The sequence below is a fragment of the Littorina saxatilis genome, linkage group LG17 (genome assembly GCF_037325665.1).
Source record: "Littorina saxatilis isolate snail1 linkage group LG17, US_GU_Lsax_2.0, whole genome shotgun sequence".
In the NCBI taxonomy this organism is placed as follows: domain Eukaryota; kingdom Metazoa; phylum Mollusca; class Gastropoda; order Littorinimorpha; family Littorinidae; genus Littorina; species Littorina saxatilis.
The window spans coordinates 21,727,402-21,853,317 of record NC_090261.1 but is presented as its reverse complement, the minus strand read 5'-3'; the positions used below and the strand labels follow the sequence as shown (position 1 = coordinate 21,853,317).

At 43.6% G+C, this 125,916-nt stretch overlaps 6 protein-coding genes across 10 annotated transcripts; 3 read left to right on the top strand and 3 right to left on the bottom strand.

Moving 5' to 3' along the window:
• The first annotated feature begins 19,744 nt into the window (after nt 1–19,744).
• On the top strand, nt 19,745–39,477 carry LOC138953216 (uncharacterized). Its single transcript, XM_070325008.1, has 6 exons — nt 19,745–20,153; nt 24,289–24,492; nt 27,843–28,601; nt 35,242–35,448; nt 36,628–36,839; nt 37,283–39,477. The coding sequence occupies exons 1-6, from the start codon at nt 19,905–19,907 to the stop codon at nt 39,372–39,374; spliced, it is 3,723 nt and encodes a 1,240-aa protein (XP_070181109.1). The 5' UTR covers nt 19,745–19,904; the 3' UTR covers nt 39,375–39,477.
• LOC138952544 (uncharacterized) lies at nt 29,398–31,742 on the bottom strand. Its single transcript, XM_070324227.1, has 2 exons — nt 30,613–31,742; nt 29,398–30,292 (listed from the first exon to the last, which is right to left on the bottom strand). Exons 1-2 carry the CDS (start codon nt 31,740–31,742, stop codon nt 29,398–29,400), a joined length of 2,025 nt encoding a protein of 674 aa, XP_070180328.1.
• Nucleotides 39,478–40,744: 1,267 nt separating the features above from the next.
• LOC138953217 (uncharacterized) lies at nt 40,745–118,731 on the bottom strand. Of its 4 annotated transcripts, none has more exons than XM_070325010.1 (6): nt 118,665–118,731; nt 111,814–112,008; nt 110,295–110,540; nt 108,046–108,237; nt 44,007–44,248; nt 40,745–43,382 (listed from the first exon to the last, which is right to left on the bottom strand). In XM_070325010.1, exons 2-6 carry the CDS (start codon nt 112,003–112,005, stop codon nt 40,916–40,918), a joined length of 3,339 nt encoding a protein of 1,112 aa, XP_070181111.1. In that variant the 5' UTR covers nt 112,006–112,008; nt 118,665–118,731; the 3' UTR covers nt 40,745–40,915. The 4 variants fall into 4 exon arrangements, with proteins under 4 accessions (XP_070181111.1, XP_070181110.1, XP_070181113.1 ...); XM_070325009.1 differs by lacking the exon at nt 118,665–118,731 and adding an exon at nt 112,196–112,290; XM_070325011.1 differs by lacking the exons at nt 40,745–43,382; nt 44,007–44,248; nt 118,665–118,731 and adding exons at nt 103,351–106,622; nt 107,247–107,488; nt 112,196–112,290.
• On the top strand, nt 53,794–56,902 carry LOC138953794 (uncharacterized). The gene has a single exon (XM_070325703.1). It carries the CDS (start codon nt 54,083–54,085, stop codon nt 56,900–56,902), a length of 2,820 nt encoding a protein of 939 aa, XP_070181804.1. The 5' UTR covers nt 53,794–54,082.
• Nucleotides 57,385–59,789, bottom strand: LOC138952542 (uncharacterized). The gene is made up of 3 exons (XM_070324226.1): nt 59,598–59,789; nt 58,089–58,334; nt 57,385–57,483 (listed from the first exon to the last, which is right to left on the bottom strand). The coding sequence occupies exons 1-3, from the start codon at nt 59,787–59,789 to the stop codon at nt 57,385–57,387; spliced, it is 537 nt and encodes a 178-aa protein (XP_070180327.1).
• Nucleotides 88,484–102,664, top strand: LOC138951640 (uncharacterized). Of its 2 annotated transcripts, XM_070323179.1 has the most exons (7): nt 88,485–88,870; nt 95,464–95,649; nt 98,092–98,299; nt 98,687–98,850; nt 99,307–99,513; nt 99,837–100,048; nt 100,512–102,664. In XM_070323179.1, exons 1-7 carry the CDS (start codon nt 88,868–88,870, stop codon nt 102,604–102,606), a joined length of 3,075 nt encoding a protein of 1,024 aa, XP_070179280.1. In that variant the 5' UTR covers nt 88,485–88,867; the 3' UTR covers nt 102,607–102,664. The 2 variants fall into 2 exon arrangements, with proteins under 2 accessions (XP_070179279.1, XP_070179280.1); XM_070323178.1 differs by having other exon boundaries at nt 88,484–88,870; nt 98,092–98,850.
• Nucleotides 118,732–125,916: the final 7,185 nt, after the last annotated feature.

Here is a 125,916-nt window from a genome sequence, read left to right as displayed (position 1 = left end):
TGTGTGTGTGTGTGTGTGTGTGTGTGTGTGTGTGTGTGTGTGTGTCCGCGATGCACGGCCAAAGTTCTCGATGGATCTCTTTCAAATTTGGTGGCCATATTTAGGTACACCCAGGACACAACCTGGTCGATGAGATATTTCAACACGTGCTCTCAGCGCGCAGCGCTGAACCGATTTTGGTTTTTCTCTGGATCCATTCCCAGTAACTCTTCCTTATCTTCTCCAGTGTTTTCAGCGTTTATCTCTCTTCCTTCGTGTGGCGTCAATCCATATTCCCGTTTCTATTTTTAGAAGGTCACTGTCGACAACGCTCAATCCATATTCCCGTTATACTATTTTTAGAAGGTCACTGTCCCGGCGAAGCCGTGTATTACTCTTCTCCAGTGTTTTGCGCGTTTATCTCCCTTCCTTCGTGCGGTGCACCGGCGAAGCGGGTATTCATCTAGTGAAACATACAACGCTTAACATGTAAAGGACATACAATAGTGAATGTTCATTGCTGTTGTATCTCAGTCTCTTAGGGTGCCAGGCCAATGTCACACTGGGAACCCCCCCCCCCCCTACCCGATTAGTGCTACCCCGAAAACTATTTGAGATCAGTGCCTGTTGCAACGTTGAGCAAGAGAGTAGTTGAAATTCAACACAGATAGACTGCTAACGTTCCAACATTCAGAATTAAATAACAAAATGTGTTGGTTATATTATTGGAACGTTTAATTATTGACTAAACAAAAAGTTACATTTACAGTACACACAGGCAACAACCCTCTTTATCTGCGGTGTCGGGTCGTTCCATTCCACAATCAGCGCTCCTTGCTGTGTGAGCTCTCTGGTCACAAGGTCAAGGAGGTATCACATACATGTCGGCTTGTTGCCTTCTCTCCCCAGACCGTCTGACCACTAGGCCACTTAGAGCCTCAACACTGCAAGACCCAGACAAGTGGTTGTGGCAAAAACCTCTCCCTTCCTTTCCTTGCATCTTGGAAAGCCTCAACAGTATATTGCTCGGTGTATGGCTGTTGCTTGGGCCAACACCACACATAGCATCCTTCCAGTGCAACAACCATATAGGGCTTATATCTTGGGAATTACTTTTTGCATGAGATCCTTGTTTTAACATAATTTGTATAACTTCCTTTCATACATAAAAGTGTTAAAATTTAAAATTGTGATTTTTGGGAGATATAATGGTGGTGGTGGCTGTGACGGGAAGTTGGAGATGTAGGGTTGTGTCTCTGAACGGACGATGTGCAGGGGCGGATCCAGGGTGGGGGGGGGGGGAGTTCCGGGGTTCCCGGACCCCCCCCCCCCCCTCCCCCTAGCCAATTTGTGTTTTTTTGAAAGTGAAAAAAAACACACAAAAACATTTGATAATAAAGAAAATCTGATGGCTCAGATTGCACCAGATTGCTCCATTTTCCTTGATTTGTATCAACATTTTCCGGGGTGGGGGGGGACATGCCCCCGGACCCCCCTAGGAGCCGGCCTTTGTCTTCTTAGTGACGGTTTTGGAAAGTAGTTGGGTAATTTGCTGACTCAGGTACCACCAGATCGGGCAATAGTCCTTGTTTTGATCCAAATTTGTCTTCTTAGATTTACTTTTTGGAAGGTGTATTAGGGGAAGTTTCTTGGCTCAGATTGCACCAGATTGCTCCATGTCAGTTCCTTGTTTTAATCAACATTTTCCGGGGGGGGGGGGGGGGGGGGGGGTCGAAAGCTTCGCACCCTCAACTAAAAGCTTCGCGTCGTCGAATTGTCCCTACTGAAAAGAAATTTGGACCCCCACCCCCCCTTGTAAATGAGGTGATCCGCCCCTGATGTGGTTGACTTTTGCTGTATGTTGGCATTGTCCTCAGAACTGCAGAATCACTGGCTCAGTCTTCTTCTGTCTTACTATCCACCAGCGTACTTTGTACCACTACTGTCATGTGTGTGCCGCCGAGGAAGAGTGAGAGTTCAAAGTGTACTCTCAGTGGTGGACTGATGATATGGTATCTCATCACAGCATCACAAACACAATTTGATCGATGTCTATAGTTTTACCAAAGAGTGTATTCATTTCAAATCAGTATATAGTTCTTGCTTGCTTTGTCACAATGATGTGGAGACTACCCAAGAAAAGTACACGGACCTTCACACCGGCGAAGACTGAACGGCAGCAGATCAGTATCATGAGTGCAAATCAATTTCAGCATTATGAAGTTGCTTTCGGCGATTGCAGGCCAGTATATACATTTCACGTCCTTTTACCCGAAACATTTGCATCAATTGATATTTCCAGGAGGTCTGGTCAAACACGGTTTTCTTATCACATTAAAACGACCAGAAGGCTGTCGACAGGCACGGAGATGTAAGGGGAAAGGGAGGTAACAATATAACTGCACCTATCCCACATAAGGGGTAGGAGGGAGAGGTTATTTTCCTTGGTTTGCTTTGCCTGTGAGTGACGAGAAATACATTGACTGCTTGCAAAAGAACGCCACCCTAGCTTGCCGAAGCCTCACACTGCCCATAGAGATGATAGACACTGCCTGACTGTCTGTCTGTCTGTCTCTGTCTCGGTTTGTCTGTGCATGTCTGTCTCTCTCTGTCTCAGTCTTACTCTCTCAGTCTCTCGTTCTTTCTTTCTAAGTCTCTCTCTCTCTCAGTCTCTCTCTCAGTACTAAACAGCGACAGGCGTACAACACACACACACACACACACGCGCACCGTGACCGACACACACTGACACCGAAGTCAGGAACTTGACTGAGCTAAGGACATAGATACTAATAATAATAACTGGACATTTTTAAGTGCCTAGCCTATGGCTCTGGGTCCTTTGGGCCAAAGAACATATACAAAATAGTGACAACTAAATGTACAACCTACATAAAACAATTGATCATACGGACAAAAATCACCACATCTACTGTTCACACAATATTCATAGATGCTATACACACTATATATACACACATACCCAGCGAACACTTTCAACAATCATACCAACTTTTAAGGGAGAGGAGTACGTGCAGAAATAGAATGGAAAAGACATTAGGCCGGGTTGGTGTAGTATTGTGTGAAAAAGAAAGTTTTCACTGAACTGGTGATTGAAAGAGCTGAGAGAGGTGCAGTGTTTGACAGAGAAGGGAAGAGAATTCCAGAGTGGTGGTGCAGCACAACAGAAGGTTCTTGCTCCGTGCTGCTTGGGCGGGGATATAGCTCAGTTGGTAGCGCGCTGGATTTGTATTCAGTTGGCCGCTGTCAGCGTGAGTTCGATCCCAGGTTCGGCGGAAATTTATTTCACAGAGTCAACTTTGTGTGCAGACTCTCTTCGGTGTCCGAACCTCCCCCCGTGTACACTACATTGGGTGTGCACGTTAAAGATCCCACGATTGACAAAAGCGTCTTTCCTGGCAAAATTGCTTAGGCACAGTTAATAATTGTCTACCTATACCCGTGTGGCTTGGAATAATAGGCCGTGAAAGGTAAATATGCGCCGAAATGGCTGCAATCTACTGGCCGTATAAAATTTCATCTCACACGGCATCACTGCAGAGCGCCTAGAACTGTACCCACGGAATATGCGCGATATAAGACTCATTGATTGATTGATTGATTGCTTCCTGTTGAAGCGCTCAACTTTTAGTTGCCTGGTGTCAGCGGATGATCTGAGTGTGCGTGATGGGGTGTATATGTGCAGGAGTTCAGAAAGGTACTGAGGTGCACTTCCTGAGAAGACCTTGACACACAGACATGCTACTTTGTACTTGATACGCTGTTCCACCGGCAGCCAGTGTAGTGTGTCACTAGCAGGGGAGTGACATGCTGTGTTTTCTTTGACCTAAAGATGATGCGGGCTGCAGCATTTTGAACAGTTTGGAGAGGTTGAATAACTAACGAAGGACATCCAATCAACAGGGCATTACAATAGTCTAAACGAGACAATATGCAGGAAGTGACAAGGGTTTGTGTGGCTTCTTCAGTGAGAAAGTGGCGGATGAAGCTGATGCGCCTAATTTCAAGGTAGGCTGCCCGACATGTTTTTGTGACATGATGTCTCATAGAAAGGTCAGAGTCAAGGTAGAACCCAAGATCTCTGGCCTTCCCTGAGAATTTGACAGATGCTGAGCCTAACTTACTGAATGGCAGACTGGAAGACTGTGACGAGAAGAAGAGGTTGAAGAGGCAAACAAAACTGCTTCAGTTTTTTTCTTCGATAAGTTTAAGTTTGTGTTCATTCGTCCAATCTTTAATATCAGAAACGCAGTCTTGTAGGGAAGACACAAGGTCATTGACCTTTTCAGGAAGAGATGCTTGATGAACTGAGCTATATCGTCTGCGAACTGAACATTTCGTGACTGACTGCATGGTGGTTGATTAGATAAAAAAAAAGATATTCTAATGCTCTCTTTATGTCTCTGCTTTCAAAAGCTAAGACCGTGACTGCGCATCTCTTTCTGATATAGAAAGTAAAATGCGGTGCAAGCACAGCGGGTATAACAGAAACGCCGGTTCCCGATACGCAATTACAAGCGACTATATGCAGACAGACACACACACACACACACATACACACACGCACACACACACACACCGTGTACACACACACTAACACACACTCACACCGTGCACACATACACACACACACACAAACACAAGCCACCAAGCTGAAATGCAATACCGAAGTCCGGGCTTCGTCGAACATTACTTGACCAAAATTTCAACCAATTTGGTTGAAAAATGAGGGCGTGACAGTGCCGCCTCAACTTTCACGAAAAGCCGGATATGACGTCATCAAAGACATTTATCAAAAAAATTAAAAAAAATTGTGAGGATATCATACCCAGGAACTCTCATGTCAAATTTCATAAAGATCGGTCCAGTAGTTTAGTCTGAATCGCTCTACACACACACACAGACAGACACACACTCACACACACACACACACACACACACACACACACACACACACACACGCACATACACCACGACCCTCGTCTCGATTCCCCCCTCTACGTTAAAACATTTAGTCAAAACTTGACTAAATGTAACAAAAATGACCCTTAAAGGCACACTCAGCTTCCCGTAAACTGTCACAGAAACTGTCGGGTTGTTACACACAGTACAAACACCCTTTCATTTAAACACTCACCGCTTGAAAACATCCTAGGTGCCCTCCGTAAAGAGCGAGCAATTGTCAAAGAATTTATTTTTGTGTGGCCAGACAATCGGACTGCTCGTTTTGGCGCAAGACCCAGGGCCGGACCAAATGAGTTGTAAGGGGGGGGTTCCTCCTTTTTTGGGGGGGCAAATCAGCGAAGCCACAAGCGCGCGCCTGCTTTGCAGGCGCGCGAACTAGGGGGGTCCGGGGGCATGCTCCCCCGGAAAATTTTTGAAAAACGGTTAAAATCTGTGCAATCTGGTGCATTCTGGGCCTTGTTTTGAGGGTTAAGAGCAGCATTGTTTTGGTGCTAAAACTAGTAAAAGTCAAAGCAAGGTACATGCATTTTCCAGGGGTGGGGTTCCGGAACCCCTGGAACCCCCCCCCCCCCCTGGGTCCGGCCCTGAGACCTAACTGTTAAAATCTAAATAATAAATTGACAGCTTGTTACACAAACATTATTAAATCATAAAAGAATTCTTTTTTCATCAAGACAAGATCAGTACAACTCGAAGTTTTGACAGTTTAAAAAAAGGTAGCCCGGAAGCGTGTTCCGCAAAACGTGTGTCTTGTAGCAGACGAATGTTCTGCATGTCGCCAGTTTCTTTGAACGGACAACCACCACCGCTCAGTTCGTGTGACTCGCAGCCGTTTGTTGCGTTTTAGATTCAGAGGTACACAATAACGTGCTATTGCAGATACAGCGAGTCGCATTGAAATCACAAATTGACTACTAAATTGAGAAAAAAAGGAAAGTGGATCACACGAGTTTACGATGGCTCAGGGGTTAGATAAACCACGAAAACAGGTGTGTGGTTTACGCGAGCTAAATAGCTATTCAAACGAACTGTGTCATTTAATGCTATTAAATGTTATTGCAAGTGTGTTCGATAAGGTTAGAACTGCTTTTTTCATGAGAAGATTTAAATCGTTCTGTAAACCATTTGGGACGGATAGCTTTTAATGTATACAAGAGCCAGTTCTGCACAATTAGACTGCAGTAGAAAAACGTCCCTGGATTTACAACGCTAAAGTTCAACACAACCCCGGTTTGAAATAACGCTGTAGAATGACGCAAGAAATTGTGTTTTTAACTTAACGTCAGGATAATGTCATGCAGCTAGAAAGAACGTTGTATAAAGGACGCAAGAAAATGTTATTTTCACTGAATGTAAGGGTAATGTCATCCGATTAGTAAGAACGTTATATAATGAGTATATAATGACGCAAGAAAACGCCTTTTTTTCTCTTTTTTTTTTTTTTACTGAACCTCAGGGTAATGTCATCCGTTTGGAAATAACGTTGTTTAGTAATGCAACAGGACGCTTTGTCATCATTTTCACGAGTTTTCATTTACAAACACCTGGGAAATAAATCTCGTGTTCCCCATGCAATAAATCCCCGCTTACCATAGTTGCAGGAAGCATGTTATACATGGATAATCAAAAGCAAACCCAATAGAAACGCTCGGGGATTCTTCGGCTCTCTTCATTGACGTTTCCCCAGACCTTAACAGACGACAAGACACTGCTTTGCAAAGTTCCAAAAACGAACTGGCAAACTGGCAAAAGTAAACAAAAAACAAAACTACTTCATGAAAGGTCATACATTCATCACAAACAAATGAAACCTGGCGATATGTTTTGTCTTCTTACAAAGTCATGGAGTGCGTGTATCTGTGTTTCGATACACAGACGTTCGGAGAAACACGAACGTCAAGTTCAAGTCAAACCAATCGACCCTTAAACACATATTTTGACCCGTGCACAAGACGTTGTATCGATAAACGAAGCGCAAATAAGAAATAATAATAAAAGCAAAGAACATAGCAACAAAATATGCAAACATCTAACGAAGCCGAGCAAGCAGAATGACAGGTCTAATGAAAAACAAAGAGGCAATGGACTCGAAAACAAGATCGCGATCGATTCTTTCCTTCGCTGCACGACGCAAATCTTCTGTGGCCTTTGACCCAACGTAGCTTTCACATTCGATCACTAAGCTTAATATTCACAACGAAAAACCGAGGGGGTGGAATACTGAGAGGAACCTACAGAACTGTGCATTCTCAAACCTGACATATTAATTTTATCCCAACATTTTATTAACTCAAAACACAGAAAGTTGCTTTCACACGCCAGCTTTGATTGCAACAACGTGCTGGGGCCCAAACCATGTGTTTAAGCTTATCAAAACGGAACTCGTGTTTCAAAGCATGGCTCCCTGTGTTGATTTGGCACTTATTTTCTCACTACCAAAATGATGACAAAAACGATGTTTGGTGGTTTGTTGTCGGGGAGCATATCGAATTTTGTTTTATATTTATTGACCGCGGCCTTCGGCCTTCAATAAATATGAAACAAAAGACGATGTGCTCCCCCTCGGACCGACAAAAAAGCTGGTCTGTCAACAACCCATCAAACATCTTATGATGTTCATTGAACGTAAGGGTTGTTTTAGGTTTGGTTTTTCTTTCGTCGTACATGTATAATCCTTAACTGACACACACACACACACACACACACACACACACACACACACACACACACACACACACACACACACACACACACACGGCACACACACACACACACCCCCCTTCCCTTTCCACCAACATTCCCGATTTCCTGTCACAAAATTACCCTTCCCGTCCTAGGTTACCTTCTTTGATTCTGTTGTCACATTCTTTATTTTGTGTAACATTTCTAACAAAGGTATTAGTACGTTTTTTGTTACCTTTGACAGCACATGAATAAGAATTCCTATTTAGATGTAAATATGTAACCACACTTATAATTAGTATAAGCTTAGCTTGTTTTGTGGTCCCTATTGTACTATATAATTATGCAACCCCATGTGTATAGGTTATGAGCCAAACGGCTTTCCATAGTTTGGCAGTAGTGCAGCAGGGGTTGATCCGTTTCCACTAACTTGCTAGTAGTGCGCTAACATATCGTAACTTCAGCAGGAGCGACGACGCACTGCAGATTATCCCAGCCCGCTACACGTTGCATGAAAGGAAAACAGGCCAAATACTCGTCATAATCCCTATCGCGGCATAAATTATATGCAGTGCGTCGTCTGTGCCGCTGAAACTGCGCAGGTATATTCTGCCCATTATAGCTGCAGTGCGTTTAAAGCGGAACTACACATGCGGTGCAGCGGCCCTGTCGCGTTAAAACCAAAACGCAATAAGCCAAGAATAAGGACACCTGTCCGTTTATACCCAATAAACAAAGATCATACAGATCCCCCCCCCCCCCCCCCCCCCCCCCGCTTTTCCTCGCCGGTTATCCCCCTTTTCTCAATTTTCCATCCTTTTTTCGATTTTCCTTCCTTTTCTCGATTTTCTTCCTATCCCTATTCCCGGTTTGCCTTCCTCTTCTGAATTTTACAAACTACTAAGCAGTTAACTGAGGAAAAAGTAATCACGATCAAAATGATAGCGTGTAAGGCACCTCTCAGTTTACATTTGACCATAGACCTATATCCTCGCTTTTTTCCTTTTTTGCTCTAGGTATCTCATTCCCTACAGTTTCAGATTTTCTTTTCTACACTTTTTACACACTATTCAAAACGCTTAGCTTTGGGGGAAAAGGACGCATTTTTTAACGCAACTTTTGAAGCGATCTGAGAGGGCCTCTTCCGTTCGAAACTACACACCGGCACTGGACACAAACGCACACACACACGCGCGCGCGCACGCACGCACACACACACACGCACACACACGCACACGGCACACACACACAGACGCACACACACACGCACACACTCACTCACACACTCACTAACTCACTCGCTAGTCTCAATCTCTCACTCCCTCACATCGTCTTAATTTGCAGTCTACCGAGAAACATATTTAGTCAAATATTGACTTTACGTGACAAGTACAGTGTGTGCGCACTTTGAAAGGTTGGTTTACATTCCATAAGTTGAGTTAGATCGTGCGGTCGATCCGGCGACGTGCAGAGACTGATGTCAAATATTTACCGAACAAAATTTGCCATTATGTAAACACACATACCTAAAGTGTGGATGGTTACCTAAGAGGCGGCACTGGGTGTAGTGCCTTTCTAGTGCACTTGCACTACAACAGCACTGGGTGCAGTACTCGCTCCGGCATCGACAAATTTTGCACTAAAAAATGCACAAAATTTGACCTATTTCGTCGCCTATAGAGGACGGAAAGAATGTCATTTTGAACATTGTTATGACATTCTTTCCGTCAAAAAAGTCAATTTAACGGTGTTAAATGAAGCGACCATCCACACAATTAGGTTGCCATCCAGAGTTTAGCGTTGCCATCCACGTGTGGATGGTTGCCTTATGGTGATTTAGGCAACCAAACCTGTGGAAACGGGGGTACACACACACACACACACACACACACACACCCCTTCCCTTTCCACCAACATGCCCGATTTCCTGTCACAAAATTACCCTTCCCGTCCTAGGTTACCGGCACACGGCACACACACTGTGACACACACACACACACACACACACACACACTGCACACACACACTGTGACACACACACACACACTCACACAAAAACACTGACACACACACACACAGACTGACACGCACGCACACACACACACACACACACATACACACACACACAAGGGTGTGTTTGTGTATACTCACTTTATTAGATTGATTTACCAGCACTGTTACTTATATATATATAGTATTTGCAATAATACTTCGACTCAATAGAAACTAGTTGTGTCAGTGACCACAGTTACAATTTGTCAGAAAAGACTGGCTGAACATGAAGACCGTGGCAGTGAGTGCAAAAACGCTGGTGCACGATAACGTTTCTGCAATGAACGTCAATACATCAGTTTCCATTCCTGAGAAAATGCACCTAGCTATTTTGAGCCACTAGGTTGCCCCCCCCCCCCCCTTCTCCCGCAGGAATTGTTTTTATATAATCCCTGACATATGTCACCTCCTCCCTCCCACTCCACGTCTTCTCCCCGGCTTCCTCCCCCCAACCCACCAACTGATCGGCTGCCCTGACTGCAGCCTCATAGCGCGTTCGACTCTACTGGTTCAAGAGCACAATGAAAGTAAGACAAGACAAATAGTTGATTACAATCACTGAACAGGGATGGAAGTTGTGTTTAAATGATAGACTGAAGAGGTGATGTACGCGTACGGGCACTGCTTCTATCGAGATTATTACGCCACAAATGTAGCTATATAGCTATTCTGATGGACACGTGGGGGAATTCGGGGGCTGTGATTGATAGTCCAGGGGCGGACGAGGCGGGGGGGCACAGGGAGCACGTGCCCCCCCCCCCCCCCCCGAAAAAAAATCGAAAGCTGATTCTATGACCATTTCTAAGTTTAAATGGCACCAGATGGCACCATTTTGCTTCTTTGGGCAAAACAAATTTCCGGGGGGGAATGCCCCCGGACCCCCCTAGCAAATTCGGGCGCTTCGCGCCCATCACATTCACTTTCGATTCAAAGTGCACCCCCCTTACAAAGCAACTGATCCGCCCCTGTAGTCTCTTCCGATCATCAAAGCATAATGCTACGGAAGTCGGCCATTTTTTGCCAATATCCAAAAGCATATTGGCAATAACAAAGACGCATGGTTCCGGTTTACCCATCTGTACCACACGATGTTTTAACTCGACAACAGCATTCACTGACAACTTGAAATTCTTCTCGGGAATGTTTTTCAGCTTTACAAATGTCGATAGCATACCCTTTTCTGCTAATTTCCCGATGAAACAGGACTAAATCAATTATTTTCTGTCCCTAAACACCACAAAATGCCCAAAGTCGAAAGATGTAGTACAAACAGGGGAGTAAAACGGAACAGCCGTTTTTGTGTGCCTGTGTCAGTTGCCGACTGACACAAACTTTCGCATTCGGCTTTTCTTATCAAGTAACTCCACACTAAGTACCCCACTTCCCCTCTGAAGTATTGATGTGAAACCCATGGCACTAACATTCATGTAGTCGTTTATAACTGAGGTTGAAAAATTCGCTTCATGACGAGACAAGTATAAATGCCATTCACCCAAACTGAAAACTTCGCTGCCGTCTGCTCGCGATTAGCTGTTCTCTTCTCCTCCCCTTGTTGCATCCTAGTTCTTCAGTTGTTTCTAGTTTTCCGTTTATGTTGTGTTTTGGTCTTCTTCATAAGTAGTCTTGTTCAAAATTAAAAAAACTCAAACTTCTTTTTGTTGTATTCGAATGAACTAATAAAAAGCTGTTTAACAGCTGTGTTGTCAAATCGAGTTTTTTTCCAAAGTCAGTGTGGCGCCTGCGCAAAACTAATGCACATAAGAAACGGCGTCTGCTATCAAAACCTGAGATCAACGCATCGACGCAAAAACTGTCATTTTGTAAGTTTGGAACAACAAATCAAGGTCAGAACAGCTATATAATCGCTATTGTGTTTTCAGCGTAGCAATAGGGTCCGATATTTAGACTCGAACAAGTATAATGCGACTCGTCTTCGACTCGTCGGCATTATACTTGCCCTCGTCTAAATATCGGACCCTATTGCTACGCTGAAAACACAATAGCTGTTAATAACGCACATGTTATCAAGCAGATGCACAGAGGAAAGCAGTGTTTCTCGTAGTTTCGCTAGAGGGTTAAGACGATGTGTGGCACTAAAATTAAACTTGCAGAATACATGGAATAACCTAGTTTTCTTGGTAGTTATTGAAGTGACTTATAACAATGAATGACAAATTTGTAAATATTAATGGACACAGATCGCCGTTGCTATGGAAACAGCCGCCATATTGGATTTATAGGAAACGGTTTTACAGCGACATCATACATCAGAAATGCATGATACTGGCACAAAGATACGCGTACACATGACTTTTATCTACAATCATATAGAACGATATTTTTACTAAAGACTACAGTTGAATTTATATTAATTTTTGTAATAAGGATTAATGAATTTCTGACCGCATATTCATTAATCCTTATTACAAAAATCAATATAAATTCAACTGTAGTCTTTTCTCAAAACATCGTTCTATATAATTGTAGATAAAAGTCATGTGTATCTTTGTGCCAAATATTAAGCATTTCTGATGGACTGGGTGGCCGAGTGGTAACGCACTTGCGCTCGGAAGCGAGATGTTGCGAGTTCGACCCTGGGTCAGGGCTTTAGCAATTTTCTCCCCCCTTTCCTAACCTAGATGGTGGGTTCAAGTGCTAGTCTTTCGGATGAGACGAAAAACCGAGGTCCCTTCGTGTACACCACATTGGGGTGTGCACGTTAAAGATCCCACGATTGACAAAAGGGTCTTTCCTGGCAAAATTGTATAGGCATAGATAAAAAATGTCCACAAAAATACCCGTGTGACTTGGAATAATAGGCCGTGAAAAGTAGGATATGCGCCGAAATGGCTGCGATCTGCTGGCCGATGTGAATGCGTGATGTATTGTGTAAAAAATTCTATCTCACACGGCATAAATCCCTGCGCCTTGAATATGTGCGCGATATAAATTGCATAAAATAAAAAATTAAAATAAAACAATAAATAAATCCCTGCGCTTAGAATTGCACCCACGGAATACGCGCGATATAAGCCTCATATTGATTGATTGATTGATGTATGATGTTGCTGTAAAACCGTTTCCTAGAAATCCAATATGGCGCTGTTTAAGCCAGTTTCCATAACAACGGCAGTCTAGGTCCTGTAGTATTCACATATTTTTCATTTCTTTTCACAAGTCACTTCAACGACTACCCAGAAAACTAAGTTATTCTATGTATTCTCCAAGTTTAATTGTGGTGATTGTAGTGCCTCACATCGCCTTAAAAATGAGGACATTCGCAGGAACATGCCATGAACATACACCAGCCGGCTGACACACAGTTTACAATCATGCCTTGGGTTCTTTTTCTTTACATTAGGCAGCTAGAAATGAGAACGTTTACGACAGCGGATCTTGCACATGCACCAGCCTGATACACAGTTCAGTCACTGTCAAGCTTTTGTTACTCGTTTTATCAGTGGACGTTCTTCGCAGCCGGGCGGGTCATGATTGTGGTATAGGTACACCAGCCCCATACACAATTCACAGCACAGTTATGCATTAAAGCTGAACAATACCGATAAAACCTTTGTGGACTGATATTCTCATCCCATGTCAAGCCTAGGCAGATCTGAGACGGACTGTCAGTTTGAGGTTGTTAGCTATCCTTGGCACAAAGGGTCAAATATCAAACAAATAAGGCCTTAAGAAAATAAGGCCTTATTTCTTGAAATAAGCCCTTATTTCCAACTAATAAGGCCTTATTTCCAAATTAAGGCCTTATTTCGTCAAGGCCTTAAAAAAATAAGCCCTTACTTAAAAATAAGGCCTTACGAGAAATAAGGCCTTATTTCTGTCAGGCCTTAATAAAAAAAAAAGGCCATACAAAAATAAGGGCATACAAAAATAAGGGCATAACAAAATAAGGGCATAAAAAATAAGGGCTTAAAAAAATAAGGGCTTAAAAAAATAAGGCCTTATTTTTTTTACCAATCATGAAGCTGAATAGAGGCCAACACACATATCTCTGTCGAAAATCGTCATCTTCTGGCCTGAATGCAACTCCGTGCCGCAAATCAACCAGGAAAAGAGCCGTTTCACAAAAGCGTGAAGCCATCCATGCTGTGCCCGCTCGATGTTATGACGGATGTTTTGAACGAGAGCCGAGTTTCTGCGCGCTTTCGAATGTCCGGATGCGCAGTAGCGATGCGCAGAAAAATAAGGGCTAATTTTTTTTAAGGGCTTATTATTTTAAGGGCTTATTTGTTTATGCCCTTATTTTTTAAGGGCTTATTTTTTTATGCCCTTAGGTTAAGGGCTTATTTTTTTAAGGTCATAACAGAAATAAGGCCTTATTTCAGTAAGGCCTTAACAGAATTAAGGCCTTATTTCATTATGCCCTTATTTCCTTATGGCTGTAAATATCTAAGAATTATGGAAAATAAGGCCTTATTTTAGAAATAAGGGCTTAATTAAAAAATAAGGGCTTATTTCCAGGAATAAGGCCTTATTTTTTTAAGGGCTTATTTTTGGGATTTTTGACCCTTTGTGCCAAGGATAGTTAGCGCCTGTGGGTCACTGTGACAGGGCAGTATTGCGGAGTTGTGACGCGGGCACCAGCAGAAACGAAAGGAGCGTTTGCGCGAACAGTGGTGTAGTACGTGTAACACTTCAAGCCAATTCATTTTTAACACAATCAGTGCAGCCATCAAATGGCGGTGGCTTGCGTGTCTGTCAGCAGGAGCTGCGTCTAGAGTCACATAAATAGTGTACCTGGGCTGTGCGGCCTACAAAAACAACAACATACAAAATCCCAACAAACGAAAGAGAGAGACAGGCTGATATTACCAAGCAACGCAGAGATGTCCGCGGTTATCGTAACTTATGTTAACACTGATGCATACCGTCAGTGCCGAAGTTTTCCATGGACCATGCTCTCGTGGCGGCGGCCTTTATGCACTGACCACAAACAACGGCGTCGAGGGTGAAAGATTATACAAGTGACTCAGACTTGAACAGGTGTCACATCTCAGGTCGATCTTCGTTGTTAAAGATACATTTCTTCCAATTTAAACTATTCAGTCAGCTAATACAAACCGGTCCAGACTTTTACAAAGGGGAAGAGCATCTTTCCACTTGAACGCGTGCTGGATATCTACATCCTGATCGCTTCCTGTGTAGAGTGGAATATGATAAAATCGTTTATTTAACGTCACTCTGTAAAAACATTGGCGACATTTGTCTTAGATTAAGAACAGAGTGGAAATATTTTGAAAGAATTGATTTCCGTAAGGCCTAAAAAAAAAATAGGTGTGGTTACGGTAACCCGACCTACCCTATTTTTAGGGGCCGACCCTATAACTTTTTATTACATTTGTAAAAAAAAAAATAAAAAAATAAAAAAAAACCGAGTGCAGAAAACGCAATGAAAGCGAAAGCGCTCGAGTCGCACACTTATTTCCCTGTCAAGTATTGATAACGCATTAGAAAAAAAAGTTTAAAAAAAAAAGTGATTGCCTACCTTCCTAGATCCTACCCTATCTTTTTTTGGCTATGTTACCTTAACCACACCTATTTTTTTTTTTTGTGTGCCTAACTAACACCCATGTCAATCACAGGAGCTTGTATCCAACCGCCGGTCGATCGTTATTTACTCCTGCATGCTTGTTATTTACTGCTGCATGCTTACCCTTACTACTAGTGAATAGTAGTAGTAAGGAGACTGTTGGGAATAAGGAGTAACTAATGATCGACCGGCGATTGGATACAAGCTCCTGTGATGTCAATCTGCGTAATCAATTCTTTGAAAAAGTCCCACTCTGCTCAGAAGTCCCTATTGTTTTCCGTTTTATTACATTTACTCAAGTTTTGACTAAATGTTTTAACATTGAGGGGGAATCGAGACGAGGGTCGTGGTGTATGTGTGTCTGTCACTGTGTGTGTGTGTGTGTGTGTGTGTGTGTGTGTCTGTGTGTGTCTGTGTGTGTGTCTGTGTGTAGAGCGATTCAGAGTAAACTCCTGGACCGATCTTTATGAAATTTTACATGAGAGTTCCTGGGTACGGTATCCCCAGACATTTTTTTCATTTTTTCGATAAATGTCTTTGATGACGTCATATCCGGATTTTTGTAAAAGTTGAGGCGGCACTGTCACACCCTTATTTTTCAATCAAATTGATTGAAAATTTTGTAAAGCAATCTTCGACGAAGGCCGGACTTCGGTATCGCATTTCAGCTTGGTCATTAAAAATCTGAAAATTGTAATAAATTTTGTTTTTATATAAAACGATCCAAAATTACTTTTATTTTATTCCTTATCATTTTCTGATTCCAAAAACATATAAATATGTTATATTCGGATTAAAAACAATCTCTGAAAATTAAAAATATAAAAATTATGATCAAAATTAAATTTCCGAAATCGATTTAAAAACAATTTCATCTTATTCCTTGTTGGTTCCTGATTCCAAAAACATATAGATATGATATGTTTGGATTAAAAACACGCTCAGAAAGTTAAAACGAGGAGAGGCTTAGAAAAGCGTGCTATGCAGCACAGCGAAACCACTACCACGCTAAACAGGCTGGGTAGTTTCACTCCGTTTTGCACAAGCGGCGGAATAGTGTCATTGTGAAAAAAATGCAGTGCGTTCAGTTTCATTCTGTGAGTTCCACAGCTTGACTAAATGTAATAATTTCGCCTTACGCGACTTGTTATTGTATTATGTTGTTTGAATCGAATAAACTCAGACTTGTTCAGAGCAAAGCGGCCAGGCTGTAGGGGTTGGTATGTGTCCAATTGGAAGGATGCTCTTATCCCGTGTTATCCCGTGTAATCCCGTGTAATCCCGTGTTATCCCGTGTTATCCCGTGTTATCCCGTGTTATCCCGTGTAATCCCGTGTTATCCCGTGTAATCCCGTGTTATCCCGTGTAACACCCTGGACACATCTGTGGTGGTTGACGAGGACGTTTACACGAGAAGGAGCGGTATCCTTTCGATATCCAGGCCCTTCCATCTAGGAACGGTGTCCTTTCAATATCTAGGCCCTTCCATCAACCATACGCTCGTCGCTGTAATATCTAACAATTGATCATGGTATATGACTTAGCTGCGTCAGATATCACGTTTTGGCACCTGTGAGGCAGCAGCAATTTCATGACTGTCCATAAGAGTGAAAATGACCGTGGCTTGTGAGTCCGCAAGGGCCGCGTCGAGAGTCAATAATTGTGTGTGCCAGGGTCAGTCTCTGATGTACGGCATAGCGCCCCAGAAAAACTAAATAATAAAACAGACAGAGAGACTGAGATAATATCCGAGCAAAGCAGATAATATCGGTTATCGCCACGTGTGTTTGCAAACAACACTGCTACATAACCAATATCATGATAAGGTCATAACAGTAGAAGCCGTTGACGCAAATATACCACTATTAATTAAAGTCAAAAGCGTTTGTCACCGTACACAGGACGCGATGATACCGATTGCAATCGCAGTTACTAAGAATAATCCTTTCGAGTAGCTGATCTCCTCTTCTTCTGCATGTTTGGGATTGACATTTTAGGCGGCAGTATACCATCGCCTTTTCAAGTACATTAGCAAAACTGTCATGTTGGCAAACAGAGTATTTTTTCTCTAATCTTTCAATTACTGATTGCACAATCTTTGTAAACATCATGCGGCACAACAGCGTTGAAACTTGAGATGGCTGTTATCAAGGTTAAATAGAGAAGATATACTGCTGATTCGAGGTTGCATTTTTGAGCAGAATTACTGATATTAAGCTATAATTATCACAGTGGCCGGTCTATACACTTAATAAACATATTTAGTACCAGTACTGGCACTGGCTACTGCTGAATCTGTCACTGATGACAGTCTATCCTATCTGGTAGTTGACAGGTGTTTTTTTCAAAATAGCGGCCCATGGGACAATGACCTTCAACAACAAAATATTGCTGACCTAGTGCGGACAGTCGAGTTTGATACTAATGCTGACCTCGTGCGGCCGGATTCATGGGTACAACATGACCTAGGGGCGTAAACTAAAAACTGAAACTGCACTGAACCAGCTGCGTCCTCGCTTAATTTGCACTGACAGTGACTGAGAGTGAGAGTGAGAGAAAAGCTAACTGTTTTGTGACCACTGATGACAATGCAGAATGACGTGACAAAGTATCAGTTAAGTATCGGAAGCTTGTGATTGTGTTTTTGGCCTTATCTTTAAAGTAGTTGGACTTCCGCAAAGCGCTTTGAAGCACTTTCGACTTCCACTGTGGACTTCCTGACATCTGAAGCCGTTCGGCGGCACGCAGAACTGACGCTGCGTTGCATAAGAGACTGAAATATAGACAGTCAGTTTGTCCGATTCAGAACCCGAACAGCCTTCCAAAAGTAAACTTGAAATCAATCTTGTTGTGCTATGATAGTTACTCAATAGCGTCGCTGTAAGTCACAAACATCGTATCTCAATTTTTGAGGCCGTTTTGGAACTAAACTTGGCCAAAAAATTATTGCAGCAAATTTCAAACCCAAATTAAAGCATTAATCCCCGTGTCATTTCATTAAAACTGTATATGCCAGTTAAGACCGTTCACTGTACCTTCAGGATCACCTTTTGGATTAAATATTTCTCTTACAGGGGTCACGTGACCGCCGCTCAAGTAAGGGTACCCTCAAAATCGACCAGACAAAAACGGCAGAGCCGAATGAAAAATTGACAAGAAATCACAATAGGCAAAACTTTGCAACTTTGACATACGAGAAGAAAGTCAATTATCTACCCTGAATAAATTGTTTTGTTTTGCTACCATGCGTATTGCGCGTACTATGCTATTTCTACTCATGCAGGTGTCGATCGCAAGAGCGGTCAAAAACGGGACTTTTTGCGTCATTTTTTATGGGTATCATGACAAAAGAAGTCTGCACTTTAGCAATGATTTGGTGGATTGCTTTGAAACTTTCGGAATATTTTACCAACATACTAGAGATTTGGGTTTGAAATTTGTTGCAATAATTTTTTGGCCAACTTTATAACAATAGTTAGCTCCCTTCTTTGTTTGCCTGCAGGGCCGGACTACCGGGGGGGTTATGGGGGTTGCGCAACCCCCCCCCCCCTAGCCTAAACATGTACCTCACTTATTATTTTTTTTTTTATTATTGTTTATTTTATGCCGTTTCATGCAAGGAGCGACCATTTTCCTATCTCAAAATATGACCTACCCATCAGCTTCAGGGGGCTTCGCCCCCTGACCCCCACAAGGGGCTCTGCCCCTTGACCCCGCAAGGGGAAACATTCCCCTGGACCACTACTGGCAAACCCCCCCCCCCCCCCTCCTCTTCGCCTAGTCCGGCCCTGGCCTGTGTGGTGAGAAAAGCTCGTATCTCCAGCTGCTTTTTAAAGTGAGAAAAAGTCTTGAGAAAAAACTCGAATCTTAATTATTTTGTTTCAAGGGAACGCAAAAAAAAAAAAAAACCCAAAAAAACTTAAGTTAGACTTACGAGGTTTTCGTGCCACACTTGGACGGAACAATTTTCATAAAATGGAAGATACGAGGTTGCTGGTGTTGTATTTTAGGCTTACAAATATTTTTTTATCTCAAAAATATTAAATATGGCCACTGAAGAAAAGGTGAGAAAGGGAGAAACAAAACACGTATATTCTCATTCTGGATGACTACTTTGGATAAAAAAAAATCTCCTGCAAGTCTCAATATTTTCTCAGTTGTATTGAATATCATCAACAGTTTTCAAAACAGGTGTTATCTTTTTTCGTTTTTCTGAGAGCACGTGTTGAAATATCTGATCGATGAGGTTGTGTCCGGGGTCTCTCTGAATAAGCCCATCAAATTTGAAGCAGATCCATCGAGAACTTTGGCCGTGCATCGCGCACAGACAGACAGACAGACACTAGTCGTATATATATATATATAGAAACACACACACGGCACACACACACACACACAACTTCACACTGTCACAGCGGCGCAGTGTACTTGTGGCAAGAAAAGCATCGGAAAGCTCTCTCACTCTCTCTCTTCCTCTCTCTCTCTCTCTCGTCGATAGTATGCACAGCCCCGTTGACTGCGGCAAAAAAGGAAGATCTCTCTCTCTCTTTCCTCTCTCTCTTTCCTTCTCTCTCTTATTTTCTATCCCTCTCTCTCGCTCGCTAACCACTGTTCTGTGCCAGGGAGTCCTCGATCAGTGTGTTCATTTAGCTAGGTCATGGCCGTTCACGTGTACCATTCACGGCTGTTGTGTTTTGCTGGGCGAACTCTTCGCTTCGCCGCCACACCAGCCATGGCCGGAATGTGTGTGTATACGATCCAGTACGATATGGAACACTGTCGAGAGTCGACAGCGTGTTGGAGGGTTGGTTTTTCTCCCCCTCACAAACAAGACCGAGTTTGGAGTTGTGTGCAAGTTTTTGGTAATTGTGATGGTTGCACTTCATCAGCTGATGCCGTGATAATGGTAAGTGGAATACCGCATATTTACACATTAACATGCTTCCATTTGAAACTTCGAGGTCTTCATCGGGGATTGACGCCCGACCAAAGGTAATTGAAGCCCGACGGATTTTTTCTGTATTTAATTTTTGCTGAATGTCTATCAAAGCTATTTCACTCTAATTAGGCCTAACGGTTAACCTAAGAGAGAAGGACTACCAAACACAAAATGAAACTTCTTCGCAAGAAAACAAGCTAGTTATCAGCATGAAAAAAGTGGTCCATATTAGGAGCCCTTCCCCTAATAGCTAAGGGCTGTGACAAAAACATTTGTACGGACCGATTAATTTTATCGAGCGTTGTTTCTCACGACTATACAGTGAAGAGACGAGATAAATGGCGGGGTAGAACAGACATACACACGAATGTACAAGTAGAAGCCCACACCACTGCAGTTTATATACTGACGCAGAAGAAGAAAAAGAACTTGAAGAAAATACCTTCCTTTCCGAGTATGGGCGTCAAGCCACAAAGTGTAGTAGACATTTTGTGAATTAGCCTACATAATATACATTGAGAACATCTGTGTTAGTATTTTTAAAAAGAGAAATTGTTTTGCATCAGTGTTTGTATTTTTTTCAAAAAATTCAAATCCTAAGTAGAAAAGTTGAATGGTAAATATATGCACACATATATGCAGTTAAAATTAACCAACTTACAGAGAACGACGCGTGACCCCCCCCCCCCCCCCCCCTCTAAAAAAAAAAAAGGAAGGCGAAGGTCTAAAGTGTATGCAACCACTGAGGTTAAACAATATATTCAAGCGGACTGACGAGGAAAAAATTAATAGCCGCCCATCAGGAAGTGACTGTTACAGTTGATTTGTGTTTCTTTTTCCTCAGACTTTCAGTCTTTTTCTTGCGTTCCGCATGGGCTGCACCGTCACTGCCCAAGTGGGTTTTTGCGAGATTTTATCTTCCGTGATTCGATATAGTGCTTTTTTTGTCTTTATCACAATTGCTAATACGACGAATTTAACACAAAACCTGAGCAACAGGAAATATTGATTGATAGTGTTATTTCTAACAAAAACCCAATTAGGATTCATTTTGAACACCAACGATAAACATTAACAGGCCCGTGAACATGCTTAATTAAAACTGATCTGATTTTAAACAAGAAAAAATCGTGTTGAATTGATCCAAACCAATCAGGAAAGAACAAAATAAAACCCACACGATAAAAACGCTATCTTGAGATCGAAGAGACTGACGACGCTAAGTTCTTTTTCTGGTTATTGTCTTATTGGTATTGGTTTGTCCGCATAGGTCAACTTCCACCAGGTCGGTTTACTACTTTGATGCTTTGTTTTGTTTATAAAAGAACGTTTCCCACTTCATGTAACACTAGGTCGACAGTCTAGTTAATGTTAACGTTCCCTACTTCACCTACCACCAGGTCAACGCACTAGTTAATGTTTTGTCGTGTTTATGATTGAACGTTCTCCACTTTCTACCACCAGGTCGACGCACTAGTTAATGTTTTGTCGTGTTTATGATTGAACGTTCTCCACTTTCTACCACCAGGTCGACGCACTAGTTAATGTTTTGTCGTGTTTATGATTGAACGTTCCCCACTTTCTACCACCAGGTCGACGTACTAGTTAATGTTTTGTCTTGTTTATGGTTGAACGTTCTCCACTTTCTACCACCAGGTCGACGCACTAGTTGATGTTTTGTCTTGTTTGTGGTTGAACGTTCTCCACTTTCTACCACTAGGTCGACGCACTAGTTGATGCTTTGTCTTGTTTGTGGTTGAACGTTCTCCACTTTCTACCACCAGGTCGACGCACTAGTTGATGTTTTGTCTTGTTTGTGGTTGAACGTTCTCCACTTTCTACCACTAGGTCGACGCACTAGTTGATGCTTTGTCTTGTTTGTGGTTGAACGTTCCCCATTGTCTACCACTAGGTCGACGCACTAGTTGATGCTTTGTCTTGTTTGTGGTTGAACGTTCCCCATTGTCTACCACTAGGTCGACGCACTAGTTGATGCTTTGTCTTGTTTATGGTTGAACGTTCCCCACTTTCTACCACTAGGTCGACGCACTAGTTAATGTTTTGTCTTGTTTGTGGTTGAACGTTCCCCACTTTCTACCACTAGGTCGACGCACTAGTTGATGTTTTGTCTTGTTTGTGGTTGAACGTTCCCCATTGTCTACCACTAGGTCGACGCACTAGTTGATGTTTTGTCTTGTTTGTGGTTGAACGTTCCCCATTGTCTACCACTAGGTCGACGCACTAGTTGATGTTTTGTCTTGTTTGTGGTTGAACGTTCCCCATTGTCTACCACTAGGTCGACGCACTAGTTGATGTTTTGTCTTGTTTGTGGTTGAACGTTCCCCATTGTCTACCACTAGGTCGACGCACTAGTTGATGTTTTGTCTTGTTTGTGGTTGAACGTTCCCCATTGTCTACCACTAGGTCGACGCACTAGTTGATGTTTTGTCTTGTTTGTGGTTGAACGTTCCCCATTGTCTACCACTAGGTCGACGCACTAGTTGATGCTTTGTCTTGTTTGTGGTTGAACGTTCCCCATTGTCTACCACTAGGTCGACGCACTAGTTGATGCTTTGTCTTGTTTGTGGTTGAACGTTCCCCACTTTCTACCACTAGGTCGACGCACTAGTTGATGCTTTGTCTTGTTTGTGGTTGAACGTTCCCCACTTTCTACCACTAGGTCGACGCACTAGTTGATGCTTTGTCTTGTTTATGATTGAACGTTCTCCACTTTCTACCACCAGGTCGACGCGACTAGTTAATGTTTTGTCTTGTTTGTGGTTGAACGTTCCCCACTTTCTACACTAGGTCGACGCACTAGTTGATGCTTTGTCTTGTTTATGATTGAACGTTCTCCACTTTCTACCACCAGGTCGACGCGACTAGTTAATGTTTTGTCTTGTTTATGATTGAACGTTCTCCAATTCAACCACCACAAGTTGACGTACTGCTTCAAAGTTTTGTCTTGTTTATGATTGAACGTTCCCCACTTCTTCCTTTTTGATTCTGTATCGCCGCGGTGTCAATGTTACACAGTATAGGCCTACATAAACAGGGCAAATGTAGATAATCGAGTCCAACTCATGCTTACATAAATCTGACATGCTTTATTTGGCAATCTCCCGCATGTGTTTGTAACCTAGTTTTGTTTAGGTATGTTGTGCTGGTTCTCTTCGCGTGTATGTCGTACGTCTCATTAATACCCCTTTGGGTTTGTAATGTGTTTTTCTGATTGTGGTTTGTCTTGCCTAGCCTACCTAGTGTGTGTGTGTGTGTGTGTCTGTGTGTGTGTGTTTGTTTGTGTGTGTGTGTGTGTGTGTGTCTGTGTGTGTGTGTGTGTGTCTGTGTGTGTGTGTGTCTGTGTGTGTGTCTGTGTGTGTGTATGTCTGTGTGTGTGTGTGTGTGTGTGTGTGTGTGTGTGTGTGTGTGTCTGTCTGTGTGTGTGTGTGTGTCTGTGTGTGTGTCTGTACGGTGTGTGTGTGTCTGTGTGTGTGTCTGTGTGTGTGTGTCTGTGTGTGTGTGTGTGTGTGTGTGCGTGTGTGTGTGTGTTTGTTTGTGTGTGTGTGTGTGTGTCTGTGTGTGTGTGTTTGTTTGTGTGTGTGTGTGTCTGTGTGTGTGTGTGTGTGTGTTTGTTTGTGTGTGTGTGTGTGTGTGTCTGTGTGTGTGTGTGTGTGTCTGTGTGTGTGTCTGTGTGTTTGTTTGTGTGTGTGTGTGTCTGTGTGTGTGTGTGTGTGTGTGTGTGTCTGTGTTCAGTGTGTCTCTGTGTGTGTGTGTGTGTCTGTGTGTGTGTGTGTGTCTGTGTGTGTGTGTGTATGTGTGTCTGTGTGTGTGTGTTTGTTTGTGTGTGTGTGTGTGTGTGTGTGTGTTTGTTTGTGTGCTTTTTCTTGGTTTTCGGAATATTAGCCGTCTATCGTATTTTTGGATTTCTCTTTATTTTGGTTTATGTATTAATTGTGTTAAAAATAGAAGTATACCCAAAAGAACTAGCGTGTTTTACACTTATCTTTAAAAGGTAAAGTTCGAAACTTGTCATTATTTTATCATTCAAGAATCTATCACAAAATGCATTAAAACGCATTAATGATACGTTTTGTGTCCCAAGGATTTCGATCAGCTCCAACTTCAGCTCGGGGGAGTGACCCGCTCGTTCGGCGAGTGGACAGAGGACTTTGTGGACACGTACTACCCGGACCTAGATCAGCGCAGCTACCGGGTGCCTGCCCTACATTTCAACCAACAGATATTGAACAAGAAGACGAAGAAGAACAAGAGTCGAGAGTTTCGGGGCCTACTGCTTGATTCTCCGGTAAGCTCAAATGAGTGTCATTCTTTCCAAAAATCTGAGATGGAATCTCAAGTCCTTGAATATATATATATATATATATATATATATATATATATATATATATATATATATATATATATATATATATATAAGGGTCTGAGCTCACATCCCAGAACTTCCTACGCATCTAAGCTCAAACCCGTTCAGAAGAATTTTAGCTCTGACATCAGATCATGCAAGAGATGTTTGTTTTAGTCTCAATTCGTACAGATCTAAGCTCACTGAATCCGAAGTCTTTGTGAACGTATGAGCTCAAGTATTCGTGTTTGCTAACTACCTGCCAGTCAGAAACTGCTGCTGACGTTGAAAGTTTACAAAGCAGTCATTAATCCTAATAGACGAATCAGTTCCTGAGACAAGTAATACACGGGCCCATCACTAGCGAAGGATGTCTCGGAAACAATTGCACAAGGAGCTGTTTGTTTGGATTATTTGTCTCGCTAAAACAAGGGTATTTATTTTTATACAGCCCATACTGAGTTATTGTGTACAGAATAATGTATTTATGTATGTTTTTGTGAGGCGCTTAAAACTGTTTTAGGATTTACGCCATATAAATATCCTCATCATTATCCCCGAGTACGCTAGTACTTGGGCTCAACAGACTTTAATTGTGTGTCTGTGTGTGTATGTGTGTGTCTGTCTCGACTTAACAGCTTATTGCTGGGAAACTACTGGGCGCAGTTCGTTCAAAAGTTGATACACTAACTTCATAATAGGTCCGATTGATCGTATTAAAACTTCATAATGTTACCTGGGACCTAAATGCGAAATAAACCACAAAAACGACTTGGCGGTGGGAGGAATTCACACGGAGCAACAGCCAGCCAGGCAGCCTGATAGAACAGCCAGCCAGCGGATGGGGATTTGGTCTATTATTACACTACACAGCTAACCCCGAGAGTCACACTGGACCGGCCTGAGCACACATATGCAGGGCCGGACTAGGCTAAGAGGAGGGGGGGGGGGTAGCTAGAGGTGGTCCAGGGGGATATCCCCCCTGGCGGCAGGGGCGGATCAGTTCATTTTAGGGGGGGGGGGGGTGTTTCAAAAGTGTATTGTGAAGATATGGGTGTGACAGCACAAAGCGCCTAGCTTGCTAGGGGGGTCCGGGGGCATGCCTCCCCGGAAAATTTTTTAACAAGTCGCGTAAGGCGAAAATACAATATTTAGTCAAGTAGCTGCCATTTTTCAGCAAGACCGTATACTCGTAGCATCGTCAGTCCACCGCTCATGGCAAAGGCAGTGAAATTGACAAGAAGAGCGGGGTAGTAGTTGCGCTAAGAAGGGTAGCACGCTTTTCTGTACCTCTCTTTGTTTTAACTTTCTGAGCGTGTTTTTAATCCAAACATATCATATCTATATGTTTTTGGAATCAGGAACCAACAAGGAATAAGATGAAAGTGTTTTTAAATTGATTTCGACAATTTAATTTTGATAATAATTTTTATATATTTAATTTTCAGAGCTTGTTTTTAATCCGAATATAACATATTTATATGTTTTTGGAATCAGCAAATGATGGAGAATAAGATAAACGTAAATTTGGATCGTTTTATAAATTTTTATTTTTTTTTACAATTTTCAGATTTTTAATGACCAAAGTCATTAATTAATTTTTAAGCCACCAAGCTGAAATGCAATACCGAAGTCCGGGCTTCGTCGAAGATTACTTGACCAAAATTTCAACCAATTTGGTTGAATAATGAGGGCGTGACAGTGCCGCCTCAACTTTCACGAAAAGCCGGATATGACGTCATCAAAGACATTTATCAAAAAAATGAAAAAAACGTTCGGGGATATCAATCCCAGGAACTCTCATGTAAAATTTCATAAAGATCGGTCCAGTAGTTTGGTCTGAATCGCTCTACACACACACACAGACAGACAGACAGACAGACAGACAGACACACACACACACACACACACACACATACACCACGACCCTCGTCTCGATTCCCCCCTCTACGTTAAAATATTTAGTCAAAACTTGACTAAATATAAAAAAGGATGCAAAATGGTGCAATCTGGTGCATTCTGAGGATGATCATTACCAGTTTCAGGCAGCAGATTTTGTCACTGATTATAACCCCCAAAATTGAAACTCAATGTAAAATAAAGAAATGCATACCTCATTCAATATTTTTATATTTATAAGGTGGGTCCGGAAACCCTAGAAACCTCCCCCCTCCCCTCGTCCGCCCCTGGGCGGGGGTCAAGGGGCAGAGCCCCTTGTGGGGGTCAGGGGGCAAAGCCCCCTGAAGCTGATGGGTAGGTCATATTCTGAGATAAGAAAATGGTCGCTCCTTGCATGAAACGGCATAAAATAAGCAATAATAAAAAAAAAATTAAATAAGTAAGGTACATGTTCAGGCTAGGGGGGGGGGTTGCGCAACCCCCATAACCCCCCCGGCAGTCCGGCCCTGATATGTATACGCTGCGTGTGCCAGTTCGCGTGCTGCGCGACCTAATTTTATGAACGAGCGAAGTTAGCACTGTAGGCATGTGAGTTTAGATCAAAAGGGCTCGATGTTTCAAGCCATTACGATCTAAAGTCAAACGCCTGTGGCGCACAGGGGTGAAAGGGAAGCCAGCCGGCTTCTTACCTCTTGGAACGTAAAGAGAGGCGACGGCTCTTCGTAGTCAGCTAGACAGTATAAACGTGAATAATAATAATAATAATAACCTTGGCTTCAGAGGCCAACCACTCAATTATGACTATAATTATAAAGAGCAACACCTGCACAGAATAAACACTCCGTATTAAACATATTATGAGGAACTTTTCTCAGATGTTGGATCCCGAGACCAGCCACTCGTTTACGATTGTAGAGATCAGCACACACAGAACAATCGCTCAAGTTTAATTTCAGAAACCAACATTCACACCACAGGCATTCCAAACATTTATATTGTTAAGTTATGAAGAGGGTCGGCAGTATATTTTTCACTGTGATCAAATAAAAGAGAAAGGCCAGTCACCACGCATATCCTCGGCTCGCATGCAATGTATTTATATAGCAAAGGGAATGCCTGTAATTCACACAGAGCAATCACTTGGTCTTAAACGTGCACAAGACAAAAACTTTCATACTGGGGGAGCGAGCCAGTCTGTGAAGAGTACTCGGGTCCAGCGCGAGCGTTTTTTTATTGTGTACAGAATAATGTATTTATGTATGTTTTTGTGAGGCGCTTAAAACTGTTTTAGGATTTACGCCATATAAATATCCTCATCATTATTTTTTTATTTTTTATTTTTTTTTATCATCATTATTAATATTGTTTCCGAACATCGTCTATTGTACTTGCAGTTGCCGAACGACAGCAAGTGGCGCGGTGACCTCGCCCACACCGTTGTGCTAGAGAACATGCAGCGCCTGGGCCGGCTGCTTCAGGATCGTGACAGGACTCCACTTTTCATCATCAGCTCCCTCGACTTCGACAACTACCTGGCCAAGGTTAAACCGCCCTCTGCCAGATCCACCAAGGACCGAAAACGGAAGAGAAGGACAAAGTCAGGTAGCGGATGTGGCGACTTAAAGTCCGGGCTGCCTTGTGATGGTGATGGGTTACATGGGTGTAGGTTTGGGGGAGAGGAGAGTGGTGGACACAGTGAAGGGGGAAGGTGGTGTGAGCATCACAAGGCTGACGTTCAGCAGCCTAAAATCTTCCGTCACGAAGGAGAGCCTGGAAAAAGCGTGCCTGCACAAGACAGATACCAACTAACAGGCCAAGGGGAGTGTGCGTCTCCAGAATACAGACCTCCACAACCAGTCCCTGTGTCTTCTGAAAACAGACCTTTACAACAAGGAACGAGAGACTGGCAGGCGTGTGGCATGCCTGACATGTTGGGACCAGGCTCGTCCTGTGATGCAATCAACCCAGTTTCTATCAGTTTGGCGCAAGACAGCAGTCTTCCTGGGCCATCCAACCAGGAACCTGAGTACCCGTGCGAGGACAAAGAGGAACAAGGGAGACAACTGCCTCCTCGACCAGAAGACAGGAGACGCCAGCGAGGAGAGATTGATGTTGTTCTGCTCCATTGCCAGTGTGGCGTTATTCTCATGGAGGTGAGTTGTGTGGGGTTTTGTTTTTAATTTTACTCTCGACAAAGAGACAATTTTTCCAGCCAAGACCAGAACCAGTGCAATAATGTTGCCGTTTCTTTTCTAGGTCTTCCAACTGAAAGCACGACACCTATAGTCTATGATCTTAAGGGGAGAGGTGGCACGAAAAATTTCTACTGGATGTTTGCACTTTTTCTTGCAATATTTGTACGTATTATCAAGCAAAAACACATAAAAAGACTCATTTGTGCAAAAAAATTGCCTGAGGGTCTTTTTATGGGTAAAAACGCTCGATTTTTGACAAAAAAACATGAAACGGCCTATTCAGCTCTAGCGTGATATTTTAGAAATTTCTCAAGCTAACAACCTCATATTTGTTGTTATGAACTCACAAGTAGCGTTTCTCAGTAGTTACAGAGCATTTTTGTGAGTATCAGCCTTAGTTTCCATAAAAATAAAAAAATTGGCCGACATTATATTTTCGCATGAAAATGCTATGTCAGGCTTTTATTCTAATTCATAAAAAACAAAAAACAATTTTTTTTGAAAAAGCGCTCCTGTAACTACGGGGCGAATTCATTTACAATGATTGGGGTGAAAAAATTGGTAGTCTACCACAAGTAGATGAGAAGTGAAGACCTTCGTCGCGTGGTTACCGTCCTTGAAAATCATATTCTGAAAAAATGGTGATTGAAAGTTGGTGAAATGTTTCTGTAAAAAAGATGAAGACAGATGGCCAAATAAAGATGATATGAGTGCTCCTGTATTGTTCACAGACTTCTTGAAATGGTTCAGTTACTTATTCTCCCCCGTCTCCCATCAGTCCAGCTCCGTACACCTCCCCCTCCTGGTCTTCTTGCTGCTCCAGCTGGCGTTGACGACCCGCACATCTTGCCCTACGGGCTGCCACAGCGGCCACAGCTGTTGCTTTCTCTGCTTTCTGAATCCTAACCTTGTCTTTCTTGGCCAAAGCAGCCTCCATGAGATCAGTTATTGGCAAGCTCATGTGGTCCATGACCTGTGCCAGTGCAAAGTTGCCTCTGTTGAACTTCGCAACAGCCTCAGCGGTGGCTGCTTCCACCCGGCCTTTCCCAACAAAGATTTCTTTGGGGCAGTGTCCCCACATGACATTGTGCAGAGACTCGTTACTGTTCTGGGTTTTGCCATGGGCCACGCGCTTGAGAAGAATGGGATTGGTCATTCTTCTGTAGATGGGCAGAACAGCATGCGAGACTTCCCTGGACAAGGCGGTGCCGTTGTGCTCTGCGTGTGGAGGTGGTGGTTGCTCTTCTGCCCTGGCTCTTTGAAAAAAGCACCATGAGGCTGGCCCAGCTGGACATCTGTCATGGTGAGGGTCCTCGTCAGTTGAAGTCACATGGAAGAAAGTGGCCCAGATCGCCTGCTCGATGGCTCGCTGATCTTCAAGGTTGTTGAGGATCGCGCTACGGAAGTAGTTTTGCAAGCGTTGGCACTTTTCCTTGGTTAGTCGCCCCTCCCCTCTTCCACCAAGCCTTTCATCCTTTGCTGCCTTGCGGAGAGCTGTGCCCATTCTCTTGGGGAGGTGGTTGGTACATTCCAGCTTGGTGATGGGACGTGTGGGACCGTAGGGCTGAGCTGCAGCCACAGCATTGAAAGCCGTAGAATCTCCGTCCGACAGCATAGTTCTGTACCTGAGGTTGTGACGCTCAACAGACCTGCAGCACAGTAAAAATCAGAAAACCCATTGTGTAGGCAAGCAAATTGTGCACCTCTACTTGCAGAACACAATTTATGAGTTCAGGATTTGCTTATAAAGTTATAAAGGGGGGGGGGGGGGGGGGGGTGTTGTGTTACAAAATATTTTCACAGTAGTATTGTTTTGTTCTTGTTTTGTTATAAAAGGCTATAAATGAACTTTGTTATTGTCACTAATTCATAATCGAATCTTCGTGCACTCTCTCTCTCTCTCTCTCTGTTCTGAACTTCAAAAATTAAAAGATAGGCTATGGTGGGGGTATACAGATTATATTCTTACCTTCCCCATAACTCCAACGCTGCATCCCTCTCCATAGACTTTGCAGATCCCTGGTGGTTGATGCTGCACTCAGCCCGGTGTTGCTGCTCCCATCGCAGTTGTTGGGCAGGGGTCATCTCCTCCAACTTCTCCTTATTCATGGCACATGTGTGGCAGTAGGTGGATTTTACAGAGAAGTCGAGCACCAACCCAGTGAGAACGTCAACCACCACTCCTACACCATAATGTGATGAAAAACCCCTTTTATGCCAGGTGCCATCAAAGGCAACATCTACCCAAAGAATACCGTCATCTTCTTCCCAGGCAGCGTCTTCATCCTCTTCGTCAAACTGGACATCTGCTCTACCTTGAGGAAAGGTCTGCCTGTATGCAACATTTACATGCTCAACAGTTTCCACCAGTGTGACATTTGTTACGGCCAAGATGCTGGCATTGACCTTTTTATCAATTCTTTGATATGAGCTTTTGTTCATCACGGGCATGCCAAACACTGTGCACAGCTTTTCCACACTTGAGTACCCACTGCCAATCTCATGCGAGTATAGGACAATCTGTTTGTTCACGTCAAAGGGAACATTCTTCATGTGGTTGCGGTTGCTCTCTCTAGGTGAAGAAAATTCTGACCGTCTGTACTGGCAGCTGTCACAGCAAAGTGCTAACTCTTGGGACAAGCCCATGGATTCTCCAACGCGTATCGTTAAATGTCCTGCTTCGCATTCCGGGCACTTCACATCCGATAATAGCGAGTTGAGCTGACCACACTCAACGATACACCATGTACGTTTCGGTTCAGCAGGCACATCGGCTGGCACTTGTGCGTTCTGCAAGTCATCGGCACCACTGAATCTTCTTAGCTTCTTCGCAGAGGCAGAAGCACCCTCTATTTCCTGCTGGTTGTCGTGTATATCGCACAACACTGGCCGAGGTTCGACTTGAAGTCGATGAGAAAAATGTGCATCACCTCCACCATCCAAAACGACACACTCCGCTGCGCCAACTTCGCGGGGCGCGTTTTCATCGCCCGTGGACTTTTCTTGTTCGGCTATTCGAGCTAATGCAAGCTGCTTCTTCCTCTTGCCCGATGCCTGCCCCACAAACCTCTTTCTATCGTTGAATTTTGCAGTGAACATTGCTGGCCGACTGATAGACGGTAGTGTAATTCGATCGACAAACCGATGTTGTGTTTACAGCGGATAAGGCTTGTTGCGCATGCGCCAGTAGCCATGGTAAGTTACAATGACCAACCAGAGAAGAGCTCTCATAGATCGACGGTCAATCTTGCAAATCCGGGAATTCCTGTCGCGGATAGTATGCTTGTGCTCTGACAGTTGAGCGAAAATAACGGGCTATTTTGGGGTATTGTTGACGTCACCAGCAAACGGGAATTCCCGATGGATCGTGTCGAGTGCAACGAGTTTGTCTTCTTGGAAGAAAAGTGGCTGTTTCAAGCCCTTGAAAACATCGATTTTTCAGCAAGTTTTCTGACTTTTATCACTCATGCATGTGCACTCACTTTGAAATTCATCACTTTATTGCAAAAAATACGATACAATTGACAAAATAAACATGACACAATGAATCTAGGGTGTTCAAAGTACCTAATATTGCAGGAAACCCAAAACACATTTTGGAAGGATTTTAGTAAATAATTTCGTGCCACTTCTTCCCTTAATCTTAACCTTTGCCGTGCTTCCTGGGTTCACCTGTACCCAGAGACACACTAAAATCATTGTAACTCTGGAACCATTAAAGGTATCGTTTTGAAATTTTAAGTATCTCTCACACACCTAATTTGCTCTCTGTCTGCAAATTTTTAGTGTGTACATGACAAAACATCAGAATTAATTGATTATGATAATTTACATAAACACTACCGATGGCGCGGGTTCACACATACCCATACTTTTAAAGAGTAGTAGTGATTGTAACTATCCCTCTGCCGACGGCGCGGGTTCTGCTACACCCATAATTACCAAAGCGGCGGAACAGTGTCTGTCTGCCTGTTTGTCTCCAAGAGACTGTCTGTCTCTCTGTTTGTCTGTCCGTATCTCTCTGTCTGTATGTCTGTTGTCAGTTGCTCTGTCTGTCTGTCTGTCTGTCTATCCGTCTATCCGTCTATCTGACTGTCTGTCTCTGTCTCTCTCTCTCTCTCTGTCTGTCTCTCTCTCTGTCTGTCTCTCTCTCTGTCTCTCTCTCTCTCTCTCTCTTAGTCTCTCTCTCTGTCTCTCTCTCTTAGTCTCTCTCTCTGTCTCTCTTTCTTAGTCTCTCTCTCTCTTTCTTAGTCTCTCTCTCTCTCTCTTTCTTAGTCTCTCTCTCTCTTAGTCTCTCTCTCTCTTAGTCTCTCTCTCTCTTAGTCTCTCGCTCTCTCTCTTTCTTAGTCTCTCTCTCTCTTTCTTAGTCTCTCTCTCTCTCTTTCTTAGTCTCTCTCTCTCTCTTAGTCTCTCTCTCTCTCTTTCTTAGTCTCTCTCTCTCTTAGTCTCTCTCTCTTTCTTAGTCTCTCTTTCTCTCTCTCTTTCTTAGTCTCTCTTTCTTAGTCTTTCTCTATTTTTTAGTCTCTCTCTCTCTCTTTTTTAGTCTCTCTCTCTCTTTCTTAGTCTCTCTCTCTCTCTCTAGCTCTTTCTTAGTCTCTCTCTCTCTCTTTCTTAGTCTGTCTCTCTCTCTCTTTCTTAGTCTCTCTCTCTCTCTTTCTTGGTCTCTCTCTCTCTTTCTTAGTCTCTCTCTCTCTTTCTTAGTCTCTCTCTCTCTCTTTCTTAGTCTCTCTCTCTCTTTCTTAGTCTCTCTCTCTCTTTCTTAGTCTCTCTCTCTCTTAGTCTCTCTCTCTCTTTCTTAGTCTCTCTCTCTCTCTCTCTTAGTCTCTCAGTCTCTCTTTCTTAGTCTCTCTTTCTCTCTCTTAATCTCTCTCTCTCTCTCTCTTTCTTAGTCTCTCTCTCTCTTTTTTAGTCTCTCTCTCTCTCTTTCTTAGTCTCTCTCTCTCTCTCTTTCTTAGTCTCTCTCTCTCTTTCTTAGTCTCTCTCTCTCTTTTTTTCTTAGTGTCTCTCTCTCTCTTTCTTAGTCTCTCTCTCTCTTTCTTTGTCTCTCTCTCTCTTTCTTAGTCTCTCTCTCTTTCTTAGTCTCCCTCTCTCTCTTTCTTAGTCTCTCTCTCTCTTTCTTAGTCTCTCTTTCTCTCTCTCTTTCTTAGTCTCTCTCTCTCTTTCTTAGTCTCTCTTTCTCTCTCTCTTTCTTAGTCTCTCTCTCTTTCTTAGTCTCTCTCTCTTTTTTAGTCTCTCTCTCTCTCTTTCTTAGTCTCTCCCACTCTCTCTTTCTTAGTCTCTCTCTCTCTCTAGCTCTTTCTTAGTCTCTCTCTCTTTCTTAGTCTCTCTCTCTCTCTTTCTTAGTCTCTCTCTCTCTTTCTTAGTCTCTCTCTCTCTTTCTTAGTCTCTCTCTCTCTTTCTTAGTCTCTCTCTCTTTCTTAGTCTCTCTCTCTCTCTTTCTTAGTCTCTCTCTCTCTCTTTCTTAGTCTCTCTCTCTCTTTCTTAGTCTCTCTCTCTCTTTCTTAGTCTCTCTCTCTCTCTCTTAGTCTCTCTCTCTCTTTATTAGTCTCTCTCTCTCTTAGTCTCTCTCTCTTTCTTAGTCTCTCTTTCTCTCTCTTAATCTCTCTCTCTCTTTCTTAGTCTCTCTCTCTCTTTTTTAGTCTCTCTCTCTCTCTTTCTTAGTCTCTCTCTCTCTCTCTTTCTTAGTCTCTCTCTCTCTCTCTTTCTTAGTCTCTCTCTCTTTCTTAGTCTCTCTCTCTCTTTCTTAGTCTCTCTCTCTTTCTTAGTCTCTCTCTCTCTCTCTTAGTCTCTCTCTCTTTCTTAGTCTCTCTCTCTCTCTTTCTTAGTCTCCCTCTCTCTCTTTCTTAGTCTCTCTCTCTCTCTTTCTTAGTCTCTCACTCTCTTTCTTAGACTCTCTCTCTCTCTTTCTTAGTCTCTCTCTCTCCCTTTCTTAGTCTCTCTCTCTCTCTTTCTTAGTCTCTCTCTCTCTCTTTCTTAGTCTCTCTCTCTCTCTTTCTTAGTCTCTCTCTCTCTCTCTCTCTTTCTTAGTCTCTCAGTCTCTCTCAGTCTCTCCCTCCCCCTCCCCCTCCCCTGCAAGAGGTCGGTGAAGGGAGAAACTCGATGCAACCACTGAAGTAGCGCTGTGGGTTTCCCTGAACCCACCCCGTCGTTAGAGAAATAAACGGTAAAAACCCTCTTTCAAATGTATGGGTTCAGACAAACCCGCATCGTCGTTAGAGGAATAAACGGTAAAAACCCTCTTTCAAATGTATGGGTTCAGACAAACCCGCATCGTCGGGAGTGTGTAGTCAAAAGCGGCATCCGGCAAAGGTTAGAGTAAACTTTCATCACGAATAAACAACAACATACAGTGCATGCAACAGCGGCCTCCCCGGCAGGCACGACTCGTTCTGGATCTCTGTGTGTGTGTGTGTGTGTGTGTGTGTGTGTGTGTGTGTGTGTGTGTGAGTGTGTCTCTCTCTCTCTCTCTCTCTCTCTCTCTCTCTCTCTCTCTCTCTCTCTCTCTCTCTCTCTCTCTCTCAGTTCAGTTCAGTTCTTTACGAGATCATGAAAGTAACACCAATATTAATTCAAGATGAATGACGTCGACGTGTTCCAGGTGAAATCTACAGGAATGGCTAACTCCACCTGGAAGCCCAGTGAAGACGAACATCGCGCAGCTATCCGGGAAAGCGTGGTGAAAGCCGTGCAGCAAGTCAAGCGTAGCTGTGACGTGTTTCATTACATCATGTCCGACCTGAGTTGTCTCCCCTGCGCCACATTGGTTGTCGCCTTTCCTTATCTGACTTCACTACAGCTGCACAAGGTTTGTCTGTCTTCAGTTGTTCGTCATGTCTGGCTGGCTATTACTAAGTGTGTTCATCTGTATGTCTGCTTCTAAACTTTTTGGGGGTGTTATCGCGGGGTCGATCTGGTGGTGACCTGGTCTTTAAATATGTTTATTAAAGATGTCCATAATTACTTTTACTCGCTTGGCTTTAGGAGTGTTGAGAGGACAGACAGATCTTTATAATGGAGACAAAGATACGAACAATCTTAAGAATGCAAACGAAACCAAGAGCAACAATTTCTTCTTTTTATTTAAGGTACAACTTGACACAAAAGGGGAAACAACATGCGAACTTGCTTACCTGATGCAGACTGTTCTGTTGGCACTCTATTTCAACTGTCGTATCCTAGCTATCACTTGTTTCTATGCTAACTTATTCTAAGTAATCACTTGTATTATCTTTTCTGCTGGTCAACACTCCTATACTCTATTTCCCTAGCCCTATTTCCTCTGGTCTGGTCTATAGCTCCGTCCTCCAAGAAATCTCTGCAGTCAGTCCTTCTCTTGTCTTCCCTATCTCCCTAGATTAAGTAAGCTTGGGCCCTGTGCTGTCTTCCCATTTTCGGAGACTGACGTCACAGGGTCCAGCATCGTGGAGAGAGAGAGAGAGAGAGAGAGAGAGAGAGAGAGAGAGAGAGAGAGAAAGAGAGAGAGAGAAAGAGAGAGAGAGTATCCGCATCGTGGCACCTATCGCCAGGTATCGTACGGCTATAGCGTATTAGGAAATGCCCTACTATACACACGCGGCTGTGCACTGATTACTGCCCGCTACTTATTGCTTACCCTGCAAAATAACGCTTACTCAGCTACTATTGTACTACACGATGGCCAAGAGAATTTGTCTGCGTCAGGTTACCTTCAACGTACACACAGGCACACACTAAAAACAATAATAATACACTATAATAATAACATCAATATCAACCCGTGATACCGTCCTTACATCAACCCATCTATTGCTCCAACTTTCAGGCGTGGATAATATATACGCCTTTCACTTTCAGCGAACCGCCTTTGTTCTCAGTACGCCGATCTCATCACAGATAGTTACCATCTGTCAGAATGGTTTCTGTCTGTCAATCCGGTGTTCGCATGAGATAATATGAGATAATGAAGTTTGAAATAAAAGAATAAGTCTTCTCTTGGCGTTTTCAGGCCGTGGGCGATGAAGCAAAAGAGTGGGGTGTGTATTTCCTGACGAAGGATGACCTAGACACGAGCTGCTCGGCTGACGGGATGAGGAATGTTGAAGGGCCTGCGATGTCCACCCACGGGCAAGGCTCCAAGACAGCTCAGTGGTGGCAGAGCAGCATGGGATGTGTCAACAAACCTTTATCGCCGAAAGACCGGAGAACAATTGTTGGAAGGTAAACTTGCACACATTCCTGTCTTTTCCCATTCTTTCTTCGTCTGCTGATTTGGATAGTGGAAGTGATCTGTTTGTGTGAGTTTTGCCTCAGATGTTGGACTTACTGAAACTTCTTCTTTTTTTCTCTCATCGGAATGAAATATATATTGTATTCGTGGAACTGCCTGCATTTCTTTCTTGTTCTTGTTTTTTTCATGTACTCCTCATGGGGTTTCTTGAAATAAATTTGCCTTGCCTTGCCTTGCCTTGCCTTGCTATGTTCTTTTACGAATGTCTTTGTAAATTAGTCCCTCTTCAGGGCGAGGGCGAGATGTAAAAAAGCAAATCACTGCTTATTCTGCTACCCTCGTTAAATAAAGATATGCAATTGTCATTGTCATTGTCAATGTCTTCTGATTTTACTGCTTCAGTAACGCTTGCTTTACCCCATTTATATTCCAGAACGTGCGGTCTGCTGTCCGTCGTGTCCGTGTGGACAAAGACCGACCAGTTGCGTGTGGAGGTGCGTACCTCGGCCCAGGCCATCAGCCAGGTAGCTGACCGCTTCTCTCACATCGTCCTGCTGCCCAGCCAGGCCAGTCTGCTGGCCAACTCCTTACTCACACGCCTGTGTCTGACTGGACCTATGGGGTCAGGGAAGACACTTTTGCTGCAACTGAAAGGACGGCAGTGGGTGCGGGAGGGCAGGAGGGTGGTGGTGCTCAACATCAGATCGACGGGCAGAGGACGTCCTATAGGCTACGTTCTGCAGGAGGCGATCAAGGCGGAGTGCAGTGACTCTCCAGGCACTGGGACGGTGGAGAGGCACGACGTGGCCCTGAACGAGACCAACACGGAGACGCTGAAGGCAGAACTGAAAGCGGGAGGTCAGACGGAGAACATGTGCATCGTGCTCGACGAACTGACCTTCGACATGTTCTTTGTCGTGGAGTTCCTAGCCTCTGCCTTCCCGCACAGCCCCATCTGGTTCGTGTCCGCCTTCGTCAAGACCTTGCCACAGGGCTTCACTCAGTGCAGGCTGGACACTGTGATGAGGAGTCCGCCCTCCATCCAGCTGATGCTGAGAGATCTAGATCTGAACCCGTCCAACAAAGCGGCGTACACCACACGCAGCGCGGCCCGAGGTCTGCCCTGTGACGGTCCTCCCATTGTCTTTATTCAGCACAAACAGCACAGCAGTCACTCCGGTATGTACGACTGCGCTCAATGTGCGGATCAGCTGGTTGACATTCTGCAGCGAGAGCTTGGTCTGGTGTTTCCATGCGGTAATAATGATCCTGAATCGGTCGCTTGTGCTCCAGAGTCCTCGATCAAGCCAGGAACAGCAGGGGTATGTGAGAGAGGAGAGGAGGCAAATTCCTCAGCGGGTTCGTGCAACGAAGGTTTATCAACACCCCGCAACACGTCAACATCAAAATCCTACCCCAGCGTGGACTCTCCTTCCCTCACCTTCCGCGATGTGTTGTTGCTAGTCAGCATGCCTATCGCCTTCTACCGCCACCATGGCAACAACCAGTGGGAGACGACGGCGTCCGACGTGGTGCGCTTCTTGAAGTACGTCAACACTTCCGCGTTCTTCACGAGGCTGAAGGAGCTGGGCGCGCCCCTCAAGGTGATCGTGGATAACACGAGCCAGGAGATCGCGTGTCCTTCACGCGACGAGATCGTGGTCACTGACGTGCTGGCCGTGCCCAGTCTGGAGCGCAAGGTGGTCATCTTCATCCCAGGAGGACCTCCTTCAGCCATCCCAGAAGCCCATCCCTCCACTTCCAGCGATCTGAACCCTGCACCGCCTGTGTCTTCGCTGCGAGAGTCATGTGTTTCACAACAAACGGATTCCATGACTGTAGACCAGGTAAACCTCGCACATGGAGAAACAGGTGTTGGTTCCCCTTCTACCGATCAGGCAAATGCCACACACACAGACGCTATTTGGTCTACGCGTTTAGACTCCCTAGAATCTCAGAAAACCCTTTGCTCTGAAGTGGTGTCAGCCACCACAGTTTCTCCAAGCACTGACGTGGAAGACCTAGTGAAGAGCAACAAAGGGATCATTGATTGCATGGAAGCGAAAGAACTGATCAAGTCCATGATAGAAAACATGGTCATTCCCCGACACGAGTCGAGCGAAGAGCAACCAGAAGGGTCGGGCAGACCAGACGACCAGTACGAAGAGAGTCCGGCCCAGTGCCGCATGGGAATGACCATCAGAGGAGACTGGCCTGTGGCGTCAGTGCCAGAAGCTCAGTCCCAGGCATCCTGCGACAGTAGTTTGCTAGCCGACAAAAGGGAGAGAACCCAAGACTCTTCGGCGAGGTCGCCGTTCTTCCTGCCAGCGGGTGATTGTGTGAATATGGAGGATGGGAAGGGAGAGAGGCGGGAGGAAGGTGACTGCGATGAGACGGAGGACCACAGAGAGTTGGAACGCTGTCGTATCAGCGAGGCCGTGTCGTCTCTGTCCATGGATGATCAGGACTGGCTTTTCATGGCCGCGTCGCGCTGTCTGTCACAGTTCATCGCCTTTATACCGTGACATATGTTTTGATGTGGGAGTATTAGATGATCTGTGTGTGTGTGTGTGTGTGTGTGTGTGTGTGTGTGTGTGTGGAGGGGAGTAGGGGGGGCTGTGTGTTTTCGTTTGTGTGTTAGTAATGGTGTGTGTGTCAATGGGAAGTGGTTGTGTGTGCACACGCATGTGTTTGTGTGTGTGTGTGTCAGTCCGTGTGTGTGTGTTTGGGGGTGGGGTGGGGTGGGGTGGGGGGGTGGGTTCTTATGTCGTGTTTTCACTTGTCTGTTATTGACCTATTTTCACCTGCCTATACAGCTGCTTACATTAATTGGTGTTAAATGTGCGACAAAGATCTACGTATGAGGTCCGCATCGTAGTAAACGCATACTGTTGTTGTTTGTTTTGCTACGAGTATCAAGTCTTCAATTTTTGATAAAAATAAATACTCACACGAAAATTGACTACCGCGTGTGTGTGTGTGTGTGTGTGTGTGTGTGTGTGTGTGTGTGTGTGTGTGTGTGTGTTTGCGCACGCGCGCGCTGTTTTGAATTCTTGCTTTTAATTTGGAGCTTGGTGGAGGTCGTTTTTCAAGTTAAACCCTGATCAGAATTAAAACTTGGACGTTGTGCTCATGTTATATATCCCACTGTGCACACATACACACACAAGCACGCACCCGCACACACGCAGAGAGAGAGAGAGAAAGAGAGAGAGAGAGAGAGAGAGAGAGCTATTTTCACCTAATATCGCAGCAAAAATAAGCTTTTTACGAGTCTTTCTGTTAAGATTTAGTAATACAAACAGCAATCTGAAGGCAATCCCGCTGGTTTGACTGTCAAATCATACATAAAATGAAATCCGAAAGACTGGAGCCATGTGAAAGACTCTCCATACAACATGCAGATCATGGGGTGATGACGATGACTTTGGAGTGGCTCCGTGAATAGATCCTGAACAGCGAGCCCTGCTTGTTCGCATCCTCAAGTCTTAGAAGAACGGAAAAAGCGTTCAGATCATCCCAAGAACCGGAAACTTTCAGGGGATTATGACAAGTTGGGAGCGGCACCATGAACAGCATGCCCTGGTCCTTTGCATCCTCTAGTCTTAACCTTCACCCGATCACGCTTTGGACTACACAGTCCGGATGATGTGTGTCGTGTACGACCCATACTTTAGAAGAAGGATCCAACGTAAAAAGTATGGGTCGTACACGACCCACGCCATCCGAATAGGGATAAACATCGTAAAACCCTTCTTTAATTCCCACGACCAACATCATCCGGACTGTCCAGTTCAAATTACGTCATTGTTTATTTGTTTGTTTACAAAGATAATTCTTCTGAGTCTGAGAGTGGTCGATGAGAGCGTCCTATGGTGTTTGAGAATTACATGAAGTTTCTATCAAAATGTGATACTCCCAATAGTTTCAGAAATACCGACACTTTTGTGAGACTCTGGGTCGTCCACGACCCACGAAGCACGGTGACGGTTTAAAAGAACACGGGGGCAAAGCGCGGAGACAAAGTGTTCAGATAATCCCTAGAATACAAGAAACGTATATATATTCAAGGGATGATGACAACCAGTTGGGACAGACAGCGTGAGGCGGCCATGAACAACGAGTCCTGGTCATCCATGGACAGTGAAGACACGGCCTGGCGGATACGACGCAGCTCGGACTGTCTCAAATCATCCTCCGTCTGCTCGCTGCTGGCTGCGGTGCGATGTGCCTCCTCCTTCACTGACCGTCCCATTTCTGCACCAGCTTCAGCCGTGTCACACTTCCCAGGAACACCCTCTTTTCTCTCATCTTCTTTTTGGTCTCCACACTTATTTTCATCGTCCCCCGCGCCGATTTCCTTGCTTTCCTCTCCACTGCTGTCTCCCGGAATCTCGCTTTTCTCTTTGTTGTCTTTCGTCATGTCACCGCCTTCTGCGTAGTCGTTTGCATTCTTGACTCCCTCTTCGATGCCTCCTTTTCTCTCGTCTTCCTCTTTGTTTTCTGCCCCAGGACCAACCTCACCTTGACCGTCTTGCTTCGCTTCAATTTTTTCTCCGCTACCCACCTTGTTGTCATTCATGCTCTCGCCCCCCTTTGTGAGCCCTTCTTTCTTCCTTACTCCCTCTTGGTTGTTTTCCTTACTTTCACGTTCTCTCTCGGCGTCCCTGACATCATCTTCCTCGGCTGCTATGAGCGTTTTTCTGTCTGGCACAAGAAATAGGGACCGATCAGAGTCCTTGTGGTGGGACTGGGCGGTGTGCGATGAAACGGGATTCTTGGTGTTGCGTCTTTGAGGTTTTGCAAACTGGGTGTTGCGTCTTTGAGGTTTTGCAAACTGATAGAAAGCGGCTTGAAGACTGGGTGAGTCTCCCCTAAGATCCATACCCATTCTGAGTTGCTTCCCCTTGACTTCCTCTTTACCTCCTGATGCTAATGGCGTTTTGTCTTTGGCATGAACGTCACTCTCTGAAGGACTCAAACCCTTCGAGATGCTTTCCATATATCTCACCAATGTGTTTCCAAAAATCCGCAGAATATGTCGCTTCACTTCGTCGGGCGAAGGCGGTTCTTTTGAGTTGCATGAAGGTTTGAAAAATGCTACAAGGGCTTCGAGTGACTGCTGAGTTTGGTTTTGGTGGCCTTCGGTTTTGCTGGACGGTGGTTTGCTGCTTTGCTGACACGACTGAGGTGAAACGGTCTTGGATATGAAGCCTTTGTCTGATGGATCAGATTCCTGACAAGCGTCAAGGAGTTTTCGAAGCTTGCAGCTGTCCACTTGGGAATCTATTGGCACCTCTCCGCCAGGTAAGAAGATGACCACCTTGCGTTCCAGACTGGGGACAGCCAGGACGTCTGTGATGATGACTTTGTTTTCAACGGGTCTGGCGATCTCAGCAGACGTGCTGTCAATCACGGGACTGCAGGGAACACCTTGCTCGCTTAGGGAGAACAGAAACAGGCTCAAGCCCGCGGAGATGATGAACTCCAACACGTCTTCTATCTTCGTTTCCCAGTGACCACCTCCTACATGTTTGAAGTAAGCGTTTGGCAGAGACATGAGAATAAGAATATCGCGGAAAGATAGCGGTTTAGCTTCCACATACTTGGATTTGGATTTGTCCGTAGACTGCGAACACACTGTCGAGCAGCGTTTCTTTGCTGTCGCTGTCGAAAATGCCTGTTCTTCCGGTTCTTCTGCTGAGCTTCTTGCATGAATCACCAACCTGAGCTCAGCTTTCATAAACTCTACAAGTTCCTCAGCACACTTGACGCAGTTGTCAGGCCTGACATCATTCTTGTGGTCCTTGTGATAGATGAAGAAGACCGGGGGACCGTCGCAGGGCAGGCCTTGGGCTACGCTCCGCGTGCTGTACGCATTCTTGTGGAAAGGGTTCAGATCTAACTCCTTCAGCAAGAGCTGGATGCTGGGTGGACACCGCAGACACTGCGTCAACCGGTACAGGTGGAAGCCAGCTGGAACTCGTGCGACGGCCAAAGAAACGAACCAGATTGGATTGTGCAGGAAGGTGTGTCTCAGCTTGGGGATGATGCCCGCCGTATGGCGCGGAGACAGTTCGTCCAGAAGAAAACAAACATCCTCTGTAGACTCTCGGTCGTCTCTCAGCTCAGCCTTCAACTTGGCAATGTCGAGCTCAGCCACAGTCGTGTTGTATCTCAAGACGCTGCCCCTTCTCGCCGCTGCCACGTCATTGGCGATGGCGTCCTCCAGAACGTGGCCCGCGGCACGTCCTCTGGCCGTCGTCCTGATGTTGAGAATCACCACCCTCCTGCCTTCCCGCAACCACTGACGTCCTTTCAGTTGCAGCAATAGTGTCTTCCCGGACCCCACACAGCCGGCCAGACAGACGTGTGTGTGTCGCTTGGAGGCCAGAATAGCGGCCTGGGCCGGCGTGAGGACGATTCGAGAAAAGCAGTCCGCCACCTGACTGATGGCCTGGGCCCTGGTGCGCACCTCCACTCGGGGTCTGGTCTTGGTACTAATCGCCACCACGGACAGCAACCCCAGTACTCTGGTTCGGCCGGCGAGGAAGAAGAAGTGATATTGCTTTGTTACACGGTGTATGGAAAACAAACAGTTGATGTTGAAGACCGGTATGCATAAGTCGAGGTTAGAGACTTCAGTCCGGAATAAACTGTGTACCCTCAATGCAGTTTATTCCGGACTAAAGTCTCTAGTTTCCTCTCCTGTATACTGGCCGTGACGAACAAAATTAGAAGTAGGAGATAGCAGAAAGAACAGAAGCCCCAAAAGACTTTAAGCTTAGACAATGATTGCACAGGAAGAGTTCGCAAAACAAAATATTCTGAGCGTTGACAAAACAAACCAACAAACAGAAAGCAATGTGAACATTGTCAGAACAAAAGCCGAAAGAGTGGACAATTAGTGCAAAAGAAAAGTTAAACTCTCGAGTTTTAACAAACAAAGAAATAACCAACCAACAAACAGGGAAAACATCTTATCAGTGAGAAGGCGCAAGGCAAAGGCAGTAAAGAGAGCCCGATAAGTGAGAAAAAGGCGAATACTGAAAATACGAACGACAATGTGATCATGTAGCTTTCGATCACGGTGGAAACAAGGTCTTTATTTCTACAGACCCGCTGACTTCAAGCTATATCTTTAGCATAAAATTTACCTTCCGACAATAGTTTTGATGTCTTGCAGTGGCATGGCTGGCGGTCTATCGCAGTGATCGTCACCGCCGTTGAAGTTATCCATCCACCACCGATAGAGAGGAGAAGGACGCTGTTGCTGGGCGGTTTCAGAAGAGGTTGCTGTCGCCTTAGTGTTGTTTTCCGCTGTGACCTGAGACTTGGGCTCGTGCAAGTCGTCTTTGCACAGAAACACAATGCCTTCATGCTTGTGATCATTCAGCGCCTGCACAGAGCCAATAAGCTGTGACATCCCAGTGACATATGTAGACTAGTCTGTATACAGCTCAGTGTCACATAATTATATTCAAACTACATGCAGCTTTTGCGGACCTTCCGGTTGATGGTGGGGTCATGCGCGACTACGCCGAGAGAGAGTGAGAGGGAGAGAGAGAGAGAGAATTTTGTACTTTGAACTTTATTTATTTATCGAGGGTAACAGAATAAGCAAAATATACATGCTTTTTTTTTTTTTTTTTTTTTTTTTTTAGTGAGAGAGAGAGAGAGACACACACACACACACACACACACACACACAAACACACACACAAACGCGCACACACACACACACAGGCACACACACACACACACGTACACACACACATACACACACACACACGTACACACACACACGTACACACACACACACACACACGAACACACACACACACACAAACACACACACACACACACACGAACACACACACACACACACACACACACACAAACACACACACGAACACACACACACACACACACACACACACACACACACACACACACAGAACCTGTTGCAGTCTCTGTGATGTAAGGTAAGGAAGGGCGACAACCATTGCCACACAACTTTCCCGGCTGAAGAGGTCGGGCATGATTCGACGTATGATGTTACGGGAGTAGTAAGGAAAAGGTATGCCTCATGCCTCGGCGCAATGCGCAATGCGCAAGGGTAGGGTCCATCATAAAGTGATAGGTTAAGGTGCCTGTGTTTAAGTAGTGATAAAGAGGGATTGCGTTTAAACGGTTTATTGAGTTTTATATTTTGTCATGTGATTTCATGTGCCTGTACCTGTTGCTCGATACTAATGACCACTCCAGCTGGGGTAATGACAGGATTACTGCCCCCCCGGCCTTTTTTTATTGGTGCTTAACGCGGCTGGGTTACTGAGCCGCCTCCTTTCTATTGACAGTAATCCCCTCCCATTTTCTCCGCGCTTCGCGGAGCCCTCTCTCTTTAATAGCTATGTAGTTTGGTGCCCTGTCAGGGGAGGTGTCAGGATAAGGTAATAAAAATGGTAGCCCTACTCTTTGCGGAACCCCTTCGCCGATAAAACCACCAGAGGTGGCCAGCGGTTAGAGAAGTTTAATAGGAGGTGGTTTGCCTACCCCGAGGGTTGATTAGGTTTTAATGCTTAGATTAGTGCTAGACAAATGGTGTGGGGTGGGTGTGGAAGTTAGCTCGACTGATGAGAGGGATGGGAGCTGATGTACACATATAACAAAAGTTTTAACAAGTAGACTCAGATTGTTGTTTTTTATGTGGGTGTTATAAACATCGGAGGTACATTTTACACCGAACACGAGTTGTTCTACAGTCAGTCATACATAATGTTAGGTTAGAGACTGATCACGTCTGAGCATTGCACCACAGAGATGCAAGACCTAAACATGTTAGACCTTGTTGATTGGTCAGCACTAAAAATAGAAACGGTTGTTCTACATACAAGGTTTTGATAGGTACACCAGATAAGATAGGTATTATTTTGTTTTTGATATTTATTTTCTTCGTTGTTGCGGTGTTTAATTTTTTTAAATTTTGTTGTTGATAGACTATGTAAGAGGTAGGGTTATATGTGTGGTGGGAATAAAATGTAAGTGCAAACACACACACACACACACACACACACACACACACATACACACACACACACACACACACACTTCCGATCACACACTGTTTAATTTTTTTTAATTTTGTTGTTGATAGACTATGTAAGCGGTAGGATTATATGTGTGGTGGGAATAAAATGTAAGTGCAAACACACACACACACACACACACACACACCCCTCCGATCACACACACCTCCGATCACACACACACACACACACACACACACACACACATACACACACACACACACACACACACACACACACACACACATGCGCGCGCGTTTACACAAGTACTTCCAAACAAGAAGGTAAAAAAGTCAGACGTAAAGAGTAACAAAACAATACATAAAACTGCTCACGGTAGCATTCAAGAGTTATTCAGACACATAGTTATTAACTTTTTCAATATGAGCATTTTATTATAAAAGTGACATCAGTCTTTTGAATATTAAAAATTAAATAAAAAAAATAAAAAAGCCAAAACATTTGCTGCTCTCCGAGTGTTTGACAGGTGTGTGAGGTAGTTCGGTTGCTGGTGTTTTTTCTTTTTTGTTCTGGACTCTTCTGACACGTCTGGTGTTTTTTAACTTCTCTAGCTACAACTTCTGTTTGTGCTTTAAGTCGCTTCAACAGCCTTTCTCGGACTTTGACCAGGCGAGCAAATTCTTTACTGGCCAAAACCACCCCTCTTTGACTTGGTCGCACGCGTCTGTTTTTTCTGTTTCCTTGGGTGATGTAATGTCTGATGTGGATTTTCACAAGTTTTCGCTACGTTCTGACACTCGCGAAAATGGTTCGACCCAAAGGAAACATATCAGATTCGGGTAGCGGTGAGCTAAACAGAGGATCTTCCTCGTCAAACATCTCTTTTGTCGTTCTCAGCAACAACAACAACAAAAGTGTTAAACAACTTTTACCTCTAGGAGACTGTCTTTTTAGACTGTAGCGTAGAGTAGATGGTGTTGTCTTGTGATTCGATCAAGGGATTTAGTAAAAAAAAAATTAGGCAACACCATCTTTATACATAACCTCCTTAACCTATGACATCAGTTACTATTTTTTACAACAACAGCTTTAGACTTGTTGCGTTAACGCAGTTCTAAAAAAAGTGCTATGAACTTACGGTCATTTACAACAGGGTTTTGGGGGTTAAAAATAGAAATGATGTAACGGAGTCTTGTACCTTGACTCTTTTTGATGATGAAATACATTGCAAACAAACCACAAGTAGAACTTAACATCCCTGTAATAACTGTTCGTTGGTTTTAGAACACAAACCAATAACGCATACAAAAACATTAAAAAAAACACCTTCAATGTCTTTGTGATTCGATTTTAAACCAAAACTAGCAAAATATTCAATATTCCCTGACCATCATAATATACACCAACCCAATGAGAGCCAACCTGGGTCTGTGTTTATGACGTAAGACGAGGTTTGAAGTAAATTTATCTCAGAAGGAAGTTGGTCTCTGGTGTAAACATCCACATTCGACCGTCTTGCCACGGGTGGCTTAACAGTAGGCGAGAGAGCTCTAGTCCATTCATGCTGTAAAAGCAGTGATAACCTGTCTACTCTGATCAATTTCTAGCAACGAGTCCATTTCTGCATACACAATAACGTTAACAGACTCTGTCAGGGGTACACTAAACTTTAGTTCCAAAGAAACTTCTCACATACTGTCTGTTTTCAAAACTCTGGTGTTAGTGGTTTTTGTAGGGACTTGTTTTTCATCAACATAGGGACAGAGGAAATTCAAGTTGCGGGTTTTAAAGTTAAATGGATTTTTGGCGTAGCTTCCTTTAAACACAGCGCTCTCTACTACTCCTACTACAACGCGTGTTGGTGGTTGGCTGAGAAACAAATTGTCTAAAACAGCACTAAGGTTTCCACAAGGGACCCCGTAAGATTTCATATCTACTCTTTTTAGAGGGTATTTGGCTGTGGACCTCTCTAGGGTTTTTGTGTGAACAAGACTTACAGATGGCTTTAGTTTTACTTTTCTGACAAACAAAAAGGTGTGTAACCACCGTTAGGTAAGCAGGATTAATCCGTGACTCATCACATTAAAACTGTTTTTGTTGTTGTTGGTAGAATGAGTCGAAGTTTTACAGCCACACCATTAAACAAAACAAAAAATCCGACCCTGGTTCATAACAGACACATGTAGTCGCCCCATCATACCAGAGTTTTGATTAAGAGACACTTCCACCTGAGAATACACCCACAGATTTACTGGAGCCACGTCGATGTCGGCGGGTAGTGGGACACCGTTACCTTGAGTCACTTTAGCTCGAATATACAAAAATGTCTTTGTCAAATCCAGATATTCACTTCTCCCACCACTTATGTTAAATTCAATAGGGGCCGATGCGGAAAGCGATGCGAGAGGAATAAAATATTTATGTAAATCTAACATAACTTTTTCCACCAAAGTGACCAGGTCCTGTGATGGGTTGTTGGGTAACATCTGTTTTTAAAAATTCTTAACAACTCGGGACTCATCCACAACGAGATATTTTTGAGTAAATTAACACGTACTTTTTTCTTTTTTTTTTGTTTTTTTTGTTTTTTTGTTGTCTGTATGATTCACTGCTTTTTTTAAATTTTTTATTTATTTTTTTTATAAACTCACTAAACCAGCTCTTGGTTGCTGTAAGTCTTACTCACGATGTAAGGTTTTATACACCAAAAGTAGTTTTCTTTTGGGGTTGTTCGTACAAAACTTGCCAAACTTCTTCGTTGTTTCTTTGTTAGCGAGGCAATCTTTAACAGGTGCTGTTTTTATACTTCTGTGAAACGAATGGTTATACTTTTTATTATTGATGTCATCGTTCTCCGTCGTAAAAAAATCCTGTATACCCTCGTTTTTTTAAAACCGCTGAAAAAACAAAACAGGAGCGATGTTGTTGTTGTCAGCTTTTAAAAGTATTATGGATTTAGGACACAAAACCTTTTAAAGTGCAAACTGACAAGGGAACAGAGTTTTTGAACACCCCTGTACCAACATTCCCATGGCAACCACACGGATGTATCTTTTACAGACAAGAAAAGGAAACACAAAAAAAACAACTTCTAAATGACTCTTTGTTTTCGAAAAGGTGACCCCGCTGACAGAGAAACTGTTTGAAGTGGAAATGCTCAAGCCCACCCTCAACTGGAATCGCCCTCCAACCTCTTCTCATGTAACTGACTGGTGTTGTTTTGTTTTTTCTTTTTGTAAATAATCATGACCTATCATTCAAGAGCCAAGTCTCTAATGTGGTTTTGACAGAGATGTCATAACGGTCCCAAACCCGTGTAAACACAGAGGGAGGATTTGGAAACAAAGGTAAGGCTCGACCAAGATTTCAAAAAAACGTGATACTAAAAAAAGGAAACCGGGTTGAAGATGTCATATTTCTATTTATTTTGTATGATCAACTCGAATAATGGATCATGTAACCGCCAAACAAAGTGGACAAATTCCGACATACCAAAACCTTGACAGTGTTTTTTTTTCTTTAAAACAAAAAATGTATCAGATGAATTAAAAAATAAAAAACTTTTGTCAGTGTCATTTTTTTGTCTTCAATACCTTCATCTTAGCTGATGTGGTTTTTTCATAGTCATATAAAGAAACTGATTTGAAGACAGTGTCAAGAAGGTCCGACGTAGACTGTTACCGTTCTAAATCAACACCCTCGGTCTACAACAACTTAGACCTTCTTTTTGTGTGTCTGCAGATCAGGTTTTTTTCGGCTACCAGTAGACCAAGGTGTGAATGTTGCAGTTCCACTTTGACTTGGTAGACAAGTTTTTGCCTCGGGACGATTACTAACTTTGTGAAATGGACATAGACTCCCTGTACATGGTTCTCTCTACCCCAGCCTTTGAAGAAGCTATCAAACCAGACTTCAAAAAAAGACTTCTACCAATAGTGGTCCAAATGGTTTCCTTCACAAGTCTGTGAGGATATTTACACAAACACACACATACATTCACACTTTCTCTGCGCTTTGCGGAGCCCTCTCTTTTATGGCGCTAATAACTATCAGAGGTGTCAGGATAAGGCAATTAAAATGATAACCCTGCGCTTCGCGGAGGCCCCTCGCCGATAAACCACCAGAGGTGGTCAGCAGTTAGAGAAGTTTAATAGGACGTGGTTTCTCTATCGAGGTTTGCTTAGGGTGTAATGCTTAGATTAGTACCAGACAAACGGTGTGGGGAGGGATGTGGAAGTTAGTTCGACTGGTGAGAAGGGGTGGGGTGGTAGCTGATGTACAAATATAAAAGCTGTAGCAGCTAGACTCAGATAACTACTCCACAGCCATTTTGGTAAATCATACGAAAAACCATGGATGTTTGGACATGCACCCGTGTAGAACAGGTGTTTGACTTGTGTAAGAACTTTGCGAGAACTGATTGTCCTGGCTGTTTTGTTGTTGACCCCTGGGCCATCCACACCTGTTGGATAGAGGACGAAGTAGAGCTGCTGACGATGTGGGGAGAGCGAGCTGTTGATATTATGTTTGGGGGAGTTGTCTATTACAACCCCCGTTTGCAGGACATAAAGGACAATCTCCTACCCTATGTCAGGGATGTTTTTTTTACCAGTACGCTATTTTCAAAACCATCCGCATCTCTTTGTGGATAGTGGGAGTGATGGTGGTATGGAGTCAGACCATGATGAGGATGCTTTTGAGGACGATGACTGGTTTGAGGTTTATGTGCACAACCTAGATGCGGTGCGAGACGATGACCCTGAGAGCGGTGTAGAAGACAACTAACAAACTCAGGTAAGTGCTAGTTAGTTAAAAAAAGAGAACAAGAGAGTAAGAGACCACGGGGGCGGGGGAGATGAATTGGGAGGTAGGTGTAAGTGTGTGTATGTATGAGAGAGAGAGAGAGATAGATAGAGAGAGAGAGAGAGAGAGAGAGAGAGAGAGAGAGAGAGAGAGAGAGAGAGCGAGAGAGAGCGAGCGAGCGAGCGAAAGAGTACCCGTGTGATGAATCGACACACACACACACACACACACACACACTTTGTACCAAGGGTGTGGAAGGGGCGTTGTTTTTAGTTAGACACCAGCAGCAAGAGTCTTTATACCGACCCCTAGTTTTGAACAGCGTCAGTTAGATACAACTTTTTCGAACCAAAAAAGATGCATCGTTTTGTGAACCAAGTTACAGGTCGTGTTCATACTCGGCTTTTTTTTAGTTTGATGTGGACAAACATCTGTAACCTGAGTTACGAACTTTGTGAAGGCTGTGAGCTAAACCAAGGAAATCAACTAGGTCACAGCTGTCTTATGCTCACAATCGAAGAACGTGTTGGGTTGTACACAGAAACAGCCTTAAAACGCCTTTTGAACGTTGATGAGGTTACGTCATCCGTGGTTGATTTTTGTATTGATCAACTACTTCTAGACGCGGAAGAAAAAAAATGATTAAACAAAACAAACCAAGGTGGGTTGATAGTTGTAAATAAATAAGAAATTAGTGTAAAAAATAAAACCGTGTTTTTATTTTTTTATTTTATTTTTTTAATTTTTATTTTTTTTATTTTTTTTTTTATTTTTTTACTTAGTACTTAATGATGTTTTAAAATATATTTTCAGGGTCATCTTCTAAAACTTGCACCCAGCCCGACCACAACACCCACCGACAACGAGCTTCTCCCCCGGTCCTTATCAGGACCAACCACTTTTTCTCAAAAGAGTTGAACAAACTCGTTGCAAAACTTTTTTTAAATTTTTTATTTTAATTGTTTGTGTGTTATTTGTGTTGTTGTTGTTTTGTTTTGCTATTGTTGATGTTGTTGAATGGCCTATTGTTGGTTGTTTGTGCTGTCTAATGGTTTATGTGGGTGTTATAAGGTACATTTACATCGAACACGAGCTGTTCTACAGTCAGTCATACCTAATGTTAGGTTAGAGACTGATCACGTCTGAGTATTGCACCACAGAGATGCAAGACCTAAACATGTTAGAACTTGTTGATTGATCAGCACTAAAAATAGAAACGCGTAGTTAGACACTAGTGTGATGCGGCCAAAAAGAGGGGTATAAAAAAAAGTTCTTTCTGGTGTTTACATCTGAGTATTGCACCACAGAGATGCAAGACCTTACATGTTAGACCATGTTGATTGGTCAGCCTCTAAAAATAGAATCGCGTAGTAAGACACAGGTGTGAGGCGGGGTATAAAAAAAAAGTTCTTCTGGGTGCTTACGCCCGAGTATTGCACCACAGAGACACAAGACCTAAACATGTTAGAACTTGTTGATTGGTCAGCACCTAAAAATAGAAACGCGTAGTTAGAATACGGCGGTGATGCGGTCAAAAGGGGGTATAATTAAGCTTCTTCTGGGGCTAAGTCTTGAATGTCTCTTCGACTTTACAAGTGGGTGGTGGTGAACAAAAACAACTATGGCGACCAACAGCAGCAGCAGCAGTGACGCTAACACAACGCCACAACCGGCCTCAACAGATTTGGTAAGTTGATTTTGTTTTTGTAAAGATAAAAAAAATAAAGGTAGAGTGTTACTTTTTTCTCAGACATAGCTTTTTAGAAAAATAAATGTTTTTATGTAAGATTTTTTTTGATATTGTTTTTTTGTAGCTCAGACATACTTCTTTTTTTTTATTGCAGCGTAACCAATGCCCGCACTGTGAACAGGTTTTTACACAAAACTACAACCTTAACGCTCATGTTAACGAAGCCCATAACAAAGCCAGACCTTTTCTCTGTGCTATGTGCGGCAAGTCGTTTAGCAGAAAACACGGCCTTGCTCGGCATGAAAAAACCAAAAACTGCCAAGATGTTGCGAGTCGGACACCTCCACCACCAGCGCCGACAGTCGCTGGGTCCAAAAGAAAAAGTTCGTCTTCACAGGAAGCCCCTTCCCCCAAAAAAGGGTTAAACAAACGAAGTCTAGAAAAAGAAAAAATCAAAAAGTTACCTTCTAAAGAAAGACAAATGTACGAAAAGCATTGGAATTCTGTTAAATCTCATAAGCGGCCTGGTAAACTTCAGTCAACCTATACCATTCTCTGGAACCCTTGTTCTGATTTCCCTGATTGGGACGAGTCGCTTCTTGATCTGTTCCATGAACAGAACAAACGCTTCAAAATCAATTTTTCTCACTCTTTTCTTCTCAAAAACAAAGAGTCGGGTGACTTGTCTTTCTTTCATGCCTCAGTCAATAACCACTCTGTCTTACAACGACCGCGCCTGATCAACTCAAAGCAGGACTTTCTTTCTTTTCTCGATGAAATCAGTGACCGTGACATTCTAGAACAAGTTAGACTCGAACGCCCAAACTCTCGGTATGCTGTTCATACCATCATGTCTTCCAGTTTCTATGTCACGCCTTTGACTGACTTTCCTATCGGATGTGCCTGTGGTAGTCTACCTGACTACATCACAAACACACCGTTCTTGCACAAACTCCAAAAAGATCAGAATCATCATTTTCCTTATACTGATGGTCTGTGTCTCTTTCGCTGTCTTGCTTTGTACAAAGGAGCCTCGCTTCATTCTTTGCAAAAACCCACAAAAACCTTGTTCAAACAGTGGGCCGGACATTTCCCCCCTGTCCACTTTCCGGGGGTCACTTTGTTTCAACTTGAGTCGATTGAATCTGAGTTTAAGGTGAACATAGATGTGTTTGAGTTTGATGAGAACCAAACACCTGTCTGTCTCGTTCCTCTGCGTCGTAGCGCTTACAAACATTCTGGCGTTATGCGCCTCTTGCGTTACAAAGACCATTTCATGTACATTTTAGACATTGATAAACTCGGTCATGCTTTGGCTTGTTCCAAATGCGGGAAACTCTGGTCGTCTTTGTTTAAAATGAATCGACATGAACAGACTTGTCAGGGTGAGGGTTCAAAAGAAACGTTGAAAGGCGGGGTTTACTCACCACCCCAAAACATTTTTCAACAGTTACAAAACCACGGTGTTCAGGTAGCCACAGATTTTGTTTTTCCCTACAGAGCGACTTTTGATTTTGAGGTGTTTTTTGACACAGATAACTTGCCACAGACAAAATCAGCTGAGTCAAACTGTACACAGTATACAGCAAAACATATTCCTCTTTCTGTTTCTGTATGCAGTAATGTTCCCCATTTCACAGAACCAACCTGTTTTGTGAGTAAAGGTAACCCTCAAGAACTAGTGAACAACATGGTTAACTACCTAGAACGTATCTCCGAGGCCTCCTGCGCTCTTCTTTGTGAAGAATTTAAAGATGTGTTTGACCAGTTGACTGAGATCGAAGAGACACAACAACAAGAAACAGATAACCTCAACATCCCCGTAGAAAGACTCAGACAGAAATTATATGAGTATTTACAAGAACTGCCTGTCGTAGGTTTCAATTCTTCCCGCTACGATCTGAATGTGATCAAACCTTTTCTCATTGAAAAGTTTGTCAAAGACAAAACAGCCCATAACGATCTTCCAAAAGACGACAGTCAAACAGACCCTGTTTTTGAACCAGATGGTTTTGATACCGTGGGTGAAGAAGAAGAAGAAGAAGAAGAAGAAGAAGAAGAAGAAGACAAAGAAGTCAAAACAGAGGGAAAAAAGAAGGCCCCTAAAAGACCCCCTTTCAAGTTTGTTGTTAAACGAAACAACCAGTATATGTGTCTTTGTACAGACAAACTTCGGTTTCTCGACATCAACAATTTTCTTGCGCCAGGTTTTAGTTATTCCAAGTACCTCAAGGCGTTCGGTGTCGAAGAGCAAAAGGGTTTTTTCTGCTATGAATACGTCACTAGTCTAAGTACACTAGATGAAAGAGAACTCCCACCCCATGCAGCTTTTTTTAGTAAGCTCAAAAACTCAAATATTTCTGATACAGAGTACGCTTTTTGTCAGCGTGTGTGGACTGAAAACAAAATGATGACTTTGAAGGATTTTTTGGTGTGGTACAACAACCTAGACACAGGGCCGTTTCTGGTTGCTTTGCAGCATCAGATTAGTATGTACGCTAGTCTGCGAGTTGATTTGCTGAAAGACGGTATTTCTGTCCCCGGTGTGACACTGAAGTATCTGTTTGACACGTTGTCTTCAGATACCTACTTTTCACTTTTTAACGAAAAACAAAAAGACGTTCACGCACTTTTGCGAAAGAACATTGTCGGGGGTCCGTCTATTGTCTTTCACAGATACCACGAAAAAGACAAAACATACATTCGTGGTAATCAGGACAAAACGGTACAGTCTGTTCAGGGATTTGATGCAAATGCGCTGTATTTAGCTGCACTCATGCAAGACATGCCCACAGAGCACCCTGTCATTCGTAGAAAAGAAAACGCTTTTAAAGCGGAAAAAACAGATCCCTACGGTCAGCTAGCTCGGGAATGGTTGGAGTGGGTCATGGCATCAAAACAGATCCATCTCCAACATAAGTTTAACGCGAAAGAGAAGGCCCTTGGTCGAAAAAAGATTAGAGTTGATGGTTGGGATGCCACAAATCAAATTTGCTATCAGTTTCACGGATGTTTGTTCCACGGGCATGACTGTTCTGTGACCGCCGGTAAAACGTCTAACCCTGTCACCGGAAAAACACTAGTTGAACTCAGAGAACATACAACCAACATCACCAAATACCTACGTGAGGAAGTGGGTGTGACTGTCGTCGAAAAATGGGAGTGTGAATGGCACGCAGACAAAAAACAAAACACCTCCATTCAGACTTTTCTACAAGGTCGTTTTCCGACACTTAAACCCTTCCGGCATCCTTCTACCATCACAGATCAAACTGTCTTAGACGCGGTGCAAAACAAAACTTTGTTCGGGTTGGTACAGTGTGATATTTATGTACCTGATCATCTAAAAGAACATTTCAGTGAAATGCAGCCTATTTTCAAAAATGAGTCTGTCAGCCGAGAACAGATCGGGGATTTTATGAAAGACTACGCTGAAAAACACAAGCTCTTATCTCAACCACGCCGCACACTTGTTGGGAGTTACCACGGTGAACAAATTCTGCTAGCCACACCCCTCTTGTTTTGGTACGTGCAGCACGGGTTGGTTGTTAAAAACATCACGCTGATCGTGGAGTATCAACCCAAAACCTGTTTCCGTCAGTTTGGTGACAGCGTTTCAAACGCAAGACGAGCAGGGGACCAAGACCCATCAAAAGCTATCTTAGCTGAAACTTTCAAACTGCTCGGTAACTCAGCCTACGGGAAAACCTTAACTAACGTGGCCAACCATCGTGATATTCATTACGTTTTGTCTGATGAGGCCTCAAAACTGATCAACAATGGTCGTTTTCAAAAACTAACAGAAGTGACAGATTCTGTCACTGAAGTAGAGATGGCTAAAAAAAAAATCAACTGGTCACTTCCCTCTCAGATTGGTTACTTTGTTTACCAGTACGCTAAACTACGCATGTTGGAGTTTCATTTTGATTTTCTAGATAAGTTTGTGTCCAGAGCCGACTACCAGCTTTTGGAAATGGATACAGATTCTCTATACATGGCGCTTAGCGCTTCAACGTTAGAAGAGGTAGTTCGTCCTGAACTACGAGAGCAGTTTTACCAAGTGTATAACCAATGGTTCCCTGCACAAGCCTGTGACCAACACGAGGCAGCCTTCCAAAACACCCGTTTAGCTAACGCCCCATGGGACCCGACTCTCTGTCAGGCCTGTACAGCGCGTGTCCACTATGACAAACGAACACCCGGTCTCTTTAAAACCGAATACCAAGGAAATGCGTTTATTGGTCTGTGTTCTAAAACCTACTTTTGTGAGGGGGACAGTGGAAGTAAATTTAGTTCAAAAGGTTTGAACAAAAACCAAAACAAACTGACAAAAGAGTCTTACCAACAGGTGCTTCTAACGCAAGAAAGTGGTGGTGGTACAAACACTGGTTTCAAGACAGACGGAAAGTCTATGTTCACCTATTCCCAAACCAGAAAGTCACTCTCGTTTTTCTACATCAAGCGTGTGATCGCTTCTGACGGGGTTTCAACCCTGCCTACACCCGTCTAACGGGTCTCTTTCTTTTTTGACTGTGATACCCCTCTAATGGGTCTCTTTCTTTTTTTGACTGTGATACCGCCGCCTGTGATATGGTTAACATTCCAATGCCAAACAACTTTGTCGTTTTTGTAAATAAATTTGATAAGACATGTTTTGCTTCTGTAAATAATGCTCGTATTGTTTAATCCCAAAAACCCCCAATGTGGCTTTGACATACCTTGTCAAAACGGTCCCAAGCCCGTGAAAACACAGAGGGAGGGTCAATTACTGAATTTTATTGGTGCTTACCCCAGCTGGAGTGGTCATTAGTATCGAGCAACAGGTACAGGCACATGAAATCACATGACAAAATATAAAACTCAATAAACCGTTTAAACGCAATCCCTCTTTATCACTACTTAAACACAGGCACCTTAACCTATCACTTTATGATGGACCCTACCCTTGCGCATTGCGCATTGCGCCGAGGCATGAGGCATACCTCTTTCCTACTACTTACGGGCATTCTGCACTTGCTTCACCGCTTTCTGCACGCTTTCGCGTATCTCCTGATCGGCGTGTCGCCACTTTGAATGCCCTGTAGCTTTTACCTGCATAATAAAACAAGGAAAGGGTTGCATCAAGTCATCATGTCAGCGACAATGTGCCAGCAGAGATGTTTTCATGTTGTGAATTTCAGTTGCAACATTTGTACATTTTAGCAAGTGCTTCATTTGTAAATCAGAGAGAGAGAGAGAGAGAGAGAGAGAGAGAGAGAGAGAGAGAGAGAGCGGGGGGGAGATAGAGAGAGGGGGAGGGGGACAGACAGACAGACAGACAGACAGACAGACAGGTAAGGGAGACAGAAAGGGACAAGGGCACACAGAATAACAAAAACAAGCAGACAGGCAGACCAAAATAAATCAGAGCAGACAGACTGGCAGACGCACAGACAGACAGACAGACAGACACACACACACACACACACACACATACACAGACACACACACACACACACACACACACACACACACATTCTGACATTCTCACACACACACACACACACACACACACACACACACACACACACACACATTCTGACATTCTCTCTCTCACACACACACACACACACACACACACACACACACACACACACTCACACACACACACAACTCCCCCACCCCCACACACTTGAAAGACAGCGTAATCAACTGACCTCCATCAAGGTAACGCCCCACTGCTGACTGAGGACCACGACATCCACCTCCCCGCGCTGACCAGGTGTAGCGGGCAACGGTCCTCCCGGCTCTGCCGGTCTGGCCTTGGCAAGGTAACTGTCAAAGTCCAGCGAGTCGATGATGAAGAAGGGGCTTTGATGACGCTGCTGCATCAGCTGACCAAGGTCTTGCACAGCGTTCAGCATCAAGGTGTGGGCTTCCGTGCCTATTGCGTCACTCTCAGCCTACGTCATAGATGACGCGTATTGACGGATTGACATGAAATGAACAAAAGTTTGTTTTAGGGTTGCTATTATCATAATTATAATGATGTTTCGTAGATTTTACTTTTTTATTTTTTTCATCAAACGTTTCAAAGGGCTACCACGGACTGTGAAATACGGGCGTAAAAGGAGAAGGGAAAAAGTGAACGTGGTCAGATACCCCCCCCCCCCCCCCAACCACAATGTTGTGCAGGAAGATTGTGTCGACTTGACGACACCGGACGCGTGAGAGAAATTGTGTCCACCGCGGGCGCGGGTAGCTGCAACTGCAATTATTTTGGAGAAGAGGGAGAACGAAGAGGAATCGAAGGATGAGAAATGGGGGCTTGCATGGCCATTGGCGAAGCTAGTTTGAAGCAAATAGTCGGCAACTTCCCCTGAAAGTGATGAAAGTGCTGGCTGGTTGTTGCCTTTCTGCAGAGAATGAAAGTAGGACACTATTATCTTCCTTTCTCCGCTCCGCAGACAACTCATTCTCAACATAGCAGTCTCCGCAGAATCTCACTTTCGCCGCCCTTTTCCTCAGTTCTCCATCATTCTCCGCCTTTCCCCCCCTACGTGTGAGACCCCCCCCCCCTCCTATATGCCGTGTGAGATGGAATTCTTTTACACAATACATCACGCATTCACATCGACCAGCAGATCGCAGCCATTTCGGCGCATATCCTACTTTTCACGGCCTATTATTCCAAGTCACACGGGTATTTTGGTGGACATTTTTTTTATCTATGCCTATACAATTTTGCCAGGAAAGACCCTTTTGTCAATTGTGGGATCTTTAACGTGCACACCCCAATGTAGTGTACACGAAGGGACCTCGGTTTTTCGTCTCATCCGAAAGACTAGCACTTGAACCCACCACCTAGGTTAGGAAAGGGGGGAGAAAATTGCTAACGCCCTGACCCAGGGTCGAACTCGCAACCTCTCGCTTCCGAGCGCAAGTGCGTTACCACTCGGCCACCCAGTCTGTGTGCCCTTGTCCAGAAGTGCGCTGTCGTTTCAAAAGTAAATCCTAGGTTTGAATAAACAACAAACACACAATCTGTCCTCTATAGGAATTTACACAACAGGCAAAAAAAAAGGGGGTTAAGTGTGCTTTAACAAATACAAAAATAAAAGGAACTATAAAGAAGGCTGCATTTGAATATGTCACTGTCGAAAATGTCCACACCCCCGCTGACATATATTATGCACACCCGATCTCGGATTATTTTAACGGCTTACCGGTTTTACGAGTGTCATCCGTGATATTCCAGTTCTGTCCCCTTTTGCCCACGTCTGTTGGTTGAAATGTAAAGCAGGTACCCGGTAGCAACGCTGGTCCACGTCCGGGTAGTAAGTATCAACGAAATCCGCGGTCCACTCGCCGAACGTTCGAGGTTCTGCACCTTCCACACACAGCTCGAGTTCATCCATTTTCTGAAAAATGGTGATAATGACAAAAAAGAATTACAAATAATGATCGTGAATTACCATTATGTTGCGGGTAGTGATTGCTCACCAGACTAAGTTTTGGACAATTCTTGTTCATCCATCATCTGAAAAATGGTGATAATGACAAACTGACAATTACTGAAATAATGCAGTGAATTACCATTATGTTGCGGGTAGTGATTGCTCACCAGACTAAGTTTTGGACAATTCTTGTTCATCCATCATCTGAAAAATGGTGATAATGACAAACTGACAATTACTGAAATAATGCAGTGAATTACCATTATGTTACGGGTAGTGAATGCCCACCAGACAAAGTTTTGGACAATTCTTGTTCATCCATCATCTGAAAAATGGTGATAATGACAAACTGACAATTCCTGAAATAATGCAGTGAATTGCCATTATGTAACGGGTAGTGAATGTTCACAAGACAAAGTTTTGGACAATTCTTGTTCATCCATCATCTGAAAAATGGTGATAATGACAAACTTGAGAATTACAAATAATGCAGTGAATTACCATTATGTTACGGGTAGTGAATGCCCACCAGAAAATTGTAAACAATTCTTGTTCATCCATCATTATCTGAAAATAGCAGTGATTACGATTTACTGATGATTACACATAACGCTATTGGGTTACCAACATTAGGAGTAATGAGTATCCACTGACCAGGAAAAGTTCTGATCAGCTTTGGTTCATCCATCATCTGAAAATCTACGCGCGAAATAATCTGATTTCGGCACTCTTGACATACGGTTCTGTGGTTCAACCTTGGTCTGAAAACGGTGGTCATGGTTACAACTGACAATTACAAATGGCACTGATGAATTACCGATACGTATTACGGCCAGTAAGTATTGAGCTACAAAGGCGACGGTCCACTCTTAGCCTGTTCGTGTCTATGTGGCCTGCAGACACAATTCTCCTTTATTCCATCGTCTCAAATGGCAACATGATCGCACTGCGACCGATTCGTTTTTGTAACTGAATTCTGATTTTTGAAGGTTCAACTGAAATGCACTTGCAAAGTTGTGCCGCAGTTTTCGTCAAAGGATCGCGAGGGATGGACTGAGGTTCGGCAACACACTGTGTAATATCTTGTATGTCGTTCGTGGTTGGTTGGTTTTATTCGTTTCAGGGCTGGATGTGAGGTTGTCTTCCTGGGTTGCAGAAGCGGCACCGCCCCCTCCACCGTTACCCTTGACACTCACATGTATTTTATTTTTATTTTGTTAATCAAGGAGAAATCCAAATTACCCCTTTTAAATATTGTATATATTTCAACATGTGTGGGACCTTGCCCCCTGGCAACCCCCCCCCCCCCTCCCACCTACACAGACCCTGTATCCCTGCCTCATTTTGAAATCCCTCCCGTTCATACTCACAAAGTCCAACCCTGCGTTCGTTTACTTTCTTCTCTCTATCTTTCTTTAGAGAGAGAGAGAGCGAGAGAGAGAGAGAGAGAGAGAGAGAGACAGAGACAGACAGACAGACAGACAGAGAGAGAGAGAGAGAGAGAAAGCGAGAAAGAGAGAGAGAAAGAGAGAGAGAGCGAGCGAGAGAGAGACAGATAGAGAGAGACAGAGAGAGAGAGAGACAGAGAGAGAGAGAGAGAGAGAGAGAGAGAGAGAGAGAGAGAGAGAGAGAGAGAGAGAGAGAGAGAGAGAGAGATAGATTCTTTTTTTCGACCTACTGGTATGCCAAGCAAACAAGAGCCTTTTGTATCTGTGACATTAACCCTTCAGAAGGACGAATTTAACAGTTATGCATACGCTTACAAAATCTCTTGAACGTGTATGTGTAAACTGAAACCGGAACTGAAAATCAACTGCGCTGTATGCTTGTCTCCTTGTTCCATCACTGCACACAAATGTCTTTTCACTAAAAACATATTCGAAAGTGTTAATGCGTACAATGGTGTACCTGTTTGATTTTAAGGCGGGCGGGCGCAGTGGCGTAGTGAATTAGACATCGGCCTCCTAATCCGGGAAGGTCGTGAGTTCAAATCCCGGCCGCGGCTGCCTGATGGGTTAAGGGTGGAGATTTTTCCGATCTCCCAGGTCAACTTATGTGCAGACCTGCTAGTGCATTATCCCCTTCGTGTGTACACGCAAGCACAAGACCAAGTGCGCACGAAAAAGATCCTGTAATCCATGTCAGAGTTCGGTGGGTTATAGAAACACGAAAATACCCAGCATGCTTCCCCCAAAATCGGCGTATGCTGCCTAAATGACGGGGTAAAAACGGTCATACACGTAAAAATCCACTCGTTCAAAAACATGAGTGAACGTGGGAGTTTCAACCCATGAACGAAGAAGAAGAAGAAGAAGAAGAAGAAGAAGAAGAAGAAGAAGAAGAAGAAGAAGAAGAAGAAGAATGTAAGGCGGCTCCCTTCCCCAGTAAACCATTGTGTAGATATCCATCTATCCATTCAGGGTGTAAACATTTCATACGCAAAGCAGGATTGTTCACATTACACTATCTGTGTAAATAATAGCTAATATAAGATGTTTGATGGGTTGTTGACAGACCAGCTTTTTTGTCGTCCGAGGGGGAGCATATCGTCTTTTGTTTCATATTTATTGACCAAGGCCGAAGGCCGCGGTCAATAAATATGAAACAAAAGTCGATATGCCCCCCGAGGACCGACAAAAAAAGCTGGTCTGACAACAAACCACCAAACATCGTTTTTGTCATCATTTGGAGGAAAGAGTGATAATTGTGGTCCCCAAAAAGTGAGAATAAGCGACAAGGAAGTTGAACTTGTGGAAACCTTCAAATATCTTGGGGTTTCAATTGACAATAAGCTGACGTTTAGTGATCATGTTCAAGCTGTTTATAAGAAAGCTCAGCAGCGACTTTTTCTTCTCAGGAAGCTTAAATATTTTAATGTCAATCAAAGTGTTATGGAACTTGTGTATCGCAGTTTGATTGAAAGCATACTGACTTTTAACATTGTGACATGGTATGGTACCACAAATGTTAAAAACAAAGCTAAACTCCACCGCATTGTTGCGACGGCTAGCAAGCTTGTTGGGCAACCCCAACGACAGCTGACCAGTCTCTACGAAGCTGCCATTAAGCGGAAAGCTCTCAAAATTGTCCGTGATCCGATCCATCCTCTCAACCCCTGTTTCGAAATTCTCCCTTCAGGTAAACGTTATAAGGTCCCTTTGGCACGCAAAAACCAGTTTAAAAAGTCATTCCTGCCTTCTGCAGTCACCATTTTAAATTCTTCTCGCATCACGTAGAGGCTGGTCGGCTGGGAAAAAACGAACAATGTGTACATGTGAAGGTGTGTGGGAAATATTTGTAATGTGATTACTCGGCTGTGAAACCCAACTCCTGTGATATGAGAGGGTAAATTTACATAGTGCAATATCATATTTGATTGTATCCCTTTTATGTTTTATGTTTTATGTGTGTCGTCCTATACAATTGTTGTTATAATCGTTTACAGGCAGACAGGGTGTGCCGAAGAAAAATTTCCATTTTTGGCTCACGTAAGTGTAGCCTATGCGATCATAACTTTGTCTGTCTGTGCGTGCGTGCGTATGTGCGTGCGTGCGTGCGTGCGTGCGTGTGTATGTCTGTGGTAGAAACTCTAACATTTGAAGACGTCACATTACATTGACGTCACATTATGACGTAAGAGGGTTAGACGTCACGCGAAGGAAGTACTGAAAGTCTCGGTCATTATTATTTTGAGCGGGCCGAGACTAGTTGGCAGTCGTGTCCCTGTTAGTAGGCTACATGCAGACAGACAGATCTAGATTTGCGTCGTGCAGCGAAGGACAGAATCGCGATCTTGTTTCTGACTCAGTACCTCTTTGTTTTTCATTAGACCTGTCAATCTGCTTGCTCGGCTTTGTGAGATGTTTGCATATCTTGTTGCTATTTTCTTTGCTTTTATCATTATTTTTTATTTGCGCTTCGTTTATCGATACAACGTCTTGTGCACGGGTCAAAATGTGTGTGTCAGGGGTCAATTGGTTTGACTTGAACTTGACGTTCGTGTTTCTCACACAAAGATACACGCACTCCATGACTTTGTAAGAAGACATAACATATCGGTAGGTTTCATTTGTTTGTGATGAATTTATTGAAGTAGTTTTGTTTTTTTGTTTACTTTTTCCAGTTTGCCAGTTGGTTTTTTGGAACTTTGCAAAGCAGTGTCGTGTCGTCTGTTTAGGTCGGGGGAAACGCCAATGAAAAGAGCCGAAGAATCCTCAAGCGTTTCTATTCAATTTGGTTTGCTTTTGATTATCCATGTGGTAGGGCTTCCGGCAACTATGGTAACCGGGGATTTATTCCCCGGGGAACATGAGATGTATTCCCCAGGTGCTTGTGAATGAAAACTCGTGAAAATGATGACACTATAAGATGTTTGGTGGCTTGTTGACAGACCAGCTTTCTTGTTGGTCCAAGGGGACCATATCGTCTTTTGTTTCATCTTTATCGACCAAGGCCGAAGGCCGCGGTTGATAAATATGAGACAAAAGGCGATATGCTGCCCGAGGACCAACAACAAAATGCTGGTCTGACGACAAGCCACCAAACATCGTTTTTGTCATCATTTTGGTTGTGCAACAAAATGCACAATAACCCACAGGGAGACGAATTTTTAGAATCCAACTCCGGGCCACAAAGCATCGTCACAGCAGCACGAGATAACACGTCAAACTTGTATATGACGTCAAACGTAGCTTGTTGACGCTTTTCTTCCAGTCTGAAAATGTACAGAGCTGCGATCATACCTGTGAATTTATTTATTTATTTATTAAGGAGATTTCTATAGCGCATAACTAAAAGCACTATGCGTTTATGACTTTTCGTTGTGGATTTTGCGATTACAGAGATAAGTTGCAAATTGAAAATGAGTCGCCGCGGTAATTATCAACATTGATTGGGTCTTTGAGAGTGAATGCTTACAATCGTTGTCCTCGGAAACACAAATCCAAAGCCACGATGGTTCCACACATCAAATAATCAGCCTGATTGGCTTTTACTTTGACAATCCACGTTTCACATGAAAGCTCAAACCCATTCACCACCTCGAGTTATTGCATGGGGAACATGAGATTTATTTACCAGGTGTTTGTGAATGAAAACTCGTGAAAATGATGACAAAGACAATTATCTTATGAGCGTGACGATATTAAGTAATGTCATTTTTTGGGGGTGTGTTTTGAGAAAAACGAGAACAACGTTTTCGGTTTCTGAACAATCTGCCTATCTTATTTTAGTAATAAGTTTGAGCGGTTAACAGCAGAATAAGCGAGAGTTAAAGAGCTGGCAGCAACGTTCTCAATCAGCACGACTGCATGAAAACGGTGACCCAAATGTGACCTTCCACCACGGAATGAGTCGCATGTCACCTTTGCATGATTTTTTTTTTTCATTTCCCTAAAGAGTTTTTTATGCTCTATCTAGTGGTGAAACCCGTTTTAGAAAAGAGCGAAAACTGTTTGAGTTATAAGCCTGTGCCTAAGGTGACCCTCACACTCTTACAAGACACTCCCCGGACTTATATTTAAGCCTAGCGCAGAACCGCGCGAGTTGACATGCGACTCATTTCGTGGTGGAGGGTCACAAATAAGCTTTTGCCTACCAAACAAGTCTTCCTGTGTGTAAACAGCAGCCTCTGTTGAAAAGTTCCCAACTCAGAAATGAGAACGGCAGTTTTGCTTACGGTAACCGTGACAATGATGTCCGATGGTCTGAGAGTACCCTTCCAGTAGCTTCCCCTGTAAATTTACTGCAGAAATGCCTAACTTTGAGTTAGGTATTGTTCTTATGAGCGTGACGATATGAAACCGAAACCACTCAAATTGAAAATAACCATACAAAGAAGAAAACCCACTGAGAAACTGAGACACCTTCATTGACACAGATACAGCGAGACGAAAACTGGCACATACATCCACAGGCACAAAACACACGTGCAAACATACATAGACACTTACACAGACAGAAGGACACATTGAAGACACACACACACACACACACACACACATACACACACACACACACACACACACACACACACACACACACACACACACACCTTCGTACTATACTTACCTTGCGTCAGCGTCAGTTACCAGCAGACCACTAGAAATGTTGCTCCAGTCATCCGTTAAAGGCCGCTGTGTAAACAGACAAGGAGGAAGCTACGGGGAAAAAATTAATACGCTCAAAACGCTATTCTGAATGAATCAATGAATGAATAGAACTATGACATAAGGGTATTGTCATATCCGGCTGGAAAATAACGTTGTGGGCCTATAGTGGCGCAATAAAACGCCATTTATTTTTAACTCAACGTCATGCCTGTCTTATATACACTGTGCCGAATATCCTTGCAAATATGAACATGTTGTATTCGGCAACAAAAAGAGACGAATGGACAGGAAAACATATTGAAAATATGAAGCCTTACCGATCATTGACCGGCACGGTTGGCCTAGTGGTAAGGCGTCCGCCCCGTGATCGGGAGGTCGTGGGTTCGAACCCCGGCCGGGTCATACCTAAGACTTTCAAATTGGCAATCTAGTGGCTGCTCCGCCTGGTGTCTGGCATTATGGGGTTAGTGCTAGGACTGGTTGGTCCGGTGTCAGAATAATGTGACTGGGTGAGACATGAAGCCTGTGCTGCGACTTCTGTCTTGTGTGTGGCGCACGTTAAATGTCAAAACAGCACCGCCCTGATATGGCCCTTCGTGGTCGGCTGGGCGTTAAGCAAACAAACAAACAAACAAACCGATCATTGTGAATGCATACAAATCCATATACGAATGTCTTGCGGATGTATTTGGAACGTTGCGAGTGGCCTTGCGAGTGTTGCGAGTGCTTGCAAACATTTTACGAATAAAGCGATTTTGCAATTCGCATTGTTCGTCAGTAATACTACTCTTACACTGTGTCGAATTTCCCTTGCGAATAGAATTCGCCAATAATTCGTAATGATCGGGACATGGTCGCAAGACATTCGTAAATGTTCTTAACCATTCGCCATCATTCGTCTCTTGTTGCGAATATTAGCAACCTGCTCCTAATATTCGCAAGGAAGGCATATTCTTCAGTATTCGCAAGCCATTTGTAATCATCGTAAAGGTAGGGGAAGGGCCCCTAATATGGACCACATTTTGTTTATTGCTGATAATTAGCTTGTTTTCTTGCAAAGAAGTTTCATTTTGTGGTTGGTATTCCTCCTTTAGTAGTTTAACAGTTAGGCCTAATTAGAGTGAAATAGCTTTGATAGACCTTCAGCAAAAATTAAATACAGAAAAAATCACAAATGGTCCATATTATATATTAGGAGCCTGGGCGCCCAATATGGACCAGTGAAGCGGCCTTCACGAATCACTGTAAAAAGCCCCCTATACTTCAAAATAACATGATACAACTTAGTGTGCAAGTCAGACTAATTCAAATATGCTTTAGATTTAGCTGTTTCGGGTTGATGAGAGCATTATTTGAAGCACGCCTGGAAACTGAAGAAACTTATCAAAAAAAGAGTGAAAATAAGTGAAATTATCAACTTACACAAAAAAAGACTATTTGTTATATTTTTTTGAAATCTCGAGGGCTAGTTATAGGTTATTTTTAGCAAGCTTCTTAATGAATTAATTAAAATTGCCTTTAGTTTTTATTTTCTTCGATTTGTTGAAGGTGGTCCATATTAGGGGACTCACACATACTTTGAGGTTTTGCTATTATTTTTTGTTTGCAGTAGAAACTCGGGGTACACACTGTTAAATGTAACAAATACTGTCTTAGCTGTCATATATAGCCCTTTTTGTGTTATGAAAGCTTTGGCTGTGGACGGAAACGAGTCCGTTTTAGGCGGCAAATTTAGAGTGAACGCTGCCAAAAGTGAAAAAAAGCGAAAAAGCCTAACGGCTTTGAGGTTTGTGTTTCTGCAACTGTTTTGACATGTGCAACTTATCCAGAGAGGGTGAATAAAGCGAATGCAATTGTTTTGAGCGCTCTAGCGCCGTTAGTTTGTCAGAACAGGAGGTGGTCCATATTAGGAGCCGGTCCATCATTTATTAGGAGCCTTTCCCCTATTCGTTTAGGCCTTTCCCCTATTCGTTGTGTGTGTAAATAGTAGTGTTGACACGTTTTTATATAGAAGCCTACTGTGGTTCTTGTGCTTAGGCTATGTATTGGACTGTCACTGTATGCCTGCATTATTAGTTGTCAGTAATTATTACATGTGCTGATTGTTCTCTTTGCCTGCGCGCGTATAGTATGTTGGTTATGTTTGGTCATAGTATGTTTGTTTATGTTTGGTCGTTATCTTTGCCTGTGCGTGTATTGTATGCTTGGTCGTTTTCTTTGCCTGTGCATGTATAGTTTGTTGGTTATGTTTGGTCGGTTTCTTTGCCTGTGCGTGTATAGTATGCTTGTTCGATGTATGTATTGTAAAGCGCTAAGAGTAGACATTTTTCTAGAATAGCGCTATAAAAGTTTGCATTATTATTATTATTATTATTCGTAGCGCTCGCAAGGCATTCGAAATGATCGGTACGCATTCGCAAGCACTCACAACCACTCGTAAGACATTCGCAATAAATGTGTATATATGAACATGTTGTATTTGGCACACAAAAAAAGAGACTAATGGACAGGACACATATTGACCATTCGAAACCTTACGAATCCTTGCGAATGTCTTATAAATGGTTGCGAGTGCTTGCAAATGTCTACCGATCATTGTGAATGCATACGAATCCATATTCGCAAGGATATTCAGCACAGTGTAAGACAGGAATAACGAATGTTTGCGAATGCCTTGCGAGCGTTACGAATACATTGCAATGAATACGAACGTTCGCAAGGATATTCGGCACAGTGTAAGACAGGCATAACGAATGGTTGCGAATGCCTTGCGAGCGTTACGATTACATTGCGATGATTACGAATGTCTCGCGAATACTTACGAATACGTTGCAAAAAAAGTAAAGAAAATGACTTCTTTGCGAATATTAGGAACATGTTGCTATGTTCAAAACAAGAGACGAATGGTGGCGAATGGTTAAGAACATTTACGAATGTCATGCGACCATGTCCCGATCATTGTGAATTATTGTAAAATGCTATTCGCAAGGGCAATTCGGCACAGTGTAAGAGTAGCATCAGGGTAATGTCATCCGGTATAGGTCATTTTAAACTTTAGCGTTTAACTCGCAATCAAAAGGCATTTAGACTTGTTTTGATACAAGACACTAATATCAAAGCAAAGGATAAGTCTTGTGAAATGTATAGACGGATTGTATGACGGCTTACTAGTGCCAAAACCTCATAATTGTAATTATCAAGGGAAAATTAGTAAATTAGTAATTTTCCCTTGATAATTACCATTTTCACGTGTTTATTACTAATTTTCCCGGGAAAATTACCACTTTTCCCGGAATAATTATTAACTTTCACCTGTTAATTACTCATTTTTAGTTTTGGCTCACTTCCTGACGGATTGCTAGTGCCAAAACTAAAAATTAGTCATTTTCCCGTGAAAATGAGTAACTGACAGGTGAAAACAGTAACTGACAGCGTTAATTAGTAATTATCACGTGATAATGGGTAACCCCAGGTTTTGGCACTAGTAAGCCGTCACAGGGCTTACTAGTGCCAAAACCTCATAATTGTAATTGTCAAGGGAAAATTAGTAATTTTCCCTTGATAATTACCATTTTCACGTGTTGATTACTAATTTTCCCGGGAAAATTACTCACTTTCACGATCACCTGTTAATTACTAATTTTTAGTTTTGGCTCACTTCCTGACGGATTGCTAGTGCCAAAACTAAAAATTAGTCATTTTCCCGTGAAAATGACTAATTATCCCGTGAAAATGAGTAACTAACGAGTGAAAACAATAACTGACAGCGTTAATTAGTAATTATCACGTGATAATGGGTAACCCTAGGTTTTGGCACTAGTAAGCCGTCATAGGATCGAGCCCATACAATGAAGCATAATTGATTTATTTGATCGAAGTTAAAGCTGCAATGGTTTTCTCCCTTCGCAAACGTCACATTTGTAATATCGAAATAGTTGTCTCCCTTCCTGGTTGCGTCGAGATTTTCCTTCTAAACTACATGTAATTTAAACGCATCCGTACAGTCCATTCCGTCAAGCTTGAATAGTAACAAAAATGACCCTTAAAGGCACACTCAGCTTCCCGTAAACTGTCACAGAAACTGTCGGGTTGTTACACACAGTACAAACACCCTTTCATTTAAACACTCACCGCTTGAAAACATCCTAGGTGCCCTCCGTAAAGAGCGAGCAATTGTCAAAGAATTTATTTTTGTGTGGCCAGACAATCGGACTGCTCGTTTTGGCGCTAGACCTAACTGTTAAAATCTAAATAATAAATTGACAGCTTGTTACACAAACATTATTAAATCATAAAAGAATTCTTTTTTCATCAAGACAAGATCAGTACAACTCGAAGTTTTGACAGTTTAAAAAAAAAATTGGCCGGAAGCGTGTTCCGCAAAACGTGTGTCTTGTAGCAGACGAATGTTCTGCATGTCGCCAGTTTCTTCGAACGGTCAACCGCCACCGCTCAGTTCGTGTGACTAACAGCCGTTTGTTGCATTTTAGATTCAGAGGTACACAATAACGTGCTATTGCAGATAAAGCGAGTCGCATTGAAATCACAAACTGACTACTAAATTGTGAACAAAAGGGAAGTGGATCACGAGGGTTCACGATGGCTCAGGGGTTAGATAAACCACGAAAACAGGTGTGTGGTTTACGCGAGCTAAATAGCTATTCAAACGAACTGTGTCATTTAATGCTATTAAATGTTATTGCAAGTGTGTTCGATAAGGTTAGAACTGCTTTTTTCATGAGAAGATTTAAATCGTTCTGTAAACCATTTGGGACGGACTGGGGCTTTTAATGTATACAAGAGCCAGTTCTGCACAATTAGACTGCAGTAGAAAAACGTCCCTGGATTTACAACGCTAAAGTTCAACACAACCCCGGTTTGAAATAACGCTGTAGAATGACGCAAGAAATTGTGTTTTTAACTTAACGTCAGGATAATGTCATGCAGCTAGAAAGAACGTTGTATAAAGGACGCAAGAAAATGTTATTTTCACTGAATGTAAGGGTAATGTCATCCGATTAGTAAGAACGTTATATCATGAGTATATAATGACGCAAGAAAACGCCTTTTTTTCTCTTTTTTTTTTTTTTACTGAACCTCAGGGTAATGTCATCCGTTTGGAAATAACGTTGTTTAGTAATGCAACAGGACGCTTTGTCATCATTTTCACGAGTTTTCATTCACAAACACCTGGGAAATAAATCTCATGTTCCCCATGCAATAAATCCCCGCTTACCATAGTTGCAGGAAGCATGTTATACATGGATAATCAAAAGCAAACCCAATAGAAACGCTTGGGGATTCTTCGGCTCTTTTCATTGGCGTTTCCCCAGACCTTAACAGACGACACGACACTGCTTTGCAACGTTCCAAAAACAAACTGGCAAACTGGCAAAAGTAAACAAAAAACAAAACTACTTCATGAAAGGTCATACATTCATCACAAACAAATGAAACCTGGCGATATGTTTTGTCTTCTTACAAAGTCATGGAGTGCGTGTATCTGTGTTTCGATACACAGACGTTCGGAGAAACACGAACGTCAAGTTCAAGTCAAACCAATCGACCCCTGACACACACATTTTGACCCGTGCACAAGACGTTGTATCGATAAACGAAGCGCAAATAAGAAATAATAATAAAAGCAAAGAACATAGCAACAAAATATGCAAACATCTAACGAAGCCGAGCAAGCAGAATGACAGGTCTAATGAAAAACAAAGAGGCAATGGACTCGAAAACAAGATCGCGATCGATTCTTTCCTTCGCTGCACGACACAAATCTTCTGTGGCCTTTGACCCAACGTAGCTTTCACATTCGATCACTAAGCTTAATATTTACAAGGAAAAACCGAGGGGGTGGAATACTGAGAGGAACCTACAGAACTGTGCATTCTCAAACCTGACATATTAATTTTATCCCAACATTTTATTAACTCAAAACACAGAAAGTTGCTTTCACACGCCAGCTTTGATTGCAACAACGTGCTGGGGCCCAAACCATGTGTTTAAGCTTATCAAAATAGAACTCGTGTTTCAAAGCATGGCTCCCTGTGTTGATTTGGCACTTATTTTCTCACTACCAAAATGATGACAAAAACGATGTTTGGTGGTTTGTTGTCGGGGAGCATATCGACTTTTGTTTTATATTTATTGACCGCGGCCTTCGGCCTTCAATAAATATGAAACAAAAGACGATGTGCTCCCCCTCGGACCGACAAAAAAGCTGGTTTGTCAACAACCCATCAAACATCTTATGATGTTCATTGAACGTAAGGGTTGTTTTAGGTTTGGTTTTTTTTTCGTCGTACATGTATAATCCTTAACTGACACACACACACACACACACACACACACACACACACACACACACACACACACACACACACACACACACACACACACACACACACACACACACACACACACACACACACACCCCCCTTCCCTTTCCACCAACATTCCCGATTTCCTGTCACAAAATTACCCTTCCCGTCCTTGGTTACCTCCTTTGATTCTGTTGTCACATTCTTTATTTTGTGTAACATTTCTAACAAAGGTATTAGTACGTTTTTTGTTACCTTTGACAGCACATGAATAAGAATTCCTATTTAGATGTAAATATGTAACCACACTTATAATTAGTATAAGCTTAGCTTGTTTTGTGGTCCCTATTGTTCCTGTTGTACTATATAATTATGCAACCCCATGTGTAGGCCCTATAGGTTATGAGCCAAACGGCTTTCCATAGTTTGGCAGTAGTGCAGCAGGGGTTGATCCGTTTCCACTTGCTAGTAGTGCTCTAACATATCGTAACTTCAGCAGGACCGACGACGCACTGCAGATTATCCCAGCCCGCTACACGTTGCATGAAAGGAAAACAGGCCAAGTACTCGTCATAATCCCTATCGCGGCATAAATTATATGCAGTGCGTCGTCTGTGCCGCTGAAACTGCGCAGGTATATTCTGCCCATTATAGCTGCAGTGCGTTTAAAGCGGAACTACACATGCGGTGCAGCGGCCCTGTCGCGTTAAAACCAAAACGCAATAAGCCAAGAATAAGGACACCTGTCCGTTTATACCCAATAAACAAAGATCATACAGATCCCCCCCCCCCCCCCCCCCCCCCCGCTTTTCCTCGCCGGTTATCCCCCTTTTCTCAATTTTCCATCCTTTTTTCGATTTTCCTTCCTTTTCTCGATTTTCTTCCTATCCCTATTCCCGGTTTGCCTTCCTCTTCTGAATTTTACAAACTACTAAGCAGTTAACTGAGGAAAAAGTAATCACGATCAAAATGATAGCGTGTAAGGCACCTCTCAGTTTACATTTGACCATAGACCTATATCCTCGCTTTTTTCCTTTTTTGCTCTAGGTATCTCATTCCCTACAGTTTCAGATTTTCTTTTCTACATTTTTACACACTATTCAAAACGCTTAGCTTTGGGGGAAAAGGACGCATTTTTTAACGCAACTTTTGAAGCGATCTGAGAGGGCCTCTTCCGTTCGAAACTACACACCGGCACTGGACACAAACGCACACACACACGCGCGCGCGCACGCACGCACACACACACACGCACACGGCACACGCACACACACACAGACGCACACACAGACGCACACACTCACTCACACACTCACTAACTCACTCGCTAGTCTCAATCTCTCACTCCCTCACCTCGTCTTAATTTGCAGTCTACCGAGAAACATTTACTCAAATATTGACTTTACGTGACAAGTACAGTGTGTGCGCACTTTGAAAGGTTGGTTTACATTCCATGAGTTAGATCGTGCGGTCGATCCGGCGACGTGCAGAGACTGATGTCAAATATTTACGGAACAAAATTTGCCATTATGTAAACACACACACACACACACACACACACCCCTTCCCTTTCCACCAACATTCCCGATTTCCTGTCACAAAATTACCCTTCCCGTCCTAGGTTACCGGCACACGGCACACACACTGTGACACACACACACACACACACACACACACACACACTGCACACACACACTGTGACACACACACACACACACACTCACACAAAAACACTCACACACACACACACACAGACTGACATACACACACACACACACACACACACACACACACACACACACACACACACACACACAAGGGTGTGTTTGTGTATACTCACCTTCATTAGATTGATTTACCAGCACTGTTACTTATATATATACACTATTTGCAATAATACTTCGACTCAATAGAAACTAGTTGTGTCAGTGACCACAGTTACAATTTGTCAGAAAAGACTGGCTGAACATGAAGACCGTGGCAGTGAGTGCAAAAACGCTGGTGCACGATAACGTTTCTGCAATGAACGTCAATACATCAGTTTCCATTCCTGAGAAAATGCACCTAGCTATTTTGAGCCACTAGGTTGCCCCCTCCCCCCCCTCCCTTCCCCCGCATGAATTGTTTTTATATAATCCCTGACATATGTCACCTCCTCCCTCCCCCTCAACGTCTCCTCCCCGGCTTCCTCCCCCCAACCCACCAATCGGCTGGTTGACTGCAGCCTCATGGCGCGTTCGACTCTACTGGTTCAAGAGCACAATGAAAGTAAGACAAGACAAATAGTTGATTACAATCACTGAACAGGGGTGGAAGTTGTGTTTAAATGATAGACGAGGTGATGTACGCGTACGGGCACTGCTTCTATCGAGATTATTACGCCACAAATGTAGCTATATAGCTATTCTGATGGACACGTGGGGGAATTCGGGGGCTGTGATTGATAGTCCAGGGGCGGACGAGGGGGGGGGGCACAGGGGGCACGTGCCCCCCCCCCCCCGAAAAAAAAATTGGAAAGCTGATTCTATGACCATTTCTAAGTTCAAATGGCACCAGATGGCACCATTTTGCTTCTTTGGGCAAAACAAATTTCCGGGGGGGCATGCCCCCGGACCCCCCTAGCAAATTCGGGCGCTTCGCGCCCATCACATTCACTTTCGATTCAAAGTGCACCCCCCTTACAAAGCAACTGATCCGCCCCTGTAGTCTCTTCCGATCATCAAAGCATAATGCTACGGAAGTCGGCCATTTTTTGCCAATATCCAAAAGCATATTGGCAATAACAAAGACGCATGGTTCCGGTTTACCCATCTGTACCACACGATGTTTTAATCGACAACAGCATACACTGACAACTTGAAATTTTTCTCGGGAATGTTTTTCAGCTTTACAAATGTCGATAGCATACCCTTTTCTGCTAACTTCCCGATGAAACAGGACTAAATCAATTATTTTCTGTCCCTAAACACCACAAAATGCCCAAAGTCGAAAGATGTAGTACAAACAGGGGAGTAAAACGGAACAGCCGTTTTTGTGTGCCTGTGTCAGTTGCCGACTGACACAAACTTTCGCATTCGGCTTTTCTTATCAAGTAACTCCACACTAAGTACCCCACTTCCCCTCTGAAGTATTGATGTGAAACCCATGGCACTAACATTCATGTAGTCGTTTATAACTGAGGTTGAAAAATTCGCTTCATGACGAGACAAGTATAAATGCCATTCACCCAAACTGAAAAATTCGCTGCCGTCTGCTCGCGATTAGCTGTTCTCTTCTCCTCCCCTTGTTGCATCCTAGTTCTTCAGTTGTTTCTAGTTTTCCGTTTATGTTGTGTTTTGGTCTTCTTCATAAGTAGTCTTGTTCAAAATTAAAAAAACTCAAACTTCTTTTTGTTGTATTCGAATGAACTAATAAAAAGCTGTTTAACAGCTGTGTTGTCAACTCGAGTTTTTTTCCAAAGTCAGTGTGGCGCCTGCGCAAAACTAATGCACATAAGAAACGGCGTCTGCTATCAAAACCTGAGATCAACGCATCGACGCAAAAACTGTCATTTTGTAAGTTTGGAACAACAAATCAAGGTCAGAACAGCTATATAATCGCTATTGTGTTTTCAGCGTAGCAATAGGGTCCGATATTTAGACTCGAACAAGTATAATGCGACTCGTCTTCGACTCGTCGGCATTATACTTGCCCTCGTCTAAATATCGGACCCTATTGCTACGCTGAAAACACAATAGCTGTTAATAACGCACATGTTATCAAGCAGATGCACAGAGGAAAGCAGTGTTTCTCGTAGTTTCGCTAGAGGGTTAAGACGATGTGTGGCACTAAAATTAAACTTGCAGAATACATGGAATAACCTAGTTTTCTTGGTAGTTATTGAAGTGACTTATAACAATGAATGACAAATTTGTAAATATTAATGGACACAGATCGCCGTTGCTATGGAAACAGCTGTCATATTGGATTTATAGGAAACGGTTTTACAGCGACATCATACATCAGAAATGCATGATACTGGCACAAAGATACGCGTACACATGACTTTTATCTACAATCATATAGAACGATATTTTTACTAAAGACTACAGTTGAATTTATATTAATTTTTGTAATAAGGATTGATGAATTTCTAACCGCATATTCATTAATCCTCATTACAAAAATGAATTTAAATTCAACTGTAGTCTTTTGTCAAAAAATCGTTCTATATAATTGTACATAAAAGTCATGTGTATCTTTGTGCCAAATCTGAAGCACTTCTGATGGACTGGGTGGCCGAGTGGTAACGCACTTGCGCTCGGAAGCGAGAGGTTGCGAGTTCGACCCTGGGTCAGGGCTTTAGCAATTTTCTCCCCCCTTTCCTAACCTAGATGGTGGGTTCAAGTGCTAGTCTTTCGGATGAGACGAAAAACCGAGGTCCCTTCGTGTACACTACATTGGGGTGTGCACGTTAAAGATCCCACGATTGACAAAAGGGTCTTTCCTGGCAAAATTGTATAGGCATAGATAAAAAATGTCCACAAAAATACCCGTGTGACTTGGAATAATAGGCCGTGAAAAGTAGGATATGCGCCGAAATGGCTGCGATCTGCTGGCCGATGTGAATGCGTGATGTATTGTGTAAAAAATTCTACCTCACACGGCATAAATAAATCCCTGCGCCTTGAATATGTGCGCGATATAAATTGCATAAAATTAAAATAAATAATAAAACAAATAATAAATCCCTGCGCTTAGAATTGTACCCACGGAATACGCGCGATATAAGCCTCATATTGATTGATTGATTGATGTATGATGTTGCTGTAAAACCGTTTCCTAGAAATCCAATATGGCGCTGTTTAAGCCAGTTTCCATAACAACGGCAGTCTAGGTCCTGTAGTATTCACATATTTTTCATTTCTTTTCACAAGTCACTTCAACGACTACCCAGAAAACTAAGTTATTCTATGTATTCTCCAAGTTTAATTGTGGTGATTGTAGTGCCTCACATCGCCTTAAAAATGAGGACATTCGCAGGAACATGCCATGAACATACACCAGCCGGCTGACACACAGTTTACAATCATGCCTTGGGTTCTTTTTCTTTACATTAGGCAGCTAGAAATGAGAACGTTTACGACAGCGGATCTTGCACATGCACCAGCCTGATACACAGTTCAGTCACTGTCAAGCTTTTGTTACTCGTTTTATCAGTGGACGTTCTTCGCAGCCGGGCGGGTCATGATTGTGGTATAGGTACACCAGCCCCATACACAATTCACAGCACAGTTATGCATTAAAGCTGAACAATACCGATAAAACCTTTGTGGACTGATATTCTCATCCCATGTCAAGCCTAGGCAGATCTGAGACGGACTGTCAGTTTGAGGTTGTTAGCTATCCTTGGCACAAAGGGTCAAATATCAAACAAATAAGGCCTTAAGAAAATAAGGCCTTATTTCTTGAAATAAGCCCTTATTTCCAACTAATAAGGCCTTATTTCCAAATTAAGGCCTTATTTCGTCAAGGCCTTAAAAAAATAAGCCCTTACTTAAAAATAAGGCCTTACGAGAAATAAGGCCTTATTTCTGTCAGGCCTTAATAAAGATAAGGGCATACAAAAATAAGGGCATACAAAAATAAGGGCTTAACAAAATAAGGGCATGAAAAAATAAGGGCTTAAAAGAATAAGGGCTTAAAAAAATAAGGCCTTATTTTTTGGACCAATCATGAAGCTGAATAGAGGCCAACACACATATCTCTGTCGAAAATCGTCATCTTCTGGCCTGAATGCAACTTCGTGCCGCAAATCAACCACTGAGGAAAAGAGCCGTTTCACAAAAGCGTGAAGCCATCCATGCTGTGCCCGCTCGATGTTATGACGGATGTTTTGAACGAGAGCCGAGTTTGTGCGCGCTTTCGAATATCCGGATGCGCAGTAGCGATGCGCAGAAAAATAAGGGCTAATTTTTTTTAAGGGCTTATTATTTTAAGGGCTTATTTGTTTATGCCCTTATTTTTTAAGGGCTTATTTTTTTATGCCCTTAGGTTAAGGGCTTATTTTTTTAAGGTCATAACAGAAATAAGGCCTTATTTCAGTAAGGCCTTAACAGAATTAAGGCCTTATTTCATTATGCCCTTATTTCCTTATGGCTGTAAATATCTAAGAATTATGGAAAATAAGGCCTTATTTTAGAAATAAGGGCTTAATTCCAAAAATAAGGGCTTATTTCCAAAAATAAGGCCTTATTTTTTTAAGGGCTTATTTTTGGGATTTTTGACCCTTTGTGCCAAGGATAGTTAGCGCCTGTGGGTCACTGTGACAGTGCAGTATTGCGGAGTTGTGACGCGGGCACCAGCAGAAACGAAAGGAGCGTTTGCGCGAACAGTGGTGTAGTACGTGTAACACTTCAAGCCAATTCATTTTTAACACAATCAGTGCAGCCATCAAATGGCGGTGGCTTGCGTGTCTGTCAGCAGGAGCTGCGTCTAGAGTCACATAAATAGTGTACCTGGGCTGTGCGGCCTACAAAAACAACAACATACAAAATCCCAACAAACGAAAGAGAGAGACAGGCTGATATTACCAAGCAACGCAGAGATGTCCGCGGTTATCGTAACTTATGTTAACACTGCTGCATACTAGGCTGGGAAGCGTTTGGATGTGTGCGAAGTAATTGCTATAAAATTCATTTTAGGTGCAGTTGATTCATTTCAGTGTGCCTGCACACATCTAATCGAGTTGGCCGGGAAAAAACCATGCGATGAGTCCGAAATATCGTACATTTTATTTTAGTTTTCGGAGCGACAGTTTTTCACAAGCTACCCAAGGAAACTATTCAATAACATCACACGATAGCTTAATCAGCATGGCGTAAGCAGTTTATTGGTCTCATCTATGTATAGATATATTTGTTTGTTTCCCAGGGGCGCATTTCACTGCTCGCATTATAATAATTATTAGGCGATTGCAGATTCAGTCTTTGTCTATGTGCCTTGTGAAATTATGTCCATTGAGAACAACGTGGATCGTGCATGTGACTGTTAGGTAATAAGTTTTTTTCCATGTTCAGCTTCACCTACTTACGTTGCGTTTATTTATTAATCTGTGCATTTGTTAGTGGATATGTACATGTATTTCTTTCAAGGTTACCTAACATTATATCAGTGCAATAGGACAAGCAATCATTCAGCTCAGTAGGCCAAGCACTGTTATTGCACCATTGAAGTTTGCACTTGGCGTGCAAATGCACCGATCATTCGGTTCACGGTTTCTGATCGATACCCTCAGCCACCTTGGCTTTAGCTGTTCTTACACAGAGGTACGGAAATTTGAACTGAATGCTGCGCAATCATATGGCATTGATCTCCCACCTACTACTGTGTATGCCTGCCTGTGCAGAAATCCCCGACGCAATGCAGTCTGTCACAGACGTTGCATTCCATTCTAGCGAGCATCAAACGCAGCACAAAGAGTTGAGCGTGGCAAGGCAGAAGCGAGATCACACAGACATTCAGCTGATCTTGAGATATCTGCTTGATAGGAACCCTTTCACTGTGGATACAGCCCTCCGATCCATTTCAAGCGGAAAAGAAGCTGAAGCTACTGTGAATGCAGAACAAGCAAAAGGCGTAGGAAACAAGATTCTGAGCAGCATGATCGGAAATAATGTTGTGGATTTCACCTTTAAAAAGAAGGATCAAGCTGTAACCATGGCTCTGAAAGCCAAGTCGTCCAATCTGCACGATGATCTAGTACATGTTCACTCCATGCTGTTGTTCCAGAGACTAGTGACAACTGTGAAGAACACCAACGGATGTCTTGAGGACGCCTTTGCCTTTGAGATGTGCAGTGTCCCAGCATCGCTGTTTGATTCGGGTGGTCTGCCAAGACAAGGTACCAAGGCTGCACTGGCAACTTACATCTGGACTTCAACAAAGCAGGTAAATGGTGTTATTCCTGATGATGTAACATATGTCATCGATGGTGGCTTGCTGTTGCACCTTCTGCCCTGGTGCCGTGGTTCAACATACAACCAGCTTACTCAGAGTTACGCAGACTTTCTCATTCGTCATTTTGGCAAAGGAACTGTTGTTTTTGATGGATACAGCTGCGGACCTACCACCAAAGATGCAGCCCATTTGCGAAGAACAAGCAGAGCCAATACAGCATGTGCCATCACTTTTGAGGGATACATGGTCCTGGGCGAACCAAAGGAGCGCTTCCTGACGAATCCAAACAACAAACAGCGGTTCATCAACCTCCTTAGTTCCCGTTTTTCACAGCACGGCTTTGACACTGTCCATACAACTGCTGATGCTGATAGGCTCGTCGTAAAGACTTCTCTGGAATTGGCAAGGAAGGGAAACGTGATTCTGGTTGGCGAGGACACCGATCTGCTCATCCTTCTGTTGTACCATCTTACGCCAGATCACTGCCCCGTCTTCTTCACATCAGTGAGATCATCGACAGCAAAATCAGCTGCAAAAGTGTGGGACATCAGAAAAGTCCAGACTGTTCTTGGATCTCAAGTTTGTGAGAACATCCTGTTTGCGCACGCCTTTGGTGGATGCGATACAATTAGCAGTCCATTCGGGATTGGAAAACCAATGTGTTTAACGAAATTGACCCAGTCAACAGTGTTCGTGCAGCAGGCCCATGTCTTCAGCGCCAGTCCTTGCAGAGACACTTGTGACAGGGGAGGCTACCGCTCCTTTCACAGCAGACTCTGCACCCGAGTTGTTGGCCTTTAAAAGTCAACACCGGTGTATTGTAGAATTCTGTTTGTGATGGGGTCTGGTGGTTTCCGATTGTCTGTATGTTCATGGAAACCTTCGGGTTTGCATAACAGTTTTTATAAGGCTAAGAAATTAGCCCTAACATTTTCAATCCTGTTTGATTGCACTTCGCCTCCCGAGGTGATCGTAGTGTTTCGGCACTCGGTTACATCTGGTGATTGCGAGCAGGGATGGGACTCGGCATGATATGTTCAGGTAATGGCATAATATGACCACTGAACATTTTCGTGCTGTTCCCATTCTGCGAACTTGGGATGGACAGTGGTCCCCCGGTTCGGAACTTCGGGACGAAGTTCATTCAAACGGGGGCGATTGTGACAGGGGAGGCTTCCGCTCCTTTCACAGCAGACTCTGCACCCGAGTTGTTGGCCTTTAAAAGTCAACACCGGTGTATTGTAGAATTCTGTTTGTGATAGGGTCTGGTGGTTTCCGATTGTCTGTATGTTCATGGAAACCTTCGGGTTTGCATAACATTTTTTATAGGGCTAAGAAATTAGCTCTAACATTTTCAATCCTGTTTGATTGCACTTCGCCTCCCGAGGTGATCGTAGTGTTTCGGCACTCGGTTACACACTGATGAGCTGATAGGAGCAGGAGAAAGGGCCTTTGTAGAACTCTATGGGGGGAAGGAAAGAGACACTTTGAACTTCCTCCGCTACATCAAGTACATGCAGAAAGTCTCTACATGTACCTCATCGTTTCAGCCCTGCAAACTCCCACCTACATCAGCAGCAGCTAAATTCCATTCCATGAGAACATACTTCCAGGTGCAAGAATGGATGCACTTGCATCAAGAACAGTTCCTCCTGGATCCGATGGACTGGGGATGTGAGATTGTTCAAGGCGCCATGCTTCCTATTCTCATTGACATTGCTGCTGCTCCTGGTGATCTACTCGATGTCATCCGATGCAATTGCAAGACAGAGTGTCGAACAGCAAGATGTTCATGCCGAAAACACGGCCTCGTGTGTACGTCTGGCTGTGGAGAGTGCAGAGGGGAGAGCTGTGCCAACACTGTGACCGAGGTTGCCTGTGTAGGTACATCAGACGATGAAGACGGGCTTTAGCGTAAATACGAGGTCATGTTGAATAGAGTGTGCGTGTGCATGTTCACATGTGTAATGCAACAGTAACGGGTAAAGGAGGGAGAATATCAGCACAGTAATTGTCAACTCACATACCTGTCAAACGCGACCCGGGAGACGCGCCCTGTGAAACCACACCGAATGCGCTAGATTTGAGCTTCGGCTACGTTATTTCGCGCTAAATAAATGCAATTGAACCTATTTATCAACTGAATGTGCTTTTCTTACATACTATATGAGTGACATATGGCACATCCCTTAAAATAAGACATGTTATAGACGTGAGAAGTGAGGGACGGAGCATATTCGGAATACCGTTATTGCGCAGTTGTCATCATTCTTTAAAAGCTTCAAAAATATAGTTCGCATGGGAAAACGTTGGCCAACTCGGTTTTACCTGATCAATGGATGCATGTAGAGTACAAAAAAGGTGAAATAAATTTTATAGCAATTTGTTCACACAGGAGGTGAAATCTGATGAAATCTGCCTAGCCTATACCGTCAGTGCCGAAGTTTTCCATGGACCATGCTCTCGTGGCGGCGACCTTTATGCCCTGACCACAAACAACGGCGTCGAGGGTGAAAGATTATACAAGTGACTCAGACTTGAACAGGTGTCACATCTCAGGTCGATCTTCGTTGTTAAAGATACATTTCTTCCAATTTAAACTATTCAGTCAGCTAATACAAACCGGTCCAGACTTTTACAAAGGGGAAGAGCATCTTTCCACTTGAACGCGTGCTGGATATCTACATCCTGATCGCTTCCTGTGTAGAGTGGAATATGATAAAATCGTTTATTTAACGTCACTCTGTAAAAACATTGGCGACATTTGTCTTAGATTAAGAACAGAGTGGAAATATTTTGAAAGAATTGATTTCCGTAAGGCCTAAAAAAAAAAATAGGTGTGGTTACGGTAACCCGACCTACCCTATTTTTAGGGGCCGACCCTATAACTTTTTATTACATTTGTAAAAAAACCAAACAAACAAAAACGAGTGCAGAAAACGCAATGAAAGCGAAAGCGCTCGAGTCGCACACTTATTTCCCTGTCAAGTAGGTTTAATTTGTACGCATTAGAAAAAAAAGTTTAAAAAAAAAGTGATTGCCTACCTTCCTACCCTATTTTTTTTGGCTATGTTACCTTAACCACACCTATTTTTTTGTTTTTTTGTTGCCTAACTAACACCCATGTCAATCACAGGAGCTTGTATCCAACCGCCGGTCGATCGTTATTTACTCCTGCATGCTTGTTATTTACTGCTGCATGCTTACCCTTACTACTAGTGAATAGTAGTAGTAAGGAGACTGTTGGGAATAAGGAGTAACTAATGATCGACCGGCGATTGGATACAAGCTCCTGTGATGTCAATCTGCGTAATCAATTCTTTGAAAAAGTCCCACTCTGCTCAGAAGTCCCTATTGTTTTCCGTTTTATTACATTTACTCAAGTTTTGACTAAATGTTTTAACATTGAGGGGGAATCGAGACGAGGGTCGTGGTGTATGTGTGTCTGTCACTGTGTGTGTGTGTGTGTGTGTGTGTGTGTGTGTGTGTGTGTGTGTGTGTGTGTGTCTGTGTGTGTCTGTGTGTGTGTCTGTGTGTAGAGCGATTCAGAGTAAACTCCTGGACCGATCTTTATGAAATTTTACATGAGAGTTCCTGGGTACGGTATCCCCAGACATTTTTTTCATTTTTTCGATAAATGTCTTTGATGACGTCATATCCGGATTTTTGTAAAAGTTGAGGCGGCACTGTCACACCCTTATTTTTCAATCAAATTGATTGAAAATTTTGTAAAGCAATCTTCGACGAAGGCCGGACTTCGGTATCGCATTTCAGCTTGGTCATTAAAAATCTGAAAATTGTAATAAATTTTGTTTTTATATAAAACGATCCAAAATTACTTTTATTTTATTCCTTATCATTTTCTGATTCCAAAAACATATAAATATGTTATATTCGGATTAAAAACAATCTCTGAAAATTAAAAATATAAAAATTATGATCAAAATTAAATTTCCGAAATCGATTTAAAAACAATTTCATCTTATTCCTTGTTGGTTCCTGATTCCAAAAACATATAGATATGATATGTTTGGATTAAAAACACGCTCAGAAAGTTAAAACGAGGAGAGGCTTAGAAAAGCGTGCTATGCAGCACAGCGAAACCACTACCGCGCTAAACAGGCTGGGTAGTTTCACTCCGTTTTGCACAAGCGGCGGAATAGTGTCATTGTGAAAAAAATGCAGTGCGTTCAGTTTCATTCTGTGAGTTCCACAGCTTGACTAAATGTAATAATTTCGCCTTACGCGACTTGTTATTGTATTATGTTGTTTGAATTGAATAAACTCAGACTTGTTCAAAGCAAAGCGGCCAGGCTGTAGGGGTTGGTATGTGTCCAATTGGAAGGATGCTCTTATCCCGTGTTATCCCGTGTAATCCCGTGTAATCCCGTGTAATCCCGTGTTATCCCGTGTTATCCCGTGTTATCCCGTGTTATCCCGTGTAATCCCGTGTAACACCCTGGACACATCTGTGGTGGTTGACGAGGACGTTTACACGAGAAGGAACGGTATCCTTTCGATATCCAGGCCCTTCCATCAACCATACGCTCGTCGCTGTAATATCTAACAATTGATCATGGTATATGACTTAGCTGCGTCAAATATCTCGTTTTCAGTTTTGGCACCTGTGAGGGAGCAGCAATTTCATGACTGCCCATAAGAGTGAAAATGACCGTGGCTTGTGAGTCCGCAAGGGCCGCGTCGAGAGTCAATAATTGTCAGTGTGTGCCAGGGTCAGTCTCTGATGTACGGCATAGCGCCACAGAAAAACAAAATAATAAAACAGACAGAGAGACTGAGAAAGAGAAAGACTGAGATATATCCGAGCAAAGCAGATAATATCGGTTATCGCCACGTGTGTTTACAAACAACACTGCTACATAACCAATATCATGATAAGGTCATAACAGTAGAAGCCGTTGACGCAAATATACCACTATTAAGTCAAAAGCGTTTGTCACCGTACACAGGACGCGATGATACCGATTGCAATCGCAGTTACTAATAAATAATCCTTTCGAGTAGCTGATCTCCTCTTCTTCTGCATGTTTGGGATTGACATTTTAGGCGGCAGTATACCATCGCCTTTTCAAGTACATTAGCAAAACTGTCATGTTGGCAAACAGAGTATTTTTTCTCTAATCTTTCAATTACTGATTGCACAATGTTTGTAAACATCATGCGGCACAACAGCGTTGAAACTTGAGATGGCTGTTATCAAGGTTAAATAGAGAAGATGTACTGCTGATTCGAGGTTGCATTTTTGAGCAGAATTACTGATATTAAGCTATGATTATCACAGTGGTCTATACACTTAATAAACATATTAATTTTAGTACCAGTACTGGCACTGGCTACTGCTGAATCTGTCACTGATGACAGTCTATCCTATCTGGTAGTTGACAGGTGTTTTTTTCTCAAAATAGCGGCCCATGGGACAATGATCTTCAACAACAAAATATTGCTGACCTAGTGCGGACTGTCGAGTTTGATACTAATGCTGACCTCGTACGGCCGGATTCATGGGTACAACATGACCTAGGGGCGTAAACCAAAAACTGAAACTGCACTGAACCAGCTGCGTCCTCGCTTAATTTGCACTGACAGTGACTGAGAGTGAGAGAAAAGCTAACTGTTTTGTGACCACTGATGACAATGCAGAATGACGTGACAAAGTATCAGTTAAGTATCGGAAGCTTGTGATTGTGTTTTTGGCCTTATCTTTAAAGTAGTTGGACTTCCGCGGATTATGACATTATTCAGTTATTCTGCAGAAAAACAGAAATGCTGGAGAAAAACTGTCTTTTCTGCAGCATTTCTGCATAATGTCATCTTTCGCCGAAGCAGCGTTTTTTTCTGCAGCAAAACATTTTACTGCAGTAAAATTGAAATTAAGAATGCTGCAGTAAAACGGTGCTGTTGTTTTACTGCAGAAAACCTGTTTTTATTTTTTCTGCAGCATTTTGTACTGGCTCTTGGCGGATTATGACATTATTCAGTTATTCTGGAGAAAAACCGAAATGCTGGAGAAACACTGTCTTTTATTATTATTATTATTATTGTGATCATTTTTATGCGCCTAATCTAGATATAGCCCTAGGCGCTTACATATTAATTTCTGCCGTTTGAAATGGAATTTTTTACAGACAAACAGACAAACAGACATTTTTTACACACAATATATAACGCATTCACATCGGCCAGTAAACCTCAAGCCTATTAGGCGAGCATTCACCTTTCACGGCCTTTATTCCAAGTCAAACGGGTATTTGGTGGACATTTTTTATCTATGCCTATACAATTTTGCCAGGAAAGACCCTTTTGTCAATCGTGGGATCTTTAACGTGCACACCCCAATGTAGTGTACACGAAGGGACCTCGGTTTTTCGTCTCATCCGAAAGACTAGCACTTGAACCCACCACCTAGGTTAGGAAAGGGGGGAGAAAATTGCGGCCTGACCCAGGGTCGAACACGCAACCTCTCGCTTCCGAGCGCAAGTGCGTTACCACTCGGCCACCCAGTCCTTTTCTGTAGCATTTCTGCATAATGTCATCTTTCGCGAGAGCAACGGTTTTTTTCTGCAGTAAAACAGTTTTACTGCAGTAAAATTGAAATCAAGAATACTGCAGTAAAACGGTGATGTTGTTTTACTGCAGAAAAACTGTTTACACTTTTTCTTCAGCATTTTGGCATTATTCAGTTATTCTGCAGAAAAACAGAAATGCTGGAGAAAAACTGTCTTTTCTGCAGCATTTCTGCATAATGTCATCTTTCGCCGAAGCAACGGGTTTTTCTGGAGCAAAACATTTTACTGCAGTAAAATTGAAATCAAGAATGCTGCAGTAAAACGGTGCTGTTGTTTTACTGCAGAAAACCTGTTTACACTTTTTCTGCAGCATTTTGTACTGGCTCTTGGCGGATTATGACATTATTCAGTTATTCTGGAGAAAAACCGAAATGCTAGAGAAAAACTGTATTTTCTGCAGCATTTCTGCACAAATGGTCCATATCAGGAGCCTGGGCGCTTAATATGGACCAGTGAAGCGGCCTTCACGAATCACTGTAAAAAGCCCCCTATATTTCAAAATAACATGATACAACTTAGTGTACAAGTCAGACTAATTAAAATATGCTTTAGATTTATCTGTTTCGGGTTGATCAGAGCATTATTTGAAGCACACCAGGAAACTAAAGAAGCTTATCAAAAACAGAGTGAAAATAAGTGAAATTATTAGCTTCCACGAAAAGAAGACTTTTTGTTATATTTGTTTTAAATCTCGAGGGCTAGTCATAGGTTATTTCCGGCAAGCTTCTTAATGAATTAATGAAAATAGCCTTTAGCTTTTATTTTCTTGGATTTGTTAAAGGTGGTCCATATTAGGGGACTCGCACATACTTTGAAATTTTGCTATTATATTTTGTTTGCAGTAGAAACTCGGGGTCAACACTGCTAAAATGTAACAAATACGGTCTTAGCTGTCATATAATAGCAATGTGTGTGTGATAAAAGCTTTGGCTGTGGACAGAAACGAGTCCGTTTTAGGCGGCAAATTTAGAGTGAACGCTGCCAAAAATGAAAAAAGAGAAAAAGCCTAACGGTTTTGAGATTTCTGTTTCTGCAACTGTTTTGACATGTGCAAGTTATCCAGAGAGGGTGAATACAGCGAATAAAACTTTTTTGAGCGCTCTAGTGCCGTTAGTTTGTCAGAACAGAAGGTGGTCCATATTAGGAGCCGGTGTGACGTTTTCATCTTTCGCCGTGTTGATATTTCGCTTCTCGGCCTCGTTGATCTAGTATAAACTCTACACTGAACGCAAAAAAACACCCTTCGATAGTACTGATGAGCGACCTTGTGTACCTTACATTCATGGGGCCAAATTTATCCAACCAATTTGTTTTATTTAACTTAGAAATTTGATTCATCCTAAAATGTTTTCCTTCTTACTCAAGGGACGTAACCACTCAGTACACATTTTCGAAGAATTCGATTTTGGGGGTGAAATCTATTAAATTTTACCACCAATTTTCTTCACATGCAAGAAACTGACATGCTTTTCGTCCATAAATAATTTCACTTCTTAATTTTACCAGGAAACAACATTTCAGTCTTGAGTATATGTCGAGGGCGAAATATGTACACAGGCGAAAGATGAAATCGTGACACCGGTCCATATTAGGCGCCCTTCCCCTACTTGCGGCAAGAAAAGCATCGGAAAGCTCTCTCACTCTCTCTCTCTCTCTCTCTCTCGTCGATAGTATGCACAACCCCGTTGACTGCGGCAAAAAAGGAAGATCTCTCTCTCTCTCTTTCCTCTCTCTCTTTCCTTCTCTCTCTTATTTTCTATCCCTCTCTCTCGCTCGCTAACCACTGTTCTGTGCCAGGGAGTCCTCGATCAGTGTGTTCATTTAGCTAGGTCATGGCCGTTCACGTGTACCATTCACGGCTGTTGTGTTTTGCTGGGCGAACTCTTCGCTTCGCCGCCACACCAGCCATGGCCGGAATGTGTGTGTATACGATCCAGTACGATATGGAACACTGTCGAGAGTCGACAGCGTGTTAGAGGGTTGGTTTTTCTCCCCCTCACAAACAAGACCGAGTTTGGAGTTGTGTGCAAGTTTCTGGTAATTGTGATGGTTGCACTTCGTCAGCTGATGCCGTGATAATGGTAAGTGGAATACCGCATATAATGATATAGCTTTACTCCCTCCGTGATCTCTCTCTCTCTCTGTCTTTCCGAGTGTCTGTTTGTCTGTCGGTTTGTCTGATCTGACTCTCTCTCTCTCTCTCTCTCTCTCTCATTCTCTCTTGGCAAGTCAGCTGTTAGCGCGCGCTCAGTCTCCCTAGCCCCCCCCCCCCCCCTCTCAGTCTCTCTTTCTTTGACTTGGAGAGCTTCTCAGTGTATGTGAGTAGTGATCGAGAGACGCTGATACGGGGAGCATCTCGTAACTCCCCCGTATCGTTACTCCCCCGGCTCGTTACTCCCCCGTATCGCTACTCCCCCGGCTCGTTACTCCCCCGTGCCTTTTTAATGCAGTTATTTAATTCAATTTTCAAGAGAGAGAGAGAGAGAGAGAGAGAGAGAGAGAGAGAGAGAGCATGTTTAAAGAACTTACAACTGTCAGATCTGCCTGTACATTCGTGTACGGTACATCTTTGAAAAAAATAGTATATGTTTTAAACAGAAGAGATACGGGGGAGTAACGAGATGCTCAGCTCGTTACTCCCCCGTATCGTTACTCCCCCGGCTCGATACTCCCCCGGCTCGTTATTCCCCCGGCTCGTTACTCCCCCGTATCGCTACTCCCCCGGCTCGTTACTCCCCCGTACACAGAAAATGACTGGATAACCCTGTGATAGTAAGTTAGCATGAAATATTGTTTTTCCGGAGAAATTGTCTGGATAAACAAACAAAGAAACAAACAAAACAGCTGGACAGGGGGGAGGAACAATATTTCATGCCAACTCAAGTTACTATCACAGGGTTATCCAGTCATTTTCTGTGTACGGGGGAGTAACGAGCCGGGGGAGTAGCGATAAGGGGGAGTAACGAGCCGGGGGAGTATCGAGCCGGGGGAGTAGCGATACGGGGGAGTAACGAGCTGATCCCCTGATACGTAAATGGGTCGTTTTCAAAAAATGTCGCGAAACTTTGGCTCTGCACAGTCGTCGCGTCTTAAAACAAACTAGACAACATTTTGTATCATTTTGTTCGTTGTCCAAGGGTCATTAACTTCCTTGTACCAAAAATACAATTTTATATTAATATGGTTTGTAGAGCGTGAGTTATCTGACGCAAGGGTGCCGAAAAATGTCCTGCTGTTACGACTGAAGAAAATTGATAACACTACAAAATGTGGATCGCCAAACTCAGATCTAATTAGATCTAAAGAAAGACAATTCTTTCATCAATTGATTAACTACAGATATACAGTTGCAGACGACATGCATGAAAAACATCAAAATATTGCTGCCTTTCAACTAAGGTGAGATGTCCCTCAAAATGTTGTCCTTGCTATTACGGTACTTACAAATTGAAAGAGTTCGATTCAAACTCTGAAAATCTCAGTTTGTAGAGATTTTGATCCAGATCAAGAATCACACAAGTTTATTTCAAAGCGACGTCGCTTTGGAAATTGCGACACAAAAAACACCAAAAATGTCCTTGCTGTTACGGTCCTTGCTGTTACGATTCTGGGGCCAGTTTCCACTGTGCGCACTGAACACGTACTTGTGTATAGGTCATGTCTTAAACTGCATATTTCAGTGACACATCTTTGGATTTTCCAGACTGAATTGGGTTACACAGTGGGTATTTAAATAAAAATCTGATCAGTTTTAAATCTATTTTATTGTCTGCGCGACGGTTAAAGGCACAGTGCGCCTCCCGTAAACCATCACAGATACTGTCAGGCTTTTACACACAGTACAAACACCCTTCCATTTGAACGCTCACCAAACGGGAACATCCTAGGTGCCCTACGTAAAGAGCCAGCAATTTTCAAATAATTAATTTTGTGGATTGTCTCCTCACACAATCGGACCGTGGTGCGTTTTGGCGCTAGACCTAACTTTTTAAAATCTAAATAATAAATTGACAGCTTGTTACACAAACATTCTTAAATCACGAAAGAATTCTTTTTTCATATTTTTCCTGCCTAGCTCGTCCGTGGACTGCAGAAATCGGAAAACCTAACGTATTTAGCATGAGTTAAATTTTTTGCAATTCTGTAAGTTATGATATGATAGCCTTGAGAAAAACTGTTCAGAAAACTCAAATTGACGAAACAGTTGTCTTTTCTTGTTTCTTTTTTACTCTTTTATTTTGCGGGAGGGGGCCCCGGGGGGGGGGGGGGGTATTTTGGTTTTGTTCGGCACAATATCCAAAGCTTCCTAGTTAATCATACATATCTGGTAGAATGATTCTAGAAAAGGGGACGGAGGAGAAAGCCGCTGTTCTTTGAAATGAACGGTTGTGTTCTCTGCCGGTGTGACGTTTTCATCTTTCGCCGTGGTGATATTTCGATTCTCGGCCTCGTTGATCTGGTATAAACTCTAAACTGAACAAAAAGCCACCCTTCGATAGTACTGATGAGCGACCTTGTGTACCTTACATTCATGGGGCCAAATTTGTCCAACCAATTTTTGAGTCACTTGAGAAAATGTGACTCTATGTAATCGGTCAGTGTTAGTCTGTCCGGCCGGCCGTCCGGCCGGCCGTCCGGCCGGCCGTCCGTAGACACCACCTTAACGTTGGACTTTTCTCGGAAACTATCAAAGCGATCGGGCTCATATTTTGTTTAGTCGTGACCTCCAATGACCTCTACACTTTAACGATGGTTTCGTTGACCTTTGACCTTTTTCAAGGTCACAGGTCAGCGTCAAAGGAAAAATTAGACATTTTATATCTTTGACAAAGTTCATCGGATGTGATTGAAACTTTGTAGGATTATTCTTTACATCAAAGTATTTACATCTGTAGCCTTTTACGAACGTTATCAGAAAAACAAGGGAGATAACTAGCCTTTTCTGTTCGGCAACACACAACTTAACGTTGGGCTTTTCTCGGAAACTATAAAAGTGACCGGGCTCAAATTTTATGTGAACGTGACTCATTGTGTTGTGAATAGCAATTTCTTCCTGTCCATCTGATGCCTCATATAATATTCAGAACTGCGAAAGTGACTCGATCGAGCGTTTGCTCTTCTTGTTTTTTATTTAACTTAGAAATTTGATTCATCCTCAAATGTTTCCCTTCTTACTCAAGGGACGTAACCACTCGGTACACGTTTTCGAATAAATCGATTTTGGGGGTGGAATCTATTACATTTCACCACCATTTTTTTTCAAATGCAAGAAACTGACATGCTTTTCGTCCATAAATAATGTCACTTCTTAATTTTACCAGGAAACAACATTACAGTCTTGAGTATATATCGAGGGGGAAATATGTACACAGGCGAAAGATGAAATCGTGACACCGGCGCACTGCTGCGAACACGCCGTTTTCTGTAAGTTTTAAGTCCTCAGTGAAGTATAGTGCATCATCATATTTTAAATTAAATAATACTTTATGCAATACTGCATTTTAAGACTGTTTTACGCCCTCTACTCTGACCGGCCCTGCTTCCCCTAACCCCAACACTCCCGGCCTTCCCCCAACACGACACTCGGACACACACACTGTCACACGGTACATGCACGGCACACAGTCCCCATGTAATGTGCACACGTGTACATGTGTACGGTATTTCTCAGAAATGGAGGAAAGAGACTGATGAGGCGACTGTGTACGCATATTATATGCAACGCGTTCCGTTTTCGAGAATTGGGACGTGAGGTGAAAGTATATAATAGCTAAGGGCTGTGACAAAAACATTTGTACGGACCGATTAATTTTATCGAGCGTTGTTTCTCACGACTATATGAAGAGAAGAGATAAATGGCGGGGTAAAACAGACATACACACGTGTACAAGTAGAAGCCCACACCACTACAGTTTATATATACTGACGCAGAAGAAGAAGAACTTGAAGAAGATAGGCCTACCTTCCTTGCCGAGTATGGGCGTCAAGCCACAAAGTGTAGTTGACATTTTGTGAATTAGCCTACATAATATACATTGAGAACATCACGTGTTAGTATTTTTAAAAAGAGAAATTGTTTTGCATCAGTGTTTGTATTTTTTTCAAAAAATTCAAATCCTAAGTAGAAAAGTTGAATGGTAAATATATGCACACATATATACAGTTAAAATTAACCAACAGGTCAACAGAGAACGACGCGTGACCCCCCCCCCCCCCCCCCTCTAAAAAAAAAAGGAAGGCGAAGGTCTAAAGTGTATGCAACCACTGACTGAGGTTAAACAATATATTCAAGCGGACTGACAAGGAAAAATAGCCGCCCATCAGGAAGTGACTGTTACAGTTGATTTGTGTTTCTTTTTCCTCAGACTTTCAGTCTTTTTCTTGCGTTCCGCATGGGCTACTGCAACTCACACGCACACACTGCCCAAGTGGGTTTTTGCGAGATTTTATCTTCCGTGATTCGATAGTGCTTTTTTTGTCTTTATCACAATTGCTAATACGACGAATTTAACACAAAACCTGAGCAACAGGAAATATTGATTGATAGTGTTATTTCTAACAAAACCCCAATTAGGATTCATTTTGAACACCAACGATAAACATTAACAGGCCCGTGAACATGCTTAATTAAAACTGATCTGATTTTAAACAAGAAAAACTCGTGTTGAATTGATCCAAACCAATCAGGAAAGAACAAAATAAAACCCACACGATCAAAACGCTATCTTGAGATCGAAGAGACTGACGACGCTAAGTTCTTTTTCTGGTCATTGTCTCATTGGTATTGGTTTGTCCGCATAGGTCAACTTCCACCAGGTCGGTTTAATACTTTGATGCTTTGTTTTGTTTATAAAAGAACGTTTCCCACTTCATGTAACATTAGGTCGACAGTCTAGTTAATGTTAACGTTCCCTACTTCACCTACCACCGGGTCGACGCACTAGTTAATGTTTTGTCGTGTTTATGATTGAACGTTCTCCACTTTCTACCACCAGGTCGACGCACTAGTTGATGTTTTGTCTTGTTTGTGGTTGAACGTTCTCCACTTTCTACCACTAGGTCGACGCACTAGTTGATGCTTTGTCTTGTTTGTGGTTGAACGTTCCCCATTGTCTACCACTAGGTCGACGCACTAGTTAATGTTTTGTCTTGTTTATGATTGGACGTTCCCCACTTTCTACAACCAGGTCGACGCACTAGTTGATGTTTTGTCTTGTTTACGGTTGAACGTTCCCCACTTTCTACAACCAGGTCGACGCAATAGATGATGTTTTGTCGTGTTTATGATTGAACGTTCTCCACTTTCTACCACTAGGTCGACGCACTAGTTGATGTTTTGTCTTGTTTATGATTGAACGTTCTCCAATTCAACCACCACAAGTTGACGTACTGCTTCAAAGTTTTGTCTTGTTTATGATTGAACGTTCCCCACTTCTTCCTTTTTGATTCTGTATCGCCGCGGTGTCAATGTAACGCAGAATACATAAACAGGGCAAATGTAGATAATCCAACTCATGCTTACATAAATCTGACATGCTTTATTTGGCAATCTCCCGCATGTGTTTGTAACCTAGTTTTGTTTAGGTATGTTGTGCTGGTTCTCTTCGCGTGTATGTCGTACGTCTCATTAATACCCCTTTGGGTTTGTGAAGTGTTTTTCTGATTGTGGTTTGTCTTGCCTAGCCTACCGTGTGTGTGTGTGTGTGTGTGTGTGTGTGTGTGTGTGTGTGTGTGTGTGTGTGTGTGTGTGTGTGTGTGTGTGTGTGTGTGTGTGCCAGTGTGTGCCAGTGTGTCAGTGTGTGTGTGTGCCAGTGTGTGCCAGTGTGTGTGTGTGTGTGTGTGTGTGTGTGTGTGTGTGTGTGTGTGTGTGTGTGTGTGTGTGTGTGTGCCAGTGTGTGCCAGTGTGTCAGTGTGTGTGTGTGCCAGTGTGTGCCAGTGTGTGTGTGTGTGTGTGTCTCTGTGTGTGTGTTGTCTGTGTGTGTGTGTGTCTGTGTGTGTCTGTGTGTGTTGTCTCTGTGTGTGTGTGTGTCTGTGTGTGTGTCTGTGTGTGTTGTCTGTGTGTGTGTGTGTGTGTGTGTCTGTGTGTGTGTGTGTGTGTGTGTGCGTGTGTGTGTGTGTTTGTTTGTGTGTGTGTGTGTGTGTCTGTGTGTGTGTGTTTGTTTGTGTGTGTGTGTGTGTCTGTGTGTGTGTGTGTGTGTGTGTGTGTGTGTGTTTGTTTGTGTGTGTGTGTGTGTGTGTCTGTGTGTGTGTGTGTGTCTGTGTGTGTGTCTGTGTGTTTGTTTGTGTGTGTGTGTGTCTGTGTGTGTGTGTGTGTGTGTGTGTGTCTGTGTGTCAGTGTGTCTCTGTGTGTGTGTGTGTGTCTGTGTGTGTGTGTGTGTGTGTCTGTGTGTGTGTGTGTATGTGTGTCTGTGTGTGTGTGTTTGTTTGTGTGCGTGTGTTTGTTTGTGTGCTTTTTCTTGGGTTTTTGAATATTAGCAGTCTATCTTTTTTTTGGATTTCTCTTTATTTTGGTTTATGTATTAATTGTGTTAAAAATAGAAGTATACCCAAAAGAACTAGCGTGTTTTACACTTATCTTTAAAAGGTAAAGTTCGAAACTTGTCATTATTTTATCATTCAAGAATCTATCACAAAATGCATTAAAACGCATTAATGATACGTTTTGTGTCCCAAGGATTTCGATCAGCTCCAACTTCAGCTCGGGGGAGTGACCCGCTCGTTCGGCGAGTGGACAGAGGACTTTGTGGACACGTACTACCCGGACCTAGATCAGCGCAGCTACCGGGTGCCTGCCCTACATTTCAACCAACAGATATTGAACAAGAGTCGAGAGTTTCGGGGCCTACTGCTTGATTCTCCGGTAAGCTCAAATGAGTGTCATTCTTTCCAAAAATCTGAGATGGAATCTCAAGTCCTTGAATATATATATAAGGGTCTGAGCTCACATCCCAGAACTTCCTACGCATCTAAGCTCAAACCCGTTCAGAAGAATTTTAGCTCTGACATCAGATCATGCAAGAGATGTTTGTTTTAGTCTCAATTCGTACAGATCTAAGCTCACTGAATCCGAAGTCTTTGTGAACGTATGAGCTCAAGTATTCGTGTTTGCTAACTACCTGCCAGTCAGAAACTGCTGCTGACGTTGAAAGTTTACAAAGCAGTCACTGATTAATCCTAATAGACGAATCAGTTCCTGAGACAAGTAATACACGGGCCCATCACTAGCGAGGGATGTCTCGGAAACAATTGCACAAGGAGCTGTTTGTGTGAATTATTTGTCTCACTAATAACAAGGGTATTTATTTGTATACAGCCCATACTGAGTTATTGTGTACAGAATAATGTATTTATGTATGTTTTTGTGAGGCGCTTAAAACTGTTTTAGGATTTACGCCATATAAATATCCTCATCATTATCCCCGAGTACGCTAGTACTTGGGCTCAACAGACTTTAATTGTGTGTCTGTGTGTGTATGTGTGTGTCTGTCTCGACTTAACAGCTTATTGCTGGGAAACTACTGGGCGCAGTTCGTTCAAAAGTTGATACACTAACTTCATAATAGGTCCGATTGATCGTATTAAAACTTCATAATGTTACCTGGGACCTAAATGCGAAATAAACCACAAAAACGACTTGGCGGTGGGAGGAATTCACACGGAGCAACAGCCAGGAAGGCAGCCTAATAGAACAGCCAGCCAGCGGGTGGGGATTTGGTCTATTATTACACTACACAGCTAACCCCGAGAGTCACACTGGGCCGGCCTGAGCACACATACGCTGCGTGTGCCAGTTCGCGTGCTGCGCGACCTAATTTTATGAACGAGCGAAGTTAGCACTGCTCGATGTTTCAAGCCATTACGATCTAAAGTCAAACGCCTGTGGCGCACAGGGGTGAAAGGGAAGCCAGCCGGCTTCTTACCTCTTGGAACGTAAAGAGAGGCGACGGCTCTTCGTAGTCAGCTAGACAGTATAAACGTGAATAGTAATAATAATAATAACCTTGGCTTCAGAGGCCAACCACTCAATTATGACTATAATTATAAAGAGCAACACCTGCACAGAATAAACACTCCGTATTAAACATATTATGAGGAACTTTTCTCAGATGTTGGATCCCGAGACCAGCCACTCGTTTACGATTGTAGAGATCAGCACACACAGAACAATCGCTCAAGTTTAATTTCAGAAACCAACATTCACACCACAGACATTCCAAACATTTATATTGTTAAGTTATGAAGAGGGTCGGCAGTATATTTTTCACTGTGATCAAATAAAAGAGAAAGGCCAGTCACCACGCATATCCTCGGCTCGCATGCAATGTATTTATATAGCAAAGGGAATGCCTGTAATTCACACAGAGCAATCACTTGGTCTTAAACGTGCACAAGACAAAAACTTTCATACTGGGGGAGCGAGCCAGTCTGTGAAGAGTACTCGGGTCCAGCGCGAGCGGTTTTTTTATTGTGTACAGAATAATGTATTTATGTATGTTTTTGTGAGGCGCTTAAAACTGTTTTAGGATTTACGCCATATAAATATCCTCATCATTATTTTTTTATTTTTTATTTTTTTTTATCATCATTATTAATATTGTTTCCGAACATGCATGCATTTGTTTCTCTTTCTTTCATGGTACAGGACCTGCTTATCTCTCTGAGATGTTATCAAAATATTCAAACCTCTCCTCTCTTCGCTCTGCAACAGATACCAATGTACTTAGTAAACCAAAAAGAAACAGAAAATCAACTAACTATGGATTTGAGAGATCCTTCAAGTACCAGGGACCTCTTGTCTGGGAGAAAATCCCCCGGAGCATTAGGGATTCCCAGTCACCATCTGCCTTTAGAACAGCCCTCAAAACACACATGTTTAAGTTAGACCTCTGAAGGAGATCCCATGATCGGTGAGTCATCGGCGCTGCCACGTGTATTATCTACTAAAGTGTGGCGTTCATGAGGATGTGTATGTGCCTGTGTGTGTTGTACTAGAATAACGTATGCGTACATGGAATGACATTGCGGGTTACCTGAACATTGACAATGACGAAAGAAAGATTGTGTGTGTGAGTGTGTGCGCGCGCGCGCGTGTGTGTGTGTGTGTGTGCGTGTGTGTGTGCGTGCGTGTGTGGGTGTGTGTGACCATGTTTGAATTTATTCGGATTTAGTTCTCTTTCCTTGTTTGTATTATGATTGTGTAAGTGTAAAGCGCTCTGGGCTCGTCACCACGAGGTTTACGCGCTATATAAGTAATCGTTATTATTATTATTATTATTATTAACATCGTCTATTGTACTTGCAGTTGCCGAACGACAGCAAGTGGCGCGGTGACCTCGCCCACACCGTTGTGCTAGAGAACATGCAGCGCCTGGGCCGGCTGCTTCAGGATCGTGACAGGACTCCACTTTTCATCATCAGCTCCCTCGACTTCGACAACTACCTGGCCAAGGTTAAACCGTCCTCTGCCAGATCCACCAAGGACCGAAAACGGAAGAGAAGGACAAAGTCAGGTAGCGGATGTGGCGACTTAAAGTCCGGGCTGCCTTGTGATGGTGATGGGTTACATGGGTGTAGGTCTGGGGGAGAGGAGAGTGGTGGACACAGTGAAGGGGGAAGGTGGTGTGAGCATCACAAGGCTGACGTTCAGCAGCGTAAAATCTTCCGTCACGAAGGAGAGCCTGGAAAAAGCGTGCCTGCACAAGACAGATACCAACTAACAGGCCAAGGGGAGTGTGCGTCTCCAGAATACAGACCTCCACAACCAGTCCCTGTGTCTTCTGAAAACAGACCTTTACAACAAGGAACGAGAGACTGGCAGGCGTGTGGCATGCCTGACATGTTGGGACCAGGCTCGTCCTGTGATGCAATCAACCCAGTTTCTATCAGTTTGGCGCAAGACAGTAGTCTTCCTGGGCCATCCAACCAGGAACCTGAGTACCCGTGCGAGGGCAAAGAGGAACAAGGGAGACAACTGCCTCCTCGCCCAGAAGACAGGGGGCGCCAGCGAGGAGAGATTGATGTTGTTCTGCTCAATTGCCAGTGTGGCGTTATTCTCATGGAGGTGAGTTGTGTGGGGTTTTGTTTTTAATTTTACTCTCGACAAAGAGACAATTTTTCCAGCCAAGACCAGAACCAGTGCAATAATGTTGCCGTTTGTTTTCTAGGTCTTCCAGCTGAAAGCACGACACCATGATCTTAATCTTAAAGTAAACTTTCATCACGAATAAACAACATACAGTGCATGCAACAGCGGCCTCCCCGGCAGGCACGACTCGTTCTGGATCTCTGTGTGTGTGTGTGTGTGTGTGTGTGTGTGTGTGTGTGTGTGTGTGTGTGTGTGTGTGTGTGTGTGTGTGTGTGTCTCTCTCTCTCTCTCTAAAACTCTCTCTGTCTTCTCTCTCTCTCTCTCTCTCTCTCTCTCTCTCTCTCTCTCTCTCTCTCTCTCAGTTCAGTTCAGTTCTTTACGAGATCATGAAAGTAACACCAATATTAATTCAAGATGAATGACGTGTTCCAGGTGAAATCTACAGGAATGGCTAACTCCACCTGGAAGCCCAGTGAAGACGAACATCGCGCAGCTATCCGGGAAAGCGTGGTGAAAGCCGTGCAGCAAGTCAAGCGTAGCTGTGACGTGTTTCATTACATCATGTCCGACCTGAGTTGTCTTCCCTGCGCCACATTGGTTGTCGCCTTTCCTTATCTGACTTCACTACAGCTGCACAAGGTTTGTCTGTCTTCAGTTGTTCGTCATGTCTGGCTGGCTATTACGTACTAAGTGTGTTCATCTGTATGTCTGCTTCTAAACTTTTGGGGGGTGTCCTTACATCAACCCATCTATTGCTCCAACTTTCAGGCGTGGATAATATATACGCCTTTCACTTTCAGCGTATCTACGCCGAACCGGCTTTGTTCTCAGTACGCCGATCTCATCACAGATAGTTACCATCTGTCAGAATGGTTTCTGTCTGTCAATCCGGTGTTCGCATGAGATAATATGAGATAATGAAGTTTGAAATAAAAGAATAAGTCTTCTCTTGGCGTTTTCAGGCCGTGGGCGATGAAGCAAAAGAGTGGGGTGTGTATTTCCTGACGAAGGATGACCTAGACACGAGCTGCTCGGCTGACGGGATGAGGAATGTTGAAGGGCCTGCGATGTCCACCCACGGGCAAGGCTCCAAGACAGCTCAGTGGTGGCAGAGCAGTATGGGATGTGTCAACAAACCTTTATCGCCGAAAGACCGGAGAACAATTGTTGGAAGGTAAACTTGCACACATTCCTGTCTTTTCCCATTCTTTCTTCGTCTGCTGATTTGGATAGTGGAAGTGATCTGTTTGTGTGAGTTTTGCCTCAGATGTTGGACTTATAGTTATAGTTTTTACTTAAACTTCTTCTTTTTTTCTCTCATCGGAATGAAATATATATGTATTGGTGGAACTGCCTGCATTTCTTTCTTGTTCTTGTGGTGTTTTTTTTCATGTACTCCTCATGGGGTTTCTTGAAATAAATTTGCCTTGCCTTGCCTTGCCTTGCCTTGCTATGTTCTTTTACGAATGTCTTTGTAAATTAGTCCCTCTTCAGGGCGAGGGCGAGATGTAAAAAAGCAAATCACTGCTTATTCTGCTACCCTCGTTAAATAAAGATATGCAATTGTCATTGTCATTGTCAATGTCTTCTGATTTTACTGCTTCGGTAACGCTTGCTTTACCCCATTTATATTCCAGAACGTGCGGTCTGCTGTCCGTCGTGTCCGTGTGGACAAAGACCGGCCAGTTGCGTGTGGAGGTGCGTACCTCGGCCCAGGCCATCAGCCAGGTAGCTGACCGCTTCTCTCACATCGTCCTGCTGCCCAGCCAGGCCAGTCTGCTGGCCAACTCCTTACTCACACGCCTGTGTCTGACTGGACCTATGGGGTCAGGGAAGACACTTTTGCTGCAACTGAAAGGACGGCAGTGGGTGCGGGAGGGCAGGAGGGTGGTGGTGCTCAACATCAGATCGACGGGCAGAGGACGTCCTATAGGCTACGTTCTGCAGGAGGCGATCAAGGCGGAGTGCAGTGACTCTCCAGGCACTGGGACGGTGGAGAGGCACGACGTGGCCCTGAACGAGACCAACACGGAGACGCTGAAGGCAGAACTGAAAGCGGGAGGTCAGACGGAGAACATGTGCATCGTGCTCGACGAACTGACCTTCGACATGTTCTTTGTCGTGGAGTTCCTAGCCTCTGCCTTCCCGCACAGCCCCATCTGGTTCGTGTCCGCCTTCGTCAAGACCTTGCCACAGGGCTTCACTCAGTGCAGGCTGGACACGGTGATGAGGAGTCCGCCCTCCATCCAGCTGATGCTGAGAGATCTAGATCTGAACCCGTCCAACAAAGCGGCGTACACCACACGCAGCGCGGCCCGAGGTCTGCCCTGTGACGGTCCTCCCATTGTCTTTATTCAGCACAAACAGCACAGCAGTCACTCCGGTATGTACGACTGCGCTCAATGTGCGGATCAGCTGGTTGACATTCTGCAGCGAGAGCTTGGTCTGGTGTTTCCATGCGGTAATAATGATCCTGAATCGGTCGCTTGTGCTCCAGAGTCCTCGATCAAGCCAGGAACAGCAGGGGTATGTGAGAGAGGAGAGGAGGCAAATTCCTCAGCGGGTTCGTGCAACGAAGGTTTATCAACACCCCGCAACACGTCAACATCAAAATCCTACCCCAGCGTGGACTCTCCTTCCCTCACCTTCCGCGATGTGTTGTTGCTAGTCAGCATGCCTATCGCCTTCTACCGCCACCATGGCAACAACCAGTGGGAGACGACGGCGTCCGACGTGGTGCGCTTCTTGAAGTACGTCAACACTTCCGCGTTCTTCACGAGGCTGAAGGAGCTGGGCGCGCCCCTCAAGGTGATCGTGGATAACACGAGCCAGGAGATCGCGTGTCCTTCACGCGACGAGATCGTGGTCACTGACGTGCTGGCCGTGCCCAGTCTGGAGCGCAAGGTGGTCATCTTCATCCCAGGAGGACCTCCTTCAGCCATCCCAGAAGCCCATCCCTCCACTTCCAGCGATCTGAACCCTGCACCGCCTGTGTCTTCGCTGCGAGAGTCATGTGTTTCACAACCAACGGATTCCATGACTGAAGACCAGGTAAACCTCGCACATGGAGAAACAGGTGTTGGTTCCCCTTCTACCGATCAGGCAAATGCCACACACACAGACGCTATTTGGTCTACGCGTTTAGACTCCCTAGAATCTCAGAAAACCCTTTGCTCTGAAGTGGTGTCAGCCACCACAGTTTCTCCAAGCACTGACGTGGAAGACCTAGTGAAGAGCAACAAAGGGATCATTGGTTGCTGCATGGAAGAGAAAGAACTGATCAAGTCCATGATAGAAAACATGGTCATTCCCCGACACGAGTCGAGCGAAGACCAACCAGAAGGGTCGGGCAGACCAGACGACCAGTACGAAGAGAGTCCGGCCCAGTGTCGCATGGGAATGACCATCAGAGGAGACTGGCCTGTGGCGTCAGTGCCAGAAGCTCAGTCCCAGGCATCCTGCGACAGTAGTTTGCTAGCCGACAAAAGGGAGAGAACCCAAGACTCTTCGGCGAAGTCGCCGTTCTTCCTGCCAGCGGGTAATTGTGTGAATATGGAGGATGGGAAGGGAGAGAGGCGGGAGGAAGGTGACTGCGATGAGACGGAGGACCACAGAGAGTTGGAACGCTGTCGTATCAGCGAGGCCGTGTCGTCTCTGTCCATGGATGATCAGGACTGGCTTTTCATGGCCGCGTCGCGCTGTCTGTCTCAGTTCATCGCCTTTATACCGTGACATATGTTTTGATGTGGGAGTATTAGATGATCTGTGTGTGTGTGTGTGTGTGAGTGTGTGTGTGGAGGGGAGTAGGGGGGGGCTGTGTGTTTTCGTTTGTGTGTTAGTAATGGTGTGTGTGTCAATGGGAAGTGGTTGTGTGTGCACACGCATGCGTATGTGTATGTGTGTGTGCGTCGGTGTGTGTGTGTGTCCGTCCGTGTGTGTGTGTTTTTGGGGGTGGGGTGGGGGGGGGGGGGGGGGGGTTCTTATGTCGTGTTTTCACGTGCCTGTTATTGACCTATTTTCACCTGCCTATACAACTGCTTACATTAATTGGTGTTAAATGTGCGACAAAGATCTACGTATGAGGTCCGCATCGTAGTAAACGCATACTGTTGTTGTTTGTTTTGCTACGAGTATCAAGTCTTCAATTTTCGATAAAAATAAATACTCACACGAAAATTGACTACCGCGTGTGTGTGTGTGTGTGTGTGTGTGTGTGTGTGTGTGTGTGTGTGTGTGTGTTTGCGCGCGCGCGCGCTGTTTTGAATTCTTGCTTTTAATTTGGAGCTTGGTGGAGGTTGTTTTTCAAGTTAAACCCTGATCAGAATTAAAACTTGGACGTTGTGCTCATGTTATAGGCTATATCCCACTGTGCACACATACACACACAAGCACGCACCCGCACACACGCAGAGAGAGAGAGAGAAAGAGAGAGAGAGAGAGAGAGAGAGAGAGAGAGAGAGAGCTATTTTCACCTAATATCGCAGCAAAAATAAGCTTTTTACGAGTCTTTCTGTTAAGATTTAGTAATACAAACAGCAATCTGAAGGCAATCCCGCTGGTTTGACTGTCAAATCATACATAAAATGAAATCCGAAAGACTGTGGAGCCATGTTGAAAGACTCTCCATACAACATGCAGATCATGGGGTGATGACGATGATTTTGGAGTGGCTCCGTGAATAGATCCTGAACAGCGAGCCCTGCTTGTTCGCATCCTCAAGTCTTAGAAGAACGGAAAAAGCGTTCAGATCATCCCAAGAACCGGAAACTTTCAGGGGATTATGACAAGTTGGGAGCGGCACCATGAACAGCATGCCCTGGTCCTTTGCATCCTCTAGTCTTAACCTTCACCCGATCACGCTTTGGACTACACAGTCCGGATGATGTGTGTCGTGTACGACCCATACTTTAGAAGAGGGATCCAACGTAAAAGGGATGGGTCGTACACGACCCACGCCATCCGAATAGGGATAAATATCGTACGGAAAATCTTTCTTTAATTCCAGTGGGTCGCTCATACCCACATAATCCGGACTGTCCAGTTCAAATTGCGTCATTGTTTATTTGTTTGTTTACAAAGATAATTCTTCAGAAAGTGGCCGATGGGAGCGTCCTTTGGTGTTTGAGGACTACATGAAGTTTCAATCAAAATGTGATACTCCCAATAGTTTCAGAAATACCGACACTTTTGTGAGACTCTGGGTCGTCCACGACCCACGAAGCACGGTGACGGTTTAAAAGAACACGGGGGCAAAGCGCGGAGACAAAGTGTTCAGATAATCCCTAGAATACAAGAAACGTATATATATTCAAGGGATGATGACAACCAGTTGGGACAGACAGCGTGACGCGGCCATGAACAACGAGTCCTGGTCATCCATGGACAGTGAAGACACGGCCTGGCGGATACGACGCAGCTCGGACTGTCTCAAATCATCCTCCGTCTGCTCGCTGCTGGCTGCGGTGCGATGTCCCTTCTCCTTCATTGACCGTCCCATTTCGGCACCAGCTTCAGCCGTGTCACACTTCCCGGGAACACCCTCTTTTCTCTCATCTTCTTTTTGGTCTCCACACTTATTTTCATCGTCCCCCGCGCCGATTTCCTTGCTTTCCTCTCCACTGCTGTCTCCCGGAATCTCGCTTTTCTCTTTGTTGTCTTTCGTCATGTCACCGCCTTCTGCGTAGTCGTTTGCATTCTTGACTCCCTCTTCGATGCCTCCTTTTCTCTCGTTTTCCTCTTTGTTTTCTGCCCCAGTACCAACCTCACCTTGACCGTCTTGCTTCGCTTCAATTTTTTCTCCGCTACCCACCTTGTTGTCATTCATGCTCTCGCCCCCCTTTGTGAGCCCTTCTTTCTTCCTTACTCCCTCTTGGTTGTTTTCCTTACTTTCACGTTCTCTCTCGGCGTCCCTGACATCATCTTCCGGCTCGGCTGCTATGAGCGTTTTTCTGTCTGGCACAAGAAATAGGGACCGATCAGAGTCCTTGTGGTGGGACTGGGCGGTGTGGGATGAAACGGGATTCTTGGTGTTGCGTCTTTGAGGTTTTGCAAACTGATAGAAAGCGGCTTGAAGACTGGGTGAGTCTCCCCTAAGATCCATACCCATTCTGAGTTTCTTCCCCTTGACTTCCTCTTTACCTCCTGATGCTAATGGCGTTTTGTCTTTGGCATGAACGTCACTCTCTGAAGGATTCAAACCCTTCGAGATGCTTTCCATATATCTCACCAATGTGTTTCCAAAAATCCGCAGAATATGTAGCTTCACTTCGTCGGGCGAAGGCGGTTCTTTTGAGTTGCATGAAGGTTTGAAAAATGCTACAAGGGCTTCGAGTGACTGCTGAGTTTGGTTTTGGTGACCTTCGGATTTGCTGGACGGTGGTTTGCTGCTTTGCTGACACGACTGAGGTGAAACGGTCTTGGATATGAAGCCTTTGTCTGATGGATCAGATTCCTGACAAGCGTCAAGGAGTTTTCGAAGCTTGCAGCTGTCCACTTGGGAATCTATTGGCACCTCTCCGCCAGGTAAGAAGATGACCACCTTGCGTTCCAGACTGGGGACAGCCAGGACGTCTGTGATGATGACTTTGTCTTCAACGGGTCTGGCGATCTCAGCAGACGTGCTGTCAATCACGGGACTGCAGGGAACACCTTGCTCGCTTAGGGAGAACAGAAACAGGCTCAAGCCCGCGGAGATGATGAACTCCAACACGTCTTCTATCTTCGTTTCCCAGTGACCACCTCCTACATGTTTGAAGTAAGCGTTTGGCAGAGACATGAGAATAAGAATATCGCGGAAAGATAGCGGTTTAGCTTCCACATACTTGGATTTGGATTTGTCCGTAGACTGCGAACACACTGTCGAGCAGCGTTTCTTTGCTGTCGCTGTCGAAAATGCCTGTTCTTCCGGTTCTTCTGCTGAGCTTCTTGCATGAATCACCAACCTGAGCTCAGCTTTCATAAACTCTACAAGTTCCTCAGCACACTTGACGCAGTTGTCAGGCCTGACATCATTCTTGTGGTCCTTGTGATAGATGAAGAAGACCGGGGGGCCGTCGCAGGGCAGGCCTTGGGCTACGCTCCGCGTGCTGTACGCATTCTTGTGGAAAGGGTTCAGATCTAACTCCTTCAGCAAGAGCTGGATGCTGGGTGGACACCGCAGACACTGCGTCAACCGGTACAGGTGGAAGCCAGCTGGAACTCGTGCGACGGCCAAAGAAACGAACCAGATTGGATTGTGCAGGAAGGTGTGTCTCAGCTTGGGGATGATGCCCGCCGTATGGCGCGGAGACAGTTCGTCCAGAAGAAAACAAACATCCTCTGTAGACTCTCGGTCGTCTCTCAGCTCAGCCTTCAACTTGGCAATGTCGAGCTCAGCCACAGTCGTGTTGTATCTCAAGACGCTGCCCCTTCTCGCCGCTGCCACGTCATTGGCGATGGCGTCCTCCAGAACGTGGCCCGCGGCACGTCCTCTGGCCGTCGTCCTGATGTTGAGAATCACCACCCTCCTGCCTTCCCGCAACCACTGACGTCCTTTCAGTTGCAGCAATAGTGTCTTCCCGGACCCCACACAGCCGGCCAGACAGACGTGTGTGTGTCGCTTGGAGGCCAGAATAGCGGCCTGGGCCGGCGTGAGGACGATGCGAGAAAAGCAGTCCGCCACCTGACTGATGGCCTGGGCCCTGGTGCGCACCTCCACTCGGGGTCTGGTCTTGGTACTAATCGCCACCACGGACAGCAACCCCAGTACTCTGGTTCGGCCGGCGAGGAAGAAGAAGTGATATTGCTTTGTTACACGGTGTATGGAAAACAAACAGTTGATGTTGAAGACCGGTATGCATAAGTCGAGGTTAGAGACTTCAGTCCGGAATAAACTGTGTACCCTCAATGCAGTTTATTCCAGACTAAAGTCTCTAGTTTCCTCTCCTGTATACTGGCCCTGACCAACAAAATTAGAAGAAGGAGATAGCAGAAAGAACAGAAGCCCCAAAAGACTTTAAGCTTAGACAATGATTGCACAGGAAGAGTTCGCAAAACAAAATATTCTGGGCGTTGACAAAACAAACCAACAAACAGAAAGCAATGTGAACATTGTCAGAACAAAAGCCGAAAGAGTGGACAATTAGTGCAAAAGAAAAGTTAAACTCTCGAGTTTTAACAAACAAAGAAATAACCAACCAACAAACAGGGAAAACATCTTATCAGTGAGAAGGCGCAAGGCAAAGGCAGTAAAGAGAGCCCGATAAGTGAGAAAAAGGCGAATACTGAAAATACGAACGACAATGTGATCATGTAGCTTTCGATCACGGTGGAAACAAGGTCTTTATTTCTACAGACCCGCTGACTTCAAGCTATATCTTTAGCATAAAATTTACCTTCCCACAATAGTTTTGATGTCTTGCAGTGGCATGGCTGGCGGTCTATCGCAGTGATCGTCACCGCCGTTGAAGTTATCCATCCACCACCGATAGAGAGGAGAAGGACGCTGTTGCTGGGCGGTTTCAGAAGAGGTTGCTGTCGCCTCAGTGTTGTTTTCCGCTGTGACCTGAGACTTGGGCTCGTGCAAGTCGTCTTTGCACAGAAACACAATGCCTTCATGCTTGTGATCAATCAGCGCCTGCACAGAGCCAATAAGCTGTGACATCCCAGTGACATATGTAGACTAGTCTGTATACAGCTCAGTGTCACATAATTATATTGAAACTACATGCAGCTTTTGCGGACCTTCAGGTTGATGGTGGGGTCATGCACGACTACGCCGAGAGAGAGTGAGAGGGAGAGAGAGAGAGAGAGAGAGAGAGAATTTTGAACTTTGAACTTTATTTATTTATCGAGGGTAACAGAATAAGCAAAATATACATGCTTTTTTTTTTTTTTTTTTTTTTTTTTTTAGTGAGAGAGAGAGAGAGAGACACACACACACACACACACACACACAAACACACACACAAACGCGCACACACACACACAGGCACACACACACACACGTACACACACACATACACACACACACGTACACACACACACGTACACACACACACACACACACGAACACACACACACACACACACGAACACACACACACACGAACACACACACACACGAACACACACACACACACAAACACACACGAACACACACACAAACACACACACACACGAACACACACAGAACCTGTTGCAGTTTCTGTGATGTAAGGTAAGGAAGGGCGACAACCATTGCCACACAGCTTTCCCGGCTGAAGAGGTCGGGCATGATTCGACGTATGATGTTACGGGCATTCTGCACTTGCTTCACCGCTTTCTGCACGCTTTCGCGTATCTCCTGATCGGCGTGTCGCCACTTTGAATGCCCTGTCGCTTTGACCTGCATAATAAAACAAGGAAAGGGTTGCATCAAGTCATCATGTCAGCGACAATGTGCCAGCAGAGATGTTTTAATGTTATGAATTTCAGTTGCAACATTTGTACATTTTAGCAAGTGCTTCATTTGTATACTGTTCAAAAAAAGAAACGCATAGTTGCCAAATTTGTTTTATTTTTCGAAAAAATTAACAGAAAATCCAATATTTAGATTATTTGTTTGAAATTTGGTATGGACACAGTTGAATGCACACACAGTTCATTTGCATCTTCAAATCAATCGGTCAATCAATACGATTGGGTGCCGAGGCTGTCAAGTCAGTAGGGGGTGTGACTGCCTTGAGCAGCAACAACTGCCCGGCACCTTCTGGGCATGGACTGGATCAGATGCCGGATATCTTGCTGTGGGATGGTGTCCCACTCCTCCTGAAGTGCCTGCAATAGATCGCGGTGATTTGCCGGCGCTTCTTCTCGCCTGCGCACACGTCTGTCCAATTCATCCCAGAAGTGTTCTATCGGGTTCATGTCTGGCGACATGGATGGCCAGGGAAGCACCTGGACATGGTGGTCGGTGAGGAACTGGGTGGTGAGTCGTGCTGTGTGCGGGCGAGCGTTGTCCTGCTGGAATATGGCATCCTGGTCAGCCAGAAGAGGAAGGGCGTGTGGGCGCAGAATTTCCTCCACGTATCGCTGGGCAGTTATGCGCCCTTGGACGTGCACCAGGGTGCTCCTTCCAGCGGTATTGATCGCCCCCCACACCATGACGCCTCCACCACCATGAACGGGTGCCTCATCCACACAGTTGGGCGCGTAACGTTCGTTTACTCTCCGGTAGACCCTCCTCCGACCATCATGTCGCTGGAGCAGAAAGTAGGACTCGTCGCTGAACCACACGTGTCTCCAGTGATTCCGGACGGTCCAGCGAAGGTGCTGGTTGCCCCACTGCACTCGGTTCTGGCGATGGCGGCGGGTGAGGACAGCTCCTCTGTGAGGTCTGCGAGCTCTCAAACCAGCTTCATGCAGGCGGTTCCGCACGGTCTGGTCCGATAATCGGTGTGGCCCGGGGAGAGCCTGGACAGAAGATGAGGCCGACAGGAAACGATTCCGGAGGTGGCGGAGCCGTATGAAGCGGTCGTGAGCAGCAGTTGTCGCCCTTGGTCTTCCCGCTCGTGGCAAGTCAGCAACGGAGCCAGTGGCTTGAAACCTGACCCACAGTCTACTGATGGTGCTCTGGGACACGTGGAAGTGCCTGGCGATTGCACTTTGACTTTGGCCTGCTTGTAAACGACCCAATGCAATTTGGCGGTCTTTTCTGCTCAATCGGGCCATCTTTCGTCGCTGAATTGTCGTCTGATTTCTTTGTGGCGAACAATCCGCTTTTATGGGTTTTGGAAGACATGGTGAGAGCTCAATATTCCCCGAGTTTCACGAGATTACACTGAAGCATGACGAGTGGTCAAGCCAAATGAGCAATTTTGACATTGTAGCCACTGATAACGCATGCGTCACGTGCAGAGCTCACTTGTGGCAATGGACGAAAGGTCGACGACCAGATAAACATTTTCTGCAGTTTGGTGGATATCCTTGTAGCCATATAACTAAATTAACCAAATATTACAAGCTATGCGTTTCTTTTTTTGAACAGTATAAATCAGAGAAAGAGAGAGAGAGAGAGAGAGAGAGAGAGAGAGAGAGAGAGCGGGGGGGAGGGAAGATAGAGAGAGGGGGAGGGGGACAGACAGACAGACAGACAGACAGACAGGTAAGGGAGACAGAAAGGGACAGGGGCACACAGAATAACAAAAACAAGCAGACAGGCAGACCAAAATAAATCAGAGCAGACAGACAGACAGACAGACAGACAGACACACACACACACACACACACACACACACACACATTCTGACATTCTCACACACACACACACACACACACACACACACACACACACACACATTCTGACATTCTCTCTCACACACACACACACACACACACACACACACACACACACACACAACTCCCCCACCCCCACACACTTGAAAGACAGCGTAATCAACTGACCTCCATCAAGGTAACGCCCCACTGCTGACTGAGGACCACGACATCCACCTCCCCGCGCTGACCAGGTGTAGCGGGCAGCGGTCCTCCCGGCTCTGCCGGTCTGGCCTTGGCAAGGTAACTGTCAAAGTCCAGCGAGTCGATGATGAAGAAGGGGCTTTGATGACGCTGCTGCATCAGCTGACCAAGGTCTTGCACAGCGTTCAGCATGAAGGTGTGGGCTTCCGTGCCTATTGCGTCACTCTCAGCCTACGTCATAGATGATGCGTATTGACGGATTGACATGAAATGAACAAAAGTTTGCTTTTGGTTGCTATTATCATAATTATAATGATGTTTCGTAGATTTTACTTTTTTATTTTTTTCATCAAACGTTTCAAAGGGCTACCACGGACTGTGAAATACGGGCGTAAAAGGAGAAGGGAAAAAGTGAACGTGGTCAGATACCCCCCCCCCCCCCAACCACAATGTTGTGCAGGAAGATTGTGTCGACTTGACGACACCGGACGCGTGAGAGAAATTGTGTCCACCGCGGGCGCGGGTAGCTGCAACTGCAATTATTTTGGAGAAGAGGGAGAACGAAGAGGAATCGAAGGATGAGAAATGGGTGCTTGCATGGCCCTTGGCGAAGCTAGTTTGAAGCAAATAGTCGGCAACTTCCCCTGAAAGTGATGAAAGTGCTGGCTGGTTGTTGCCTTTCTGCAGAGAATGAAAGTACGACACTATTATCTTCCTTTCTCCGCTCCGCAGACAACTCATTCTCAACATAGCAGTCTCCGCAGAATCTCACTTTCGCCGCCATTTTCCTCAGTTCTCCATCATTCTCCGCCTTTCCCCCCCTACGTGTGAGACCCCCCCCCCCCCCCCCCCCCCTCCTATATGCCGTGTGAGATGGAATTCTTTTACACAATACATCACGCATTCACATCGCCGACCAGCAGATCGCAGCCATTTCGGCGCATATCCTACTTTTCACGGCCTATTATTCCAAGTCACACGGGTATTTTGGTGGACATTTTTTATCTATGCCTATACAATTTTGCCAGGAAAGACCCTTTTGTCAATTGTGGGATCTTTAACGTGCACACCCCAATGTAGTGTACACGAAGGGACCTCGGTTTTTCGTCTCATCCGAAAGACTAGCACTTGAACCCACCACCTAGGTTAGGAAAGGGGGGAGAAAATTGCTAACGCCCTGACCCAGGGTCGAACTCGCAACCTCTCGCTTCCGAGCGCAAGTGCGTTACCACTCGGCCACCCAGTCTGTGTGCCCTTGTCCAGAAGTGCGCTGTCGTTTCAAAAGTAAATCCTAGGTTTGAATAAACAACAAACACACAATCTGTCCTCTATAGGAATTTACACAACAGGCAAAAAAAAAGGGGGTTAAGTGTGCTTTAACAAATACAAAAAATAAAAGGAACTATAAAGAAGGCTGCATTTGAATATGTCACTGTCGAAAATGTCCACACCCCCGCTGACATATATTATGCACACCCGATCTCGGATTATTTTAACGGCTTACCGGTTTTACGAGTGTCATCCGTGATATTTCAGTTCTGTCCCCTTTTGCCCACGTCTGTTGGTTGAAATGTAAAGCAGGTACCCGGTAGCAACGCTGGTCCACGTCCGGGTAGTAAGTGTCAACGAAATCCGCGGTCCACTCGCCGAACGTTCGAGGTTCTGCACCTTCCACACACAGCTCGAGTCGATCCATTTTCTGAAAAATGGTGATAATGACAAACTTGATAATTACAAATAATGATCGTGAATTACCATTATGTTGCGGGTAGTGATTGCGCGCTCACCAGACTAAGTTTTGGACAATTCTTGTTCATCCATCATTTGAAAAAAATGTGATAATGACAAACTGACATGACAATTACTGAAATAATGCAGTGAATTACCATTATGTTGCGGGCCGGTAGTGAGTGCTCACCAGACTAAGTTCTGGACAATTCTTGTTCATCCATCATCTGAAAAATGGTGATAATGACAAACTGACAATTACTGAAATAATGCAGTGAATTACCATTATGTTGCGGGCCGGTAGTGAGTGCTCACCAGACTAAGTTTTGGACAATTCTTGTTCATCCATCATCTGAAAAATGGTGATAATGACAAACTGACAATTCCTGAAATAGTGCAGTGAATTGCCATTATGTAACGGGTAGTGAATGCTCACAAGACAAAGTTTTGGACAATTCTTGTTCATCCATCATCTGAAAAATGGTGATAATGACAAACTTGAGAATTACAAATAATGCAGTGAATTACCATTATGTTACGGGTAGTGAATGCCCACCAGAAAATTGTAAACAATTCTTGTTCATCCATCATTATCTGAAAATAGCAGTGATTACTATTTACTGATGATTACACATAACGCTATTGGGTTACCAACATTAGGAGTAATGAGTATCCACTGACCAGGAAAAGTTCTGATCAGCTTTGGTTCATCCATCATCTGAAAATCTACGCGCGAAATAATCTGATTTCGGCACTCTTGACATACGGTTCTGTAGTTCAACCTTGGTCTGAAAACGGTGGTCATGGTTACAACTGACAATTACAAATGGCACTGATGAATTACCGATACGTATTACGGCCAGTAAGTATTGAGCTACAAAGGCGACGGTCCACTCTTAGCCTGTTCGTGTCTATGTGGCCTGCAGACACAATTCTCCTTTATTCCATCGTCTCAAATGGCAACATGATCGCACTGCGACCGATTCGTTTTTGTAACTGAATTCTGATTTTTGAAGGTTCAACTGAAATGCACTTGCAAAGTTGTGCCGCAGTTTTCGTCAAAGGATCGCGAGGGATGGACTGAGGTTCGGCAACACACTGTGTAATATCTTGTATGTCGTTCGTGGTTGGTTGGTTTTATTCGTTTCAGGGCTGGATGTGAGGTTGTCTTCCTGGGTTGCAGAAGCGGCACCGCCCCCTCCACCGTTACCCTTGACACTCACATGTATTTTATTTTTATTTTGTTAATCAAGGAGAAATCCAAATTACCCCTTTTAAATATTGTATATATTTCAACATGTGTGGGACCTTGCCCCCTAGCAACCCCCCCCCCCCCCTACCACCTACACAGACCCTGTATCCCTGCCTCATTTTGAAATCCCTCCTGTTCATACTCACAAAGTCCAACCCTGCGTTCGTTTACTTTCTTCTCTCTATCTTTCTTTAGAGAGAGAGAGAGAGAGCGAGAGAGAGAGAGAGACAGAGAGAGACAGAGAGAGACAGACAAACAGACAGACAGACAGACAGACAGACAGACAGACAGAGAGAGAGAGAAAGTGAGAAAGAGAGAGAGAGAGAGAGAGAGAGAGCGCGAGAGAGAGACAGAGAGAGAGAGAGAGAGAGAGAGAGAGAGAGAGAGAGAGAGAGAGAGAGAGAGATTCTTTTTTTCGACCTACTGGTATGCCAAGCAAACAAGAGCCTTTTGTATCTGTGACATTAACCCTTCAGAAGGACGAATTTAACAGTTATGCATACGCTTACAAAATCTCTTGAACGTGTATGTGTGAACTGAAACCGGAACTGAAAATCAACTGCGCTGTATGCTTGTCTCCTTGTTCCATCACTGCACACAAATGTCTTTTCACTAAAAACATATTCGAAAGTGTTAATGCGTACAATTGTGTACCTGTTGGATTTTAAGGCGGGCGGGCGCAGTGGCGTAGTGAATTAGACATCGGCCTCCTAATCCGGGAAGGTCGTGAGTTCAAATCCCGGCCGCGGCTGCCTGATGGGTTAAGGGTGGAGATTTTTCCGATCTCCCAGGTCAACTTATGTGCAGACCTGCTAGTGCATTATCCCCTTCGTGTGTACACGCAAGCACAAGACCAAGTGCGCACGGAAAAGATCCTGTAATCCATGTCAGAGTTCGGTGGGTTATAGAAACACGAAAATACCCAGCATGCTTCCCCCAAAATCGGCGTATGCTGCCTAAATGACGGGGTAAAAACGGTCATACACGTAAAAATCCACTCGTTCAAAAACATGAGTGAACGTGGGAGTTTCAACCCATGAACGAAGAAGAAGAAGAAGAAGAAGAAGAAGAAGAATGTAAGGCGGCTCCCTTCCCCAGTAAACCATTGTGTAGATATCCATCTATCCATTCAGGGTGTAAACATTTCATACGCAAAGCAGGATTGTTCACATTACACTATCTAGTTTAACTCTTAATTAGTATTCAATGTGTAAATAATAGCTAATATAAGATGTTTGATGGGTTGTTGACAGACCAGCTTTTTTGTCGTCCGAGGGGGAGCATATCGTCTTTTGTTTCATATTTATTGACCAAGGCCGAAGGCCGCGGTCAATAAATATGAAACAAAAGTCGATATGCCCCCCGAGGACCGACAAAAAAAGCTGGTCTGACAACAAACCACCAAACATCGTTTTTGTCATCATTTGGAGGAAAGAGTGATAATTGTGGTCCCCAAAAAGTGAGAATAAGCGACAAGGAAGTTGAACTTGTGGAAACCTTCAAATATCTTGGGGTTTCAATTGACAATAAGCTGACGTTTAGTGATCATGTTCAAGCTGTTTATAAGAAAGCTCAGGAGCGACTTTTTCTTCTCAGGAAGCTTAAATATTTTAATGTCAATCAAAGTGTTATGGAACTTGTGTATCGCAGTTTGATTGAAAGCATACTGACTTTTAACATTGTGACATGGTATGGTACCACAAATGTTAAAAACAAAGCTAAACTCCACCGCATTGTTGCGACGGCTAGCAAGCTTGTTGGGCAACCCCAACGACAGCTGACCAGTCTCTACGAAGCTGCCATTAAGCGGAAAGCTCTCAAAATTGTCCGTGATCCGATCCATCCTCTCAACCCCTGTTTCGAAATTCTCCCTTCAGGTAAACGTTATAAGGTCCCTTTGGCACGCAAAAACCAGTTTAAAAAGTCATTCCTGCCTTCTGCAGTCACCATTTTAAATTCTTCTCGCATCACTTAGAGGCTGGTCGGATGGGAAAAAACGAACAATGTGTACATGTGAAGGTGTGTGGGAAATATTTGTAATGTGATTACTCGGCTGTGAAACCCAACTCCTGTGATATGAGAGGGTAAATTTACATAGTGCAATATCATATTTGATTGTATCCCTTTTATGTTTTATGTTTTATGTGTGTCGTCCTATACAATTGTTGTTATAATCGTTTACAGGCAGACAGGGTGTGCCGAAGAAAAATTTCCATTTTTGGCTCACGTAAGTGTAGCCTATGCGATCATAACTTTGTCTGTCTGTGCGTGCGTGCGTATGTGCGTGCGTGCGTGCGTGCGTGCGTGCGTGTGTATGTCTGTGGTAGAAACTCTAACATTTGAAGACGTCACATTACATTGACGTCACATTATGACGTAAGAGGGTTAGACGTCACGCGAAGGAAGTACTGAAAGTCTCGGTCATTATTATTTTGAGCGGGCCGAGACTAGTTGGCAGTCGTGTCCCTGTTAGTAGGCTACATGCAGACAGACAGATCTAGATCTAGTGTCTCGCTTTCTTGCACAGTTTCACCTATGCTCTTTCTGTGTGTGTGTGTGTGTGTGTGTGTGTGTGTGTGTGTGTGTGTGTGTGTGTGTGTGTGTGTGTGTGTGTGTGTGTGTGTGTGTGTGTGTGTGTGTGTGTGTGTGTGTGTGTGTGTGTGTGTGTGTGTGTGTGTGTGTGTGTGTGTATGTGTGACGGAGTGATTGAGTTTGTGTTACTGGTTGTCGATTTCTTACGTGAGCCTTGATGGCTTCGCCTCTTGTTATGTAATATTTTAATGGACAATAAAGTGCTGTTATTGTTATTGTTATTGTTATTTTGGTAGTGAGAAAATAAGATCACAATCAACACAGGGAGCCATGCTTTGAAACACGGGTTCCGTGCTGATAACCACACGAGTTCCGTGCGGATAACCACTGGCAATCAAAGCTGTCGTGTGAAAGCAACTTTCTGTATTTTTGAGTTCATAAAATGTTGGGATGAATATGTCAGGTTTGAGGATGCACTGTTCTGTTTGTTCATCTCGGTATTCCACTCCCTCGGCTTTCAGTTGTGAGTATTAAGCTTAGTAATCGAATGTGGAAGCTACGTTGGGTCAAAGGTCACAGAAGATTTGCGTCGTGCAGCGAAGGACAGAATCGCGATCTTGTTTCTGACTCAGTACCTCTTTGTTTTTCATTAGACCTGTCAATCTGCTTGCTCGGCTTTGTGAGATGTCTGCATATCTTGTTGCTATTTTCTTTGCTTTTATCATTATTTTTTATTTGCGCTTCGTTTATCGATACAACGTCTTGTGCACGGGTCAAAATGTGTGTGTCAGGGGTCAATTGGTTTGACTTGAACTTGACGTTCGTGTTTCTCACACAAAGATACACGCACTCCATGACTTTGTAAGAAGACATAACATATCGGTAGGTTTCATTTGTTTGTGATGAATTTATTGAAGTAGTTTTGTTTTTTTGTTTACTTTTTCCAGTTTGCCAGTTGGTTTTTTGGAACTTTGCAAAGCAGTGTCGTGTCGTCTGTTTAGGTCGGGGGAAACGCCAATGAAAAGAGCCGAAGAATCCTCAAGCGTTTCTATTCAATTTGGTTTGCTTTTGATTATCCATGTGGTAGGGCTTCCGGCAACTATGGTAACCCACAGGTGCTTGTGAATGAAAACTCGTGAAAATGATGACACTATAAGATGTTTGGTGGCTTGTTGACAGACCAGCTTTCTTGTTGGTCCAAGGGGACCATATCGTCTTTTGTTTCATCTTTATCGACCAAGGCCGAAGGCCGCGGTTGATAAATATGAGACAAAAGGCGATATGCTGCCCGAGGACCAACAACAAAATGCTGGTCTGACGACAAGCCACCAAACATCGTTTTTGTCATCATTTTGGTTGTGCAACAAAATGCACAATAACCCACAGGGAGACGAATTTTTAGAATCCAACTCCGGGCCACAAAGCATCGTCACAGCAGCACGAGATAACACGTCAAACTTGTATATGACGTCAAACGTAGCTTGTTGACGCTTTTCTTCCAGTCTGAAAATGTACAGAGCTGCGATCATACCTGTGAATTTATTTATTTATTTATTAAGGAGATTTCTATAGCGCATAACTAAAAGCACTATGCGTTTATGACTTTTCGTTGTGGATTTTGCGATTACAGAGATAAGTTGCAAATTGAAAATGAGTCGCCGCGGTAATTATCAACATTGATTGGGTCTTTGAGAGTGAATGCTTACAATCGTTGTCCTCGGAAACACAAATCCAAAGCCACGATGGTTCCACACATCAAATAATCAGCCTGATTGGCTTTTACTTTGACAATCCACGTTTCACATGAAAGCTCAAACCCATTCACCACCTCGAGTTATTGCATGGGGAACATGAGATTTATTTACCAGGTGTTTGTGAATGAAAACTCGTGAAAATGATGACAAAGACAATTATCTTATGAGCGTGACGATATTAAGTAATGTCATTTTTTGGGGGTGTGTTTTGAGAAAAACGAGAACAACGTTTTCGGTTTCTGAACAATCTGCCTATCTTATTTTAGTAATAAGTTTGAGCGGTTAACAGCAGAATAAGCGAGAGTTAAAGAGCTGGCAGCAACGTTCTCAATCAGCACGACTGCATGAAAACCCAAATGTGACCTTCCACCACGGAATGAGTCGCATGTCACCTTTGCATGATTTTCATATTTTTACATTTCCCTAAAGAGTTTTTTATGCTCGATCTAGTGGTGAAAACCGTTTTAGAAAAGAGCGAAAACTGTTTGAGTTATAAGCCTGTGACTAAGGTGACCCTCACACTCTTACAAGACACTCCCCGGACTTATATTTAAGCCTAGCGCAGAACCGCGCGAGTTGACATGCGACTCATTTCGTGGTGGAGGGTCACAAATAAGCTTTTGCCTACCAAACAAGTCTTCCTGTGAGTAAACAGCAGCCTCTGTTGAAAAGTTCCCAACTCAGAAATGACAACGGCAGTTTTGCTTTCGGTAACCGTGACAATGATGTCCGATGGTCTGAGAGTACCCTTCCAGTAGCTTCCCCTGTAAATTTACTGCAGAAATGCCTAACTTTGAGTTAGGTATTGTTCTTATGAGCGTGACGATATGAAACCGAAACCACTCAAATTGAAAATAACCATACAAAGAAGAAAACCCACTGAGAAACTGAGACACCTTCATTGACACAGATACAGCGAGACGAAAACTGGCACATACATCCACAGGCACAAAACACACACGCGTGTGCAAACATACATAGACACTTACACAGACAGAAGGACACATTGAAGATACACACACACACACACACACACACACACACACACATACACACACACACACACACACACCTTCGTACTATACTTACCTTGCGTCAGCGTCAGTTACCAGCAGACCACTAGAAATGTTGCTCCAGTCATCCGTTAAAGGCCGCTTGTAAACAGACAAGGAGGAAGCTACGGGGAAAAAATTAATACGCTCAAAGCGCTATTCTGAATGAATCAATGAATGAATAGAACTATGACATAAGGGTATTGTCATATCCGGCTGGAAAATAACGGTGTGGGCCTATAGTGGCGCAATAAAACGCCATTTATTTTTTACTCAACGTAATGCCTGTCTTACACTGTGCCGAATATCCTTGCAAATATGAACATGTTGTATTCGGCAACAAAAAGAGACGAATGGACAGGAAAACATATTGAAAATATGAAGCCTTACCGATCATTGACCGGCACGGTTGGCCTAGTGGTAAGGCGTCCGCCCCGTGATCGGGAGGTCGTGGGTTCGAACCCCGGCCGGGTCATACCTAAGACTTTCAAATTGGCAATCTAGTGGCTGCTCCGCCTGGTGTCTGGCATTATGGGGTTAGTGCTAGGACTGGTTGGTCCGGTGTCAGAATAATGTGACTGGGTGAGACATGAAGCCTGTGCTGCGACTTCTGTCTTGTGTGTGGCGCACGTTAAATGTCAAAACAGCACCGCCCTGATATGGCCCTTCGTGGTCGGCTGGGCGTTAAGCAAACAAACAAACAAACAAACCGATCATTGTGAATGCATACAAATCCATATACGAATGTCTTGCGGATGTATTTGGAACGTTGCGAGTGGCCTTGCGAGTGTTGCGAGTGCTTGCAAACATTTTACGAATAAAGCGATTTTGCAATTCGCATTGTTCGTAATACTACTCTTACACTGTGTCGAATTTCCCTTGCGAATAGAATTCGCCAATAAATTCGTAATGATCGGGACATGGTCGCAAGACATTCGTAAATGTTCTTAACCATTCGCCATCATTCGTCTCTTGTTGCGAATATTAGCAACCTGCTCCTAATATTCGCAAGGAAGGCATATTCTTCAGCATTCGCAAGCCATTCGTAATCATCGTAAAGGTAGGGGAAGGGCCCCTAATATGGACCACTTTTTGTTTATTGCTGATATTGCTGTTTTCTTGCAAAGAAGTTTCATTTTGTGGTTGGTAGTCCTCCTCTCGTAGTTTAACAGTTAGGCCTAATTAGAGTGAAATAGCTTTGATAGACCTTCAGCAAAAATTAAATACAGAAAAAATCCCAAATGGTCCATATTAGGTGCCTGGGCGCCCAATATGGACCAATATAGCTATTCTGATGGACACGTGGGGGAATTCGGGGGCTGTGATTGGATGGTCTCACACATCCCTTTTCCGATCATCAAAGCATAACGCTACGAAAGTTGGCCATTTTTGCCGATATCCAAACGATATCGGCAATAACAAAGACGCATGGTTCCGGTTTCTTCCACGTGTATAAAGTACACGCATACCTCGCCAGGTTTGTTTCTGTCACTCTGTGACTAGTCGACAGACGATGCCATTTGCTTTGTGTGTGTTTTTGTTGTTGCTTGCTGTACATGACATACATTACGTGTAAAATCCAGTTCTTTAACAGGCAACAAACCTTGCAAATTTCCAGAAGCTGCAATCTGAAGCGGCGACCTATCTCGGATTCTAGCAGACGATCTCTTCAATGTTTAACACAAAATCAGCAAACTCTCCTGTCGCATAGAACGTCCATTATATAGTGCATTGTTGAAATGAAGTTACCGGTCTGAAACATTTCGTCGTTTCTTCTGAGACAATCCTTGTTCTCTTATCATCTACAGATTTACCGCTGTCTTCACCACGCGAATTCCCAACAGAAGTCAGACTTTCGAACATACAATCTACGTAGGCAAGCATGATACGTCATGACGTCATATGATTCCTAACATATTGACGTAATGCTAAACATCCGGTTATCTCGAGTTTTCTCCGTAATACATGTCCGTGGGTTTTTCAATGTTCGGTTATTTCCGTGGCTTCATGCGGAAAGGGAACCGTCGTCTGCAATCATCAACGACATGGACCATTCTGGTTCTTGTCGCTGACAAAAACATGATTCTAACACAGAATTTAATGTCAGAATTAACAGCTATTGTGTTTTCAGCGTAGCAATAGGGCCCGATATTTAGACGAGACAAGTATAATGCCGACGAGTCGAAGACGAGTCGCATTATACTTGTTCGAGTCTAAATATCGGACCCTATTGCTACGATGAAAACACAATAGCGTTTATATAGCTATTCTGACATTAAATTCTGTGTTAAAATCATGTTTTTGTCAGCAACAAGGACCAGAATGGTCCATGTCGTTGATTGCAGACGACGATTCCCTTTCTGCATGAAGTCACGGAAATAACCGAACATTGAAAAACCCACGGACATGTATTACGGAGAAAACTCAAGATAACCGGATGCTTAGCATTACGTCAATATCTTAGGAATCATATGACGTTATGACGTATCATGCTTGCCTACGTAGATTGTATGTTCGAAAGTCTGACTTCTGTTGGGAATTCGCGTGGTGAAGACTGCGGTAAATCTGTAGATGATAAGAGAACAAGGATTGTCTCAGAAGAAACGACGAAATGTTTCAGACCGGTAACTTCATTTCAACATTGCACTACACAATGGACGTTCTATGTGACAGGAGAGTTTGCTGATTTTGTGTTAAACATTGGTGATTGGAGAGATCGTCTGCAAAAATCAGAGATAGGTCGCTTCAGATTGCAGCTTCTGGAAATTTGCAAGGTTTGCTGCCAGTTAAAGAACTGGATTTTACACGTAATGTATGTCATGTACAGTAAGCAACAACAAAAACACACACAAAGCAAATGGCACCGTCTGTCGACTAGCGAGGTATGCGTGTACTTTATACACGTGGAAGAAACCGGAACCATGCGTCTTTGTTATTGCCGATATCGTTTGGATATCGGCAAAAATGGCCAACTTTCGTAGCGTTATGCTTTGATGATCGGAAAAGGGATGTGTGAGACCATCCAATCACAGCCCCCGAATCCCCCCACGTGTCCATCAGAATAGCTATATATAATCGCTATTGTATTTTCAGCGTAGCAATTGGGTCCGATATTTAGACTCGAACAAGTCGTCGGCATTATACTTGTCTCGTCTGAATATCGGACCCTATTGCTACGCTGAAAACACAATAGCTGTTATGAAGCGGCCTTCACGAATCACTGTAAAAAGCCCCCTATACTTCAAAATAACATGATACAACTTAGTGTGCAAGTCAGACTAATTCAAATATGCTTTAGATTTAGCTGTTTCGGGTTGATGAGAGCATTATTTGAAGCACACCAGGAAACTGAAGAAACTTATCAAAAACAGAGTGAAAATAAGTGAAATTATCAACTTACACAAAAAAAGACTATTTGTTATATTTTTTTGAAATCTCGAGGGCTAGTTATAGGTTATTTTTAGCAAGCTTCTTAATGAATTAATTAAAATTGCCTTTAGTTTTTATTTTCTTCGATTTGTTGAAGGTGGTCCATATTAGGGGACTCACACATACTTTGAGGTTTTGCTATTATTTTTTGTTTGCAGTAGAAACTCGGGGTACACACTGTTAAATGTAACAAATACTGTCTTAGCTGTCATATATAGCGATTTTTGTGTTATGAAAGCTTTGGCTGTGGACGGAAACGAGTCCGTTTTAGGCGGCAAATTTAGAGTGAACGCTGCCAAAAGTGAAAAAAAGCGAAAAAGCCTAACGGCTTTGAGGTTTGTGTTTCTGCAACTGTTTTGACATGTACAACTTATCCAGAGAGGGTGAATAAAGCGAATGCAATTGTTTTGAGCGCTCTAGCGCCGTTAGTTTGTCAGAACAGGAGGTGGTCCATATTAGGAGCCGGTCCATCATTTATTAGGAGCCTTTCCCCTATTCGTTTAGGCCTTTCCCCTATTCGTTGTGTGTGTAAATAGTAGTGTTGACACGTTTTTATATAGAAGCCTACTGTGGTTCTTGTGCTTAGGCTATGTATTGGACTGTCACTGTATGCCTGCATTATTAGTTGTCAGTAATTATTACATGTGCTGATTGTTCTCTTTGCCTGCGCGCGTATAGTATGTTGGTTATGTTTGGTCATAGTATGTTTGTTTATGTTTGGTCGTTATCTTTGCCTGTGCGTGTATTGTATGCTTGGTCGTTTTCTTTGCCTGTGCATGTATAGTTTGTTGGTTATGTTTGGTCGGTTTCTTTGCCTGTGCGTGTATAGTATGCTTGTTCGATGTATGTATTGTAAAGCGCTAAGAGTAGACATTTTTCTAGAATAGCGCTATAAAAGTTTGCATTATTATTATTATTATTATTATTCGTAGCGCTCGCAAGGCATTCGAAATGATCGGTACGCATTCGCAAGCACTCACAACCATTCGTAAGACATTCGCAAGAAATGTGTATATGAACATGTTGTATTTGGCACACACAAAAAGAGACTTATGGACAGGACACATATTGACCATTCGAAACCTTACGAATCCTTGCGAATGTCTTATAAATGGTTGCGAGTGCTTGCAAATGTCTACCGATCATTGTAAATGCATACGAATCCATATTCGCAAGGATATTCAGCACAGTGTAAGACAGGAATAACGAATGTTTGCGAATGCCTTGCGAGCGTTACGAATACATTGCAATGAATACGAACGTTCTCAAGGATATTCGGCACAGTGTAAGACAGGCATAACGAATGGTTGCGAATGCCTTGCGAGCGTTACGATTACATTGCGATGATTACGAATGTCTCGCGAATACTTACGAATACGTTGCAAAAAAAGTAAAGAAAATGACTTCTTTGCGAATATTAGGAACATGTTGCTATGTTCAAAACAAGAGACGAATGGTGGCGAATGGTTAAGAACATTTACGAATGTCATGCGACCATGTCCCGATCATTGTGAATTATTGTAAAATGCTATTCGCAAGGGCAATTCGGCACAGTGTAAGAGTAGCATCAGGGTAATGTCATCCGGTATAGGTCATTTTAAACTTTAGCGTTTAACTCGCAATCAAAAGGCATTTAGACTTGTTTTGATACAAGACACTAATATCAAAGCAAAGGATAAGTCTTGTGAAATGTATAGACGGATTGTATGACGGCTTACTAGTGCCAAAACCTCATAATTGTAATTATCAAGGGAAAATTAGTAAATTAGTAATTTTCCCTTGATAATTACCATTTTCACGTGTTTATTACTAATTTTCCCGGGAAAATTACCACTTTTCCCGGAATAATTATTAACTTTCACCTGTTAATTACTCATTTTTAGTTTTGGCTCACTTCCTGACGGATTGCTAGTGCCAAAACTAAACATTAGTCATTTTCCCGTGAAAATGAGTAACTAACAGTTGAAAACAGTAACTGACAGCGTTAATTAGTAATTATCACGTGATAATGGGTAACCCCAGGTTTTGGCACTAGTAAGCCGTCACAGGGCTTACTAGTGCCAAAACCTCATAATTGTAATTGTCAAGGGAAAATTAGTAATTTTCCCTTGATAATTACCATTTTCACGTGTTAATTACTAATTTTCCCGGGAAAATTACTCACTTTCACGATCACCTGTTAATTACTAATTTTTAGTTTTGGCTCACTTCCTGACGGATTGCTAGTGCCAAAACTAAAAATTAGTCATTTTCCCGTGAAAATGACTAATTATCCCGTGAAAATGAGTAACTAACGAGTGAAAACAATAACTGACAGCGTTAATTAGTAATTATCACGTGATAATGGGTAACCCTAGGTTTTGGCACTAGTAAGCCGTCATAGGATTGAGCCCATACAATGAAGCATAATTGATTTATTTGATCGAAGTTAAAGCTGCAATGGTTTTCTCCCTTCGCAAACGTCACATTTGTAATATCGAAATAGTTGTCTCCCTTCCTGGTTGCGTCGAGATTTTCCTTCTAAACTACATGTAATTTAAACGCATCCGTACAGTCCATTCCGTCAAGCTTGAATAGTAACAAAAATGACCCTTAAAGGCACACTCAGCTTCCCGTAAACTGTCACAGAAACTGTCGGGTTGTTACACACAGTACAAACACCCTTTCATTTAAACACTCACCGCTTGAAAACATCCTAGGTGCCCTCCGTAAAGAGCGAGCAATTGTCAAAGAATTTATTTTTGTGTGGCCAGACAATCGGACTGCTCGTTTTGGCGCTAGACCTAACTGTTAAAATCTAAATAATAAATTGACAGCTTGTTACACAAACATTATTAAATCATAAAAGAATTCTTTTTTCATCAAGACAAGATCAGTACAACTCGAAGTTTTGACTGTTTAAAAAAAAAATTGGCCGGAAGCGTGTTCCGCAAAACGTGTGTCTTGTAGCAGACGAATGTTCTGCATGTCGCCAGTTTCTTTGAACGGACAACCACCACCGCTCAGTTCGTGTGACTCGCAGCCGTTTGTTGCGTTTTAGATTCAGAGGTACACAATAACGTGCTATTGCAGATACAGCGAGTCGCATTGAAATCACAAACTGACTACTAAATTGAGAAAAAAAGGAAAGTGGATCACACGAGTTCACGATGGCTCAGGGGTTAGATAAACCACGAAAACAGGTGTGTGGTTTACGCGAGCTAAATAGCTATTCAAACGAACTGTGTCATTTAATGCTATTAAATGTTATTGCAAGTGTGTTCGATAAGGTTAGAACTGCTTTTTTCATGAGAAGATTTAAATCGTTCTGTAAACCATTTGGGACGGACTGGGGCTTTTAATGTATACAAGAGCCAGTTCTGCACAATTAGACTGCAGTAGAAAAACGTCCCTGGATTTACAACGCTAAAGTTCAACACAACCCCGGTTTGAAATAACGCTGTAGAATGACGCAAGAAATTGTGTTTTTAACTTAACGTCAGGATAATGTCATGCAGCTAGAAAGAACGTTGTATAAAGGACGCAAGAAAATGTTATTTTCACTGAATGTAAGGGTAATGTCATCCGATTAGTAAGAACGTTATATCATGAGTATATAATGACGCAAGAAAACGCCTTTTTTTCTTCTTTTTTTTTTTACTGAACCTCAGGGTAATGTCATCCGTTTGGAAATAACGTTGTTTAGTAATGCAACAGGACGCTTTGTCATAATTTTCACGAGTTTTCATTCACAAACACCTGGGAAATAAATCTCATGTTCCCCATGCAATAAATCCCCGCTTACCATAGTTGCAGGAAGCATGTTATACATGGATAATCAAAAGCAAACCCAATAGAAACGCTTGGGGATTCTTCGGCTC

Coding starts and splice junctions, on each gene's coding strand:
- LOC138951640 (XM_070323178.1), top strand. Junction 98,851..99,306: donor GTGGCGTTATTCTCATGGAG/GTGAGTTGTGTG, acceptor GACGTGTTCCAG/GTGAAATCTACAGGAATGGC. Junction 100,049..100,511: donor CGGAGAACAATTGTTGGAAG/GTAAACTTGCAC, acceptor TTTATATTCCAG/AACGTGCGGTCTGCTGTCCG.
- LOC138953216 (XM_070325008.1), top strand. CDS start 19,905: ATGGCCGTTCACGTGTACCATTCACGGCTGTTGTGTTTTGCTGGGCGA. Junction 24,493..27,842: donor GCCTACTGCTTGATTCTCCG/GTAAGCTCAAAT, acceptor TTGTACTTGCAG/TTGCCGAACGACAGCAAGTG. Junction 36,840..37,282: donor CGGAGAACAATTGTTGGAAG/GTAAACTTGCAC, acceptor TTTATATTCCAG/AACGTGCGGTCTGCTGTCCG.
- LOC138953794 (XM_070325703.1), top strand. CDS start 54,083: ATGGTTAACTACCTAGAACGTATCTCCGAGGCCTCCTGCGCTCTTCTT.
- LOC138953217 (XM_070325009.1), bottom strand. Junction 110,541..111,813: donor GGATGACACTCGTAAAACCG/GTAAGCCGTTAA, acceptor TCTATGACGTAG/GCTGAGAGTGACGCAATAGG. Junction 43,383..44,006: donor ATCAAAACTATTGTCGGAAG/GTAAATTTTATG, acceptor CGGCCGAACCAG/AGTACTGGGGTTGCTGTCCG.
- LOC138952542 (XM_070324226.1), bottom strand. CDS start 59,789: ATGGATGAACTCGAGCTGTGTGTGGAAGGTGCAGAACCTCGAACGTTC. Junction 58,335..59,597: donor GGATGACACTCGTAAAACCG/GTAAGCCGTTAA, acceptor TCTATGACGTAG/GCTGAGAGTGACGCAATAGG. Junction 57,484..58,088: donor GGGGCGTTACCTTGATGGAG/GTCAGTTGATTA, acceptor TTTATTATGCAG/GTAAAAGCTACAGGGCATTC.
- LOC138952544 (XM_070324227.1), bottom strand. CDS start 31,742: ATGTTCACTGCAAAATTCAACGATAGAAAGAGGTTTGTGGGGCAGGCA. Junction 30,293..30,612: donor GCGTTGGAGTTATGGGGAAG/GTAAGAATATAA, acceptor ACTGTGCTGCAG/GTCTGTTGAGCGTCACAACC.